The sequence below is a fragment of the Rhamphochromis longiceps genome, linkage group LG19 (genome assembly GCF_057381845.1).
Source record: "Rhamphochromis longiceps isolate RC_006_pf linkage group LG19, R_longiceps_female_GT1.1, whole genome shotgun sequence".
Classification (NCBI taxonomy): domain Eukaryota; kingdom Metazoa; phylum Chordata; class Actinopteri; order Cichliformes; family Cichlidae; genus Rhamphochromis; species Rhamphochromis longiceps.
This window is the reverse complement of record NC_140575.1, coordinates 18,575,432-18,705,734: the sequence shown is the minus strand read 5'-3', so window position 1 is coordinate 18,705,734 and position 130,303 is coordinate 18,575,432. Positions and strand designations below refer to the sequence as shown.

At 40.0% G+C, this 130,303-nt stretch overlaps 7 protein-coding genes, 1 long non-coding RNA gene and 1 pseudogene across 12 annotated transcripts in view; 1 reads left to right on the top strand and 8 right to left on the bottom strand.

Annotated features, from left to right (window-relative positions):
* Nucleotides 1-31,718: 31,718 nt before the first annotated feature.
* On the bottom strand, nt 31,719-33,842 carry LOC146646529 (uncharacterized). The gene is made up of 2 exons (XM_085391534.1): nt 32,672-33,842; nt 31,719-32,490 (listed from the first exon to the last, which is right to left on the bottom strand). The coding sequence occupies exons 1-2, from the start codon at nt 33,431-33,433 to the stop codon at nt 31,846-31,848; spliced, it is 1,407 nt and encodes a 468-aa protein (XP_085247660.1). The 5' UTR covers nt 33,434-33,842; the 3' UTR covers nt 31,719-31,845.
* A 4,403-nt stretch (nt 33,843-38,245) lies between these two features.
* Nucleotides 38,246-39,655, bottom strand: LOC146646528 (uncharacterized). Its single transcript, XM_085392239.1, has 6 exons — nt 39,329-39,655; nt 39,119-39,207; nt 38,936-39,044; nt 38,751-38,859; nt 38,466-38,536; nt 38,246-38,347 (listed from the first exon to the last, which is right to left on the bottom strand). The coding sequence occupies exons 1-6, from the start codon at nt 39,653-39,655 to the stop codon at nt 38,246-38,248; spliced, it is 807 nt and encodes a 268-aa protein (XP_085248365.1).
* A 9,882-nt stretch (nt 39,656-49,537) lies between these two features.
* LOC146646527 (G protein-coupled receptor family C group 6 member A-like) lies at nt 49,538-55,448 on the bottom strand. The gene is made up of 6 exons (XM_085392344.1): nt 55,261-55,448; nt 54,884-55,178; nt 53,950-54,711; nt 51,917-52,129; nt 51,723-51,837; nt 49,538-50,659 (listed from the first exon to the last, which is right to left on the bottom strand). The coding sequence occupies exons 1-6, from the start codon at nt 55,446-55,448 to the stop codon at nt 49,722-49,724; spliced, it is 2,511 nt and encodes an 836-aa protein (XP_085248470.1). The 3' UTR covers nt 49,538-49,721.
* Nucleotides 55,449-66,171: 10,723 nt separating this feature from the next.
* Nucleotides 66,172-71,209, bottom strand: kcns3a (potassium voltage-gated channel, delayed-rectifier, subfamily S, member 3a). The gene is made up of 2 exons (XM_085391597.1): nt 71,097-71,209; nt 66,172-67,605 (listed from the first exon to the last, which is right to left on the bottom strand). The coding sequence occupies exon 2, from the start codon at nt 67,553-67,555 to the stop codon at nt 66,242-66,244; it is 1,314 nt and encodes a 437-aa protein (XP_085247723.1). The 5' UTR covers nt 67,556-67,605; nt 71,097-71,209; the 3' UTR covers nt 66,172-66,241.
* Nucleotides 71,210-74,327: 3,118 nt separating this feature from the next.
* wdr35 (WD repeat domain 35) lies at nt 74,328-96,821 on the bottom strand. Of its 2 annotated transcripts, XM_085391235.1 has the most exons (28): nt 96,477-96,821; nt 96,268-96,385; nt 95,008-95,079; nt 94,796-94,888; nt 93,041-93,169; nt 92,811-92,944; nt 92,259-92,424; nt 92,016-92,158; nt 90,748-90,873; nt 90,373-90,558; nt 88,803-88,838; nt 88,633-88,693; nt 87,969-88,113; nt 87,525-87,594; nt 87,195-87,248; nt 86,662-86,771; nt 86,321-86,540; nt 86,140-86,220; nt 85,495-85,631; nt 85,084-85,287; nt 84,783-84,929; nt 83,678-83,810; nt 80,342-80,452; nt 79,134-79,298; nt 78,138-78,278; nt 77,786-77,942; nt 75,278-75,518; nt 74,328-74,712 (listed from the first exon to the last, which is right to left on the bottom strand). In XM_085391235.1, the coding sequence occupies exons 1-28, from the start codon at nt 96,498-96,500 to the stop codon at nt 74,562-74,564; spliced, it is 3,555 nt and encodes a 1,184-aa protein (XP_085247361.1). In that variant the 5' UTR covers nt 96,501-96,821; the 3' UTR covers nt 74,328-74,561. The 2 variants fall into 2 exon arrangements, with proteins under 2 accessions (XP_085247361.1, XP_085247362.1); XM_085391236.1 differs by lacking the exon at nt 88,803-88,838.
* Nucleotides 96,822-98,438: 1,617 nt separating this feature from the next.
* LOC146646524 (uncharacterized) lies at nt 98,439-109,309 on the bottom strand. The gene is made up of 11 exons (XM_085391160.1): nt 108,963-109,309; nt 107,898-108,032; nt 107,165-107,740; nt 105,933-106,052; nt 104,344-104,463; nt 102,964-103,083; nt 102,735-102,854; nt 102,492-102,611; nt 101,384-101,509; nt 100,267-100,386; nt 98,439-98,710 (listed from the first exon to the last, which is right to left on the bottom strand). Exons 1-11 carry the CDS (start codon nt 109,231-109,233, stop codon nt 98,529-98,531), a joined length of 2,010 nt encoding a protein of 669 aa, XP_085247286.1. The 5' UTR covers nt 109,234-109,309; the 3' UTR covers nt 98,439-98,528.
* A 925-nt stretch (nt 109,310-110,234) lies between these two features.
* On the top strand, nt 110,235-114,308 carry LOC146646523 (G protein-coupled receptor family C group 6 member A-like; annotated as a pseudogene).
* Nucleotides 114,309-118,679: 4,371 nt separating this feature from the next.
* Nucleotides 118,680-126,362, bottom strand: fosl2 (FOS like 2, AP-1 transcription factor subunit). Its single transcript, XM_085391532.1, has 4 exons — nt 125,662-126,362; nt 123,042-123,296; nt 122,762-122,869; nt 118,680-121,344 (listed from the first exon to the last, which is right to left on the bottom strand). Exons 1-4 carry the CDS (start codon nt 125,788-125,790, stop codon nt 120,802-120,804), a joined length of 1,035 nt encoding a protein of 344 aa, XP_085247658.1. The 5' UTR covers nt 125,791-126,362; the 3' UTR covers nt 118,680-120,801.
* A 1,825-nt stretch (nt 126,363-128,187) lies between these two features.
* Nucleotides 128,188-130,303, bottom strand: part of LOC146646521 (uncharacterized) — a 16,574-nt gene continuing 14,458 nt past the window's right edge. For all 4 annotated transcript variants that reach the window (XR_014908740.1, XR_014908742.1, XR_014908739.1 and 1 more), the window contains one exon: nt 128,188-130,303. This exon is cut by the window's right edge. This is a non-coding gene — a long non-coding RNA (uncharacterized LOC146646521).

Sequence of the window (130,303 nt, the reverse complement as noted above, 5' to 3'; positions counted from 1 at the left end):
AACTGCTGAGTAATAAAATTGTTACCCCTTATGAAGGCAGTCCATCGTTACCTTTTAGAGTTTACATATACTGTAGTGGTACTGGCAATAATTTCGATGCAAGCATGAACTGTCTATTCCCTGATTTGGTCTTCAATCTAGCCTCCATTGCTTTTTTCTTCCTTCACCTAGGCACCTAGGCAAATCTCATGCATCTCAAATAATAATCTCGTTACCTGAAAATATCCTCAATTTTGTGTCCTTATCACTGACATTTCCCAGATTTGGTACCTGATATGCTTTTAGGATCTTATACACAAGTCTAGCATAAATCTCTGTTCTGTAATTGCCATGAAAATTCTGGACTATCTGCTTGAATGCTTCCTAAGCTTTTAATTCAGCTGGCTTTTTCTTTTGAACTCATCATTAAGCATTAGTTCATGGACTTTAGGAAAAGATTTCAAAAACACCTTCCTTAATTTTGACTTTACTTTTCTTGAGACCAAACATACTTCTTAAAAGCTGAAACACATCACTGTTTCTGCCCAGTCACTGTAGTTGTTCAGTACTTGGAAGATCACAAAGAACTTGCTTCTGGGCTCAACAAACACTAGTACAACCGGGTTGATGAGTTTCAATGTTATGCAAAATCTACGTAGGCTACATGAGTGTCGTTTGGACCTGTTGTTGACATGGTTATATTTTTGACTATAAAACTGGTCAGAAAGTTATACTGATACGTCCCAACAAAACCATTCACAAAATTTACAATAAAACAGTAACATCGTCAAGTTTTGGTTTTACGACCGAAAGTAAAGTGAAGCTGTGCAATTACTGTTGTGTCATTACTAAATTATTAAAACTGTTACTCCTTTCGATGTGGAGGAAGCAGCAGCTTTACTCTGAGCCCCTCTTGGATGACTGAACTTCTCACCTTATCTCTGAGGAAGAGGCCGGCCACCCTTTGGAGAAAGTCCATTTCCGCTGCTTGCATCCGCGATCTTGTTTTTTCGGTTAGTACCCACAGCTCGTGACCATAGGTGAGGGTAGTGTCGTAGATCGACTAGTAAATTGAGAGCTTCGCTTTTACACTCAGCTCCCTCTTCACCACAACAGACTGGTGCAGCGTCCACTGCGGCTGCAGCACCAATCCGTCTGTTGATCTCCTGCTCCCTTCTCCCGTCACTCGCGAACAAGACCCCGAGATACTCAAACTCCTCCACTTAGGGCAGGAACTCGTCCCGGACCTGGAGTGGGCACTCCACCCTTTTCCGTATGAGGACCATGGCCTCAGATTTGGAGGTGCTGATTCTCATTCCCACTGCTTCACACTCGGCTGCAAACCGTTCCAGTGCGAGCTGGAGGCCATCACCCGATGAAGCCAACAGAACCAGAAAAGCAGAGATGAGATTCTGAGACCAAAGTGCTTTTCAAGACACTCAAAGACACCTTACAAGCAATTAAATACCTAAAGAAGTCACTGTGATGAGTAATGAAATGTTTATCCCACTGAAAACACTACTTCCAGATGAACTTTTGGGGAAATAACTACCAAAATCACAATATGCAAGAGGTTCCAACAGTTGGAAAACATCATATAATTAAAAAGTCAGCAATAAAGAATCAAAGAGAATAGGAACGCTTGATAAGATGTGTTTTAACATTGGCTTTGGAGATAGGGGGTCAATAATGCAAATGTGGTGTGAAAGAGTTCCAAATATGAGGCACCACTTGGCTGAAAGCTCATAGTGTTCAGATAGTCAGGCGAGCAGGGAATATAACAAGAGCAACCGAAAAGGAAAATCTCAGAGTACAGGAACGAGTGGCCATGTGCAGAAGATCAGAGATAAATGGAGGTACGAGATCATGGAGAGATTTGAAAGTAAGAAACAGAATCTTAACATTTATGCAGTATTTTTACAGGGAGCCCGTGAAGCTGTTGAAAGAAAGTATTAATATTTTCTATAGAAAGGTCTGGTAATACGATGAGCAGCTGCATTTTACACCAGTTGATGTCTATAGAGACGTTTGCAAGGATAGAATTGTAATAATCAATCTGACACGTGACCAGAGCATGTACAGAAAATGCAGCATTGTATTATGTGGTGATAAAACATGACACCATTTCAGATAGTGTTGTGGAAGTTTTCCATTTAAATAAAGCCTGCAGACGAGCAGTGAGCGGTAGCTAACATTCTTTAATCCAAACACACAAAGACAACAGACAACCAAGCTTGATGGAGCCCCTGCATGTCCGCGGGACAGACGGTCAGCAGAGTTCTCACTGAGCCTAGCATGGCTCTCAGTTAAATACCTTCTTCAGGAACAAAAGGCAGCACACAGCTGTTTCACACCTTAAGGTTCACACTCCCTTGCTACTTCCCAGAGTCCTCAAAGAGACAAAAGACTCTGGTCTGCTTCCCCCAACTTCCTTACTACACCCTAGCGCTGCACGATTTTGCATAAAATGAGAATCACGATTTTTTGGCTTAGAATTGAGATCACGATTCTCTCACGATTTTCTTTTCCAGTATAAATATTTATTGCACTTATTAACTGCACATCAACTTCGCAACAGTTGAAACTGAACATAAAAACAATAAATAAACATAAAAACAACAAATGTCTCATGTTTTGTTGTTGCCGCAAAATGTTGTACTGCTTGAAATTCCGTCTCCACCATTGCTCGACACTGCGTGTATAGAGCAGGTAGTGCAACAATAGAAAATAGTTGCGGGACGGCACTGTGTAGCGTTTGTCTAGGGTGTTGATCATTTTCCTAAATCCCTCGTTTTGCACAGTGTTGATGGGAGCCATATCTTTGGTCAGGTGATAAGTAATAGCCTCCAAAATTTCTTTGTGCCTGCGGGAGTTCGACGTGTATAGCGAAGCACTGTATAAGGTTCCCGTTATTGATGTTTGGGTGGTTGACCAGGACGGATTTTCTCCTGTCACTTTCTCGTCATCCCTGACGTGCTCTCCGTTGTTTTTTCCCTGCTAATTTTAGCATCACACTGCACAGCTTCTGTATCACGTGGTATAAGGCTCCGCCCTTGTCATTTGTTGAGCAGGAAGAGTGAGCGCTTGTTTTCATGCAGATTACGTCCCGGATCAAAATGCGGTACAATCGTCGTCTTTTTTTTTTCTTTTTTCTTTAAATCGTTGTCATTTGGAAATGAGATCCACATAAGTATGAATCGAGATCGCGATTTTCTAACGATTAATCGTGCAGCCCTACTACACCCCCACCATTTGTCTTCAGTATGGGTGTCAGACATGTTAAAATCCAGTGGCACCAAGGCATTATACAATAAAATAATGTGATTAATACATAAATAAAAGAAATTCCTATACAATCGCATATTCACCTATTAACATTTTCCTTTTGTTTGCTTTGTTCATTTGTCTCTTTTAATTCTATTTTTTTTTTATACTTTTTCAACATGTTCAAAATAAAGATTCAATCAATCAATCAATCAAACATTCCAATGTAGCACTTAATCTTTGATGCCAGTAACTCTAATGTGTTAAAAGATGACACGCCTAAAAAGCAAAACAGTTAAACCTGTTTTTTCAGGTGCAATTACTGTTGTGTCATTGCTAAATTATTGACAGTGTTACTGTTCTTCACCCCTGTGACACCCACGCAGCAGGATTCCCATTCAAACACATTTTCACATATTGTCTAAAAAGAAGTAGGGAAAAGGGGTAGTATAATCTTTGGAACCCAGAATTGTAAACGTCTTATTGTGACGTTGTTGTTGATCAATGGTCATGACAATTTGCATATTAATGATCAAGAATCTGACCTCACTGCCCATGTTTCATTCAGTGGTGCATTTTGTAAAGGTACTGTTTATAAGGTTGGGGAAACCTCCAGTCAGCTGAGACTCAAGAAGTCACTTGGAGGAGTGACAAAACGTTTCTCCCGCTGAAAACGTTACGTCTAGATGAACAGAATTAATGTTTTTGGGATTTCCTCACCTGGATGATTGAGCATGCATCAAGACGTTGAAAATTTGGTACATTCTAGAAAAACTAATTTTCACTTTCTTATGTGCATTGCCATCACTTATTAATATCGTATAGTTATCAGATGTTCAGTGATAACGTTTGTTGCCCAGGAGATGCAAAGAGTTGTGAAAATTTTGAGAGGGTTTTGATGTTTATGTTATATCTATTGTGCAAAACCTTCAGGAATAGCGTTACAAAAGACTACATTTTTCAAATGCTCACTGAAATGCACATTGAAAGACTGCACAAAGCTAAGGAGAAGCTATCACAATCTTCAAAGCACAAGCCGGTCATTGGTAAGGTAAGATAAGATAATATCTATGGCCAATGTTGGGAAATTACTGTTTTGTGTGTTGTGTATATATTATGTGTTGTGAAAAATATGAAAAACAAAATTGCTCAGTAAAAGAAATACAATATAGTATGGAACATTACAAAATACACTTAAGAAAAAGTGAAGAGCTCAGTAAACCAAAGTCAAAATATGATACAATAAGGAGCTTAAATCGAAAGTTACTGCTGGTGCTATGAGAGGTTAAAGATTTCCTGTATTTTTCCATCTTTCTGGCAGTGGCACTCAACTGTGTTCAAGTGCTCAGCTACATGAGCATGCATCAGAGTAGGTCAAGGATTTAGATGAATTTTCAATTCAATTCAATTCAATTTTATTTATATAGCGCCAAATCACAACAAAAGTTGCCTCAAGGCGCTTTATATTGTACAGTAGATACAGAGAAAAACCCAACAATCAACAATGACCCCCTATGCGCAAGCACTTTGGTGACAGTGGGAAGGAAAAACTCCCTTTTAACAGGAAGAAACCTCCGACAGAACCAGGCTCAGGGAGGGGCGGCCAGAGATTAATAACAGATATGATTCAATGCAGAGAGGTCTATTAACACATAGTGAGTGAGAAAGGTGACTGGAAAGGAAAATTTTAAAAAACATCTATTTAAAACAATCTATTTAAAATAAGAGCAAGCCTTTCACTATAGATACCTAAATAATATCCTGCGTGAACTCTACCCAGATTTCATATAATAACTTCTATAAGTTCTAGAAAAAGGTACGTCTTTACCAGTTAGTTGTAATCTGCAGTGGACTGTTTTAGTCAGTAAACTCTCGATGGATAATAACTGACACCTATTCATACTTACAGCATGAAGGTGCAAGCATCTTCCATCTTTTGCTTTCTTGAAAGCATGTCATATAAACTCCAAATGGGATTATGTGCATGCTCATATGACTGACTGATGTGAGTATTTGCTACATATGTGAGATATTTTTTTCATCACTGATTCATTAGTTTGGGAAAACAAAGCAGCTCCATGAAACTAATCATTGGCTTTAATGCTGGGTGAGGGAATGAGGTTTGCGGCTAAAACGTAAGAAAGTCATGAACTGATTAAAGCAGAACTACAGCTTTATTAAGGCTAGAGATCTCATTGGCCACTGCACACTGTTCTGTATTCAGTGCTAAGCAACAATGATGCATTGTGGGTAATGTGACAAAACCAGTTGTGTCATGCAGAAAAGTGAGACGGCTGCAAGGAGTTTTTGTAATACTGCCTACTGGAGCAGTGTTATACTCTAGCTACAGTCATATGAATAAATTGAATGGATATCATTGACTTTCCCAGCATACTTGTACAAGTAAAAACTTGTTTGTCTTTGAAATACTTTATATATATAACCCAACAAGAATAATTTCATCAAGAGTGGACTAAGCTATCCTGCAACTGTCTACCATCTACAAATAGACAGTTGCAGGATAGCTTAGTCCACTCTTACATCATATCAGTCACACAATTCTAGAGAATAGTCAACAACTTCCTGTTAAAGTTTTTGGTTTTCAGAGAAACAGCCCATGCATCTTTGTGAACAGTTTCCCACCTGTGAATGCCAGCAACCTCCTGCAACCATTTACCAACCAGTCAGGAAATATATTCTATAGACTAATAAAGGATAGAGGGTCACTGACTGGTCTCTAGGCCTGTGTAACTGAGGCCTGCCATGACTGGACCAAAGAGTATGAATATTTTCTAGCAGCTGATGGGTTTGATCTTTATTTAGGATTAGTAGAATCTATAAGTTTTTACTGATTGAATAATTACTTAGAAACCTGCAGACATATTACTATAAAAGAATGTGCGGGGGCAGCTGAAGGCACGATAACTGGCGCCTGGTATCGGTCACGGCCACCTCCTATAGCTCAGTCCTGCAAAGCAAGTAGCTTCTCCTCATCGGTTTTAACTGATCAGATAGATGCAAATTCTCATATAAAAATCTGTGAATTGAGGTTATTCTCTTCTGGGAAGATTGACTCCAGCTAACTATTTTACAGCCTATCAAATTTCTAAACAGAAGAGATCCATGTACATGATAATTTTTAATTGTTCAGTGCTTTAATAAATAATAATCATAATAAAGTGTTTTAACTGGTGATTCCTCAAGGTGGATAAACAAACAAACACGTTAGCACAACAGGTGGTTACCTGGGAGTCATTAACCAGTCTTGAGACTTAGTTACTATTTTAGCAATCAATTTCACAGTGACTGTCAAACAACCAGCTGCAACCAGCTGTGGAATAAACATTTTTCCCATGCAACAACTGGTTGCTACAAGTGACTAGAGTATCTTCTTTTTGACATCCTAAACAAATATTTGTACGTTTTCCCCTTATCTAGCTCATTTAGGTTTGTTAAGCTTTTTTGTGCATTGGGCCAGTGTTGAATATATTAGCATGTCATTTCATGCCACATTTCTATTGGTTAGTGGTTAGATTTGTATTGTGGAAGCATTATTCATGGTCATTCTATGTAAGATCCATTACCTAAAATGCCACATTTTCCATAGAGGATACATATTTCTACACTTATCAGTGTTACACTGTATCATTTACTTAACAAAAAATGTCTCAAAATGAAGGAGCAAAAGAAGGTACTTCCCATCACTCAACAGTGTGTATTATGGCCTTCAGCAGCAAAATAACTTTGTTAGTTCCTCATGTTCTTGTAGAAGACTTTTGGGTCACTCTTCTTTAAAATGCTGTTCATTAAAGTTTGAAGGCATTTGTTTATCCACATCTCTCCTAAGACCCTCCTACAGCATGTGAATCTGGTTGAGGTCTGGACAGTTTCTGGATAATTACGACACCTTGGGATCATTTTGCTATTGCATGATAGAATTTCAGCCAAGCTTTAGATGGCCTCAAATTTGACTCTAGATCACTTTGGTACAGTATACATAGGAGTTCTTGGTCTACTTTATGACTGTACAGGTCCTGTGACTGCAAAACAGACATTCCACCACCATGTTTTACAGACAGTATGGGATGTTTGTTTTTCTCCAAACATCTCAGCTATCCAGACAAAATTTTTACAGAGGTCTTGTGGTTTATCAACTTTAGAAACTTAAATCCTCCTTTCTCCTGGCGAGCCTTCCGTTACTTGCTCAGGCTTTCTTCTGATTGTACTGTCACGAACTCAAACATTTATCATGCTAACTGAGGAAAGTACAGTCTTGAACTTACGTATTATCTGCACTCTGCATGGTCTGACCTTGGGAAGAATTTGCTGAGACAAAAACTTCTAGGAAGATTGAATGTTCTTGAATGTTTTTTGGTTGCGCTGTACTTTCTTTTTAACATGACAGGAACGACAGAAAAAAAAATCACTCATTTTACTTTAGAATTTTCTTTTTTAGAAAATACCAGAGGAATGTAGATATTCTTACAGCAACATAGCTATTTAAACAAAGGCACTATATTTCACACATGGTGTCAGAAAATAAGACTTATATAAATCAGTAAGAAAGATGTACCACGGAGGTTTCCTACTGCACATTTGACCTGTTTGTAGTTATAATTTCGCAGAATAATTCCACCAGTGTTTATTTTTAGACCAGTGTTTTAGTTCCCACACACACCCAGCACATTTTTTTACTCTGATTGTTTAATGAAGTCAGCGAATGAAGTTGTGTTGTTTCTTTATTTACTGAGGCAAATCCTTGGAACCAGATGCTGTTAGGAATTCTAAATTGAAACCCTGCCTTGATGAGGCTCAACAAGATGACTCATATAGCAGCCTCAGGAAAGTTTTAAATACCTACATTAGGAGTACACCAGAACTTATAACACAAACAAAAAATGGTCACATAAGACAGGAGGAGTCAACAAAAGTTCTCCACCTCTTTAGAAATAATAAGGATTGTTTCACAAGGTCTCTCATTTTTATTGCATATTCCCCAAAAGAGTAATCTCTGAAACTCTGCTGTCTAACACAATCAATAGATTTGATTGGTGGTCTTGAAGTATTTCTCTGGCATCTGTCTATACTATGTGTCTGCAGCCATGAAAGTCAGAAAGCAGAGCAGTAGGCAAAAGTGTCCAAAATACCTCATCTGAGAGAAGGGATTTTGCCTGATGAACTGTTGTGAAAAAGTCTATCAGTGTTACCACTAGTAATGTCAAAGTATTAATATCTATATCCTTTATTTATTCAGGTAGGTCTCACTGAGATTAATAATGTGTGAAGACAGTTATGGCCTAGTGGGCTTTGAGATCTACAACTTAATATACTAAAAAGCTTTGTGTAAAGCTTTTCAAAATATAATTACAAAGTTGTTTACAGAATAATAAAATAGAGCTCCAAGAAGGATACAATGGTTATAACAGCAACAACTATTGAAATTATATAACTGTTCACTGACCATGAGATCCCTCAGATATCAGGTGTGAGGTGTAGACGAAGCTAAGAATATTTCATAGAGGCTGCAAGGTAACTGAATATAGACAGCTCCTGTATTGTTATCAGTAAGACTTGCCTGTAACTTCATTACCTGAAAAGGGCAAATTATGTGCCAATTATTTTATTCCCACTTTCGTGACCACTTATTCTTGAAGTTGTGGGAGAGTCTGAAAGGCATCACATGTAACGCAATGTGATAGGTGGAGTACACACTGGGCAGGTTGCCAGTTAGTCACAAGGCCATAATAGAGAGACAGAGACGCACACTCGAATCTGCACATATGGGCAATTTAGAAAGGGCAGTTAACCTAACGTCTTGATGCAAGCTCATTGTGTTATCAGGACATTGCCACACAGAACTAACACCTTCCCAACAGACACAGCAGCCATGGAAGAGAAAATGCAGTGTTGGTGCTAAGTGCCAAGAAAATTGCTGCGAATTATACATTGGTGAAACTAGCTAAGCGAATGGCACAACAAAAAAGTGTCACCTTGTGCTACTTTTATATGCAGAGGGATTTTGGTCAACTCAATGACTGCGAGGTGATGCCCAGGTCCAAATCATTACTTCTCCACCACTGTGCTGACAGTTGGCATGGTGTTTGGCTTTCTCCAAATGTGGTGCTGTGTATTATGACCAAACATCTTCAATTTGGTCTCATCTGTAAAAAAACAGATTACTCTACAAGTCTTGTGGTTTTATCAAATGTTGCTTTACAAACCTAAGCAGTGCTGCCATGTTTATCAGAGAAGCTTTCTCATGAAAACCCTCCCAAACGAGCTGTGCTTGTTCAGTGTTTTTTCTTCTTGTGCTGTCATTAATTTTAACATTTGAACATTCATTCATACAATCCTTATCTGTTGGGGACTTAAATGTAGTTTAATACTAGTAATATTATAAAAAACAAAAACATCAGCGCCTTTGTTCTTGCCATGTGAATGGGCCAACTCTTTTTAAAAAATAACTGTAAGAAATACTTGATTAAAACAAAACAAAACTTAAATACACATGTCTGAAGTCATAGTTAATGATTCTTGATCATGTGAAGGATAAACTAAAGCTAAATTCTTAAATTCTTAAATGTTTATCAATCTCCCCTCAGCAGGCTTTTTGATACATAAAAAAAAAAATTATATATATATATATATAGATATATATATATAGTAAATGTATGTATACAGGACGTCTTTGTCTTTTGCTTAGACTGTGGGTGTTTTTCTGGTGCAACATATTTAGTTGAACTTACTACATTTTAACCAGATATCAGTCAAAATTCCAATATTGGTTACTTTCTATAAATGTAGAAGACAGATTTTTTTTATTTCTTTTCTGTGCGTGTTGGATGAGGTCACGATGAAGAGAGTTACAGAAAGAATAATAAAACTTTTCACAGCTTTGTTTCTTGCACTTCTAGGTAGCATGCAAAGTGTTTTCTGTGTTGAGTGGCATCACACAACAAGGCAGACCGGTGCAACCAATACGTTTTTGGCACTCAGGACGTGAAACAGGTGGCTTGTATGAGTCATTTGGACAGATTTCAGAAAAGGATCGTATATTATTCCCATTACTGGAAAAGGCTGTTTTGCATCCACTGTATTAGCAGTGTTGCTCAGAATTCTGCTGTGAGGCTTCTTTTAAATACGCACATGTCACACTCCAGCTGCACTGGCTCTCCTTTAAATTCAGACTCCACTTTTGGAATTGGATTTTGGCCTTTAGAGTGCTGCATGGTCATCAGGGCCCTACTGGCTATGCATCACACTGAAGGAGACAAACCTCTTGCAACACTGGCACTCTCTCCCTCTGAGCGAAAAACTCATCTTTATGAACTTGCTTTAGTTTTTACATTCTAGCAGTTTGTTTTGAAGCACTTTGTAATGTTTCTTGAAAGGTGCTTGGGAGAGTGTGTTCAGGGTGTGGTGTCAGGAAAGGGAGGCTGACTCACACACCTGACCGCCATCATCTGAATTCAATTCAATTCAATTTTATTTATATAGCGCCAAATCAAAACAAAAGTCTCCTCAAGGCGCTTCATAGATACAGAGAAAAACCCAACAATCATATGACCCCCTATGAGCAAGCACTTTGGCGACAGTGGGAAGGAAAAACTCCCTTTTAACAGGAAGAAACCTCCGGCAGAACCAGGCTCAGGGAGGGGCAGGGCCATCTGCTGCGACCGGTTGGGGTGAGAGAAGGAAGACAGGATGAAAGACATGCTGTGGAAGAGAGACAGAGGTTAATAACAGATATGATTCAATGCAGAGAGGTCTATTAATACATAGTGAGTGAGAAAGGTGACTGGAAAGGAAAAACTCAATGCATCATGGGAATCCCCCGGCAGCCTACGACTATTGCAGCATAACTAAGGGAGGATTCAGGGTCACCTGGTCCAGCCCTAACTATATGCTTTAGCAAAAAGGAAAGTTTTAAGCCTAATCTTAAAAGTAGAGATAGTGTCTGTCTCCCGAATCCAAACTGGAAGCTGGTTCCACAGAAGAGGGGCCTGAAAACTGAAGGCTCTGCCTCCCATTCTACTTTTAAATACTCTAGGAACAAGTAGGCCTGCAGAGCGAGAGTGAAGTGCTCTAATAGGGTGATATGGTACTACAAGGTCATTAAGATAAGATGGGGCATGATTATTTAAGACCTTGTATGTGAGGAGCAGGATTTTGAATTCAATTCTGGATTTAACAGGAAGCCAATGAAGGGAAGCCAAAACAGGAGAAATATGCTCTCTCTTTCTAGTCCCTGTCAGTACTCTTGCTGCAGCATTTTGGATTAGCTGAAGGCTTTTCAGCGAGTTTTTTGGACATCCTGATAATAATGAATTACAGTAGTCCAGCCTGGAAGTAATAAATGCATGAACTAGTTTTTCAGCGTCACTCTGAGACAGGATATTTCTAATTTTAGAGATGTTGCGCAAATGGAAGAACGCAGTCTTACATATTTGTTTAATATGTGCGTTGAAGGACATGTCCTGGTCAAAAATGACTCCAAGGTTCCTCACAGCGTTACTGGAGGCCAAGGTAATGCCATCCAGAGTAAGAATCTGGTTAGATACCATATTTCTAAGATTTTCAGAGCAGAGTACAATAACCTCAGTTTTATCTGAATTAAGAAGCAGAAAGTTAGCAGCAATCCAGGTCTTTATGTCTTTAAGACATTCCTGCAGTTTAACTAATTGGTGTGTGTTATCTGGCTTCATGGACAGATAGAGCTGGGTGTCATCTGCATAGCAGTGAAAATTTATGCTATGTCTTCTAATGATGCTGCCTAAGGGAAGCATGTATAATGTAAACAGAATTGGTCCTAGAACTGAACCCTGTGGAACACCATAATTGACCTTAGTGTGTGAAGAGGACTCTCCATTTACATGTGCAAATTGGAGTCTATTAGACAGATATGATACAAACCACTGCAGCACAGTACCTGTAATACCTACAGCGTGTTCTAATCGCTCTAATAGGATATTATGGTCAACAGTATCGAACGCTGCACTAAGGTCTAGCAGGACAAGCACAGAGATGAGTCCACTGTCAGAGGCCATAAGAAGATCATTTGTAACCTTCACTAAAGCTGTTTCTGTGCTGTGATGAGCTCTGAAACCTGACTGAAACTCTTCAAATAAACCATTCCTCTGCAGATGATCTGTTAGCTGTTTGACAACTACTCTTTCAAGGATTTTTGATATGAAAGGAAGGTTGGAGATTGGCCTATAATTAGCTAAGACTGCTGGGTCTAGAGATGGCTTTTTGAGTAAAGGTTTAACTACAGCCAGCTTGAAGGCCTGTGGTACATAGCCGATTATTAGAGATAGGTTGATCATATTTAAGATCGAAGAATTAATTAATGGCAGGACTTCTTTGAGCAGTTTTGTAGGAATGGGGTCTAAAAGACACGTTGATGGTTTGGAGAAAGTAATTATTGAAGTTAACTCAGAAAGATCAATTGGAGAAAAAGAGTCTAACTTAACATCAATGGTACTAAAAGTAGCTGTAGATAATATTACATCTGTGGGATGATTATTGGTAATTTTTTCTCTAATGATAAAAAATTTATTTGTGAAGAAGTTCATGAAATCATTACTAGTTAACGTTAAAGGGATGGTTGGCTCAAAAGAGCTCTGACTTTTTGTCAGCCTGGCTACAGTGCTGAAGAGAAACCTGGGGTTGTTCTTATTTTCTTCAATCAGTGACGAATAGTAAGATGTTCTGGCTTTGCGGAGGGCTTTCTTATAAAACAACAAACTATTTCTCCAGGCTAAATGATGATCCTCTAAATTTGTAACACGCCATTTCCTCTCCAGCTTACGAGTCATCTGCTTTAGGCTACGTGTTTGAGAATTATACCACGGAGTCAGGTACTTCTGATTAGAGACCTTAGTTTTCACAGGAGCTACAGTATCCAGAGTCGTACGTAGTAAGGAGGTAAAATTATTAACAAAATAATCGACCTCTGTTGGAGTAGCGTTCAGATAGCTGCTCTGCTCTATGTTGGTACAGGGCATTGAAGATGATAACAGTGACTATAAAACTGGTCAGAAAGTTATACTGATACGTCCCAACAAAACCATTCACAAAATTTACAATAAAACAGTAACATCGTCAAGTTTTGGTTTTACGACCGAAAGTAAAGTGAAGCTGTGCAATTACTGTTGTGTCATTACTAAATTATTAAAACTGTTACTCCTTTCGATGTGGAGGAAGCAGCAGCTTTACTCTGAGCCCCTCTTGGATGACTGAACTTCTCACCTTATCTCTGAGGAAGAGGCCAGCCACCCTTTGGAGAAAGTCCATTTCCGCTGCTTGCATCCGCGATCTTGTTTTTTCGGTTAGTACCCACAGCTCGTGAACATAGGTGAGGGTAGTGTCGTAGATCGACTAGTAAATTGAGAGCTTCGCTTTTACACTCAGCTCCCTCTTCACCACAACAGACTGGTGCAGCGTCCACTGCGGCTGCAGCACCAATCCGTCTGTTGATCTCCTGCTCCCTTCTCCCGTCACTCGCGAACAAGACCCCGAGATACTCAAACTCCTCCACTTAGGGCAGGAACTCGTCCCGGACCTGGAGTGGGCACTCCACCCTTTTCCGTATGAGGACCATGGCCTCAGATTTGGAGGTGCTGATTCTTATTCCCACTGCTTCACACTCGGCTGCAAACCGTTCCAGTGCGAGCTGGAGGCCATCACCCGATGAAGCCAACAGAACCAGAAAAGCAGAGATGAGATTCTGAGACCAAAGTGCTTTTCAAGACACTCAAAGACACCTTACAAGCAATTAAATACCTAAAGAAGTCACTGTGATGAGTAATGAAATGTTTATCCCACTGAAAACGCTACTTCCAGATGAACTTTTGGGGAAATAACTACCAAAATCACAATATGCAAGAGGTTCCAACAGTTGGAAAACATCATATAATTAAAAAGTCAGCAATAAAGAATCAAAGAGAATAGGAACGCTTGATAAGATGTGTTTTAACATTGGCTTTGGAGATAGGGGGTCAATAATGCAAATGTGGTGTGAAAGAGTTCCAAATATGAGGCACCACTTGGCTGAAAGCTCATAGTGTTCAGATAGTCAGGCGAGCAGGGAATATAACAAGAGCAACCGAAAAGGAAAATCTCAGAGTACAGGAACGAGTGGCCATGTGCAGAAGATCAGAGATAAATGGAGGTACGAGATCATGGAGAGATTTGAAAGTAAGAAACAGAATCTTAACATTTATGCAGTATTTTTACAGGGAGCCCGTGAAGCTGTTGAAAGAAAGTATTAATATTTTCTATAGAAAGGTCTGGTAATACGATGAGCAGCTGCATTTTACACCAGTTGATGTCTATAGAGACGTTTGCAAGGATAGAATTGTAATAATCAATCTGACACGTGACCAGAGCATGTACAGAAAATGCAGCATTGTATTATGTGGTGATAAAACATGACACCATTTCAGATAGTGTTGTGGAAGTTTTCCATTTAAATAAAGCCTGCAGACGAGCAGTGAGCGGTAGCTAACATTCTTTAATCCAAACACACAAAGACAACAGACAACCAAGCTTGATGGAGCCCCTGCATGTCCGCGGGACAGACGGTCAGCAGAGTTCTCACTGAGCCTAGCATGGCTCTCAGTTAAATACCTTCTTCAGGAACAAAAGGCAGCACACAGCTGTTTCACACCTTAAGGTTCACACTCCCTTGCTACTTCCCAGAGTCCTCAAAGAGACAAAAGACTCTGGTCTGCTTCCCCCAACTTCCTTACTACACCCTAGCGCTGCACGATTTTGCATAAAATGAGAATCACGATTTTTTGGATTCATGCTAATTTTAGCATCACACTGCACAGCTTCTGTATCACGTGGTATAAGGCTCCGCCCTTGTCATTTGTTGAGCAGGAAGAGTGAGCGCTTGTTTTCATGCAGATTACGTCCCGGATCAAAATGCGGTACAATCGTCGTCTTTTTTTTCTTTTTTCTTTAAATCGTTGTCATTTGGAAATGAGATCCACATAAGTATGAATCGAGATCGCGATTTTCTAACGATTAATCGTGCAGCCCTACTACTAGGGGTGGGTTTTTATAATCGATTCATCGATTAAAATCGATTCTGGCTTGGATAATGTAAAATCGATTCATTAAAATCCTGAATCGATTTTTTAATATAAATTTATTTTGCCCGAAATGATCTCTGGTGACATCTCACAAAATTTCAAGAACCACCAAACAGTTAAGACAGTAAATGAGAGCAGGTACACGGATTCTGCACATAGACTTAAACACACAGCGCGACCCGCGGATCAGAATCAGTTAGATGTCGCCTTTCTCACGGTCGGGGCTGAAAGCCGACAGCTCGCTGATTCTGATCTGTCGCCGGGTCCGCGCTTTGTGTTCACGCCCTTTATGCGCTGATTCTAAAGCTGTTAGTTTGATGTCTCTCCAAACAATATTGACCGAACCAGCAGCAAAAGAAGATCCAAACGCTTCACATAAACATCGTCATGAATTCACTCTTACTTTTACTGTTTTGCTTCCATCGTGATGCGCAGCTCTCTCTCTCTCTCTCTCTCTCTCTCTCCCTCTCTCTCTCTCTCTCTCTCCCTCTCTCTCTCTCTCTCTCTCTCTCTCTCTCTCTCTCCCTCTCTCTCTCTCTCTCCCTCTCTCTCTCTCTCTCTCTGTACTTCAAGAACAGTTTCCCTTTCTTCATTATTCGCTTGCTTGTTACGCACTACAACAGTCTACTGTTGCTTACAGCGCTGTCGGCCGCTGTTTTTTTCCCTTTTTACATTCTTCCGAAAAGAAAACCTCATTTCTGCTGTTCAATACTGAACAAATTTAAACTTTTTAAAATTATTCAAAATGCAAAATGCTTAGCCGTGTCTCTAATAAAACCGCTGTAACGTCAGAGGTAATGTTCATTAATTAATGGTTTTCTTTCGTTTTTGATGTACTGCTGAATATTTTTATAAAATCCCAGGCCAGGAAAATCACCTTAATGTTTTTCTGTGTTTTATCCTCAGCTACTTTGACACAAAGGCATCTGCTGTGACGCTCACACCTGTGATAAAGTCTTGCGTGTGTCAGCTTCCTTTTTATTGATACAAAAATATGTAAATATACTGAATTATAATATTTCTGACTGTCAAAATTTCCCAGATTTAAATCGAATCGAATCGAATCGAATTAAATCGAATTGTGGATCGAATCGATTCGGGACCTTGTGAATCGGAATTGAATCGATTCTAGAAATCAGTGACGATACCCAGCCCTACCTACTACACCCCCACCATTTGTCTTCAGTATGGGTGTCAGACATGTTAAAATCCAGTGGCACCAAGGCATTATACAATAAAATAATGTGATTAATACATAAATAAAAGAAATTCCTATACAATCGCATATTCACCTATTAACATTTTCCTTTTGTTTGCTTTGTTCATTTGTCTCTTTTAATTCTATTTTTTTTTATACTTTTTCAACATGTTCAAAATAAAGATTCAATCAATCAATCAATCAAACATTCCAATGTAGCACTTAATCTTTGATGCCAGTAACTCTAATGTGTTAAAAGATGACACGCCTAAAAAGCAAAACAGTTAAACCTGTTTTTTCAGGTGCAATTACTGTTGTGTCATTGCTAAATTATTGACAGTGTTACTGTTCTTCACCCCTGTGACACCCACGCAGCAGGATTCCCATTCAAACACATTTTCACATATTGTCTAAAAAGAAGTAGGGAAAAGGGGTAGTATAATCTTTGGAACCCAGAATTGTAAACGTCTTATTGTGACGTTGTTGTTGATCAATGGTCATGACAATTTGCATATTAATGATCAAGAATCTGACCTCACTGCCCATGTTTCATTCAGTGGTGCATTTTGCAAAGGTACTGTTTATAAGGTTGGGGAAACCTCCAGTCAGCTGAGACTCAAGAAGTCACTTGGAGGAGTGACAAAACGTTTCTCCCGCTGAAAACGTTACGTCTAGATGAACAGAATTAATGTTTTTGGGATTTCCTCACCTGGATGATTGAGCATGCATCAAGACGTTGAAAATTTGGTACATTCTAGAAAAACTAATTTTCACTTTCTTATGTGCATTGCCATCACTTATTAATATCGTATAGTTATCAGATGTTCAGTGATAACGTTTGTTGCCCAGGAGATGCAAAGAGTTGTGAAAATTTTGAGAGGGTTTTGATGTTTATGTTATATCTATTGTGCAAAACCTTCAGGAATAGCGTTACAAAAGACTACATTTTTCAAATGCTCACTGAAATGCACATTGAAAGACTGCACAAAGCTAAGGAGAAGCTATCACAATCTTCAAAGCACAAGCCGGTCATTGGTAAGGTAAGATAAGATAATATCTATGGCCAATGTTGGGAAATTACTGTTTTGTGTGTTGTGTATATATTATGTGTTGTGAAAAATATGAAAAACAAAATTGCTCAGTAAAAGAAATACAATATAGTATGGAACATTACAAAATACACTTAAGAAAAAGTGAAGAGCTCAGTAAACCAAAGTCAAAATATGATACAATAAGGAGCTTAAATCGAAAGTTACTGCTGGTGCTATGAGAGGTTAAAGATTTCCTGTATTTTTCCATCTTTCTGGCAGTGGCACTCAACTGTGTTCAAGTGCTCAGCTACATGAGCATGCATCAGAGTAGGTCAAGGATTTAGATGAATTTTCAATTAAATTCAATTCAATTTTATTTATATAGCGCCAAATCACAACAAAAGTTGCCTCAAGGCGCTTTATATTGTACAGTAGATACAGAGAAAAACCCAACAATCAACAATGACCCCCTATGCGCAAGCACTTTGGTGACAGTGGGAAGGAAAAACTCCCTTTTAACAGGAAGAAACCTCCGACAGAACCAGGCTCAGGGAGGGGCGGCCAGAGATTAATAACAGATATGATTCAATGCAGAGAGGTCTATTAACACATAGTGAGTGAGAAAGGTGACTGGAAAGGAAAATTTTAAAAAACATCTATTTAAAACAATCTATTTAAAATAAGAGCAAGCCTTTCACTATAGATACCTAAATAATATCCTGCGTGAACTCTACCCAGATTTCATATAATAACTTCTATAAGTTCTAGAAAAAGGTACGTCTTTACCAGTTAGTTGTAATCTGCAGTGGACTGTTTTAGTCAGTAAACTCTCGATGGATAATAACTGACACCTATTCATACTTACAGCATGAAGGTGCAAGCATCTTCCATCTTTTGCTTTCTTGAAAGCATGTCATATAAACTCCAAATGGGATTATGTGCATGCTCATATGACTGACTGATGTGAGTATTTGCTACATATGTGAGATATTTTTTTCATCACTGATTCATTAGTTTGGGAAAACAAAGCAGCTCCATGAAACTAATCATTGGCTTTAATGCTGGGTGAGGGAATGAGGTTTGCGGCTAAAACGTAAGAAAGTCATGAACTGATTAAAGCAGAACTACAGCTTTATTAAGGCTAGAGATCTCATTGGCCACTGCACACTGTTCTGTATTCAGTGTTAAGCAACAATGATGCATTGTGGGTAATGTGACAAAACCAGTTGTGTCATGCAGAAAAGTGAGACGGCTGCAAGGAGTTTTTGTAATACTGCCTACTGGAGCAGTGTTATACTCTAGCTACAGTCATATGAATAAATTGAATGGATATCATTGACTTTCCCAGCATACTTGTACAAGTAAAAACTTGTTTGTCTTTGAAATACTTTATATATATAACCCAACAAGAATAATTTCATCAAGAGTGGACTAAGCTATCCTGCAACTGTCTACCATCTACAAATAGACAGTTGCAGGATAGCTTAGTCCACTCTTACATCATATCAGTCACACAATTCTAGAGAATAGTCAACAACTTCCTGTTAAAGTTTTTGGTTTTCAGAGAAACAGCCCATGCATCTTTGTGAACAGTTTCCCACCTGTGAATGCCAGCAACCTCCTGCAACCATTTACCAACCAGTCAGGAAATATATTCTATAGACTAATAAAGGATAGAGGGTCGCTGACTGGTCTCTAGGCCTGTGTAACTGAGGCCTGCCATGACTGGACCAAAGAGTATGAATATTTTCTCTCTCACCTGCCGGGGCGGTGCTCATTATGGGCTCCCGCCCCTGGCCCACGCACCTGCTGCCTATCGGGATGATCACTAGGCCGATTTAAGACAGCAGCACTGTGTCACTCGTCGCTGGATCGTTGAGCTATCAGCGTCAGTCGCTCAGTAGTTTGAGAATCAGAATCTGTGAGTTCTTTCCGTCTGTTCGCCTCTAACTAAAGTTTCTGTGTACAGATCTTTCCCGGACCTTTCCCTGCCTGCCTGTCATCCCGTGGATGAGTGAGTGGATTTCTGTTTCCCCAGTGTGGGGAGTGAAGAGAGAGAGCCTTTGGAAGGCGTCTGATTCGCGTCTTTCCCCTCACATACCCCGGAACCCTGGACCCCCCTCCCCTCCCTCCAGCACGTTGTAAATAGCATCACCTGGTGTCGTTGTGTAAATAAACTGATTGTTAACTCTGTAAAGATTCCCGGTCTGCGCCTGAGTCCGTTAACTAAAACGTGACATTAACTAGCTGGTCATTTACTTTTTCACACAGTGCCTGGTAGGTTTGGACAGCCTTTTTTCTCCCCATCAGTGAAGTCAACATTTAAATCATTTTGTATTTACTCGCATTAGCATTGTCTGATATAAAAATTTATTTGATGATCTGAAACATTTAAATGCGACATATACAAAAGAAAACTAATAAATGAGAAACAGGAAAAGTACTTTTATTTAGTGTTAGGAGAGAAACTGTACGCTTAAAACATAGTCTTGTAAAAATTAGCAGATAGCAACTGGTTAACTTAACACAAGTACAGGGTTCACAGTGTGAAATTGAAACAGCCAATCTATTAATGATTGACACAGCCATTGGGATGTTCTCCATTACTTTGTGGAGTCCTGTTTTAAAGGTTCAAGTTTAGCACTAAGTCATTATAGCCACCAATTTAGTTTGGTTTTGTTTGTAATCTGAAGTCACCTTATTTGAATTAGAGAACCGAAATGTAGCCCAACATATTGTGAAAAACGTTGTTGGGCTACATTAATGAGCTGCTGACCTCGGATTCACTAAATATAAAAATGAGAAGTATAAGTTTAAATCACAAAAACCCTGTTTGCGTTTTGGGTTCTGTCACTTATCCTACAGTTTTCCTTTAACTCAGATTTTCCTAATCAGTCTGACTTTATGTAAATGAGAATGTTTTATGCTGTTTACATGCATAATAATAAGTATGTATATTTTTAATGGTCTATATTGATATACTTATAAGGGATCAGGCAAAATTCTACTATTATACATCTGTTCACAGGTTGGTTTTATTTGAAAGAGTCATTGGAGCCAAGTTTATTTGATATCAGCTGTTGCCAACTTAAGAGGAAACCAACCTGAAACCATTCATCATTTTTTATGTCTATAATGACAGCTTAATAAGAATGAGCTAAGCGAGAACAACCTGAATGTTTAAGATTGCTGACATAACAGTGAGAGACCCACCTACATTTTGACACTGACAATCTATCAGTGTAAACCTCCAATCAAATTAATCCTTTTGATCATTAAGGTTTAATGTTGACGGAGTTCTCGTAATGGTATCTTATTGCGTATTTTATAGTAAGAACATCTTCTGAGAAACACAAACATTTCCCCAGCATTAAACGAATGTGTTCATAGAAAAAACATACAAATATTTTAATTGTCTTCCTAGAATTACGAACTGCACAGACAAGATTTCAGAACAGAAAAATGCTTTAGTGAGTGCAACGTGATTGCCAAGTTTTGATTAGTGGTGAGGAATTCTCTTATAGTATTCCCACAAATACCTGAAAACATGAAGGCGTGTAAGACTGCAACTCTGCTTCCTAGTCCCAACTCTGGATAGTCATATTTTGGGGGGTTTAATAAATTTGTCCATATTTCTAGAAATGAGAGCTGCTCCATCCAAAGTCAATCAAAACGCACACACCCCTGCTAGCATAACTTTAAGACAGACAAGTGTTGTTTTACTGTGCACACCCAACTTACCAGAGTAAACTGAAACTCTTGACAGTTATGAAAAATGTGACAGGCAATATTTCTTTCAGTAGATCGACAGACTCTCAAGTACCGACAAACACAATATGAAATTTTGTCCAGGAACTTGTGCATTAAGACGCTCACTATTACTGCTTTGGAGAAGTTCTGTACTTTATTATTTTGCATCTTGTGTTTTAAATCTCGTCATGTTAATCAATTTAATCATATCAAATCAAATTCACATTGCCTTGATTAGAGTAAAGCTAGCTTAAGATTAAATTGAGATGATGTTTATTGTACTTGACCTAAGCCCACCCGTAACCACTTTAGTTAAAGCATTTGTTTAACATGAAAGGCAATACAGCGCAGTGACAAAGTATCCTTCTGTACTGATTTCTTACTTTATATTTGTTTGGAAGTTTTTAATATTAGATAAAAGTAACTCAAATAAAAATAAAATGCAGCTTTTAAATGAAGATGTAATTTATTAAGTGAAAAATGTTTCCAAACGTACCTGGTCATATGTGAAAAAGTAATTGCCCCCTAAACTTATTACCTGGTTCTGCTCATGGATGCCATTTTTGACAAGTCTCTTTTTTATTTTGTTGTATCAGGAACACTGAAATTAACTAAGATAAGTGAGCCTGCAGTTCTTTAGATGTTTTTCTGGGTTCTTTTGGGACCTTATGGATAAGTTATCAATGCACTCTTGGAGTAATAAGTCTTGTAATCAAAGAAAACTAATAAATGAGAAACAGGAAAAGTACTTTTATTTAGTGTTAGGAGAGAAACTGTACGCTTAAAACATAGTCTTGTAAAAATTAGCAGATAGCAACTGGTTAACTTAACACAAGTACAGGGTTCACAGTGTGAAATTGAAACAGCCAATCTATTAATGATTGACACAGCCATTGGGATGTTCTCCATTACTTTGTGGAGTCCTGTTTTAAAGGTTCAAGTTTAGCACTAAGTCATTATAGCCACCAATTTAGTTTGGTTTTGTTTGTAATCTGAAGTCACCTTATTTGAATTAGAGAACCGAAATGTAGCCCAACATATTGTGAAAAACGTTGTTGGGCTACATTAATGAGCTGCTGACCTCGGATTCACTAAATATAAAAATGAGAAGTATAAGTTTAAATCACAAAAACCCTGTTTGCGTTTTGGGTTCTGTCACTTATCCTACAGTTTTCCTTTAACTCAGATTTTCCTAATCAGTCTGACTTTATGTAAATGAGAATGTTTTATGCTGTTTACATGCATAATAATAAGTATGTATATTTTTAATGGTCTATATTGATATACTTATAAGGGATCAGGCAAAATTTTACTATTATACATCTGTTCACAGGTTGGTTTTATTTGAAAGAGTCATTGGAGCCAAGTTTATTTGATATCAGCTGTTGCCAACTTAAGAGGAAACCAACCTGAAACCATTCATCATTTTTTATGTCTATAATGACAGCTTAATAAGAATGAGCTAAGCGAGAACAACCTGAATGTTTAAGATTGCTGACATAACAGTGAGAGACCCACCTACATTTTGACACTGACAATCTATCAGTGTAAACCTCCAATCAAATTAATCCTTTTGATCATTAAGGTTTAATGTTGACGGAGTTCTCGTAATGGTATCTTATTGCGTATTTTATAGTAAGAACATCTTCTGAGAAACACAAACATTTTCCCAGCATTAAACGAATGTGTTCATAGAAAAAACATACAAATATTTTAATTGTCTTCCTAGAATTACGAACTGCACAGACAAGATTTCAGAACAGAAAAATGCTTTAGTGAGTGCAACGTGATTGCCAAGTTTTGATTAGTGGTGAGGAATTCTCTTATAGTATTCCCACAAATACCTGAAAACATGAAGGAACATTTTTTTGTTTGTTTGTTTTTTTAAAAACAGATAATGACAGCTTAATAAGAATGAGCTAAGCGAGAACAACCTGAATGTTTAAGATTGCTGACATAACAGTGAGAGACCCACCTACATTTTGACACTGACAATCTATCAGTGTAAACCTCGACAATCTATCAGTGTAAACCACTCACTAAAGCATTAAAATGCTTTAGTGAGTGCAACGTGATTGCCAAGTTTTGATTAGTGGTGAGGAATTCTCTTATAGTATTCCCACAAATACCTGAAAACATGAAGGAACATTTTTTTGTTTGTTTGTTTTTTTAAAAACAGACCAAAAAACAAAACAATGACCGGATTCACAAAAAATGAGAAAACATTTTGTTTACTGTGACAGCCTGACAGAGGCAGTGGAATGTCTGTGGTGCTCAACCAAATCCTACAAAGGTGGATCTGCATTATAAAGTATATTTCAATGTGAATCCCTCACATAAAGTACTGCAGGTAAACATCAAGTAGATAGTTCATAAATAGTTTACATACCTGTTACATTGTGGAGGTTGATTACACCATCGATTGCCCATGCAAACTATGACAGCGGCACCCTTTAATGTGAAACCATGGTAACAAGAGTATAGAGCAACCAGTTTTCGAGATGTAGAGGACAAGATATAATCTCCATTGTTGATCTGTTTAGGAAGGCCACACCGTTTTAAGTCTGGAATTGGGTAAAATTTTCTCGTTAATATGTGGCAGAAAAAAGGAAACCAATTTAAGGCAATGATTTTTTAAATAATAGGCGAAAGATTCGCCAAAAATTTCACAGGCTGACCTTCGCCCATTTCGTCTTTCCAAGTTTCCAAATTCATTGAGGGTATCTGATCACAGGAGACATAATGAGATGGATACTTCCCCAATCTGAAAGGATCAAGAGGAACATCCCTATGTCGCTATTATCACAGATTAGATGGGATAGAGAAAATTTTAAAAGTTCCTCCTTCTGTTGCTGGGTAAACACACCATCAGCTTCCCACCAAAACCTGAAAATGAAAAATACACAAGTTTCACTGAAGCCTTGATTTCATTTGACTGTTCAACCTAGACAAATCTTATTTACCTGTCACCATCACGGAGCACTTTCATCTGCCTTCCAATCAGGCAAGCAAAGAGAGGACCAGTTCTTGAGCCAGGCAAAAGCCTTTCAACAAGTCCTCCTGGATATACATCGATGTTGTCGGGATGTTTGTATATGTCAAGTATTCTCTTAGCAACCCTGGAGTCTCCCACGGCCAGTGACAAATCATCCAATGTCTTAATGTGCTGCAATCCACAGAATTCCCTCCAATCATTGTATCCTGAAAAGGAATTTTAGCACAGTGTCATTTAAAAGTGAATATATTCATTTAAATTTGGATGTCTTGTTAAGAGTTCTCTTTATGAAGACTACGTACAGGAAGCTATTAAAGCTTAGCTAGAAACAGGGAGAAATGGGACGCCAGCTGTCCAAATAAAACCCATTCAGCAGAACTGCTAGAGCTCACTGCAGGATCTTTTCTCTGATTTCTCTGACACAAAAATGTGATCTTGACCAAATGAAAACAACCCATTGATTTAAAACTAAAGTCTAAGATTGTCTGTCTTGTTTTTAGTGGTGCACAAAGTTGTCTTTCTTATGTCGTATTTTTTTTTTATATTTTTTAAAAAAGCTTTTGCTTAAATTAAGGCTGTCATTGACTAGAAGTTAAAGACATATAAAGATAAAAATAAAGAGAGTGATAAAGATAGCCTTGATAACCATTTTACTAAAAGTTCCAGGGAAAAGGCATGATCCTTGGATATGAGATTTAGCACAGCTGCACTGGAACTGCAAAAAGCTTTTTTCACATTGGTAATAACAATTCACAAGAGTCTGATGTGTAAAGTCAGTGGAGTTAAACTAGGCAATGCAAGGTTTTGGCACCTTTCAGACACAGGGCAATTCAAAATGCTTCAAAAGATTTAAGTACAGTAAAAAAAAGATTAAACTTGCATGGAAAGTCAATAGAATGCATTGCAAAAAAATAGAAAAACCTTGACCTATGAGTGAGCACGAATGCCACAGGCTTTCCTGCTATAGGCATAGGTGCTCTATTAATCTAAACTAGCACTTTTTACAGCTTTAAATATATTCTCATGCAGCATTATATCCAGTGTTGGGACTAACGCGTTATTAAGTAACGCGTTACAGTAACTACGTTATTATTGTGGTAACGAGCACGGTAACTAGTTATTATGCCAAAATCAGGAACGCGTTAGTCGTTACTGGGATTTAGATAGGGTCGTTACTCGTTACTTCGTGTGGTGGCTATCGCGGAGCTTCCACAGATTCAGTAACATTAGCAAGTGGTGGAGGCCAGCAGGTGGATGAAGGAAAAGTGACGCAGAAGGAAAAGAGACCCGAGGCGGCCGCCGGTCCAAGTGTGAACTGAACTTCAGGTAAGAAGTTATGACCTGCAGTCTCTCTGGGTCAGATATAAACCAAGTTTAGGTGGAGTTTATTTTCGTTATTCTGACCTTTTCCGTACTGCGTGCTAGCTAGCATGACGGAGTTTCTATACAGCTGGGTGGGTGCTATGAAGTTAATGATGTTGAACTTTATTTTGTTCATAAGTTATTAGAGTTGCCAACCGTCCCGTCTGGTATTCAGAGAAAATATTACGCGTTTCTTATTGAGGTGAAAAGGAACAGTTTGTCCCGTAATTCAGCTACAATGAAAAAGGCACAAAGCTGGAGTTATTCTGTGTCTTTACCAGTGTTGCCAACTCCTCAGTAAGGAAAATCGCTATTGGCTGTCCTAAAAGTCGCTAGAAGTCGCTAAATGACGTCATCGCCTAATTTGCATAATTGATCATGCTAATCTAATTGTAACCTATGCTGTTGGAGAGAGAAATAACATCGTGGAAGAGACATAAAGTGAGTAAAAAACGTCCTAAATGCATTTAGAGTTTATTTAGAACTAGAAATTAAATTTCTTTTAGCAATTATTGTTTTTTTTAATGTCACAATTCCAACCCTGCTCCTTTACCCGGGCTTGGACCGGCAAAAGTGACCCGAAACAGGCACTCTGGTGGAGTTACTTTGTGTGTGTGTGTGTTTATAAGTAGTTTTAAACCTTGTGATCCACAAAACAGCATAAGAGTAAAAGAAGAACTGACTGCGTTACAGCACCTGCTGCTTGTTGAGAGTAAAAGCGATACGCGCTTTCACGTCTTTTTTTAGCGACTTTCTTTAGAAAAAAAGTCGCTAAGGGGTCTGAAAACTCGCTAAATATAGCGACAAAGTCGCTAAGTTGTCAACACTGGTCTTTACGCTGCACAGCTGCCTCTTCTTCTTTCATTCTCCCCCTCCCTCTCCTGTTTCTACTTCAATCATGAAACTGATCAATGATCAGCTGATCGGCTCTCTTGTTTGTTTATCGCCCACTTTGCGCCGAAAGAGGAAACCAGCGGATGTCGCGCTAAACAACAGCAGCACGTTTAAGCTTGATCAGCTATTGTTAGAATTTATTTAATATTAATTTCTAGTATCAGCTGATGTTTGCTGGAGCCACAGCTGCAAAAAAGCTGCTGGTCATGATATCAGTTTGGATATCTGGTGAGAGGGAAACATGAAGATGAAACCAGGAGATGTCCTTATTGGATCATCAGAGCTGAACAGGTGATGGAGAAACAGGTTTACCTTTTAGGTGACATGAATGAGTTGAAGGAAAGGGAACTGTTTCTGAGAGACAAATAACACCAGGATCCTTTTTAGGTAGCTGACAGCTGGTAACTGTGCAGGGTCGGGTCTAGCAAAGTGTTGCCAGGGGGCCATCTAGGGCATTAACAGGGAAAGGGGGACACAAAGATATACTTTTCTTTCTTATTCTCATTTAAAATGTCTAGCTTTTAAAAAAAATAATTATCTGAATCTTACAACAAACGATTGATAGATTGATGCATATATACCATCAAAACAGTGTACATCACTGTCACAACAGTGTTTATTTTCATTCAAAGGCTTTATGATTTTTCCTATAATGGTGGGCCAGTCTCTAGTCAAAATGCCTGGGCCGATTTTCTGTCCCAGTCCAGCCATGTATGCAGCTCATCTGCAGTCTGGTGTTGCCTACATCTTCCTATTCAGAAGGCAGAATTTCTGAGTTCTGCGTACAATCGAAAGCACCACGACTGCAGTTTTTGTGTTGGATGTAAAAGGCGCACATGACGCTGTGACGTAGGCTAGAATCATGGCAGCAGTCAATGACGGTCCAGGCGTGGGATTTCTCTCGTGGAAATATGCACATTATCTTTTCCTTTCTATTGGTAGGTGGCACAGTGCACTTGTGGCAAGTAAGCAAGCTAGAAGACTGGCAAAGTTATGGAAGAAACACATTAACAAGAGAATTCTGAGTAAAACCAAAGTTACTTTCCCTAGTAACTAGTTACTTTGAAAGTAACGAGTAACTTGAAGTAACTGAGTTACTTTTAAGAGAAGTAACTAGTAATGTAACTAAGTTACTATTTTAAAGTAACTTACCCAACACTGATTATATCACAAAATTAGCATTCAGTTTCTTTTCAAAGGCATGAAATATGAAATAACCAGATAACTTTGAGAACACATCATATACAGATCAACTGTTGAAAATGTTGAAAAGAATAGCTAAATTTCCATTTTGTCAAACATTACTTGTAAAGCAATTAATACTTTTTAAATTATTTGTTCTCACTTTCATCTTACTCCCTTTTCAAGTTATCGCAAAGCTCTTTTTTCCCCCTCAAGTACAGATGTTGTATTTTAAGTGAATAACAGATTGTGTTCCAGGAGAATCAGTCTGTGCATATTTTCAGTCATTTTCCCTTTGAGATTTCCTGTCATGTAATAACGTAACTAAGTTGATGCTAGCTTCCCATTCTATAGCTTTAACATTATTGCTAAATGCTAAAGAAAAGTACTGTGACAAAAACGAATGAAAAGAAAAAAGGGAAGCACGTAGAGTGCAGGTGAGAGAATCAAGTGATATTACTTTCTGATTTCCTGAGTTCGTGTCATCATGGAAGCTGGAAGAAATGCCAGACTGCAGGGCAAGTAAAATCCACTTGATTGATATGATTATTAAACTGCCTATCTGATTTAATTATTTATTAACTCAAGATGCAGGAAGCCAGTGGCTGGCGACCTATCCAGGATGTACCCCGCCGTTCTCCCTATGACAGCTACTGTAGATTGGTTCATTCATGGATGGGTGGATCCTGCTTAACGTGTGCTTATCACAATCAACCACTGCTGGGCTGCTGTGGACAGTGACTTTAATATCTAAACTTCTTAAATATAAAAAGTTATGGGTTGTTTTTTTTTTCTTTCTTTTAATTTGAGGGGTTATCTGTCTCTGAATGAGTTATGCTGCTCTGTAGAAATCCTGGTCAGTAAGGATTGTAGTCCTATAATAGAGCTCAAAAAAATGAAAATGTAAATACACTTTTACTGCTTCCGCTTCAATTAACAGATTAAGTAGAAGTCAGGTGTTGCTATATAAAAAGTTTAGCAAAACAGAAGCAGAAATAAAATACAAAAGCAGAAATTTTGGAGGTTTCCTGTTTTTAGAGCCACATGAATGAAACACATTCATGACAAATAATGGGCAACAGCTGTTATAAAAGGTTATGACATTCTCACCATTGTCAGACAGTCTAACTTGATGCAAATTTTTCCTCTTTCTTAACTGTGATCACTTTCAACTTGATTACAAAATTTATTAATGTAACAAAATGTAGCAAATAATACCTTTGTTTTTGAGGCAATTCAATTGAACATTTATATAACAAATGGCAATAGAGCAATACCTTACATTGAAAAACACACCAAAAAAATAAAACAAAATAAAACAGAACAAAAAGAAAGATTGCAAATTACAACTTCACACAAAGCTAATCTAGTAATTCATTTAATTGGAGAAAAGCACAATCAATAGACAAAATAAATAGAAGCTCACAAAACATAGGCAATTTGGTTTAAGACAAAACAAAACACATCGAACAATGAAAACATAAAAGTTGTGTTTTGGTTTTTTTTTGTGAATAGTAATATTAATAATAACAGAAAGAACAAAAAAAAACAGTTCTGGACTATAAAGTTATCAATGTTAACACATTTGTAGTTAAAATTCATTTTTTGAATCAGGTAAATTCACACTATGATATTGACATTGATTGTTTTTAAATGTACCTTTAAATAAAATGACTTGACAGTTTTCAGGTATATTTGAAAGACACCCTGACTTGCATTTTGTTTTTTTATAAGCCTCGTCAGTGCTGCTGAGATATGCAGAGATGATTTTGAAGCAACAGAATTTCACCAAAATCCAGCTACAAATCAAAAAGATGATCAGATGGAAGGTGAACCGAAAGGTAATTTTGAAATGCAAAAAGAAATAATTTGAATTTAAAGTAAAAATATTCTACATAAAATAAATCACTGACTTTTCAGAAATTCTTTTTTAAAAAGTTGTGGTTGTTGCATCTTTCCCTATATTACAGTTTTTGCCCACTGCTTGAACACATTTTGCAAAACCCCGCTCGCTGTGCCAAAACTGTACACACAAGTACACATGACACAACACTGGGAAATATACTATTCACATCTGTGCCAAATTGGAACTCTACTCCCAAAACCTAAACTCTGCTGTCAAAACCTAACATTCCTTTGTCAAAATGTAACTCTGTTGACAAAATGACACATACCTGCACCATATGCAAACACTCACAGATCAGGGGGAACACACTAGTCTGCTGTACATAAAACACTGCAGTCCTTGATTCCCATTGTTTATTCAGAAGGCACATTTACAGGAGACACATTTCCAAACAACCATAAACGCAAATAGACCTACTCAATACTGTACATTGCAGTACCATGAATACAGGTACAGCAAATAAAACAACAACAACACAATAGTACTGCAATAGAAAAAACACTATACTGTAAACACAAAAAACCATGACAATTGTGCATAAGTGGGCTCATGGATCCCGCCGTCTGTTGGGGTCTGGCCACAGGACCTCATCAACATCGCAAGCAATGTCCTCTCCCGCTAGGCACCGGGGTAAATATCCTCTTGCTCTCCCTCCATCCATGCTTGCAAAGTTCTTGGAATGGCTACGCTGAGGGCTTTTTGTAGTTGGCTAATTGGTGTTCGGTTTTGCAAGTAGGTGCCTTCAGGTGTGTATTTGAGTGGTTGCAATTACCCGATGTGTTTTGTATTTTGGATACATGTGTTTTCCGAATGGCACCCTGAGATTTCATTTTGTGAGCGAAGTGTCTTATGTATGAAATAGAGTGTAGCATGCAGGACCATGTGTGTTGCATGAGGGAGTAGGTGTGTTGCATAATTGGTACTGGGGTGCAAAGCAGCGCTTTTGTTTAAGGTAGGGGTACATGTGTTTGAGGTATGGTAACAACAGCTTCACGTTGTGTTACTTTAGTCTAAGCATGGGTTTATAGTGTTCAAGCAACGGGCAAAAACTGTAATAGTGTGATTTGGCCATCTGAACATGCTACCTAAATAAAACTATGCAGGAAGCATGTTTTAATAGTGTGATTTGGCCATCTGAACATGCTACCCAAATAAAACCATGCAGGAAGCATGTTTTAATAGTGTGATTTGGCCATCTGAACATGCTACCCAAATAAAACTATGCAGGAAGCATGTTTTAATAGTGTGATTTGGCCATCTGAACATGCTACCCAAATAAAACTATGCAGGAAGCATGTTTTAATAGTGTGATTTGGCCATCTGAACATGCTACCCAAATAAAACCATGCAGGAAGCATGTTTTAATAGTGTGATTTGGCCATCTGAACATGCTACCCAAATAAAACTATGCAGGAAGCATGTTTTAATAGTGTGATTTGGCCATCTGAACATGCTACCCAAATAAAACTATGCAGGAAGCATGTTTTAATAGTGTGATTTGGCCATCTGAACATGCTACCTAAATAAAACTATGCAGGAAGCATGTTTTAATAGTGTGATTTGGCCATCTGAACATGCTACCTAAATAAATCCCAGCAGGAAGCATGTTCTTAACGTCCTAGCGAAATAACTCAAAGTTTTTAAGTGTGAATTGGCCATCTGAACGTCCTACCTATACGACGGAGCCATTACAGTTTTTGCCCGTTGCTTGAACACATTTGGCAAAACGTCGCTCATTGTGCCAAAACTCTAAACACAAGTAAACACGACACAACACTGGGAAATATACCATACACATCTGTGCCAAAATGAAACTCCACTCCCAAAACCTAAACTCTGCTGTCAAAACCTAACATTCCTCTGTCAAAATGTAACTCTGTTGACAAAATGACACATACTTGCATCATATGCAAACACTTACAGATCAGGGGGAACACACTAGTCTTCTTTACATAAAACACTGCAGTCCTTGATTTCCATTGTTTATTCAGAAGGCACATTTACAGGAGACACATTTCCAAACAACCAAAAACGCAAATAGACCTACTCAATAGTGTACATCGCAGTACCATGAATTCAGATGAAGCAAAAAAAAAAACAAAAACCACAACACAATAATACTGCAATAGAAAAAACACTATACTGTAAACACAAAAAACCATGACAAGTGTGCATAAGTGGGCTCATGGATCCCGCCGTCTGTTGGGGTCTGGCCACAGGACCTCATCAACATCGCAAGCTATGTCCTCTCCCGCTAGGCACCGGGGAAAATACCCTCTTGCATGCCGAAACCATCCATGGATCGCTGTCACCTCAATGTCGCCGAAGGCCTGTTCCATTGCCTGCAGAAGAGGCATGCGGGCATGTGGTTGGCGGTCATATACTCGCCATCTCCAAGCCGAAAAAAATTCCTCGATAGGGTTTAAAAATGGTGAGTAAGGGGGCAAGTATACCACTTCAAATTGATTGTGGTCGGTGAACCAGGCCTGGACCAGAGCAGCCCGATGGAAACTGACATTATCCCATATCACCACAAACCTGGGCTGATCTGGTCTGTTCTGTACAACTATGTTATGGAGAGCATCTAGAAATGTGAGTATGTGTTGGCTATTGTATGGACCTAGCATTGCATGATGGTGCAGAAGTCCTCGAAGGCATATGGCGGCACATAATGTGATGTTTCCCCCGCGCTGCCCTGGGACGTGCACAACTGCCCTTTGGCCAATTACATTACGACCCCGTCGTCTTGTTTTGCTCAGGTCGAATCCAGCTTCATCAATGAAAATGTATTCATGAGGCTGTGCAGCTCCATCCATGGCCATGATCCTCTGAAAAAAAGGGGAACATGTCACTGTACTACAGTGCTACACATACAGCACCCTCACCCCATCACACAGGTACCTGTGTAGCTCTCAGAATAGATCCATGTGGTACTGATATGGTACATATTCAGCTGCTACTGGACTTCACCAATACTCTATTGTAAATGTAAGGGACAGTTACACGTACCCGTACATATTCAGCTCGAAGTCCTTTGACCCTGTCACTGTTCCTCTCGAATGGGACTCTGTAGAGCTGCTTCATGGTGATGCTGTGTTTACCCAAGATGCGTCTGATGGTGGTGATGCTCACATGGTCTATGTTGCTGAACACTCGCCTGTCTGCAAGTATTTTCCGTCGTAGCTGGTGGAGACGGATGGCATTGTCTGCCCTCACTAGGTCCACAACGGCAAGTTCCTGCTGTTGTGTGAACAGGCGTTGCCATCCTCCCCCAGAAGGTCTTCGGGTCATTCTGGAGGAATACAACCACATATTGTCATCGGTTTGCTTATTTTTCATACAGTACTTTACTGTACGTACTGTGTCATCCACTGTACAACACTGTACTTCAATATGAGGAATCAGCCACTTTGGCTGCAAAAGGAGCATTAGCACCCCGTACACTTGATATGGTAATGTGATATACTGTAGAACAGTGCTATGGAACCATCTGAGTAGAGCAGAAGGTATGGAGGTGAAGACAGACCTGTTTTCTAGTCGGAATGTTCGTATTATAGATGCCACTGTGAAGCGGCTTAGATGTGGGTGGACTCTCTGCCCAGCTTCCCTCATAGTCAGGCCATGGTTGATGACATGGTCCACCAAAGTTGCTCTTATTTCATCAGAAATATGGGTCCGTGCATGGCCTCTTCGGCCTCCTCCTCCTCTTCCTCCTCCTCCTCTACCTCTTCCTCTACCTCTTCCTCTTCCTCTTGCTCTCCCTCCATCCATGCTTGCGAAGTTCTTGAAATGGCTACGCTGAGGGCTTTTTGTAGTTGGCTAATTGGTGTTCGGTTTTGCAAGTACGTGCCTTCAGGTGTGTATTTGAGTGGTTGCAATTACCCCATGTGTTTTGTATTTTGGATACATGTGTTTTCCGAATGGCACCCTGACATTTCATTTTGTGAGCGAAGTGTCTTATGTATGAAATAGAGTGTAGCATGCAGGACCATGTGTGTTGCATAAAGGGGTAGGTGTGTTGCATAAAGGAGTAGGAGTGTTGCATAATTGGTACTGGGGTGCAAAGCAGCGCTTTTGTTTAAGGTATGGGTACATGTGTTTGAGGTATGGTAACAAAAGCTTCACGTTGTGTTACTTTAGTCTGAGCATGGGTTTATAGTGTTCAAGCAACGGGCAAAAACTGTAACTACGTAAGGTAGCATATTCTGATAAGGTAGCACGGATTGATAGACAAGACCATAAATTTACGCTACGGTAGGATGTTTTGACAAGGTAGGACGTTTTGTCAGAACACCGGCAAGTCGTCTGGGTCTTTACTCCACTGCCGTATTTCATATGGGTCCAGATTTGCGATGCACTCTATTTTTTTCAAGTACCGCTGCTTCGCCTCTGGACGCAATCGGTCTCTATACCGTCCGTTTTCTTTTGAGCTGCTTTTAAGCATGTTTCTTGTCGTCGTCGTTCCAACACAGTGTATTTGTTTTGATTCGTAGACCCCGAAAATGGAGCTGCGCTCCCACAATGCATTGCGGCGTGACGTCAACTCCAAAGCCCTATCCTTACCTGATTGTTCATTTATCTCATAATAAACACATTATCTAAACAAAGCGCCCCTTCCCATTGTGACTAAACCAAAACATCATGACATGTAACCTTAAACCTTAATTTGGTTTCTTTACAGTTTTTGCCCGTTGCTTGAACACTATAAACCCATGCTTAGACTAAAGTAACACAACGTGAAGCTGTTGTTACCATACCTCAAACACATGTACCCCTACCTTAAACAAAAGCGCTGCTTTGCACCCCAGTACCAATTATGCAACACACCTACTCCCTCATGCAACACACATGGTCCTGCATGCTACACTCTATTTCATACATAAGACACTTCGCTCACAAAATGAAATCTCAGGGTACCATTCGGAAAACACATGTATCCAAAATACAAAACACATCGGGTAATTGCAACCACTCAAATACACACCTGAAGGCACCTACTTGCAAAACCGAACACCAATTAGCCAACTACAAAAAGCCCTCAGCGTAGCCATTCCAAGAACTTTGCAAGCATGGATGGAGGGAGAGCAAGAGGAAGAGGTAGAGGAGGAGGAGGAAGAGGAGGAGAAGGCCGAAGAGGCCATGAACGGACCCATATTTCTGATGAAATAAGAGCAACTTTGGTGGACCATGTCATCAACCATGGCCTGACTATGAGGGAAGCTGGGCAGAGAGTCCACCCACATCTAAGCCGCTTCACAGTGGCATCTGTAATACGAACATTCCGACTAGAAAACAGGTATGTCTTCACCTCCATACCTTCTGCTCTACTCAGATGGTTCCATAGCACTGTTCTACAGTATATCACATTACCATATCAAGTGTACGGGGTGCTAATGCTCCTTTTGCAGCCAAAGTGGCTGATTCCTTATATTGAAGTACAGTGTTGTACAGTGGATGACACAGTACATACAGTAAAGTACTGTAAGAAAAATAAGCAAACCGATGACAATATGTGGTTGTATTCCTCCAGAATGACCCGAAGACCTTCTGGGGGAGGACGGCAACGCCTGTTCACACAACAGCAGGAACTTGCCGTTGTGGACCTAGTGAGGGCAGACAATGCCATCCGTCTCCACCAGCTACGACGGAAAATACTTGCAGACAGGCGAGTGTTCAGCAACATAAACCATGTGAGCATCACCACCATCAGACGCATCTTGGGTAAACTCAGCATCACCATGAAGCAGCTCTACAGAGTCCCATTCGAGAGGAACAGTGACAGGGTTTCGACATGCAAGAGGATATTTTCCCCGGTGCCCAGCGGGAGAGGACACTGCTTGCGATGTTGATGAGGTCCTGTGGCCAGACCCCAACAGACGGCGGGATCCATGAGCCCACTTATGCACACTTGTCATGGTTTTTTGTGTTTACAGTATAGTGTTTTTTCTATTGCAGTATTATTGTGTTGTGGTTTTTGTTTTTTTTGCTTTATCTGAATTCATGGTACTGCGATGTACACTATTGAGTAGGTCTATTTGCGTTTTTGGTTGTTTGGAAATGTGTCTCCTGTAAATGTGCCTTCTGAATACACAATGGAAATCAAGGACTGCAGTGTTTTATGTAAAGAAGACTAGTGTGTTCCCCCTGATCTGTAAGTGTTTGCATATGATGCAAGTATGTGTCATTTTGTCAACAGAGTTACATTTTGACAGAGGAATGTTAGGTTTTGACAGCAGAGTTCAGGTTTTGGGAGTGGAGTTTCATTTTGGCACAGATGTGTATGGTATATTTCCCAGTGTTGTGTCGTGTTTACTTGTGTTTAGAGTTTTGGCACAATGAGCGACGTTTTGCCAAATGTGTTCAAGCAACGGGCAAAAACTGTAAAGGCACTGGAAAAGTCAAGAAACAGGATCCTGACCGTGCCTTTTCCCCCATCCAGGTGTGAGTGGGCTCTGTGTAGGAGGTACAGGATGGCATCCTCCACTCCGACACCCACCTTGTATGCAAACTGTAGTGGGTCCTGGGCATGTTGTACCTGTGGTCGGAGGAGGTTGAGGAAGAGCCGCTCTAGAGTCTTCATAAGATGTGACGTCAGTGCCACCGGTCGGAAGTCATTCAGCTCATTGGGCCGGTTCTTTTTGGGGACCGGGACGATGCAGGATGTCTTCCATAGGGCGGGCACTCTCCCCAGTCGCAGACTGAGGTTGAAGACTCGTTGTAGCGGCTCCCCAAGTTCAGCAGCACACGCCTTAAGCATCCTAGGACACACCTTGTCTGGGCCTGCTGCCTTTCTGGGGCGAAGCTTCCTCAGTTGCCTCCTGACCTGATCCACTGTGACACTGGGAGATGTTTGGGAGGAGGGGAGGGGGGGGAGATGTCTTGCTGCTGAGAGAAGGATTGGAGGAGGGGGGTGTCATGGTGTCAGGAAGGGGGGGGAAGCGAGGGAGGCAGGAGAGTGGGGAGAGGACTCTGTAGTGAAGGTGAGGGTGAGGGTGGGGGGGTTGTGGGCTGGTCAAACCTGTTGAAGAAGTTGTTGAGTTCGTTTGCCTTCTCCACAGTCCCCCCCACTGTGCTTTTCTTGGTGTTGTGGCCTGTGATGGTTTTCACACCATTCCAGACCTCCCTCATATTGTTCCTCTCCAACTTCTGCTCCACCTTCCTCCTGTAGGTGTCCTTTGCTTCCCTCAGGCAGCGTTTCACCTCCCGCTGTGCTGCTTTCATCTCCTCCTTCACTTTGCTCCTGAAAGCCTTCTTCTTCATGTTGAGGACAGCTTTGACTTCCTGTGTTACCCACGGTTTGTTATTAGGATAACACCGTACCGTCTTAGCAGGGGCGACTGTGTCCACACAAAAGTTGAGGTAGTCTGTAAGACAGTGTGTCGCCCCCTCTATGTCCTCACCATGTGGGCTCAGGAGCACATCCCAGTCTGTGGTGTCATAGCAGTCTCTCAGAGCATCCTCCTTTTCTGGGGTCCATCTCCGGATGGAGCGCGTTGTGACAGGCTGCCTTTGGACGAGGGGTGTGTATTGTGGCTGTAGGTAAACCAGGTTGTGGACACGCTGACAGCATCAATGTTCTCAAAGTTTACATTATCTGCAATGACTTTGTCTCTGATCTCTCGGAGTCTAATGCAGTTGTTCTCACGGACCATATCTGCAATGAGGGTTTCTTGTGCCACTGTGAATATGGCAACCCTCCCACCTCTATGTGGCATTCTTTCAGCTCTAAAGAAAGAAACATGTGTTGTCAATTGACTGATTTATATGTAAAACTACATGTAAGGTAACAGACCACTTTCACAGGCCTGTAAAACTGTAGTGTGACAAAGAAAGCAATAGCCTACTATACCTGTTGTGTTGTCTAAATGCCTTGATAATGGTGGCCACGGTGGACCTACTCAGGTTTGGATGTACTCTTCGTCCCGCTTCAGCCATTGTCATGCCATGGACAATGACATGGTCAATTACTGTTGCTCGCATATCATCTGTTATGATGGTGCGAGGTTGTCTTCTTCTCCCACCTGGACCTTCTCCTCTCTCTTGTTGGCCTCCTTGTCTTCCTCCTCTACTCCGAACTCCTCTTCTTCTTAGGCCTTCACCTCTTCCTCCTCTGATCTCAACCCCTCTTCCTCTTTGGCCTGCAGCTCTTCTCCTTCCGCACGCTCGAATGCCTTCATCCATTCTGATTGTTTGGCATCTTCACCAAACTATGCTTTCATAGGTGGGGTCACATCATTAGCAACAGGTGTCTTCAATTTTGAGTCGTTGTGTGTAGTGACTGACGCCAGGTGTGTTCCCTGTGTTCACAGATTGGTGACTGTGGCAAGCATTTTGCATCACATGGGCTTTCATTTGAGAATATGAGCAGAGTTGTTTTGCAACATGTGTTTTGGCAAGGAAAAATGTGTTTAGATTTATGAGTACGGAGGGTTGTGTTTTGTGAATTGTGTCTTCATGTGACATGTGTTTATGGTACTGGAATATGGTGGCTACATTTAGTAAATGTGTTTAGACTACTGGTCATTTGGGTTACAGGATTGGCTTTTGTGTTTTAACATTTGAGAAAAACTGTATTAGAAGTTGTTATGTGTTTTCCTTACATTTTTTGCATTTATATTCTTGGTTGCTCTCTTTATATTTTGCACATGCAAAATGTGCCCATCTTTGGCAAGATTCACACTGCACCTGGAAAGGAAAAATAAATAGCTCATATTATGTTTGGTGAATACTATTAGTCAACATTTTAAACATGATTAGCAAGTAATGATACTAAGACTTATGTGTTTCTTTTGTTTTGTTTTACCATTTCAATCATGCTGCGGTCAGCGTCAGCATCTAACATAGAGCAAACAATGCAGTAATCCTCAGCGTTCCCTGAAACACATTCATGGTTAGGTTTTAATCAAACATTATTTATTGATTATTTAAAAAATAATAGTAAATTTGTTCCACAAATACTTCATGGCAAATTAGTCCCTTGAATTTTTTTAATTAGACTTAAAGAAGGGTCTTATCTGAAAGTGTTTGAAAAGCAGTATTTAAATTGGAAGTACACACTCTAACGTGATAAGGACTTTACTGGACTTACCTCGATGTTCAAGTAGGGTGCAAGCTATCTGCATTCGCTCCAGCACAACTGCTTCTGTAGTGGTTAATACTTCACTGACCTCTCCAAAAGCAAGGTAGTGTTCTGCAAACTGAGATTTCTCATTATTATAATGTAAAGTCCTAATTGTAGCTAACAATAAATGGAATCATTTGAATAAGGGTTACCTTTAACAGCAAAACTCCGCAACTGCTGGAATCCTGTTGCTTGTTGTGTTGCATAGTCTGTAACTGCCACTCCATGGTGTCTTCATGCCCTCTCATCCTCAGAAAATTCCTATTTGAACAAAAATGTTTGTAATGAAACAAGAAATGTTTTATCTAAGAATAATACCTCAGTATCATGCATACCTCCAGTTGCGCAGAATTTTCCTGTCATAAACACCTTCATTCCCCATGGGGTCTATGAGCAGTATTCTCTGTGCAGAAATGTTGACAATCTAAAGAAAAAGTTAATAAATTAAAAATTACTATAGTTTTTGCCACTGAAAACCTATTTAAGAATAACACTTTCAGCAAGAAACTGCTTCACAACAAATTAATAACTAAATGGACACATACCACAAGAATCCAGTGCATACCAAAGTTCACAGGGCACAACCACATGACATTTACATGGTGGCTTCTTCTGTACGGCTTGATATGGTCAATGCTGTAGTGATTTTTTAAAGTTGCTCCTTCCGTGTTTTTTAATCTCACACATTTGCCAGCGATGTCTTGAATGGTGTAGGGTCCTGAAAAATCTGGATCAAACCTTCCTCCCTTCCTTCCACGTTTCCTCATGTTCAAGAGAAGAACTTCATCTCCAACGCTGTACACAAGGTTTCTGTACTTCTTCTGGACTCGTCTGGCATAGGCTTCCTTTTGTAAGTCTTGGGACTTTGCCATATTTTCCTCTGCAGTTTTTTTTAACTTGCCCTTGTGTGTCTCTTGTAGAAGATACAAAGTCACCGTAACTCGACTCCTCAGGGAGAATGATGGAGGACAGCTAAAATTTTCACATTTTAAATTACAATTAAAATCATAAAGACAAATAATGCATGTGAAACATGAACTGAAAAATCTAACTATAATAACTCATGTTTAAAAGTAAATATACTATTATAAAGCTTTGAGCACAGAAAGCCACAAAGATAGACTCATATCATTTTTTGTATAGTCATTTTTACTCTTGATACACTTCCATAGGTGAACACATTATACTTAACGGTCTCCTCAAGATGTATTACTTTACATAAAGATACAAATATAAAGAAGTAACTAGTCACTTTCTTTATCTTTTAAATGTATCTTGCATATAGAAGTTAAGCAGAGAAGATTAAAGCTGCAGCCAATATCAATATGCACAATTTCCAATTAAGATTACATTTAATTTATGCATTATCATAGTTGTTGCATAAATAGAATTCCTTAATAACACTTACTGGGACTTCAACAGGAACTTCAGAAGGATATGTAGCTTCTCTCCCATACATTAAACGGAATGGTGTGTATTTGGTTGTGGTGTGGACCTTGGACCTCAAAGAAAACAGTGTAGCATCCAGATACACATCCCAGTCATTCTGTTGACTGTTGACTAATTTTCTCAGGGCTCTACATGTGGACATAAAAAAAACACAATAGTGACAGTGTCTTAAAAGCAAATGAAATGTTACATACAAATAAAACATACCTTTTTATGTTGTCATTTGTCTTTTCGTCTAGGCCATTTGTCTGAGGGTGATATGCTGCTGTGACACTTCTTTCTATTTTCATTAAGCTGCAAAGTCTTGAGTTGAGCTTCAAAGAAAAAAGAAAATTGACACAACGGAGCGTGGTGTCCAGTAACTGCAGGAGGACTAAAATAAATTGAGAAGGTTTGCAGAAGTTGAAAAGCACAAAATAAACACTTGGAATATGACTTCAAGTGAGCAGCTTAAGGTAAACAATTATCATCTGTAATAAAGAAGTAAAACTTATAATACAAACCTTTTTTCGAAAGCAACGAGATCGGCACAAGATCGGGGTAGGATGAAATAATAGGCGTGTACTATTTACACCGGAAACATGGCCGTTTTGAATTGTGCGCATGCGCAGTAACAACAAGTAGGGCAGCTTGATGGGTAGGACGTTTTGTCAGAACACCGGCACTGTCCTACCCCGATATCTTCACGTATCTTGTTTGTGGAGTAAGCGCTTACACAGCGAACCAGTTTCGTAATTACAAGTCACTGGAGGCGCACATCCAATTTACAAATGGCTGGGTGCAAGATTTGGCTATTTTCAAGCCGCCAAACTCTGAGTACGTCGTCAAAGTAAGTCAGCTGGAGTGCATCGAGTGAAATAGCCATTGTCCACCCCCCACCATAATTAATGTTATACATTTATCATTGAACTGCTAAAATAACGTTATCATATTATATGCCCGTAATTGTAAAGTACATGCAAATTAACACCTTGATAATCGGGCAAATTATTAACGCCAATTTGTGTCCTTCCTGTCTCATTTCATTTATTGTCTTTACATCAACCAATCAAGTCACTCCATTCGATGTTTGATCGCAATTTCTATAACTTCCGAGACCACCAACGATGATATTATTCAGCTATAAAGTGTGATGTGAACATATTTAGAACTTACCGGAATGAAAATGTCTTGAGCACACCAACTGATATCTGGAGACGTAACAGAACTTGATATCAGCTCGTCTCATGGCTGCTATCCAGGCTAGACGCCTTCGTTTGGTAATATCCGATACATGAGCTCCTTCATGTTGCTTCCAGGTTCGGAAAGCATAAAAAGACAATCCAAACTTATTCCCGTGCCGGTCGTAAGATCGAACATTGCAGCCGACAACACAGCAAGTAAGAACCATGGCTATGCTTTCGCTCCTTACTTAGACCCCCAAAATGGCGGATCGGGCCAAAATCCTTTCCACGCCCACCCCCGTGACATCACGCTCCAAAGCCCTATTCACAGTTTATAACATGGGGTATTGTTGATTAAATCCCACAGGATGTGGGCTCCAGACCCTGGTGACTAGAACTAGACACCCCCTTGTGGCAATATTCAGCAATTGTGGTTGATTACGGAGATGAAGGTTGTATTAGCAAAAAACAAACAAACAAACAAGAACAAAATAATTAGTACATAATGAGCTTGGATTGGCAACATTATGAATGAAATGTAGCAGGGATTTATGCACCAGGGGGCCAAAGCTGTTTGAGAGTAGTGCCAGTTTGTATGGCGCAGGCCCCAGTTCCCTCTGTGGTTACTTAGTTTAAGGATATCACATGTAAGTAACATAAAATAAATTTGTACATTAATATTAGCCTGATAACTGACACTAGCTAACTTGCAAACTATGTAAACTTGAAAGATGATGTAAAATGGGTTTCAATCAGGTTTAAACCAAACCACTCCACTGGATTTAGCTACATTTTGGACAGTGTTTCTGGAATGCAATAGTAGCTAGACCAAAACAACCAATCAGAATTTTTGCATCCAAGTCTGCTTGGTTGTTTTTTGTGGCACATTTTTAATGGTGTATAATAAGAGTTGAGCTTGCAGGGAGCAGAGATGTTTAGAGTGAGAGCGACACACTGAGAGCAGGTTCGCAGATGTCTCTCAGCACACAGAGCAGAGATCTGAGCAAGAGCAAATGCCAACAACTGAGCGAGAGGGGCTGCTATTGTGTGCGTGTGTGTGTATATGGATAATCGCAAACTCTGAAATACATTTCTTGCACACGGCAATTAATTTTGTTCGCTCAAATTAAGATTTTCTTTGCTCCAAAAAAATTCTCCTCAAAATGCAACATTTGTACTTGCAAAGATTATTTACGTGCGTTCAGAATAGGGCTACAAAAATAACGCCATACGAGTGCCCTTGCGCTTACTTTTCACGTATATGTGTGTGATAGAATTTAGAAAACACATTGATGCAAATTATAAATCTATATCATAATTTCTGGTATTTTTGTTGTTTTGTTTTTATTTTGTTAAATGGTTATTTGCTGCCACTCCAGCCAGCCAGAGGATCCTCCACCGCTCCGCCCCACTCCTCCCTGTGCAGCAAGCAGTCAGCAAAGTCAAGTCAAAGTCAAAATCAGCTTTATTGTCAAAGACCATATGTACTGATCATACACAGGAATTTGAAATAGCAATGCTCCCATGGCCCTCAGTGTATAACGAATAACTTAAAGATAAAAATAAAATAAAAGTCTTATGTAGGGGAGACTGGGGATAGTTGCAATGTGGGTCAGTTGTAACACTTCCAATCTCTCCAATCAGGGCTTAGTTTCAAATGATGTGATTCATCCTGTAAATGCCCAACTCAGTTCTTCTATCACATGTGAAAAATTTGCACATTTTGGCAAACACAGACAATTTAAGAAGAAAAAAAGTCATTTGTATGCCAAAAAGTGTTTGTTTGGGGTTTTATTTTAAAATTTATTTTTACTCTATTTCAATTTCTAATAGCATTATCTGCTTTGCAGTTGAACTCATCAAACTTAAATTATGTTATTTGTATGTCTATGGGGATATAATCTGTGTAGGTCTTTAGTGCAAATGTTTTAGCTGTTGTCTGTAATGTTAGCTAGTTCATGGCTATAGGAGTCTGGGTTAGTTGTAACAGCAACAGCCTGAGCTAGTTGTAACATTCACGCAAATATTACAACTTACCACACTATTACTTTAACTTATATTAAAAAAGTTGGGGCAATGACATCAGCAGAGGGAGGTTCACTGGTCACCTTTGTACATGCGGTTAATGCCATTGGCAACACAATTCCTCCAATGTTTGTGTTCCCACGCATACTATATGCAGACCACTTTGTCAGAGATGGGCCAGTAGGAAGTACTGGTAATGGAAATAAATTAGGATGGGTGCAAGAAACAGATTTCCTCATCTTTCTGAAGCACTTTGCAAACCACACCAAGGTAAGCCATGAAAAAAAGTAGTTCTTCTTAATGTAATCAACCACATTTTTTCAGCTTCATTGTTATGTTCAAAAGTTGGTGCAAGAGTTGTAGGTTACAATGCCCACTGAGCCAATGAGGCCAAGCTCAAGGAAGACCAACCAAAATTAATGAAATATTCAGTTGGAAATTCCATAATTTGTCTTTTTTGGGGGATTCAAAAGCTAGATTTCTGCTTTCTCTCTCACACACTGTTACGGCCCTGGGCCTTGGAGGGAGTGAGACTGCTTTTTTTTCTTCTCATGCAAATCCAAGTGTGCTATGACTCGTGAGTGATTGGTTACTGGGAGATCCGTGCCAGCCTTCTTTTATGCAGAATGAAGTGTGTCAGACCACACGGACGATTGGCTCCCTGGAGATCCCACAACACTCCCGGACCAACTGACTGGCTGATTGTCTGCACCTGGGAGTATAAATGGCTGAAGAGTGGCTCACCTTAGTTAACCTTTAGCTTTTATTCTTGCCTGTTCTTTTCTTTGTGTATTAATTATTTGCACAGTGGTCTGTTGAACAGCCCCGTCGGTTTTCAGTTTAACGTTTGCAATAAAACCCCTTATTTACTCTGATTTCGTGAGCGGGCTTGTGTATGTTTGCCCCCCCACCTGTCGCCTAGCAGAGGGGGTCGTAACACACACACACACACAGCTACATAAATAGTTCTAGGTGCATTCAGGTGTTGAATAAAAAAGATTACATTTTAAGATTTTGTCAGTACCCTTATTTCATTGTGTTACATTTCACCCCAGGATATGTTACAACTAACCCAGACTATGAGGTGAATTGTAATATTTCACTCTTTGTTTTTGAGACCATACCATGCAATGAGTAATTGTGATGCAGAGAAAATAGCTGTACTATTTAGAGACATGTAAATACTATCCATTACATTATGAATCCACTACCTTAAAAGAGCTCCAAGCTACAGACAGAAATGTCAAAAATAATTACAACTGTCCCCGGTCTCCCCTACAACACAATACAAGACAATACAATCTTACATAAACAACAGTGTCCAACAGAGTCAGAGTCCTTGTGGGCAAGAGTTTGTGGTGTGCAAATGGGGGTGGAGCAGTCAGTGAAAGGGCGATGTTCAGATTTTTGTATGTCGGGGGTGTGAGGGGTTTCAGAGGGAAGAGGTGAATGCAGGTCTGGAGTTCATGTGAGAGTTGAGAGGCGGCAGCTTACTCTGCTTTCAATGTTCTGAGAGCACATGTGCTTTGTTATCCACAGAGGCCACAAGATGGCAGTATTCGAAAAGATGGATGCAACAGGCAAGAAGCTTACAATAGGCTAGAGAGATAATTTTCACTTTGGTAGGTTTTAGTTGATTTTCTTGTTTACTTGACAAGCACTGCTGCATTGCTTGCTCTGATGGGATAACATTAATTTACTGCTAGCCTAGCAGCCTAGCACAGGCCAATTTCTCCCTTTTCAGGGATGTGGCCTCATTGAGAGACAGGTGGGGGCTAGCTCAGGTTGCTCTATCTGCTGGCCTTCACTTCATTAGACCTCCAGGCCATGTTTTTGCTGTTTGTGCCCTCTGAAGCATTTAACCCAATTATCTGAAAAATAATATGAGTGGCTGTGCAGTTGATTGTACAAATACATGGCTGAAAAAGTCTGTGCCCCACTTTGCTGAGAGAATTTCTGTTTTAAATGACTCAAGAGGAAGATGATGCTCAGATAAAGATGTATTGACTTTCCAATGAAGGTAAGATGCAGCTGTTGTTTATCTCAGCAAATATTGACCTTTTTATTTGAAAGCTTTCCCAGGCTGGATTTAATTGACATCAAAGGTATCTTTTTCTGGGGGAATTGCACAAAATACACATAATTTTTATTTTATTTTTTAGTTTGAAAGGTGAAGCAATTGTGAAAGTGCCACCTTTATTTTTCTGTTGAGTGAAAATAGTTCATGTTTCCTTTAATTCAAAATCGAAATAAACATTGTTCTTATGAGTCTAAATTGTGAGCTTTATGAATACTCTCTGTGCATCTACATCATCCTGAGGAAAGTATTTGACTCCAGTGATGAAGAAATAAAGTGGCTCCATCCAAGAAATGGTTATTTGTATGTTACTTTATTTATGCACAGGTCACAGCCTGCCTAAATCTTCCTTAACTGGAGCCAGGTTACGAGAGCCTATTGGACTGCAACTAAACTACAACCAAAACATTTTCCAAAGCACTCTACAAACCCCAATTTGTGCCTCTCATTATGAAAAAGTGAAATTATTTAAGGTAACAAATGGTCCATGTTTAACCGCTGATGCTGATGAATGTTTGGTTTTTACCCTGATTGATCTCCGTTCTTAGTTTCAGCTTTGGTTACTGGTGCTGGATTTAAATTGTAAAAACATTCTGCATAATCTGCGTGTTTGAACCAATATTCAACCCATTTCTCGAGTTATTTCAGAGCAGAGCAGAACGTGTTGTATAAAATGACGGCATGGTGAATTACATTTCAGAAAGACTGATGATCACCTCTCACTGAAACAGATGACACATTTTGGGGGGCAAAGTGTGAGGTTTGCTCTTATATTAATCATTCTGATATGGTTGTTTTTGACGAGTTAATTAGTGCTAACGGAAGGGCGTGTGTTACCAAGACTTACAGAAACATAAAGTCATCACAGAGGTATCTGGAGTCCTCGTTGCATACACACACTTATGGATGAAAATTCCATCATCCTATTTACATAGCAGCTCGGTATTTTCGTCTCTGGTTCCGCAACACCTGACGTGGACCTTGTTAGAGTTCTCTCTCTGCGTTAAGCTTGGTTAGCGAGGACCTTTACTGGATACAAACACTGTAGGTGAGAATCAAACCTGCAACTCCTATTTCAAAGGCATGTAGTCTCACCACTACACTGTCCAGCTGCTTTTATTCCTGCTTTTATTTCTGTTTATTCATATATACATATATATATATATTGTAACAGGGAGAGTGTATGAAATAAGATCTGCCTAAATAAAATGACATATGTTACATTAAAAATAGAAAAGATGTGTGATAAAGGTACGCCTAGCCTGCCTCCAAACAGCTGAGAAAGAGGGAAGGCAAAATTGACACAACACACAGACAAGCGAGTTTCGTAGTGTAGAGACTAGAGTAGTGGTTAGACCACACGTCTTTGGAGCAGAGGATCGCAAGTTTGATTCCCACCCGGAGAGTCTGTATCTTAGGCTATACTCGACTCCCCACCCCCCTGCTAATGCAGCACTGTGTACAATATCTATCAAGACTAACTAGATCACTACAATAGGGCAGCAGTAATCAGTGAGATGCTTGGCTGAAAGGGCAGGAGGCTAAGATCAGGGTAGCACAGAGGGAGGTTGCAGAAGTACAGGAACCATACCTGAGATATGCCAAGCAACAACTACGCCAGAGAGATTGATGGAACAATATGGCCAGTAACCATCACACTGGCCTTCTTTTTCCAGGGCACGGGCTAAAAGTCATGTTGGCTGTCTGCCACTGTGATGGTTACTGGATCCACTGGCCACATCGTTCTCCACAGAATACCTTGGTTCTGTGGAGAACAGCTGGTTTATTCTCCTGCCTTTGATCTCTCTGGTGTAGTTGTTGCTTGGCAGGTATGGACAGGTTCCTGTACTTCTGCAACCTCCCTCTGTGCTACCCTGATCTTAGCCTCCTGCCCTTTCAGCCAAGAATCTCACTGATTACTGCTGCCCTATTGTAGTTAGTCTCGATAATGGTGGGTGCAGATATTGTACACAGTGCTGCATTAACATCTAGCAGACCTAACATGGGGGTGGGGGTGATGATAACTCCCCCTGACCTGGCGTCCTGGCTCCCCCTTGCCATAGCACTTAATTTGTACCTTCCTTCTTGTCAAGGTGCCCTGGTTCCACAACACCTGACACAGACCTTGTTGATTGCTTAGCAGCGGGGTAGGGAGTCTAGTCTAGCCTAGCCTAAGGACCCTTATTGGATACAGACACTCTGGGTGGGAATCAAACTTGCAATCCTCTGCTCCAAAGACGTGTAGTCTACCCACTACTCTAGTCTCTACACTACTATACTAGCTTGTCTGTGTGTTGTGTCAATTTTGCCTTCCCTCTTTCTCAGCTGTTTGGAGGCAGGCTAGGCGTACCTTTATCACACATCTTTTCTATTTTTAATGTAACATATGCCATTTTATTTAGGCAGATCTTATTTCATACATTCTCCCTGTTTTCCCGAGATTGGGCACCAAGCCCTGTACAAGATGAGCTTTGATATATACGCTGATTTGATATAAACCAAGATTCCTTCATTTTAGTTAGGGCAGGGGTCAGCAACCTTTAACACCCAAAGAGCCACTTGGACCCAGTTTCCACGCAAAAGAAAACACTGGGAGCCGCAAATACTTTTTGAAATCTAAAATGAAGATAACACTGTATATATTGTGTTTTTTACCTTTATGCTTGGTGTGAACAACTAAAGTAAGTAAGTAAAGTTTATTTATCAAGGGCTTTTCACAGACAGGCAGTCACAAAGCACTGTACACAAATATTAAAATAAACAATACAATCAATAGACATTATACACAATTTAAAAGATCAAATGTAAATAATGTAAAGAATATAAAATAGGTAGATCAACAAAAGGCTTGTTTGAACAGAAAAGTTTTTAACTGCTTTTTAAAAGAATCCACAGAGCAACTAAGGTGTGTTGCTTATGAAATCCATGAAGTGCTACAGAGAAAATTACATTTTATTTATGTAATTAACACATTTTGAACTCTTAAAGAAATATAACAAAAGGAAAGACACCCAGCTGAACTAAAATGATCCATGTAGCAAACAAAAACTGTTGTGAGCCGCCACCCTTTGGGCTTTTGGAGCCTTGACCTGACTTTTAAAAAATAATTTGAAAAAAAGCACTATGCTGCTAAAAAATATATATATATATATATATTTGCAAAATTCTCCCTAAATATGTATTTTACCTGGTTAATGTGTGTTGCGGGGCGTGGTCTGCAGCGCCGCTGCAGGGGAGGCGGACGCACCTGAGCGGCACCCGCAATCACGCCTCGCCGCCTTAACGTCTGTGCTCTCTCTGCTGTTGTGTTGTCGGGCTGTGAGCTGAAAAGTTACAGCCGGCTGTATGCGTACAACAACCGTGTGTGAAAAGCGATCGATAAAGAGATGCTGAAAAGCATGTTCATGCAAACATCTTCGGGTCTGCCGTGATATCTTTATAATGGGACTTCTGCTCCTGAACCTCTGCGCACAGCGTCTGCAAATCGGGGCTGTACGAAGTCACTTTCATCTTCACGCAGGACTGTAAGCTGTCATCTGTGAGTCGTGAGCCCCGGTGTTTGTTTTTAACATAGTTCACGGTGGAGAACAGCTGCCGACATAATATGGATCCGAAGATCCATAATTGGCCTACCTGGATTCGAAAGTCTCGATAAATGCACGACGTTTCGGCGGGTATACCGGCTTCCGCGAGTGTGACGCTTATTTTGAGCGATGAAAAAAAAAAAAAGATATAATTTTATTTTTATATTTCAAAATCACAATAATCTTCCAATTTAGAACTACAAGTTAAAAAAAGAACTAAACACAAATAAAATACACTTCAGCTAAATACTTCTAATTTCATTTCCCAAACCACCCGGAGGTGCAAAATAAAGACTAAAGAGCCGCATGCGGCTCCGGAACCGCGGGTTACCGACCCCTGAGTTAGGGGGTTAGGGTTAAATTAGACTTGCTGAACACAATAATAGCTCATTTTGTAAATTACATTTAAAAAGGGATTAATCAGAAGGGTGCCAATGAGCCAAAGAGATACTGCCTTCCCAACGTAGTCCCTAACTCAGCTGGAGGCTTCACAACAGGAATTCACTAACCAATAGGTAATGTGGCAGTGGCTGCATTCATCCTTTATATACAGCCTATGGAAAAATCACATATTAAATTGCTAGAAAGACATATTGATTAAAACGTCATCACAGGAAGAGTCATTCCTTTGCAGAACAATTTAAGTGTGACACTGCGAGTGGACCACAGAAATACCCTTTTGCTCATAAAACTTCCTAATGTATTCAGCAATGGCGCGCTCATGATTAAGCTCTTTCCTGAACAACATAATATAACATTTCGGGGCCAAATGACAACCAAGGATGCTGAAGCAGGAAGTGAGGATGGCTGCACTTTGTACTGCTGGTTGGTATTTCCCTGTCAAGGTCAAATAAATGGGGAGGAAGATGATCCAGATGACTACAAACAGCAGCATACTGATGGTGATCAAAGAAGCATTTTTGTACAAATCTGGCAGCTGTCTACCTTTGAATGCAAACAGGAAACAAATAAGGCCCAAGAAAGTGTTGTAGACTAACATGGCTATAAAGTATGTATGGGGCTCAATCTTACAGTTGTATAGGATAGTGTAATCTAAAGATTTATTGTCAGGATGTGGTGGTTCTTTGGTCAGCCATGAGACAGATAGGCCCAACTGAATCCCAGAGATGATGGTCACCACCACCAATGGCTTATTCAGCTTCTTTATCCAAGACTCTGCCTTAAGGTCAAACTTGAAGCCCAAGAAGATCTGAAGCAAGTTTGCCAGAATGCAAGAGATGCAGAGAGTAAAGGCTATGCCGAAGAGAGGAACACCTACACAGTGAATCTTCTCAGTAGGCTTGCCTATGAAGGTGAATGTAAGACAGAAGCCAGCCAGCAATGCAAAAAGCTCCAGAAAACACAAATAACCTCCAACTGCTTTCACAATGGGAGTTTTAAGATATACTGCAAACAGAACAGCAAACACAACGGTAGCAATGATCCCAACGACTGCAAGGGAGCTGAGAATGATTGAGAAGGGATCTTCCCAATCGAGATAGTCATCACTTTTTTTCAAACATGTATTCTCTTCAGGATGAGAATATGCCCCATCTTCACAATGCTTGCATGTTGAATCTGCAGAAGGAAACAAAAACACAAGTAGCACAAGTAAAGAAGACAATATTTTCCTATCCTATAATCATTTGGAAAGAAAAAGAAGCTGCAATCATAAATTAATATTAAACAGGCAAGTATAATGAATGCATAATGCACTTTGCACATTTAGGAAGACAAGATAGGCAATAAAATTACATCTGGACTCAGGACTCGAAATGCAGGACTTGCAACACGGGAATGAACTCAAAAGGACAGTTTATTGTAGACGCAGGAAAATGTTACAACTAATGATGAACTAAACTAGACTGGGAAAATATAATCTAACGTTCCACAGAGTGGCACACAAAGGATCACATAGCATGAGGAACGACGCAACACGGAACAGAGGGGGACTCTGACATAAATACACAGAGGGTAATGAGGGAAGTGGAAGCACACAAGGAACACAGCTGAGGACAATTACACTTGACAGGAATGGGAGGACACGAAACTGAAAACGCTGACACCAAGACATGGACCTTAAACGTAACACAGGAAGTACAGAGAGAGAGAGAGCGAGAGAGAGAGAGAGAGAGAGAATGAAGAAATATACGAAGGGAAGACGAAAACACAGAACACAAGGGGTGGGAGCAAAGCACAATAACGCACATCATGATATAGACAGTCACACAGAGGGAGACACAGAAGGCAACGACACAGGGGGAACAAACAGACAGAGAAGACTTAAACACAGAAGACTAAAGTAATCGTTACATTCACCAAATGCTGGAGGGCACAGAGAAACAAGAGGGGATCAAAACCCAGGAAGCATAAAATAAATCACAAATGAACCAGACATAACACAAAAATCACAAAGAACTGAAAACACTAGGTCAGGAGACCCAGGACCCTGAGTGTGACTCCAAATCCAGACCTCCATGGGTTGCTACATTTGATTTCTATTGATAATTTTTGTGTGATTTTGTTGTAAGCACATTCAACTATGTAAAGAACAAAGTTTTTGAATATTTCATTCATTCAGATCTGCGTTACCTTTGTTTTTTTTGAGCAGTGTAATTTAGATTTGGAATAAAAGACTTACGATTTCCATCAGAAATCTCTCCACTTGCACACGGAGCACAAACTCCGCAACACTTTCCTTTTAATGTAAATCCTTGTCCTGCTTCACATTTTTTTGAGCAATTGTAAACAGAGACCTGCAAAAGAAACAGTAGCATGAGTACATGATTCATAAACCTTAATGGGACATAAATGAATGTTAAAAACTCATCTCACCATGTCATTTATGAGGTGTCTGAAAAGGTCTGTTGGGACTGTAATTTTTCCATCTGGACTGTATTCTCCAATAGTTTGTATTATCATACTCTTGTTGCAATCAGACCTGTTCCAGTATACAATATCATATCCCAAACTGGGATCTCCATCACTATCGAAGTATATTTGTGTGTTGTTCTCAGTAAAGTTTACTTTCTGGATTTCCGATAGAAGCTGTGAAAAAACCAAAACATCATAAAGGAAGAAAGACATTTTTATGAAATAAAATCATCACAAACTGCAATATATTTGAAATTTTAATGTTTAACCTTTTCTAAGAAAAACTTACATATCTACCAATAAACAAGACAAATGTCGATAGTTTAGCAGTGGGTGCTGTGGAATGTGTAACATCTCTGCCCAGAAAAAGGGCAACATTGTGTAAAAGAAAATTGGAAAATTTGCAAATCATTTAAAATTTAAGAAGTTAATATTAATCATTGTTGTTGTTGTTGTTTTTAAATTGTTAGCTGTTTGGAGGTTATTGAAATGGTTTGTTTGGACTTTCAGCTGAGATTTTGACATTTTTGTAGGGACCACACATAAATATAGACATATTTAAGTAACAGAATAATAATGAATAATAATGATAATGAATTTATCTTGCAGGCCGGATATAATTGTATCTGGCTCGCGGGCCATATGTTTGACACCCCTGGTTTAAATGATTGAACATTTGGACTGCAGGCAAGACAGCTTAGGGTGATTTTAGTAAAGTGCCATGCTGCTGAAATATGTGCAGTTTCGCTGAAAGAGGAAGTGAAAATGAAAACGTCCAAGGTTTGGAGGCCTATCTCCCCCCACCACCACTTCCCCTGCTGGTAGCAGACTCCCTCATACATCGGTGCGTTGGTGGTTCTTTGTGTCCCGGGATGGGCGTCCAGGTACACGCCGGCTCACTCCTTGGTGGCCGCTTATCGGGGCCTGGAGCCTGGGGCTCGCTCGGGCCACTTCGGAGGTGGGGTGCCCCCGGCCTCTCGGCCTGGGGCTCGGTCACTCAGGCACAGCTGGCTGCCGACCGAGCTCACGGGCACGTCACTGCAACCCGCGGCTGCTGAGTGAGCCCTCATCTGGGACTCTCCTCAGCTCTTTCTGGGACAGTGGCGCGGCTGCCCCTCTGTTGGTCTTCCTTGGTCTCTTGTGTTCTGGGGGCCTCTGGATGTCTGGAGTTTTGATCTCCTCCATACCTGCTTCATGCCCTGGGGGACGGGGCCATGGCCCCCCCACACCCTCTAGCAGATCATTACATGAAGGAACCTTTTAAATACAAGCGCATCCATGGTCACAGGTGTACACACGGGTGCTCACACACACAAACTACACCCCTTTTGGCTCCTACCTCAAAGCACACTGTGTTCTGTTGATCTATGTGCTGCACAATAATGTTTAATATTTAGTATTTACTGTCATATTCCCATATATCATTGTGATGTTGTTTATTCTATTACTCTTGTTTTCTTCTGCTTGTTTTCTTTTTTCTTTCTCAACAGGTGATCCAGGTGATCGATATATGTATTTTTTTTTCGCTGCTTATTCTGTTGGTTTTTGTTTTTTGCCCTCTATCCCCGTCCCTCTTCTCGGCTGTTTTTCTTTCCCCCAGTCAAGTCTGTCCCGTATTCAGCAAGTGAAAATAAAATAAACAATAAAAGGTGAATCAAATGGACCATTATGGCAAGGCTGGGATGGTCAATTTTGTAAAGTAAATCCGTTGGGCATCTTTCTTTGCCTTTAGACAATAATTCTGATGGCAAAAGAGCCAAACGGGACAGGCAAAAGAAAAAAAAGAAAAAAAAAGAAAAGAAAAAGTATGTTGTTTGTACCATTCAGCATAAATGATTTCCTGGCAATATTATGGTTGATTTTTCTCCAAGAATATCAATTTCTGGTTAAGTTTCATGTTTTAAAGACAGACAAAATTTCACAAACTTCTTATGTAACTGAAAATATTTGTTAAAGACAAATAATTAATAATTGGCAAGCTATCTTTATTGTACCTCTAAGGCTGTGAAACTGGAGCTTCGTTCACACAGATGGTCGTTACACTTCAGCAAGCGTCTGAGCCCTTCAGCAATGACTCGAACTGCTATATAGATACCATAAGATTCATCCTGGTCGATGTAAGAAGCCAGATATTGGTTTCTTTCTTCTTCAGACTTATTTAAAGAAAGTAGATGCTGCGTCTGGTAATCTCTAAGAATTGTGTTATTAGTTCCATTAAACATCGACATGACATGGTCTTTAAAGCCAGGCACCTCTTTCTGCTTATATATGAACCCAAAAACTTCTCCTGCCAGTTTGATGTCTGACATTGCAGAGATCTTTGAAGAGCTGGACCATGCATCACTTGCAATCCACGTTCTGTTGACTCTGTGTTCAATAGCTGCTTCCAGGATGATTTCTGCATTAGTCTCCTTTGTGAAGATGATGATGGCCTCAGCAGAAGAGTTTTGAATTTTTTCCAGTAGTTCATTCAGTTCAGTTTGGTCCATGCTATTATTGTTTGTCGTAAAATCAGCGGACAAGATGTGAACAAATTCAATGCAGATGCTCTTTTTGTTGAAGTTGTCTTGAAGGCTATCACTGCCATATTTCCCATACTCATCATCACTTCCCACAATAATCACTGTTTTCCAATGGAATATCTTCACCAGCTCAACAATACCTCTTGTCTGATATTTGTCACTAGGCACGGTTCGCAGAAAAGTGGGAAACTTGAACTTGCTGCTCAGCAGCTCACTTGTGGATGCATAACTAATCTGTTAAACAGACATAGAGCATATATGAAAACAGTTCATTAAAGATTTTTCAACACATAAGCATGGAAATCTAAAGACAGATTATGTATTTGCTGATATTATTGATTTTCATCAAATTTAGATTCTTATATTTCTAACTGAGCTTTGTAGGACAGAAAAAGAGAAAACAAACCTGGGCAACTGAAGACAGAGCAACAAGTCGTGCAACAGCTATTGATACTTCTGAGTACCTTTCCCCGATCACCACCTTGGTTTTGGGTTCAAGTAACTTGAACTGAGCATCTGCTGGCACTAAACAGCTTTCTGGGTCTGACTGATTCTTCAGCAGCTGGAGAGTTGCTCTCAAGGCGAGGCCGACATCTCCACAAGTGTCATAGATGTCGTATCCTATCGTGATGTTAGGTAGGTTGATTTTGTTGATGGCATATATCATCACTTGACTGTGCAGGAATGTTTTTAAACCATAGCTGCAAGATTGACAGAAGACAGATTAAATTCACAAATCATCTATTTGACACTAATGAGCTGATGAACTCAGCCTGTACTTACTCACTACAGGAGAGAGGTGCAGAAGTGTTAGTCCTATTAGTTTTTAAATGAATGGGGAAAAGTCCACCAATGATGATATTCCCAGGAGAGTATGCACGGAGAAAACTATTCTGTCCTAAAGAGGAGTGAAACACACTCATGACAAATAACCACATTAAAAACATCATGGATACGCACAGGTAGAACATTTACATGTGTCTATCTTCTCTTTTCAGTATGACCAGGTTCCTGTACAGCAGCTATATAAAAAACTTCTACTCGTTTATCATTTGCATCATCAGATTGTTTCTGTAACGCAATCCAAATGAGTTCCTCTTTAATCTTCCAAACACGAAAAGACCAAGATGATTTGAATTTGTCACAGACAATGATGTCTAGGTTTTAGTTTCAACATGTTAAAATAAATTAAAAACATTTTTTCCAAGTTTTTCTAAATGATAATACATAACATATTCAAACAGGAGTAGAAATAGGCATAAATACGGTGGCCCTGAGAGGCCAAACGGACTGCAACTTCAGAAAACACTTGCAAAAAGAAAAATGCTGCAAAAAGAAAAATGTTGCAAAAAGAAAAATACCTGCAAAAAGAAAAATGCTGCTGAAAGAAAAATACCTGCAAAAAGAAAAATGCTTCAAAAAGAAAAATACCTGGAAAAAGAAAAACACTTGCAAAAAAAAAAAACACCTGCAAAAAGAAAAACGCTGCTCTTGCTCTTGACGAAGGCGGTCGCACTTTTCTCCTCTCCTCCTCTCCCTTAGCTTCCCTGCTTAGCCTCTTAGTCTCGTGTTTTTTGTATTACTTTTCCCTGCCACGTTCTCTCACAGTCTGTTCTCTAAAACCTAAAAGAGGAATTATGGATTGGATCAACTGGTCTCTGGGCTTGGGTGAGCCTGAGTGCTGAAGATATCTACCTATTTGGAACCATGGTAACAGGGTTCTGGCTGATCGGAGCTGGCTTGGCCCTGACTTATCGAAGAATTAAGAAAGCGGAACCGGCTGTTCAAACCCCCACAAGGCTGCCCGCTGGGATTGGAACGATGGGAGAGGCGTGAGTTTCTCAAAATGGGCTCATTGAGTGCAGCACGGATAAGATCTTGGAGAGGCTACAGCTGCTGTGAATACTCAGAATAAGATCTCTGACTGCAGACTGGATACATCTCGAAGGGCTAGCTCGGAATAACATCTCTGGGTGCAAATTGGATGACATCTCGGGGAGGCACACTGCCGTTCTCAGAATTGGCTCCTTGAGCACAAGAAATGACAACATCACAGAACGCAAGTATGGCTCTCCACGGCTCTCCAACGGGAGATTGAGAGACCAGTGTTGGACTCTAGAACTGCTTTGAAATTCATATGAGCTGTTTGCACTAAAGTAAAAAGCACCATCACTTCATGCGGATACCCCTTTGGCGCCAGCTGCGGTCTCAAGGCTGGAGCTGAACAACAACACCCTGATAACGACTGTGTTTAGTCTGTTCCTTCCCATTCCATGCAAGGCCACCTGGGTTGGCTGGAAGACTGTTTACTTAGCCTAGCAGGGCGAAGGACACTGTCTCAGCTGAACTCTGGACACGCACACACATACATATACACTGATATGCACACACTCATCCCCCCTCCCTTTCCAAACGCCTTCGACGCTTATTCCCTTCCGATGCTGACGGTGGATCAAGGAGACCAGCGCACGCAGGCCCGCATGTACTGTCTAATTCGGCGGTCTCTCACCCTTTACCTACCCCTGTTGCTTGTCATGTGTTTCTTTGGTGTATTAACAATTTTTTTTCATGTGCTATGTGCAGAGGTGTTTTTTTTCTGTTCTCAAACTGATCTCCCTGTTGGAGCTCAGTCTGGGGGGAGTTATTTTTTTTCTCCTTATCTTTCCTCATGTGGTGCATTTTCCATTGTTATACCTCTCTGACCTGTCTTCCCCATGTGATGTTTTGTGTAACGTATGTATGGTCGGAGGGTAAGATGGTGCCGCCATTGCGTGCAATAGGTCGGCAGCCTTATGAAATTTCCCCTTGTGGGACTAATAAAGATATATCAATTCAATTCTTACAGAAAACCAGTTTTGCAATGAAAGCACCAGTTAGAATAAGGAGGTTAAATTTAAAAGTTGTTCTGAAAAGCTAACATTAGTAAGTACTTTATTCATGGACCACCTCACCCACCCACTAACCCATACAGAATCCTCAAACTGTTTCACTGAGGTAAGTGACAAACTGTTCTCCATAAACAATAACTGCACTTCATTTAAACTCTCAACGATGAAATAACTATCGCCACCAGGGACAATACTTATAAAAAAAAACAACCATACTCAGTCAAAAATCACACTCAGTGAGAGATAATCTAGCCTTTTCTTATATCCCTTAATTCTTAATAAATTTAAAAAAAAAAAAACATTAAATGACTTTCTGAAGAAAAAATTAAGATCTCATCAGACACCGTCACTACCTGTAATAGTGTCTGGGACAAAAAAAATGTTAAAGGCAATGTCTAATACCCAGTACAAAAAGCCCAATAAACAAGGATTGTTTTCAGTTGACAACATTGTTATACCTTTCTGACCTGTCTTCCCCATGTGATGTTTTTGTGTAATGTATGTATGGTCGGAGGGTAAGATGGCGCTGCCATTGCGTGCAATAGGTCGGCAGCCTTAACATGAAATTTCCCCTTATGGGACTAATAAAGGTATATCAAATCAAATCAAATCAAATAATCATTCAATAATAATCATTACTCAGTCAAATATTATGAACGCAAAGAACTGGTTTAAAAAACTAAAGGAAGAAACAGCAATTAGTTCTGATCTAATCTGCTCAACAAATCCAGAAACGATGGGGAAAAAGAGAAGAAATACTCCACAATAAACTTAGTTTTAAATGGTTGCTGTTAGCATTTGCACGCATTTAATAAAATAAATCATGTGAATTTAAATTAATGGTATATTTATGGTTTTGGAAAGTAAACTTGAACATGACAAGAACCGCAACAAATATTTCCTTGGTGAATTTGTGCAATTAAGTATTGAGGCAGTAAGGGAGGATTCAGGCTCACCTGGTCCAGCCCTAACTATATGCTTTAAGAAATAACCATGTTCATCTCTCCAGTGGTGACATAGAGGCCAAGTGTCAGAAATCACCTGCCTGATTCAGTTCCCTTTTTATAAAGGGATATTTTTGCCAACTGTATTTGAATAATATGCAAAATGCATTTTATTTGCATTGTAAATATTTTTGCTGTATTGAGGCAGGTCTGAAAGAAGTCCAACCAGTATTAGCAAGCTGTACTCAGAGAGCATATTGTACATTTATTTTATAACATTTCTAATGTGCTTAAATGGTTGTAAATGAGAACACTTGGTTTTAGTTGTTTTTTCCGATTTTAAAAAAGCATCTATCTATGTCATTAAGCTGATAAAAGAAAAAAAATGGTATTTTGTCCGAGGCCTTTTTCTTCTTTAGCATTTTGTCCCTTACAGAAAGAGTTCATGCAAAACATTGAAAAGTACTTCTGGGTATTTGTTCCACTTTAATCATGCATTTCCATCCAGGAATTAATTTCCATCTAGGGAGTGGTCCAGGGTGACAATGTCTCGATTCACAGGGCACGGTGTTTACAATGTCCACGAATGCTTCATTCACTGAGTTCGGGGACTAGTGCCAAGTTAAGTAACAAGGACACCTGCTATATCTTCTCCCTTTCATGCAAGCTCAGCATGCTGTGACTGAATGACACACGCACATTGCCTTTTTTTATTTTACAGATTGCACATCCTTGATTCCTCTTTTTGACCCCTCTCCTTGCATTTCAGAGCCTCCTGCAGAGATGGAAGCAGAGGAGGTGAGGAAGATATCCTACAAGAGGACTTGAGGAAACAGGCATTTAACAAAATGAGGCATCTTTGCTTTGTAGCTTCATTTCTAAGTGTTGTCAGTTCAATATGACGTTTGGCACAGCTGTACCATAAACTGTGTTCTTATAACCCAACAACACCTATAGTTGGCATTTGCTGTTAAAGAAGTAACAGTTCTCCAAACTTAAAGTCACAATGTATGTATAAACATACGGAAAGTGACCACAATTAGAATCATAATCAAAACACCAAATTATTGAATATATTTAATTCAATTCAATTCAATTTATATAGCACCAAATCAGAACAACAGTCATCTCAAAGTGCTTTATATTGTAAGGTAGGCCCTACAATAATATATACAGAGAAAAACCCAACAATCAAATGACCCCCTACGAGCGAGCACTTTGTTTTTGTTTTGTTTTTGTGTTGGTTTTTTTTTTTTTTTTTTTTTGCCTGTCCCGTTTGGTTCTTTTGCCATCAGAATTATTGTCTAAAGGCGAAGAAAGATGCCCAACGGATTTACTTTACCAAATGGACCCTCCCAGCCGTGCTGTAATGGTCTATTTGATTCATCTTTTATTGTTTATTTTATTTTTTATTTTCACTTGCTAGATACGGGACAGACTTGAATGATGAAAAGAGAGGGGAGAAAGAAAGAGGGAAAGAAAAACAGCGGAGAAGAGGGACGGGGATAAAGGGCAAAAAACAAAAACCAACAAAATAAGCAGACAAAAAATACATATATCAATCATCTGGATCACCTGTTGAGAATGAAAAAAGAAAACATGAGCAGAAGAAAACGAGAGCAATAGAATAAACAACATCACGATGATGTATGTGAATATAACAGTAAATACTAAATATTGAATATTATTGTGCAGCACGTAAGATCGACAGCGCACTGTGTGCTTTGAGGTAGGAGCCAAAAAGGGTGTAGTTTGTGTGTGTGAGCACCCGTGTGTACACCTGTGAGCATGGACGCGCTTGTATTTAAAAGGTTCCTTCATGTAATGATCTGCTAGAGGGTGTGGGGGAGCCACAGCCCCGTCCTCCAGGGCATGAAGCAGGTATAGAGGAGATCAAGACTCCAGACATCCAGAGGCCCCCAGAACACAAGAGGCCAAGGAAGACCAACAGAGGGGCAGCCGCGCCACTGTCCCAGAAAGATGAGAGTCCCAGATGAGGGGTCACTCAGCAACCGCGGAGCAGGAGCCAGGGGGGGTTGCAGTGACGTGCCCGTGAGCTCCGCCGGCAGCCAGCTGTGCCTGAGTGACCGAGCACCAGGCCGGGGGCACTCCACCCCCGAAGTGGCCCGAGCGAGCCCCAGGCTCCAGGCCCCGATAAGCAGCCACCAAGGAGTGAGCCGGTGTGTACCTGGACGCCCATCCCCAGACACAAAGAACCACCAACGCACCGATGTCTGAGGGAGTCCGCCACTGGCAGGGGAAGTGGTGGTGGGTGGAGATAGGCCTCCATACCTTGGAGGGCCTGAGATGTCCCCAGAGAGGTGGCGTCTGACACCCAACCTGACATATAGACACAGACATACAGGCACACACAGACACAAACATCCATTCCCACCCTCATGCTCTCATATGCACTTACTCAACACTCACCCCACGTGGAGACAGACATAAAGAGACACTTTATACACAATCACACTCCCCAAGTGTACTCTAAGCCTCGGGTCTAGGTACCCTTGTCCCTGGAGGGGGAAACTGCACCCAGACCCAGGTGGTGTTACCCTTTTCCCTGGGGTGGGGAGAAGCAGACCACCCGGACTCCGCAGCAGCAGGGAGGCCCCACACTCCAGACCCCAGTCGGACGGCCAACTTCTCCTCCTAGCCCCCCCGCTCCAGCAGGCCGCAGAGAACGGGGGGGTGTGAAGACTCCAAACCTCCCTCCACCCGCTCATATGTAGTGTTGATGCATGTGTGTTCTAAGGTGCATTTAAAACCCAGGAGGGCATGGAGCTACCTGCCAGAGAGCAGCAGGTAAGCGCATAGCCCCTCCCGATAGCCCTCAATATCTACGTGATGGGGAGGGAAGGAAGGGAGGGGCAAGTGACCCCTCCCTGGGGCCAGCTCCCTCGCTGATCCCAGTAGGCACCCCCATACTCTGCAACCCGCCAGGGAAAGGGGGCCCAGGCCCATCCGGACCGGGGCCCAGTACAGCAGCGCCACCCGGCTCCACAGAGCCCGGGACAGCCCACCCGACCCCACCTCAGAGAAAACTGCACCCACCCCGTCTTCCACTCATCTTCCAGACTACACAAGACAATAGACACCCAGGCTGAGATCTTCCTCCACCTCTCCTGTATCTCCCCCTCCTGCAGAGTGAGTTCCTGAAGAGAGGAGAGCTCCTGCAAGATGTAACAACCTCCCCCACCAGTTGAAGTGCCCCCCAGGTGGCTCGATGCACCGGCGGAACCCTGCGCCAGGACTGGGCCCCCATACACCCACCCGCCCACAACCCCGGCAACACACCAACCAGGACCCAAGCCCCGAGCAAGCACTTTGGCAACAGTGGGAAGGAAAAACTCCCTTTTAACAGGAAGAAACCTCCGGCAGAACTAGGCCCAGGGAGAGGCGGCCATCTGCTGCGACTGGTTGAGGTGAGAGAAGGAAGACGGGATAAAAGACATGCTGTGGAAGAGAGACAGAGATTTATAACAAATATGATTCAGTGCAGAGAGGTCTATTAACACATAGTGAGTGAAAAAGGTGACTGAAAAGGAAAAACCCAATGCATCATGGGAGTCCCCCAGGAGCCTATGCCTATTGCAGCATAACTAAGGGAGGATTCAGGCTCACCTGGTCCAGCCCTAACTATATGCTTTAAGAAATAACCATGTTCATCTCTCCAGTGGTGACATAGATAGAGGCCAAGTGTCAGAGATCACCTGCCTGATTCAGTTCCCTTTTTATAAAGGGATATTTTTATCAACTGTATTTGAATAATATGCAAAATGCATTTTATTTGCATTGTAAATATTTGAGGAAAAAATATATTAATTGGATCAGAATATTTAAATAAATAAATAAATAATCCAGAAATAGATGTGACCGTCCCCTCTTTCACCAGTCTCTGCTCTCCTAAATACAAGCCAATGTTGTGTGTCACTTTTTTTTTAGCTCCTTTTCTCATTACTTTATATGTTATATATATTTCAATGTCATTCTGCTTCTTTTTCATCTTTCCAGGCAGAGCTAAAAAAAAACTAAAAATCAATTTTCATGTGGTAAAGAAAATCTGATCCTAGTTTCTGAGACAATGGAATTTTTCGCAGTCCTTCACATCCGGCAGCATCAGATTGTTGCTTAATCCTCGCAGTACTCACACGTCAGAGTGCACATGATTGTATTTGTGGACCCTTCAAATATCAATAGCTGAAATCCAAGCACGGGCACTTTTGTTGAAATCAAACACCGAGTTTGGGCTGAGTCAGGGAGTTGGCAGAGACACTGTGTAATTTAATCATTGCAAATTAATTTGCTTTGTCTGCAAAGAAAGCTACAACTTAATTTGTGACAGACTCAATTGTGCAAGTCAGATGTGTCTGAAAAAGACTTGTCGTTCTGATGCATATTTTTTGAACATGTGGCAGCCCATTTTATCTGGTTTCTGTCTTTCCTGCTGCTATTATATGTATTTGGATTAAATCAAGTTCCACGCCAAGATTGGATTACAGCTCACAGCGAATTCAAAACAGTATCTTCAGTCAGAGAGAGTGTGTCCTTTTATCCTCTGCTCTTCCATTTCAAGAGCACAGCACATCCTTCTTTGGCGTGAATGTGCTGAGTTAGCAGTGATTAAGAGGGAGATTAAATGGGATGGATTTAAATCTTGTGAAGGTAAATTAGAAAGTAGCAAAGATCTAAAAACCTAACAACAGAGATAATAAACATAGATATGGAGATACTGAAATGTTGTGACTCCCTACTTTTAGACATCTAAACACTGTCAGTTCAGAAATTTATAGGCAGAAATGTTTTCATGCGTTTTAGATTTCTGTGGAAAGGCAATCTATTTTAAGGGAACTTTGGAGTCACCTTTCCCCTTTAATTTTTAAATAAAACATGTCTATATGACTGCCTCTTTTCACCTCTAAAATATTTTCAAACTAGAAATAATCTGTTTAAGTGATGCTGAAAAAAGAAATTAAGACCTTTAGTACTTTGTTTGTTCCTCTATCTACAGGAATTATATTTTGCCAGAGTAGTGAAAAGCCTTCATCTTCTTTTGGAAGTAGTCAAATACTGTCTTCTTAAGCTCATTAGAACCATTTAAACTCTGTTTTTTGCCTTATAAGCTGTATTTCCATATATGTTTGTACATTTTCCAACAGATCACTGCACCCATTTTCAATTTTTCCAGCAAAGTTTTAACAAAATGAGGGGTGACTCAAGATTTTTGCACAGCACTACAGAAAAGGTAGAAGAAGGCATAAAGCTTTCCTATTAATAAAGCTTATAGTTATTGGTGCTCCAGGCTCGGGCTGCATGCCATAAACTTTGTCTTCTCTTGCTTGCAGCTTTGTCCTTTCTCTGCACCTTTCTGCAGCTATTTCAAAGCTGTGCTTACTGAACACTTTGTGTAAATTCACTGTAATTACTCGATACGCATGAATACAAATACAGTTTGTATTTGTTTAACTGTTTTAACTGTTGGCTTTGTCTGTCTTTGCATCTTTGCATCATTGTGTTATCAGTCTCCCAGCATGTATTGACTTTCAGAGTTTGAATACCATGACAGGACAAAAAGCACCCCTCTGTTCCTGTTCCCAGCTGACCTTTATTACTGAGGTAACCACAGATATTGCTGACGGTGGTTTCCAGTTAGAACAACCTACGCAGTGAAGTGAATTAGATTGCAATACTGCGTGACTTTTAGCGGAAAGGAAAGGCGCAGGAGAAAGAAATCAAGCAGAAAAGGTGACCGTGCTCCTGAGTGCTGATGCAAACATTTATTTAAGTGCTGAAGTCACAGGCTGCTGAGCAATTCTCTGACAGCTGACGGCTGCAGTATGACTGTTTTCAGCAGTCTGTGAGACTAATCTGACTACAGAGCACCACTTCACCACAGGCACTCAGTGATTTGTATTTAAATCAGTCATCTGTATAGTATTGGCAGCATTTGGAGGGCAGCTAGGACGTTTGGCCTGTTTTCATTGATCTTATCTGTGGAAGATTAGGACACACATACATACTGATGATGAAGGTGACTGCGGCGAGAGGAGGATTCAATGTTTGCTCTCACACACAGTCAACTTTGAGCTGTGTGGACGTAATATAAATCCTGCTAATGATAATAAACCTCGACACAGTCATTATACTGTCTCCGTTTACAGGCTATCAATACTCATCATAGCATGTACTGTTAATTCAGCACCCTCCAAGTTCTTTTTATTGACTCTTAGCCCAGGGACATTGATTAAGAGCTCATTACACTGATATCCCAGCAAACAACAAGAGGCATCTCACTGGATTAAGCAATTAACTGCATTTGAAAGGAAGATACAAGCAAGAGAAGGGGAAATGAGGCACAGATCAATAGCAGGTCTGCGGCAGCATGATAGCAATAGGTAAAGACAAAGGACATTACTAGAATTCTGTGCTATATTTCACACTTGTTGGTAAAAATCACAGATTGGGTCTGAACAATGAACACAGCCTCTGAAATGTCATTCACTTGTTTGTAGACTCTATTTTAAAGCCTCAACTTTGGCTTGGTGGCCGTCGCCATCTTGTTGTTGTTGTTTTTTTGTTTTGTTTTTTTAGAGACAGTAGTGATGATAATAAGTAAGTTTGAACGATAAAAGCAAGAGAGAAAAGATGGGTATACAAGGTTGTAGAGAGACCTGTTGTAATGTATGCTTTGGAGACAGTTGAACTGACAAAAAGATGGGAGGCTGAGCTGGAGGTTGCAGAGCGAAAGATGTTAAGTTTAGACGCAAAGTTAGAGAGGCAAGGCTAAAATGGTTTGGACATGTTCTGAGGAGGGATAGGGCTGATAATCTGCTGTAGTGACCCCTTAAAAAATGAAGAAGAAGAGGCAGAAGAGGTGACCATATTTGGTCAAAAGAGAAGTGTACTAAACTAGATTTGGTTTCCAAGTTGCATCTGTAGACTGTAGTAGTTCATTGCCCACACTGAGATATTTGCTACTAAATGCTAAGTAACAGACTAAATAAATACTACAGCTGCATTCATCAAAGCTAGAACATAGACCTTTTGGACAATCAACTGCTCAGCGGGTCATGTTATTATTCCAAAATGTACCAATAGCACAAACACAGTCAAGAGTTCCAGTCTATAGATTAAAAAAAGCTGAGATCACTGCTAGCAGCTACAGCTAACCCTGCAAACTTTAAACCTTAATGCAATTTAAAAGGATGAGATTTACTCAACATTACTCAATATTTGCATTAACTCAGTTTTTTTTGTTTTTGTTTTGATGGCTTTGTTTCCGTCTCCATGTTTGTTCCCACTTATGCAGACATTAACCCATTTCCTGTTTTAATTAATTTCTAATAGGACACTACATAAATTTTTCCAATACAGTCTCAAAACAATTGGCGAGGATCTGATGACAATCTACATTTATTTCAGCTTTTCATTCATACACTACTGGCACATGGAACTGGAAACCTTGAAGCTGGTATTTGTTATCTTCTATCTGGCTAATTGCTGGTAATCCTGAAGCTGTGACAAAGTGGCAGCTGTGTTCAAAGACTGGGGTTGGTAATTTTAGTATGCAACACTGTGTGAGTTCTCTGTAAAAAGCCCACTAACTGCCATTTGTAAAAACTACAGTGTCTTCTTTGTCCTCAGTAATGCTAAACTGCATATCTTTGAAATTTACACTAACGTCCTCCTGTGTTTTGTGTTTAATATTTAGCTATCCCGTGACCTTTTACAAAGCACAGAAACACTTAAATAATTCAAAACTACAAAAAACAAGACCATGACTCAGAACTTTCATGCAGTCTATTTATTTAACCCTTCTATCTTGCTCATGGAAGACGATGAAGAAATCTTAAACCTGCCGATGTAATCTCTTGTAAAGTTAAATCATGAATGAGACTGTAGGGGTAGGACTTCTTTAGATGCTGTTCTTTAGTTGTGCATGCTGGTGCAGTTATTGCTTGGCTTGAGCTCTAAGTGTCTTTGCTTCTGATAGAACTTGGAGAACTTGTTAAAGATGTTAGTAATGGGCAGAGCCACGATCAGCAGCCCGCAGATGATGCACAGAGTTCCTATGAGCTTCCCAGCCAAAGTAACAGGTAAAGTGTCTCCATAGCCGACTGTCGTCATGCTAATGGTGGCCCACCACCAGCCAATAGGGATAGTCTGCAACTCAGACTCTTGAGAGTCTTTCTCCACACAGTAAATGAGGGAGGAAAACACGGAAATGCCCACAGACAGGAAAAGCACCAGCAGCCCCACTTCACGGGAGCTGTGCCGTAAGGTGGCACCAAGAGAGCGAAGGCCAGCTGAGTGACGAGCCAGTTTTAAAACACGAAACACTCGCATCAGCCTCAAGATCTGCACAACTTTGCCAACGTTCTCCAGGTCTGTGCTCTCACCCTCGTTCATTAGGTCACACAGGATAGTGACATAGAAGGGCATGACTGACAATAGATCGATAATGTTGAGAGGGCTGCACATGAACTTCCTGGCTGATGGTGAAACAACCAAGCGAAGAATAAACTCTGCAGAGAAAAACACGACGCACAGGCTCTCAAAAAACGTCAGCACTGGATTTTCTATTTTTTTTTCAGCAGGATCCACCTGATGGAAGTCTGGCATGCTGTGAACACACATGGCCACGATGGAGGTGATGACTACAGCGAGGGATGCTACAGCCATAACTTTGGCTGATGTGGAGAAACCTGGATTCTCAAGTCGAATCCAAACACTCCGGCGGACATTTGCACACCAGGAGCCTTCAAACATTTGTTCGTCATCCTCCAAAACAGACAGATCAGTAATAGAAGAACCAGAGCTATTGAGCTGCATCTCGTCGCTCCTCTGATCCCAGATTCCATCCTCAGCAAGATCCATCAGGTCGTGGAACTTGGTGCTGCAGCAGAAGTCCAGGTGACACTCCTTGATTCCCCAATATTCAATTTCTTGGAAGAATGAGACCACACATAGCCCGTCGACCAGGTGGATTTTCCCTGTAAGATAAAAGTTGAGAACGTAACAGAAAAAACTTGGGTTGCGGTCAAAGTAGTATTCCATTTCAGAGGGACTGAAATCATCACAGAGCTCCAGGATAGCTTCTTTGGATCTGCAGCACAGAAGACGAGCCAGTCGTGTCTGCGGGAATCGTTTCAGGACGGTGAGGTCCATTCGCTGCTTGAAACCTCCAACGTTGACATTAATGAAGCAACCCTCAGGCTGGTGAAGAATCTTGCCATATGTCATGATGAAGCTCCTCCAGTCCCTGGAGTCAGTGCCTGCAAAGGAGTCAGTGCCTGCAAACAAACACAGAAATGAGGACACCTCGTACTAACGCTTGCTTTAGTCTTTTTTAGTTCTTTTTATCTTTATTGAATTACAGTGTCCGGCTCTTTATGAACGCCCTGACTGCCATTGTACTTTATATTTCATTACTGGCTTTTAAATCAATTTTAAATCCATCCATCGATCCCAGGATCTCAATGCCAAAAGCACCCCCTTCACAGTTGTGCAGGTGTCATAGGTGCCCAGGAAGCATCCTGTTCACACGGTCGAACCACGTCAACTGTACACATATGTGTGAAACTCTTAATCAATATCAATAATTTTAAAATTTTTCTAATGTTAGCTTTCATAGTCAGGATAGAGTTAGATTTAAAAAGTTAAAATTCACTTACTTTTTATGCAATAATGTGCAGAAGGACCTGAAATCATCAGAGCTGCCTGCTGCGGAGGAGTTTAATTAAATTTTAAGCCTTAAGTAACTAATTCCCCTGCAATGTTTTGAGAATAAGTCAGTGTCATATGTGAGAACATTATTCCAAATAAAACTCCAACAGAACCAAAGTTATTTTGACTGGATTCCAGAAGAATGCACAAGAAGTTAAAATGAACAGAGAATAAGAAAAAGAAATATATTAAAGAGCAAACGAGGGAGATTTAAAAAGGGTTGAGGACCTTTTAAAAAAGTTTTATGGAGACACTGATTGGTGTAATCGGTGGAAACTAGGTCTAAGTATCCCCCCTTGTAGGCAGGGTTGGCTTGTTTCCCTGTGGGTGATGTTTACAACGACAGATTGGGTTTTGTAGCCCCCTGCTAAAGAGGTAGGTCATAGGAAAATAATGCTTTGATTGAGTCCATGGAGCGCTTTGTGTTAAAGATTGTGTTTAACCGTTAGGAAAAGGCTCTATGTTTTAATTCCGGTCAGAAGCCCTTAAATGACCCAGTCACGTCTTCCTGTGATACCTGTGAGAGTGGAAACCTAATGTTAAAACACATCATCTAAAATTGAGTTTGATAAAGAAGGTGGGGTCCCCTGTCCCCTCCGAGGTGTTATGTTTGCTCGTCGTGCTTTTTTTCTTTCTACAATCTAAAGATTTTCAGGCCAGTGTGGATACCACGCTGCAAGACCTAGGTTATTACACACCTGCTGTGGCTTTAACCCACTTCAAATGGGTTTTATTAATCTGTCAACCCAGATATGAAGACTTTAGTAGTGATATAGAAGCATCGAAGATTGAGACCATAGAGATCAACTAGATGTTTTTTTCTTCTTGTTAAAGGTGGTGTAAACTTGTTTCCTTTTGGTTCCAGACAGTGAAAATGCTGCGTTTGGATATAATATGGTGGACCTAACAATGGTGGACTTTGGAGAATTTTCACTACAACACTGCAGGACTTTTAAAAATTTTGAAAGTCCTGCAGTGTTGTAGTGAAATTAGCATGTGCACACATGATATATTATTTTTTTGTTTTTAATCTATTCTAAACACGAAGTCATCTGTTTAAATCATTATGTCACTCACAGTTTTTACCACTTATCCAGATATTTAAATTATTTAATAAAGAACTTATTTTTGTATTTGTGGGTTTTTTAGTAGCCACAACTGAGGAGTAAATCTGAGAAAGTGAGAGGTATGGCATGTTCATTATCTATTGACATGTGAGTGATTAACCAATGAGGATACAGTGGTTTATTCTCCTGCCTGATTTAAACAATGACCTTAATGTACATAATGAACTTCATGTGTGATTTAGTATTATCTGAAACGGGAAGTAAGGTAATCTAGAAAATGTTGGAATGAGGGAACTCAGGTTCTCATTGACTTCTTTACAGCCACAAGTATTTGATTGTTTCCCCCTGCTGGCCAGTATGTGGCGTATCGTCACGAAACGTTCTTGTTTAATATCTAGATTAAGAACATTTCTTTAGAATTGTGAGTTTTCAGAAACCTTATGTTTTACTGTAGTTGATGTATAATTTTAATTCCATATGTAATAACTGCCCAACAGGAAAAGTGTAGGCTAGTAAAATAAATGTGTTCACTCTGCTCTAAAAGAGATGTGTTGTGAAAGGAAAACAGCACATAAATTAAAACATTTTTTATCAGCATATGAAAAAATAAATAAACGGCAAGAACTTGAGCTGATTGTGACTATCATTTGTCAGAATTATACATTTACGCATATTCATGATTATTCAGTTTTTTCGTTTTCATTTTCAGAACTTCACTCGAGAAATTGTCACGTCACATACTACTCTTTCAAAGTGCACATCCTTTTAAATTTATTATAATTACACGAAAAAAGGAATTTAATTTTAATGATGAATTTTTAATTCAAAAATTTAAAAACAAATCACCCAAACCCATCCTTATGCAAATACATCCTCCTCCTTATTTTTGTGTGACCTTTTGGTGTAATTTCCGTCGGTATGATACGCCAGAAGTGAGAACGGGCTGGTACTTCCATAGCATTTATAAGTTTATACATTAGACATTTATACGTTTCGTGTAAAGACCATACGCGCGCACTGTACGCATGTATAGGATACGCTGCATAAAATAATGAAATGTAACACTTTTTCTCAAATTGTAGTACTTGTGTTTTTCCAACCACTTATGTACTTTTACACACCCATGTCACTGGGCAGCGTTTTTCATCCAAGCGGTAATCAATACCGGTGTTGTGCCAAAAAGTGATTGTCTGCCAAAAACTGATTTCCAGTGTTTCTGTGTATTTTTTATGTGTAATATCTTTACGTATGTTCGTAAATAGACTTCAGTGAACAGGGGATACAAAGGGGTTACATAAAGAATTAAAAAATTATCTGTTTTTTAAGTATCTTTACAACTTGTACAACCAATCCGGTCCTTTATCCCCACTTAAAATATTTTTACAGAACTATTGTAATATTTGCTGCCGTTTCTGCTGTCCTGTTGGGCAACTTACTCTTACAAAATACATTTTTAATGTTAATGAGATTTTTTTTACTGCATAAATAAAGGTTATATAAAAGTCGCTGCCAAAAACTGATTGCGGCTTGTATCTTGTTACACGAATGTTGTTTGTGGCTCAAGATGACTTTATGTCATCCATAAGGGATGCATTTGACATATGTTTAACATATTATAGCCCAACAAGTTACTTATAGCACTTTAAATATGAGCAATCGCTTTTTGGCAAATACCGGAAATCAGTTTTTGGCAGACAATCACTTTTTGGCACAACACCGGCTTTCATGGAGCAGTGCAGCTCTTGTGCGTAACACAAGTCCGTGTGTGCGGACTTGTGTTACGCACGCGGTGAATCAAACTATTTTAGACTCTGAAAAGATGCAGCGAAACAACAAAGTACTATTTTTATAAGTAAATATTCTGCACTAACACCGCTTGAACTCAACTCCAAAACCCTAAAAAATTTAATTAAACACCCAGTAAGATCATATTTCCTGTTCAGACATCTCGTTGACCCCCAAATCTGCGAGAAATAAGCCCAGCAGCTTACCTGCTCATGTGCCGATGTGTCCTGCGGATCTTTTGACTTTGTTCAGAGGGGAGTGTGCCGTTCAAGGCGCTCTGCGGTGAGAGAGGTGGAGACGCAACTTCACACAGGATGGCTGGCACGGCACGTCTGCCCCGCTAACAGGCTCTGAGTGGGTATTTAAACTTTGATGTGTAAACTGCGTCCAGGTCGCACCAGGTCCTTTAAGGTGTGTTAAATCGATCCGCGTAAATATTTTATCACTCTGTAATCAGTCTTCGCCGTGCTGTGTACAATTTTCTGCGATTACATTAGTGCTGAAAACGATGATGGGATACTGAACAGAAAATAAATGTAGCAAATGTCGTGAAATAAAAATAAAAGTGGATAAAACTAACACACTAACAGTAAGAAGAGAGGTGGAATAGACACCCCTGTTTTTACACAAATTGGTCCAGGTATGGAAAAATAAAGGAACATTTTTGTATATACTGTATGCAATATGTGTATCTTTTAAGCTTTATAGGCTGTAATGTGAGTATAATTTTATGCAATCTCCAGTTTTGCAGTAAATCATGGCCAGAACACTCAAAGTGCTTTGAGTGGTCATGTAAAGTAGGAAAGCAAACCAGTCCATATAACATTTACTATCAAGAGCAAAATCTCGAGATATCCTGAAGGGCATATAGTGTTATAACTGAGCAAGCAGGGCAGACAGTGGACAAAATTTGTTCTCCCTGGTCTATTTGGAAACCCAAATACTCCATTGAACTGATCTCTGTATGGATGGACAGTTGGTACATTTCAGAAGTGGGTGCGGTTTCAGATAAGACATCACTACTAAAACAAAAGCCAAGAAACAATCTGTTGGAATGCCTGAAAACTATAATTATATTAAATTTTAGAATATTGGTCACAAAGTTATCAGTATAGGTAAGATACAAACACAAATGCAGTCATTAAAGAATGATTCCTGCATAAAATATTAATTCAAAGTTTGTAGCATCTAATGATAGGGCAGCTTGAAAATGAGTAAATAGTGAACAGAAGCCTTGATGACATGTGGAAAATGAACAAGGATATCTTTAATGATCCTTTGAGGGAAACGCCTTCTCAGCATTTAACCCAGCGTATAAATCAGAAGCAGTGGCCAGCTCCCTGTGCTTTGACCCAAGTGCACCACGAGAACCCCAACAATTAGATAATCCGCTGTGAGTAGCAATTGGTGATGCTGAGGAGGAAAAGCTCCTTTTTAATGAGAAATGACTTGACACCTGGTGATCAGCATCATCTGATCCAGCAGTAACCAAAAAGGAAAGTTTGAAACCTGATCTTCAAAGTTGAGAGCGTCTGTCTCCCGCATGCAAAAGACGGGCCTGAAAGCTGAAGGATCTGCCTCTGATTCTACTTTTAGAAACTCTGTGATCCACAAATAAGCCTGTATCCCAGTGAGGTGCTCTGTTGGGATAATATGATTCTATGAGGTCTTTACTATAAAGCCTGGCCATTCAGGATTTTATATCTGAGAAGAAGGATTTTAAATTCAGTTCTAGGTTAAAAGGGCGAAGACAAACTAATAAGGGAGAAATAATATCTCACTATTAGTACTGTGGCTGCAACATTTTAGGTAATAATTTTAACCTAACTAAAGAAGCAAGCAAGAAGATGAAAGTGAGGATGGTTGTTTTTCTTTGTGTTGGTCCGGTGCCCACACATGGGCAAAATACAGCTTGGCTTAGGCATGTGCTACAAAGAAAACATTCCCAAAACAGACAAAAGGCAGCTTTACTTACTGGAGTCTTCCCAGCTGCAACAGAGCGAGAGGCAGGGTACAGCCTGGTCAGGCCGCCAGTCTGTCACGGCTATTTTATTTATTTTGAAATGAAAATCATTCTTTTATAGCATCACAATTTTTTGCACTAGTTAGCACCTTTATATTTCTCAGTGTAATAAAAATGTCTTAACTTCTGCAAGTGAACCCATCAGTATTGTGTATCCCAAAATACCCAGAAGAGCTGATGGTGTTTTAGCTGCAAAGGGTGGGTGGGCCGGCCGACATCATATTCAATAATATGGATTAAGAATGACATGTCACTCAAGTTCATATGCACGTGAAGCCAGATGAACAAATACTTGTGGCAATATAGTGTAATTACCTACACAGCTCACTGATGCAGTTTCCTACCAGCAGGGGGCAGAATAAGATATGAAACAAAAGAACTAGTCTGCCTACAGTCAACAGTGATGGAGGCATGTCACATCATTAATGTGGATTTTTTTTTTTAAAGTTCAAAAGCTTCTAAATTTTCTAATGCTGCATTACAAACATTATTAATAAAATACAGAAATAAATAACGATATAATGACATCTTGAGAAGGGGTAATATTCATGACAAAGCCGTAAAATTATGACAAAAATACCCTCAAAGCTTATGAGTTTAAAGTCAAAATTAGTAAAAACGATAATCAGAGAAAAACATAAAATTTTCTACTATTATGAAGTCATACATATTCAAGAAATCAGAAAGAAATGTAATCAAATTAAAGGCTATATGAAGGAAATTATAACCTCCATATATTCAATATACAGCCACAGACATGTGCAGGCTGAGGAGATTGAACCAGCCTTGTGCAATGAAACCCCAAAATTTCATCGTTTATTCTTGTATATTTTTGTTTTAACATCTGAGCCTAAACTCACACATTTTGAGTTTTATTTCTTAAAAATTGATCCCTCTCCTCTTGCTCTGTAGTTTTTCTTTTTATGTGAAATTACAGACCTCGAAAATTTCGTCCTTCTTCCATGTACTAAAAATAAAATGGATAACAGAAGCTGTGCCCTGGCGACCACACAAAGAGAGATTTCATGTGGCTGGATGCACTTAGTCTTGAGGAGTACTGAGACACTTCATTTCTTGCATTCTGGTGACTTTTTTTTTGCACCACTTTGCACGTTTTCTGCTCCAATTTATGTTAGAAATGTCTTCTTTAAAAGGTCTTGGTGCTAACCTTGTCTCTCTCTTTTCCAGCTCTTCCAGGTCATGAAGTCAGCAGTTTAACACAGGAGATGCCCACACTTCCCATTCCCCGGCCACCTTCTCCTGCTCTCCTGTGAAGACACCGGCCCAGCTAAGAGAGTGGGCTTAACTTAACTCAATTGGCGTCTCCGCCAATGCTGAACCATGTTGAAGAGATCTTCAACATGGTTCAGCATTGGCGTCTCCTCCCGGTTGAACAAAGAAACAGTTTAAGCTGTTTTATTAACAGAATTATTTATTTACGTGAAAATAGATACAAAGAACCAAAGTATTTTACACTGCTTATAGTAAAAGTCAAAGATTAGGGTGAATCTTGTTTTGGTAGCTCCTCTGTAGCTGCCTGTTCAGGAACTTTAACTTTAAACTTTAAGCCTGAAAGTAGTTAAAATGATTTAACATTTCTCTTTTTTCTATGAAAATAACTTATATTTTCTCATCTTTTGTTCTCCTTTTACAGTATAGGAGTGTGGCACAGCGGGCAGCAGTTATATTTGCTGATTTCTTGATCATGAGCACAGTGTTTGCACACACTGCAAATCCAACAACTGTACTCCTGGACAGGCAGACCAGTTACGATGCAAGTGCGAAATCTTTCCTCCATCCTGACAAAATAAGGAGAAAAAAACAAAAGACAGAAAGCTGCTTCAGGTCATACTGTCATCAAAACAATGCACCAGTAAAAGGGCTACAAAGGAAAGACCAGAAGTTTAGGCCACTGATTCCTGCTTTCGGTGCTCCATTTTAAATGTGTTTAACTTCGGTTCTGGTTTTGAGTCGTGGCTGTTTTCTCGTTTTGTAGTTCTAGATTTAGTTTATTTCATAAACCTAAGGAGATGAATCACAACACAACATTTGGGGCTAATAGCTGCAGTTTCTCTAATGACCACTAGTCCTCACAGACTTCCCTTGTTGGTTACTTTGCAGTAATTACAAGGTAACTGTATCTGTTCATTGCACTGCACTGCTTAGAGATGAAGCTTGCTAATCAACTAACCAGCTACAAACTTTATACTCCACCATGTCTTTCAACTATCATCGCCAAAATCAACATAACAGTAAAATAAAATAAAAAAAGTTTACATCTAGACATAATTTTCACAACTTTGGGAGATGACGCTGCTCTCAGTTTGATGATAGAGTTTGAAGTTAATTAGTGATAAATCTCACCCCTCTGATGATGCGTTCCACTCGATCATGCGACTGTCCTTTGGGCTGTGCTTTGTAAAGATCTCCAAGGCCAGATCCTCATAGGCCTGCCGCTGTTCAGGATCAAGACTCTCCAGGGATTCCAGCTTAATAAAGGCCTGTGAGCAGGTGCCAAAGGCGCGGTTGGCTGCAGAGCAGACAGCAAGCAGAGAATAGATGTCCACAGGAGGGATCACGTCCTCATACTCACGCAGGTGAAGAGCTTAAAAAAACAAAACAAAAAACCAACAAAATCAATTAATAATAAATAGTGAAAAGTCAGGCTTATGCTGAGTATAGGACAAGTGAAATTACAAAACCGCCAAAGACCAAAAGATATGTAAATGAAAAAATAAAATTGATCATTTCCCAAGGCACTAATCTGCGATCGTTCCTTCATAAATCGAGGCTAAGTGGCTTCACTGCAGCTGATGATTAATGTTAAATTTAGAAGAAGGATTACGGTTAACCAAAAGAACTTTTTGCATATCTGGTAAAAATATGCTTATCTATGCAAAGAATGTTTACACTGTAGACATACGACCATTCAGCTCCATGTCAAGATCTATGAAAGGCCAGCAGACGTGACCAGGAAAATGATTTGCTTCTCACAAACGACAGTGTTTCAAAAGAGAATCGAAAAACGACATAAACACATGAAATTGAACATATGCCACAGCAATATAAAAAAAAGAAAAAGCAACAACCCATTTTTAACTTGTGCTTATGACTGAAGAGTTCTTCCTTCAGTCTCTCCACCATCTGCCCTTTGCTATGCACGTTTGTGAAAAATCCATGTTAGCTGGCACTTATTTTTCAGCTGCATCTCTTTCCTTACTTTCTCCCTGTTGCTTACACCTTTCCTTTAAGTAAGTAAGTAAAGTTTATTTATTAAGCGCTTTTCATAGACAGGTAGTCACAAAGCGCTGCACACAGAGATTAAAATAAACAGTGCGATAAATAGCAAAATGCACAATATACACAATATAGAGTTTAAATGTAAATTAAAAATATAAAAATGTAAAAAGCATTGGTCAACAGAAAGCTTGTTTAAACAGTAAAGTTTTTAACTGTTTTTTAAAGGATTCCACAGAGTCAACCAAACATAGTTGTAGAGGTAGACTGTTCCACAGCCTTGGTGCCACAGACTGAAAGGCTCTGTCCCCTTTCGTCTTCAGACGTGTTCTGGGAGCAACCAACAAACTGAGTCTGTGAGCGGAGACGGCGAGCAGTAGTGTATTTTGTGAGAAGCTTGGATAAATAATCTGGGGCTTGGCCATTTAGTGCTCTGTACGTTAAAACAATAATTTTAAAACGAATTCTAAAATCTATTGGGAGCCAATGTAAAGAACATAAAATAGGAGTGATGTGAGCTCGCTTGCTAGAGCGAGTTAGTAGTCTGGCTGCTGCGTTTTGTATAGCTTGGAGGCGAGAAAGAGATGATTTATCCAAGCTGGTAAACGGGGAATTACAATAATCTAAACGCGATGACACAAATGCATGGACAATTTTTTCCAGTTCAGCTAAGGAGACCATATGTCGTAATTTAGAAATATTCCTTAAATGAAAGAAACAGGAACGAACTTTGACAATCCATTACACCTGATGACTTGTCCAAACTTATTTGTAGAGAAGCACGCACTGTAGACACTCCATGTCTTGCTTAGAGAGAGAAGGGCAAGCCTTTGTGCACCTTTAGGGACACTGTGGCGAGAGCATAAAGGTCTATAGGTAAGGGTGACAGAGAGAAGGTGAGTTTTGTAAACTCATTCCTGTTTTTATAATATTGCTGCTTTTGATGGCTGTTCCTCATGCCAACTGGGAATCTCCTGGCAACGCCCCATTGGCTATAATGAGATTTAGATTAACAGGGCAACATTTTAGCCTAATAAGCAGTCTTGAAATATGTTACACTAAATGAGAGAGTTTCTCAATTATGACCATTATTAAATAAGCAAATAATAACTACAGTAATTTTGGGCCACACTGCTGGTCCAAAAAAAATCCAACAGAGGTAAAGGAAATGAGCTGTAAAGAAAAAAGCTGAAAGGGAAAATGGGAAAAATTTATCACAGTGATTTTTTCATCACACCGCTGGAGCATATGGAAATGATAAAATAGACATTTGGTTAATTGCTCAGCCCTAACACACTGTTTAAAAGACACAAAGAACAGTACAAAACATGCAAAAATGCTCGTGTAGTCAAAAAAAAAATATTTTCACTGTCTCTCAATTTCGTACAGTTTAAGAATTCAGCAGATTAAAGCAGCAGAAACAGAACAGCAGAAAGGTTTCTTGTTGGTATTTTGTATTCGACTTAAAGTACAAAACCAAGTTCATTTGCATCAGTTTTTTAAAAAGAGAAGCAGAAAATTCTCACATTTTAGAGAGAAAAACAAAAAAGGTAAATCAATGTGTATATATTAGAATATAAAGTATGATTATATAATGTAAGTAATATAATAAGTACTACAGGAGTGATTTGGCACCTGTGCGCATGGCATTCTCCAAGTAGCCATCGTACAGCTGCCTCTGAGCGAGCAGGAAGAAGTGATATGCCTCCGCTCCTCGCCAGGCATTGTCCACAATGCGATTGTCTGCAGATGTTGCATCTTCCTCCAGCAGGCTAGCAAGTGCATGCGTTGCCTAATTACAGACAAAGATACACACAATGATATGAACACAAACCTCTGTACATAAACAGATGACGTCTTTCCACATAAGCACAAGAATGACTCTTTTCTCTGAAACACATCACAAATAATTTATTCAAACAGTTACAGCAGAAAAATGTCTAATGCACTGGAAAGATTTGGAATAGTACGTGTGTACATGGTTTACCTCCGTCTTCTTTCCTTTGCCTTTGCTCTGCTGTGACGTCTTCACCTGCTTGTGGTAATTTTCCACTAGATGTGCTGCCAGCACGTAGAGCTTCTTCACCCTCAGAGGTCGTGTCCTTTTCTTTGCCTCCTCATCTGCTATCTGCAAACATAAGCCACACTTTCACAAATGTAAAATGGTAAATGGTAAATGGCCTGTATTTATATAGCGCTTTACTAGTCCCTAAGGACCCCAAAGCGCTTTACATATCCAGTCATCCACCCATTCACACACACACACACACACACTGGTGATGGCAAGCTACATTGTAGCCACAGCCACCCTGGGGCGCACTGACAGAGGCGTATTTTTCTTTCTCAGCAACCTACACTCAGTTGCGTAAAGTGACAAAGTGAAAACATGTTTTCAGAACTTTTGCAAATGTATTACATCAACAAGTATTATTTATTTGCTTTATTTCAAGTTTATACCAGGCCTATCTTCCCGATGTGATTTGTTCTGTGTCAACATAATTTGCAAAGCACTGACTAATCTTTCATGGAACAAACCAGAATCTTTATTTGTTAACTCTTTTCCCAAAAAGATAATATTTGATGACCTCAATAAAAACGTGATCTGACGACCTTTAGTTTCTCTTTTTTTCCCCCAAACGTAGCTGCACAAGCAGAGACCACCCTCACTGACATCTCATGCAAACCCAGTCATTTTGTTTTATAAAAAAAGCCTGAAATATGACAGGAACCATTCAGGAAATATCGTTAAGGGATGCTCCTAGTAGGCTTTCAAGGCGTAAAGAGTTAATACACTTTGGCAAACTTGAGGCAAAGTGTGAGTAAAGGCATGGTACATTTAACTTTTTAAGGACTTTCTAATTTAAGTCCATATTAAATGTAGGACCTAACTTGACTAATGAAAACATACAGCAAAATAAAAATTATATATGTGTTTAAAATTAATCTATAAAGCTGGTTTACATGAAAAAGAATGTTGACTTACCTTAAACATGAGTTTGGCTGCATCAAGAAAATGGTGAGCTTTTCGATACAGCTCCACTGCTTCCAGAGTTTTATTTTTCTCCAAAAGATGTGACGCATATTTTGAAAGGAGAGATTTAATCTCCTTCATATTGTGTGTCCTGGCAAGTTCCACTGCTTTGTTCCACTGCAGGAAAAACATTCAATACAAATAAAAAAAAAAGTAAATATGTCTTTTTATCATCTTTTTCATGTGGGTGCGAGCTTCCTCCAGGTACTTCCTACTACTGTCAAACGTTGTTCATGTTCATCAAGATAAGTAAATTAGTGTTTCCAAATTGCCTGTAAGTGTGAAAATGACTATTGGTTGTTTGTCTCTCTGTGTTGTCCCTCTGTGTACAATGCCTCCCAGCAGGGAGATTACAATAAGCTATTATTTCTGGGAAGTGCTGAGATTTTCAGTATGTATACCTATAGAATCTGTCACAAAAAGAATGATCAGAACTGAATCTCTCATGGGCAAAAGTTTTTTGTTTTTGTAAATTTATGATTAAACCATAAAATAAAAAACTTTCGAGAGAAAATGGTCATTTAAAAATAATGTATTTCTATAATTATTATGAGAAATCACAGTTTTTAACATGAATCCATGTTAGAACTGCAATTAATATCCCGAATCCAATGGGCATTACTCGGATGTAACACTGCTGTTCTTAATTATCTCGTCACAAAAGCAACAGCAGTGTGTCGTGACGGGTTTGGAGAGCAGATCTGGACAATTTAGGCACAAACACTGTTTTTCAGAGATCTGGGATCTAAGACAACAAGATGGTTACAGGCAAAGTAGCTGACAGCTTGCCTGTTTTTTTGTCAAATGTGCAGTATTAACACAGCAGGAGAAACCGCCCTTAAGGAAGGAAGCTGGGGCTCCTAATGACATATTCTTTTAGAAGAGGAGACCGCCAATAAAGCACAGATTTAACATCCTTTAAACTAAATCTACCTGTAAGACAGCTCCATCCTTGGTTTTTCAGGTGTCGTTCCTATTTTCCTGGGCCAACATTTACACTGGAAGAGTCCAGTGACTTTGAGATAAGCATTCACACCCCGGAGCTAAATATCACTCAGGCATAGGTTGGGAGTGGGAGGACAGCAGGAGGCTCACTGACTGTAAATCACTCAGCGTTGCTCAGAAATTGTGGCGCCAGAGTTTTTCTTTCCACCTCTCACCTGGTTCAGATGGACACACGTATCGACGGCAGCTTTGGGCTGGTTGCACTTCAGGTAGGCGTTCACAGCCTGTTCGCACATGCCAACTGTAGCAAACATCTGACCGATCTCCTACAGCATAAATATAGAAAAGATGTTGAAGAGTGATTGTGATTTAAGGTAACATATTTAAAGAAACTGGCACTGTACATATCTATCTATCTATCTATATATATATATATTAGGGGTGCAACAATACACAAAATTCACTGTTCGGTTCGGTTCGATACTTTGGTGTCACGGTTCGATATTTTTTCGATACAAAAAAAAATGTTCATGCCTTTTTAATTTTTCATTTATTAAATTTTCACGGCACATTCCGCACCACATCTCTCTGCGTTCATCATTTGTTTGAAGCCAGCTCACCTCCTGCAACTACTTTTCCGAGAATACATGCTTCTTTTGTGGTTCGGACTCCTTCTGACATTACTTTGGAGGTGGAGGAACATCACAGTAATTGCTTAAAGGAGCTTGCTTCTTCGACATCTTTAAGAGTTCTAAACAAATGTCTGTCCTCCTCCTGAAAATCTTATGCATGTAAACACGTGTTGCAACTTCTTATCTTGTGCCCGTTTTTTATTTTGACAGCGAATGCGCACCTGCGGACCACTTATGTGCAGCCCTGGTTATTTCACTTGTCATATTGCAGCCACAGAAATTCTTTTGTCCATGAAACCATAAAGCTGCACTTTCTTTTTGCCTTATAGTCTGATTTGTCATAACTTTTCCGTTTTGTGGTAAGCTTTTCTTTGGCTGTCACTTCTTCACCCTGACCTGTCTTACTTGGCTCAGCAGAACTAAAATATTGTGGCGAGCTCAGACAAGGAGGAGACGGAGGTGTCGTTTGGTCTTGCTTCCCGTGAGCTAGCCAGGGAGCACAGCCGTTTATTGACATCTGCAGAAGAACACTGCCGCTAGCTAACTGCTCAGCGCGGCAACAGCAAAGCAACAACAACAACAACACACAGGGCGCCCTCTGACCCCGGAAGGACACACCGTCGCAGCGAGAGGGCGTCACCCGTCACTATGGCAACATAAACAAAACATAACTGTACAAACAGAACCCCGAACAGCCCTGACCCGCTACATAGCCCCCACCTAAGGGGTCAGTCGTCCCCGACGACCCCATTACCCCACACAAAGTCCTGCAAATGTCCAAGTGCCTTCTTTTGGCGCACCGGCCGGTCACGACCGGAGGGGGGGAAATTCACTCGGGTCAGAACATGGGGTGCCATCATCATCCCACTTCTGACACCAATGTGGCGAGCTCAGACAAGGAGGAGACGGAGGTATCGTTTGGTCTTGCTTCCCGTGAGCTAGCCAGGGAGCACAGCCGTTTATTGACATCTGCAGAAGAACACTGCCGCTAGCTAACTGCTCAGCGCGGCAACAGCACAGCAGCAACAACAACAGCACACAGGGCGCCCTCTGACCCCGGAAGGACACTCCGTCGCAGCGAGAGGGCGTCACCCGTCACTATGGCAACATAAACAAAACATAACTGTACAAACAGAACCCCGAACAGCCCTGACCCGCTACATAGCCCCCACCTAAGGGGTCAGTCGTCCCCGACGACCCCATTACCCCACACAAAGTCCTGCAAATGTCCAAGTGCCTTCTTTTGGCGCACCGGCCGGTCACGACCGGAGGGGGGAAAAGTCACTCGGGTCAGAACATGGGGTGCCACCATCATCCCACTTCTGACACCAATGTGGCGAGCTCAGACAAGGAGGAGACTGAGGTATCGTTTGGTCTTGCTTCCCGTGAGCTAGCCAGGGAGCACAGCCGTTTATTGACATCTGCAGAAGAACACTGCCGCTAGCTAACTGCTCAGCGCGGCAACAGCACGCACAGCAACAACAACAACAACACCACACAGGGCGCCCTCTGACCCCGGAAGGACACACCGTCGCAGCGAGAGGGCGTCACCCGTCACTATGGCAACATAAACAAAACATAACTGTACAAACAGAACCCCGAACAGCCCTGACCCGCTACAATATATATCCTGCTGCTTTTACACACGCACTCACATAACGCTCAGCGATTCTCTGCGCGATCAACCTCTCACATGTTTAAGCTTGCTGCAGGAGATTTCACTTGTCATGTTTGCATAGTAAGCTAACGATTGATAAGACGATGTCAGAGGAATTGGTGCACAAATTATCATCACTCACCAATACACAGTTCGCGCAATTGCAAAGTGAAAGCAAAAAACAAGCGCAAATTCAAACGCGATTTCAATATGTCACATATTGGCAGTGGCTCACCGATGCCAATGACATAATTACCCAGCTACATTTCCGAAAGAATGCAAAAGCATTGACATATATTTTTCCTTCCTACGATAGCCCGACGGGCAGGGCAGAGATAGATTTTGGTAGCCCGACTGGAAGAATCGCTAGCCCCGGGACGTCGGGCAGGCGATTTTGTGAGCCCTGTATCTGATTGAGGAATCACTCATCTTTGGAAAAGAGAGTTTATTACAGAGAAATGGCTCTTTCCAAAATAAAAGCTATACTATATGCTTCTTCTGGGCTATATTCTCAGCAGCATATTAAACATATCAGGTCCCCATAAGAAGAATCATGTGCTAACGGCTGTCTAAATAACTCGGGTAAAGTTTGTAGCATGCGTGCTTGTTGTTTTTGTCTGCTTCCACTTGTCTTTGCACTAGGATGATGTCGGTGTAAATGTGCAGTCATATTTGTTGTGTTCCCACTAGTGCTGTCAGCGTAAATCTCTTTGAAATGACGTTGGCAAATCTCCGTTAACGAGCTACCACAGATGGCCCGCATGGGGCTGGACGGCCAACACGTTAATGAGCTAACTGCGCTAACACACTAGCTCCCACCCATGTAATTGAGCTTTGCGTGGCACATCCAACATACTGTTTTACTTTAGTCCATGACGCTTACCTTCAGGGTCATACCTCACATGAAAACCAAAATAGTTCCAAACGCCAGATCTGAATGAGGGGGGGGGGGGGAGGTTCAATTTGCCATGTTGCAAGGAGAGCTTAACTTCTGTCTCGCTAGCTTGCCCTGCGCTCAGTGAATCTGCGTTCCACTACTCCGCCTAGGCTGCACTGTCGAGCGCAGATCCACTGAGGGCTCAGCACAGACAGCATCGTCAGAAAGAAAGTTGATAAAACAATTTAAAAATTTATTTTGTATTGTTCGATACATATGGGTACCGAACCGAAAGCACTGTATCGAACGGTTCAATATCGATACGAGTATCGTTGCACCCCTAATATATATATATATATATTTGATCCAAGAGCATCTGATTCACCTGTAACAGCTTATGATTCTCTGGCAGAGCGGCGGTCAAACGTTCAAGGCCATCGTAGTCCTCTAGCATGTAGTAGCATTCGGCGAGTCTCTCCTGGTTACGACCCTTAATATAGTACTGCACAGCACTGACCCTTGAAAAGAAATCATATTTAAAGTTTTTTTTTTTTTTAAAAAGGGGGAAAAAAAGCTGCGGCTGTTCTCTGCACTTCTCTCCCAATCCAGCTGATCCATTTTGCCAACCAAGAGTTCGAGTGCTTCAGATTAAATCAAATGTTTTCCCAACAATTTTCTCCAACAAGGAGTGTACTTGGATAACGAGTTAAAAATGGTTTACGAAATATAAAAGATGTGAAAATATTAGACAGTCTCCTGCACAGCAGTAAACAATCAGCTGACAATCAATCTGAAAGTGAAACAATAGTCACTACATGCCAGTTCAGTCAGCTCTTAAATCCAGTGTTCTCCGAGTGAGACTGAGCCAGCTGTTCAGACTGACAGACACATCTGATGACTGTATGACAGGAGCACATAATCTCTAAAATGAATAATCACAAACAACAGAGGTCAGAGCCACAATTTGAGGTCTAACAACTGATGACCAGATATACACCTCTCCTCATGGCTGGCATACAGGAGCAGTCGACGCAGACCCTCTCATCTCGTTGCCTCCATGATTGTCTCCATTTTTATTTCGAGTAATGTCTTCCTCAATTACATTCTGCTCAGGATCAGATTGAAAAGGCCTAACATAACATCTTAGCAGCCACTTCATTATTAACATGAAGTGGTTGCATATGTGTTAAAAGTTGTCTGCAGGTATCCAGAGGCACTCGGTTACACAGGACACCTCTAGTTTGCATAAAGTAGCCTGAAGTTCAACTTTATTCAACTGAGAACTGGCCACCTCATCCCATCCGCACAAATGAATGCACTGCAGATCTGATTTGATAGACTATAAAGGATGAAGGATGAAAATGACAGATTCTGTGGGCATGTATCATAAAGTTTAAAAAATGAAAAAATGAAACCAGTAACACTTGAAGATTAGATTGTAAGAGAGAATCAACAACCTCAGAAAAAAGGGGTGAATAAAACTTCAATACCACTTCTGTCTGTCAGCATAGTAGTCTCCAATGGCATTGTTGGCTTGTTCAAGCAGAGCATCATCACTGTCCCCAGAACCACTTTTGAGCAGGGCCAACACTTTGAACCAGTCTCCAAGCTTGATTCTGAGACTGATAGCGAGATCCCTGCAGTGACAGACATGGTCATTTTGCACCATATTTCACAGGATGGGGGAAGAAATATGTACTGGAGCAACATTAATAATTCACTTCACTACAGGAAATTTAAATGGGAGGTAGTAGGGAGATTTTTTTGGGATACCAGAAAAAGCCACTGTACCTGCGATCCATATCCAGGTACATGCGTTCAGCTTCCTCAAACCTGCTAAAGTAAGCCGCCACTTCAGCCTGCTTCATTGGCTCGCTCTGCAAGTTTCCCAGGCGCTTGACAAACTCAATGCCCTGATAGTCTTTGCAACGGACAAAAGCCTGCTCAGCCGTCTTAAGGTCCAGTTTCTGGAGGGCTGCCTCAGCAAGCAGACGCCTGGCAGATTTAGAAAGGAGAGTGCTCTTTGGCTTACAGAAATAATGTAGCACCAAAACATGCAAAGAAAATTTAATCACTGCAAAAGGAAATTGTAGCAGAACACTGAAAGAATGAAAAGGATAAAATAAAGACTTGATTACTACATATATATATTTAAAAAAACAATATTGAATTAAGAACAGAGGTGGAAAGTTTTTTAATTACCAAAGTCTTGGATGAGGATTGTCTTCAATGAACTGCGAAGCTTCTTCAATGCCCACTTTTTCAATCAGTGCCCGACTGTCTCTCAGGGAGCGGATTTCAAAGTTGATGAGGTTGTCTTTGTTTGGTCTCTCTGGATCCTGTAATGGAATATTCCTTATTTAAATGATAATTTAAGAATAGCAGTGTCAAATATTTTATTTTGAAATTTCAGTCGCTGGGGCCATGGCATAGTCAATAATTTAGGTGATTGCCAAGGTCACAGTGTCAAACTGCTGTTGGTCAGTCTGACCAGAACCTGTAGCAGTTAAGAGTAATGGTCTGTGCAGTTTGCAGAGCAAGTGAAAACTACTGTCACAGCTCCTATGCAGGGCGATTGAACTGTAGACTGAGTGCAGGATGAGGAACTCGCTGGAAAAGCAGCTGAATGATGTGGATACGTGTTAAAACCGACCTGTCCGAGTCGGCTGAGCTGAGTCAAGATTAGCTAGCTAGCACTGAACTTTCCAAATAAAATGCCTACATATTCACCCTTAACATCTTATAGTCTTTCAAAAACAGACATACTTGTGTAAACATAGTTAAAAATAAATATGACTGCATTACATATTATATTTGGGCTTCATGCAACTTGTTTCAGACATTTACCTTCATGATTTCATCAAGTAGGACAGATTTGATTTCCAGATCTTCAAAGTTGCAGATGTATCCAGATGTTTGGATGGGTTCCTGTTTTTTAAATAAACAAATTACCCTCACTAAGAATAACATTAATGTTAGTGCAGTCTAAGTTGGAGCTGTACATCAGGCATACTACTTAAGGACTCACCTCTGGGTCTAAGTTTCTAAATACATACATCCTGGTCTTCTCCATCATAGCAAACAGATCAGGGTTATCATTTGCCCACTTCATGTCCCAAACATCTTTGCGCTCAAACTTAGATGGATCTCCTGTGGATGGCTGGTTTCCAGTCCCATTATCTGTGGAAGTGTGAACTTCCAGATCCAACAGAGTCATAATACCCGCGATGTCGATTATGGCCAGACGACTGAAGAAAAATAAGCATTATACACGACGACATTAGACTCAAAAATACAACCTAAAATTACTCAGTAAAGCACACCTGTTACTGGTGCTAACCTGTAACACCATAAAACACCAACACTTACCTTGAGTTGCAGTTTAGGGAGAGATAATGGGCTCTGTTGTTCAAAGTGTACTTCTGGACGAGAACAACATTTGGGAGACTGTATCTGTGGAGGGTGCCAGACTCACGACCCTGTGAAGACGTACACACAGTTATTTTACTCTTGATTCCATTATATGGTTCATTGCCAGACTGACGTGGATACAGCAAGCAAAGAAAACATGAATATTCACATATACAAATTATATAAAAAAACATATAAAACAACATATTCATATGAATCAACTCCAGTTATAGCTAGCTTAATCATGTCACAGACCAGCCTCTCAGACTGAAGAAAACTCTGGTTAATATTTGTTTAACTATGAAGAAATGTTTTCACATTCAGACTTTACTTGGGGAGGCTGAGCACAAGACAGAGAGAAAGGAGGCACACAATTCACATGCAATAGTTACAGCTTTAATCAGCTGTATTTGGGGGTGTGAGGTTGTTAAGTTTCTGCGGTCTGTATTTTTGTTCATGTGCATCTTTTATAAATTCAGGTTTGTACATACCACAATCAGGGTCTTATCTGTAGCTGTAATGCAACAGATGGGATCTCGAGTTGCCTGAAATAAAACAAAAGTGCACATACACAACGTGAGAATCACAATAATCCATCTTACTTTAAATTATAAAAAATATCCTTTTCTCACCAGTCAGTAGTTAAATAAGTACTTTTAAAGCCATATATCTGTATATTTTAATTGCATTAACAGAAACACTTGAGAGTTCAGAGATAAGAGTGTTTAATTTGAATGTAATCAGATAATAAGTGTTAAGTTTAGAACAGAAGAAGTGTCACTTTATTGAAATGTAAGACAGGAGATACACAACGTTCTTACTGTGAAGGCCTTTGTGAAATCTGGGCTGGTGTCACTAGCTCCAGATGGAGTGCTGTCGATGTGATAGACCCTGGAGGTGCAGGAAGTCAGAACACATGAGAAGGAGCCACAGAGACAGACAGCCAGACAGGCAAACAGCTTCTAGTTCACCTGACGTGACTTGTAATCCAGGTGTTAGGATAGATCTGGCAGAACATTAGTTCACACCAAGCCGCTGGTCTGGAAACTCACATGAATGAAGCCTTTTTATTGCACCGTCATTATCAAGTCTCACACAGCAACAGTGAGACAGTAAACCTGTGGTTTCATCCACTGGCTCACAGATTCTAACACTGTGGTGACCTGGCCTTCCCGTATCTTTCCATGATTTACTCTCTGGCTAATACCTGGCTTTGTTCTATACCCGTCCAGTCCCCGTGACCAGTTTGCAACATGTGAGCTCACCTTTCCCTTCCCTCCTTCTTTGTTCTTGTCACTTGGTTGATCTCCAGGGCAGTCAGTTTTTTTGCCACTCTATACTGCCACATGTAGAAAGCTTCTTTGGATGCAGCGATAACGTGGGTTTTAGTCATGGTAACAAACATTGGATCTGAAGAAATAAAAAAGTGAGCATCACATGAGGGAGAAGATTAAAATATATAACAGCATGGGACTGTGTGAATCTAACAGTGCCAGCTCTGAAAAGATCAAAGCTTCTCCGTGGTTAAAACATCAGGGTCTCAATATGTAAAAGCATGCTGTGCCCTTGAGAGGACCCTCATTTCATACAGATGCTCAAGGTTATTGTGGGTGACAGCAGTAATCTCACAGCACACCTTGAACATTTTCTGCAAATTAAATTTTGTGGAGAAATTCTCAAACAGTCTCCAGACCTACTGTTTGACACACACTTCATTTAACGCTGTTTATCAAGTTGGGATATGCAAAGCCCACTGAGCAACAAAAGGCAGCCAGTGTTCAGTGCTAAAGGAAGCTGGGTGGCTGGAGGTAGGATGTAAGCTATGTCTCTATGAATGTGGTGTGATCTCTCACACTGACTTAAAGACAAACAGTGGCCTTAATCATACCAATGCTGCACCACAAGTATTTCTCATCATATGAAACTCACCGATGTCTATGTATTTTGAGTCAAGTGGTGTCCCGATGGAGTTGAACAAAATCAGGACATACTGAAAAACACAAAATGGAGTGACATTATCCTGCAGGTCAATTTAAAACTTTATGTCATAACAAATTGTCCTCTTTTTTGGGGGTGTGAGCTTTTAAATTGTACATTACCCTCCCATGACTCGCAGATTCTACCTCAGCATCCTCCTGTGTGGCGACGGATTAGAAAAAACAGGAGGCAAAACAGCAGAGAAACATTTGTGATCCTCACACTAGTCCAAATCCACTGTTTTTATTACCTCTGTTGCTGGATTTCTCTAACTCTACAACTATGGCTGGGCGATATATTGATTTTTAAAAGATATAGCAACATAATTTCATAGCAATGTAAAGAATCACCAGTGCTTGTATCCAACTCTCAGAACCTGAAGTTCTGGTCCAACAACAAATAATAACTTAAAATTTTAGCAAACAAGGTTTTGCAGTTGGAGCACACTGAGAAGGAAATTACTCTTCAAAGCCAAGGAATTAAAAACAATCATTTTTATCACTCAGAAAATGGCATGTGCCTTATTCATGTTTAAACCCTGGCCACATTTGCAGACTATAAAGTTGGTAACTTTATGCACCAATACTCTACACAACACATTTTAATTATCTTTATCTTAGTTACACTGCATAAAAACTTAAAAACAACAATTAATAAATAAAAACAGAAATAACAAAGTAACAAAAGAAAATTTTTGTTTTCATACATTCTCATTACATCTGACATTTATTGAATCTACATGAGTTCTATTAGAGAAGTTAACTTAATGTTAACCTGTCTATGTTCAGAACTTAATTTACTTTAACTCATTCAGTATTCCTTATAGGGAATGCAATGTGGAATGTGTAGTGTAAAAATGATTTATGCTGTTTAGTTATATTTAAGTTTTTGTTAAAATTTTTCTTATGTCATTTTTAATTTTGTTAAAATAACTTAACTCTGGGTATAAATTAACTCTTTGTTTTGCAGCTCTTATAGTTAGCTAATTTGTTAGCATTTGTTTCCCCCGTGTCTCTAAGTCGGTCTGATGGAATGTAAAGCCATCTAAATAAACCCTCTCTGTCTCTGTCTCTCTTTCTCGCTATCCAACCATCCATCTAATTTTGGTCCATATCGCCCAGCCCTTCAGTATGAACCTTAAAGATACTTTTTGTAAATTCTTGTGTTTAAGAATTATTTTTAAACTTTCAAAAATAACAAAAATAAAAATTATCAGCACAATTTAAAGAAATAATATCATATAGTAAAGTCATAGATCTATGACTTTACTTCCAAAATGTGCATGCTGTGTTGAAGAGAAAAACTAGTTAAATTAGTGCTCTATTTTCCAAATAGCACCAGTAGAAGACTAGCACTGTAAGTCTGTGGAACCTTTATTTAACATATTCTTATTTGCAGTGGTGGCCAAGGAAGAGGCAACGCCTGGTGAGAAGCTAAAACATAATATCAAAAGTTACACTGTAGCACACATCAGAGAGCAGAACACACCCACTTGTAAATGGCTTCCCCCTGGTGGCAAATTTTTCAGTAAAATTCTGCAGAGGGTAATTACAAAAAGTACCTTTAAAGTCATACAGAGTAGTAATTTGTGTATTAAAGTAGTCTGTAGTGTTTGAAAACAGCAGAGATCTGTCAGTATTTTGGTTGCTTCTACTATCACTTTAAGGTCATGTAATCTATAGGCGCTCATACCTGAGGCTGGGTGTCATCTGCCTTGCTAGCCAGGATGCAGAAGTCCCCAGAGGTGGTGATGGACATCAAGCTTTTGACATACTTGACAAACTTCTCATTGTTTTTAGTGTCCCAGAATACCACGCAGTACTCTTGGCGTTCTGGCTTTGTGTAGGCGTACACCACCGTGCTGCAGCAGTAGCCCCACTGTTACAAGACAGAAAAAGGATGGATAGATACAGCTAAACCCAGACATATGATCATAGACTGCTTAGCTCTACTGTTTTAGCTATCAAAGCAGATTAAACCTTCCAAACAATGATAAACCTAGAGATTTACCATCATGTTCACCAGGGCAAAAGACATTTTTCATGAATCACATGTGTTGGCATGCACCTTATAATCTGGTCTAATGTTGGCAAAGTAGATAAAGGACTCCACAGCCAGGGCAATGCGCAGCCCTCCTCCCTCCCAGGCAACTCCTGACATCTGCTTCCCAGGCACTTTGAGAGTTCTAAGATGCTGCACAGACAAAGAAGATCATTAACGAAAAAAATGTCACACAACTTTTTAATATCACTTCAACTAACCAAACCTGTGAAGTACAAACATCCAAAGAGTTCTTCTCAGTAATCACAATGGTTTCAGTCCAAAATGTGCACAAAGTTAAAAGACAGTGTTTGGCTGTCTTTAAGAACACTGTCTATCCATTTTCTGACACTTATTTCAAAGATATCCAGACTTTATTCTTTAGTAACTACCAACAGTGGTCAAAGGTGACAGCAGAAGTACATTTTAACTCTCCTCACCAAAACAGACTGATACAGCATCCACATCCACAATACTGATGCTGCACCGATCCATCTCTCAAGCTCTTGCTGGCTTGTACTTGTGGGTGGAGTCCAACACCCACTGGGACTGACTAATAGACTGCACTACTGCTTCCCTGGAATCGTCCCTGTACATCTATATCCAGAGCTTGGTTTGCATTGCTGACAAGCAAGTGAAAACAAACAAAACAAAACAAAAAACAACAACAACAATAAAAAGAAAATTGCTGTTCTAATTCCACTGTCTAGAGACTTGCAGGAAGACTGTTATCTTTATAAACTGACTCTTTCATCAGACCTGTGGAATATGAAATGCCCATTTTTGTATATGAATAAGAGTGGTTTTTCATCTTTTTCAGGTTTTTTAAGTTTCAGTGTTTCAACTATAAACTTATTTTCTTGAAATGACCCATCGGTCCCCTACACAAAGCTAGCTTAAAAGAAAAAAGTGTGCATTTGTAGGAGAGATGGTTGAAGACAAACTAATTTGGTGTAGTGGGTTTGTTTGCTTGTTGCTGCAGAGTAAAATCTTCTTTATCGATTAAATCCGTTCTATGGTACAGACTCTCCTCAGTACTGAGATCATGCTGATATTGTTGCCCTTTCGTAGATTACTGAGGATTACTGATTATTGTACTAAGCAGTACAAAATGTGTTGAAAGTCTAGATAAAATTATGTAAGTCAAAAATCAGGCTCCTCTGATCAGTGAACTTTGAGCCAAGATTTCCAACAATATCAGCTCCCCATGCATGCTTAACCTGGATCCAAATGACAGTACCAGATGGTATATAGAACAGCAAAATCCCATCTTATATCAAAGCCATAATGCTCACCTCTCCAAACGGAGTGTAGAACTGCACCACATTGAACTCTTTCTCCATTGCACCTCGAAGGGAACCGGCCACTGCCAGCACACTGCCACAGTGGTTCCACTGGATACTGACCACATTCATCAGAGTATCAATGCACACTGGGTCTGAAGAAAAGGGGTATGAGCACCAAAAAAAGAACTGTAAAAAGGTTTAATTTAACACGAGTGACGAAATTTGAAATTAAAATTTGTTTTTGTGGCTTACTTTCATCGCTTTCATAACGCATGATCTGACACCTTCCATTGTCAAAACAGATGGCGAGACATGGACAGTCCGGCTCGACGTAACCCCCGCTTCCTGCATACCAGTGGATACCTGCTATACTGACAGCTCCAGTCACATTGACAAGACAGCTGATGGTCATTTTCATCTGAAAGCCAACACGAGTCAATAAGAGTTAGCATATATCCTTCCTCTGCTTGAGTCACAGTGAAGTAAAATAAAAAAAATAAATATTATAGTTGCATTATTTAATACTTTTATATGCACTTGTTTTATATCGAGTCTCAGCTGGTTTTCATGTTTATTTATGGTCATGCTAGTTTCTGTCATACTTTATCACAGTGGAATAGAGGCGGAGATGGGGATGGAAACAATTAAGGTAGCTAGAAAACTAGAGTTTATGACAATTCATTAACTTGCTCAACTATAAGGAACTATAACTATAAGAAAAAACAGCATTATGTTCAACTCTGAATCATGCAAAGCTATTCTAGTAGCATACAGAATTAACTGTTTTTAAGCTTACAAACTTACTATGAAGTTTCCTTGATTGTCATAGATGTGTACTTCACCATTTGCCATGCCGAAGAGGAGTATCTTGCTGTCCGGCGACCATGCCACATGAGCAAGCTGGCTTCCCTTTAGCTCCTTACCCCAAATCCGATTTCCTTAAGAGATGAGGATATATAATAAAGGATATATTCATATTTACATACTCAGAAAATTCCACAAATATTATTTTTGTTAAGTAAGCAGCAGTTTACCATCTACAGATCCAACGATGACAGCCCCATCTTCATACACAATACAGATCTTTTGACCATCTGCATTCCAGCTCATGCTCCTCACTACTGACTTGTTCCTGTTGTTGATCATCTCTTCATACCATGCACCTTAATAGACCAAAAAAAAAATGTTAAAGACATGTTTTTTTGTTTTTTTTTTACCTGTTTCTGTATTTTGCCTGCATGCAGTAATGATCAAATAATGCTAATAAAGAAAAGAACTAAGGACATACTTACTCTGTCCGGCATGTGGTTACCATTGGGTCACGCTGTACCCAGACACAGAGTGAAAGTATGTAATTGAGCGTGACTGCCTGACAACTTGGGCTTGGCTCAGCGCAAAAGAAGGACGACCTCATTCTCCTGTGGATCCACCACCCATAAGAGGGGGCATAGGTATCTGATGCCATGTCGACTGGGTCACACCCAAGGTCAATGTCAGGGTCAGAGGCTCTAATGGCTCGCTCCCCAATTACTAAAACTGCTTATAAGGACATTAAATCTCACCTATCTGATGAGGAAGGAACCTGAGCTACTGTATGAGTTCGAAACCAAGTGTGAACCAGATTGTGGAAGGAGCCCTATGAAGCTTGGCGAGCTTGTGGGATTCTGAAGGAAGTAACCTGGAAGACACTGGCAGGATGTGGGCTGTGAGATCAACTTTCAACGCATACGGATCAGTATTTAAAGTTTTACTCTCATCATCCACTGGAGCACAAACTGGGTGTCATCAGGACACTACAACACAGATACAGCGGCCAGAGAAGCAGAAGAACATCATATCAAGAGGGCCCTGAGTAAATGTGCTTATCCCAGCTGGATATTTGTCAAAGCTGGGAAGGAACCTAAAGAAAGCTCCGAGCAATCCAGGAGAGAAAAAAGACAACTGCTGCCCAATCGAAAACCTTTAGTGATCTCTTATGTGTCTGGAGTATCGGAACAGCTGAGACACGTTTTCTCTAAACACCGTGTCTCTGTGGCTGTCAAAGCCCAAAACATGCTGTGCCAAAAACTGGTCCACCCCAAAGATCGGGTTCCCCGGCACAAACAGAGTAATTCAGTGTGCGCTGTAAAGTCCCAGGAGGATTGTCATGATTTAAACATCGGGGAAGCCAGACAATCTCTGGCTAAGTGGATGGCACAACACAGACGAGCTAACTCCTCAGGCCAGGACAATGATGAGGATGTACACATCCTGGACAGGGAGGAACGCTGGTTTGAGCGGGTAGTCAAGGAGACCATTTACATAAAAAGGGAAAGACCATTTCTGAATTGATGGGAGGCCCTGAGGGTGCGTCTTTCACCATCTTACAATGCTTTAATCGAAGGTACTACCCAACTCTCTGTGAATGGTACTCATGGCCACTGATCAATTGCCATTGATCAGTAGTTCATGAACGGTCATGACAATTTGCATATTAATGATCAAGAAACGGACCTCACAGTCCTTTGTATGTCAGTGGTGCTAGTTTCATAATGCAAATGTACTGTTTACAAGCCTGGTGAAACCTGCAGCCAGCTGAGACTGAAGAAGTCACTTAGATGAGTGATAAAACGTTTCTCCTACTGAAGACGCTACATCAACATGAACAGAATCAACACTTGGCTAGCTTGGGAACGCCTGAGTCTTCTCCTGGAAGAGCTTTAGCATGTGGTCAGGGAAAGGGAGGTCTGGGTGTCTCTGCTTATACTGCTGCACCAGGAGCAGCAGTACAAGCTGGATGGAATAATCACCTCTATAAAGCATCCACACAATGATGAGTCCATTCTGATCACTGGTCGTCAGCTTTTCATGCTGTTCATTCCACGTGACCACTTGCACTGCACCTGCATGGGAGGCAGTTATTGAATATTAGATCATTTTCTGATGTCTCATTTTAGAATTGTGAATACTAATATCCTATAACTAAAACTGGCCAAAAAATACTTAATACAAAATAACTCACCACTGTGTCCCTCTAAAGTCTGGTTCATTGAAAGATTACTGGGTGCAGCAAGACCTTTAAGTTTAGCATCATCTGTTTACAAAGGACGGTAAAAGAGATCAGATCATCACCAAGTAACTGTAGTTCCAGAGGTGTTTATAATGGTTAGCAAATATACAATCATGTTTCCCAAAATAGGTTTGGACAAGTAAATATGAAAGTAATGATTTAAAAATCATGCAAAAAGATCTACAAAGACAATAAGACATAAGATGCTGAAACTGATCAAATTTTGTTTGTTTTTTCTCTTTTTTTTTTTTTTACTTGCAACCTGTTTAGGATATACCTAGTCTCTTGCCCTGTGAAAGTTGGTGTAGGTACACCAACTGACCCTGAATTGGATAATAAAATCACAATATTATGCAATAAATGTCCAAATGTATAAATTAATAAAGAAAAATAAAACATAATTTAATAAAAGGGCTTATAAAATGCAGCAGACAAAAAAAACACTAATTTCATCAATCATTTCACACATTTTCTCAAACATTAAGAAACAGTGGCCCTAACTAACAACAGCAGGTTGACTGAACATAGCAGCACAAGAGCTGAGCCAACAGTATTATGAAAGTGTAAAACGATTTCCAAGACGCTTTAAGAGCATTTCAAAATACCTTAAATCCGAATCACATTTGCATTACATAACAACTTGGACTGTAACAAATGCACACAGCTGAATGTATGGGGTGTTATTCGTCATTGCGACAATGTGACATCAATATACTGTAATGCTACCAGTGACAAGCAGGTTGTTTATGCAAAATAGCTCTTAGGTACACCCATTAGGTAAACCTATTCAACTATCATTTAACATAAACATATCATCAACCAATTAGACGGCAGCATCAATTAGTCAATTTAGTCACGTAGACATGGTCAAGACAAACTGATGAAGGATGAATGGAACACTAAAGATGGAAAAGAAAGATGATTAAAGCTCCTTTGAGTGTGCCATGTTTTACTGAGACCCTGTAAAGCCAATCAAAAGGTGGGATGCTGTTTAAATTTTTAGTTTTGGAGGATAATCTTACATTAATTACCTTGCAGTCGCACATTAAAAAAAGAGGACACCTGGTCATCCTAGTTGCACGTGTTTATAGTTGTTAACGTTAACGCAAATCATTGTTTACTTTCTCTAACCATCAAAGGGTTTCTCTGAGGTGCAGGAAATCCTTCTGTGTGCATGCCTCTGTTAGTCGTGCACCTTTTTAACTATCTTACCTGTCTGAGTCTCCAGCTTCAGTACTCTCAGAAGACCATCGTCTCCTCCGCAAGCGATGAAGCCTTGATCTTTGTTCCAAGACACACATTTTAGATGGATATTATTGGGAATAGCGATCTACAAGACACGGGAGATAACTGTTACCCAACACTACGTCCTCCTGGCGTACTTGTGGCCAGTGAGCTGTGTCAGATAACTGCGAACTTACCTTTTTGCTGAGGTATATAAACATGGTTGTGGCGATAATGTTACATTACACAAATAACAGGCACATTGAAATTTCCAGGCTCCAGCATTTGGTGAATGTGACGATTACTTTAGCATAGATTGCTGACTTAGCTAGTTAGCGGCTAGTGTTAAGTGGCCAATGGTAAACTGTTACCGTCAGCTAGAGACGTTCATAAAATCATGACTCACAAATTTAAAGATTCCCTGCAGATAAAGTACGTTAAATCAGCAAATATATTGGAAAACAGTTCAAAATCGATGTTTCGTAGCTAATGGTGGCTGCCTTGGGTGCTCAGAGCCTGTAGCTTCCCTCGGTCTCCCGTGGTAACGGTAAATCGGAAACTGGGAGACTCGGTGCTCCCTGGTAGTTGTAGTTTTTTTATTAGCTGAGGCGAAAGGCATTGGACAGCGCTTCCAGTCATGTTTGGTAATGTATTTTCTCATGTGCCCAAAAGATTATTCAAATACATTTAAATATTTAAGTTATTACATATTAAAAGACAAAAATATAACATTTCCTGATCATAGACTGTCTGATAAAGATTATTATCAGACAGTTAAAGTGTTAAAATGAATGATAAATTTGTAAATAACACAATATAAGAAATTTTAAATCCTTTGTTTCAGAAAATTTATTTTTCATTTGCCACTAAATACCCTTTACAAAATCAATATACAGACAGTTAAGTACGAATATACATTATGTCATGCACATGGTCGTCTATTTAAACAGCACATGTATATAGAGTAAGTCAGGTTTTTAAAACTTTTCACGAAAACAGACTTTCATGGCCAAGTGTGCAAAGTACTGGAAGAGTTGGTAATACTTAAACTCTTTGAACTACTTTCCATCTCCTTCAAACAAAATAGTAATTACTAATCACATTTGTGCAAGCAAAACAATAATTATAATCATAATAAAAAGGTTATCAAACAATCCAGGTATCAAAGGGAGGGGTATAATAAATCGTTGTGATGTAACATGCCATAAGCCTGTTGAATCAGCCTTCATTTTTGGTCTTTTTTAGAATGCTGCAATCTGACGGACAACTATAAAACTCTTGTTACATAAGAGATTAGCTTATATTTTTCTGCTATGGAGGCTTAGTGTTCTGCCAAGAGCTACACTGCACGGACATAGAAAAGCTCTCAAAGTAGCGTATGCACAATAGGAAAGTAATAGGCTGTCTACTCAATAAACAACAATTATAGAAGCAGAGATGTTTAGTTGACTACATGTTGATAAACAAGTTGTCATCCATATTTGAATAGGAACCCAGGTATATGTAAACATGTACACCAGTTTTACCTGACTTTACAGCAAGAAGTAAAAACAGATTGGGCAGCAAATTAAAAAAAATAATCATATTTAATATGACAAAAATCAAAACCACGCACACTTTCACTGAAATGTTAACATTCCAGTTTACAGATGTTTACAGGTTGACTCCCATGGGTCGTGAAGCTGGATGTAATGCATGCCCTGCACTTGTCCTCTGATGGTATTGATGCTCTTAATATTGCTGGTGGCTTTCAATCTGATTCACTTTGTCTGAGAGTTCATCGAGTGAGACACAGAGTCAAAGAAAAAGCAAGTTTTGACTTAACCTTGAAGTGACTGAGTGGGCTCTTTTGCATGGAAACATAATCCGTTTACATGAGAAGACAAAGTTTGTCCTGTTTTTATGAATTAACAACAAATCTTGTTCGAGATTTGAATACTCAGTTTCATGGGAGCAACATTAGCCTCCCTACTTTGTTTAGATTTGAAACACCGGGAGATCCTTGTGTCTTTGAGTAGAACCTTTGAGTAGAACTGATGGTACTGTTTTTTATCATTTCTGGAAGAACATCAAGATATGGTACCAATCACCAGTTAGTGGAACAAGGATATGGGACAGGTGTGTGAAATATATAAATGCTTTTTTAAAATTTATTCATTTGTGTTACTGAAACAATGAAATTTTGATTTAAAATGACGTATTTCTATAAAAAAATATATCAGGATATTTAATGCCCCTGCTCAGTTTTTTCAGTTGCTAAGATAGTTTGGCTCGGGCTGAGACACAAAGTAAAGACAGATATTTCTTTCATTTTTAAGAAAAAGGATATGCTTTCTGCTCAGCTCCTGAATGGTTGACTGTACTTTTTTCTGGAACACAATCTGAGCTTCACACATGCAGGCATCCTCGGTTATTTCACTCCTCATTTCCTCTGAAAGAGTAAAATAAAATTATTGAGACAGTCAAATAATATCACAGGTGTTTTTTCATGTCTTCTCAGCTCTCCACTTGTTTAAGGATCAACAGCAGCAACCAACATGTTTTAAACCTTTCAAAGAATCAGGGCTCAATAAGTAAACTGTTTTAAAGATTAATAAATCTTATGAATCTTAGATGTTATTTTTAATAAAAAGAGTTGGTGGTTATTGATAAGATGATATGCATCAGAAGAACCAACATGATTTGTCCTTTGTGAGGGAGATCAGATCATAAACATGGATTTCATGACATATAATCAATGCTTAAAGAAATACTATTCACATGTACAACATATATGTACTACAAATAGCAATGAAAAAAAAAAAAGAAACAAGAAACAGTAATAACAGGTAATAACTCCAGTCAAAGATTTTTCTTTAGTTGGGCCAGAGTTCTCCATCACAAAATTTCCACTCCAGTTCCAGCATCTCATGTCATAATCTTTGCTGGACCAGCACATGTAATGCTTGCCACTGATCTTCGTTAGCTGTAGACTTTTCCACAAAATGAAGGATGCAAAATGAAAAACACAAAACATTAATACATAGATATCATTGCAAAAAAATGTAAACTTAAATGGGAAGATTCAGTATTATAGGCTTGACCATGTTCCCAAGCAGATACAATGGAATTTATTATATCTGTATTATAGACTGTATATAAAGGATGGCATGACATGTGCTGTTACTCATGGGTTTTGACTGCTGATGTTTGATTGTTTGTTTGCTTAGGGGGTTGAGTTTTTTCTTTTTTGTTTTTTGACAAATAAAGAAGGAGGGCTGAGTTATTGGCTAATGCCATTAAGCTTGGTTAGTAGTCTACATCCATAAACTGTACAGGTCTGTACATTTCAGATTTTTCTTTATTCGTTTGGTCTGCATCACAAAGCAAGTTATATCCTTTGTAGGTTAATTCAATTAAAATGCTCCAAAAGGCACCAACAGAACAAATACAGTCAACATGTTCAGTTCTATGACTCCAATTTGCCAGAGGTGAGCCTATCAAACACCAATAGGCCATCGCTATGACCAACAAACATGAACAGCATCAATGACCAGAATTAACTGTTGGTCAGATGGAGTCTATGTTGCCACTGCATTAGGTAAATTATCCATAAGGCATATAACAAATATCACTCATGTCAATGCTTATGTTAAATAGCAATGTCCTCCCTACCCTCAGGTAAAGTGGGTGCTCAGATAGATGTGGTAGAACCTGTGGGATTTCCAATCACTCAGACACCAGGGATCACATAATAGGTATAAATCTTTGAGCTCATCCAGATTTTTACATACAAATTCCATTTAGGAAAATAGTGAAGCCTATAGACACTGTCAGAGAATATGACTGTAAATACAAATATAATACTGGCATCTCACCTTTGAGGGCTTACCGAAACCATGTGCCACATCTCTTAGTAAAACAATATTGCATATCCACCATATCAGTTGCACATTACAGAAAACCTAGGCTTGAAGATTTATGCTGACAAAAAGGTAAAATTCTTACGGGAACATGTTTTCTGGTCTGTATTCAACACATATCCTTCTCGACACTTGCATGTGTAAGAAACACCGTTGTTGATACAAATATGCTGGCAGTCATGTCCCTGAGCGCAAGCATCTGAACCTGCAATAATATTAATTGACTTGGTTATTCTGTCAACCGCAGCTTTGTTCTCATTCTCATAATACGAGGCATGGCTTAAAAAGTTATCCACTCCCACTCAGTTGGAGAGAAATCCATTTAAATTTGGCTGACCTCCCCTGAAGATTATCTTCTTATGCACCTCTTGTCAAATGCCACTGTTAAGTTTCGGTCACTCCCGTTCTGACGACATGCCAGATTGAATTTGCACTTTCAAAATGAACCTCAAGTATGCACAGAGAGCAAACATCCAATTCTTTGTTAAACTGACCAGACTTTCATTTTGGGAATCATTACTGTTGATAAGAGCTGGCGCCTCTAAAACCTAGCTCTTATTAACAACAGCGGAGGGTCTGAAGTATCAAAACCTACAGGCTTCAGGTTAATAGTACAACCATAAGGACTTTTGTTATTTTTCTGGCATTCACAGGGACATTCACAATGCCTGCCATTGTGCCAGCATGTACCCATGCACATTGGATTAAGAAGAAGGAGCCAATTCTTGATCACCAAACAATTCTGCCAAATTAGTTCTCTGCAAATTTGTCCACTTCCTTAAAATGTTATTCGAGTTAAAGCATCTCATGCTGATTCTAGGTGTGTTTTACAGGCACCATCCAACCAAGAGATGATACTAGTGAAGGCCCTTACAGCCTCTTGGTTGGCTTGAAACCTAACATATGTCACAGATGGGCTGGAGGCAGACCTGAGGTGCACAAGAAGATTACTTTAAAGCAGAAACTGTACAAATGTACATTCTTATGAGCTTTTTATGAGAGGTGTCACAGAACTTTTTGATGACACATTAACATTAGGTCCCCCTGAATCATTTTTCTAGCATTATATATCATGCATAATACTTTTGTTTTGTACCTTTCTTTCCAAGCTCCTTAGACTATAATACATTTGCTCCACAATTTCTTGAATCTTTATGGCATAACAAAATATTCTAAGAAATTTAAAAACAAATCTTTCTTACGTGAGCAAGTTTTCTGATCCACGTTCAGCACATATCCCACTCGACATTTGCAGATGTATGAATTCCCACTATTAACACATATGTTCTGGCAGTCATGTCCCTGGGCACACGCATCTGAACTGGAACCTGAAAAGAAACACTCATCCCCTCAGCACCTCATGATAAAACAAATAATCAGTTGTCTGTATAAAGAATACTTGGTTAGGCCTCAATCACAAAGGCTTAGATACCAGTCAGTAGCCCACTGCCAACCACCAGTTACTATGGAAAAATGTGTGTTATCCGGCCAATTGGCAAATATTTCCTGACTGTTGCCAGATGAAATAAGAAAAAAAGATTGTGCTGCACCAAAAACCTCTTTGTGATTTGCTAGCCAACTGCCATGGTTGCCCACAGTCTGCATGAAAGATTTTGACCTGTCTGCAAACACTCCCTGTTTACTCTCCAAATTGCAGTGAAATTAGAAAATGTTAAAATCTTACTTTGAAGGAAAACAGTCTTTATTTCAAGTTTGCATCAAATCACACATCTCTATCACTTGGTGAGCAGTTTAAGATTATTTGCAGACAAGTCAATTCAATTCAGTTTTATTTATACAGCATCAAATCACAACAGGAGTCACCTCAAGTCTACTGGTGGTCACGGCAACTTGTAAGAAACTAGAGCAATCACTAAGAGGTTTTTGGTACAGCACCATATAACTCTTTGCAGCCTATTTAATACTAGAGACTACCAGCAACCTTCAGAAACCCCTCACCAACTCCTCACACGACACAGTTATCTCTAGCGAGTGGCATGTAGCAATCAGTTTCACAGTGACTGACAATCACTTGCAACTGATCAGGAATACACATTTTTTCACTTCTAACTGATGGTGTTCAGTCAGGGAAGCGCAGAGAGCTGTGTAACTCAAATCTCTTAAATCTTTCACTGAAAGAATAGAAGTAATTTCAGATCAGAACAATAGACCATGTGTACAAGAGATGATGAGTTTTGCTACACTAAAGATGAAAAACTACACTCTGGTGAAGTACAGCAGTTTTGTGGGCATGCTTTGAAATGCTGGATCACACCACTGATACCAAACAGACATACTGAAAAGTCTTACGTGAGCATGTTTTCTGGTCTGCATTCAAAACATATCCCACGTGACATTCACAGAGATACGAATCGTCACTGTGGACACAAATGTGCTGGCAATCATGTCCTTTTGCACAAAAGTCCAACCCTGTAAAGAAACAGCTCCACATCTGACTGACTTATACTGATGACACGATCCAATCCACTTCTATTGTTAAAAACTCTCCTTTAGTTTATGAAAAACAAACATATTGAGATTTAAGTTTCTTACGTGAGCATGTTTTCTGGTCTGGATTCAATGTGTATCCCATTTTACATTTGCACATGTATGAATCACCAGTGCTGAAACAAATGTGCTGGCAGTCATGTCCCTGGGGACATGTATCTGAACCTGGAAGAAAAAAACTTTAACATCTACCTGGTTCAGTCACAGAGTTCAACAAAGCAGACTCTGAAGCAAAACCAAGACACATCTGAATTGTAAGGATCCAGGTTCTCACGTGAGCATGTTTTCTTATCTGGATTCAATACATATCCCACTCGACATTTGCAGATGTATGAGTCATCACTGTTAACACAAGTGTGCTGGCAATCATGACCGTGGGCACATGGATCAGAACCTGAAAAGAGATCACACGTGATGTGATGTTTTATATAATCAGAGCTAAGCTTTGGCCTTTTGGTGACTGGCAATTTTGCCTTTTAGAGTTAATGTTAAAAGACCAAAACAGAATAGTTCAGTAAACAATACATGAGAATATTAGCTTTATGCAGTCCTTGCCAAAGTGAGTTAAAAATATTTTACCCTTTGGTCTGTCAGTTCCTGTCTACCAAACTTGCTGCCATTAAAAATAATAACAACAAACAACCTCATCCTTATTCTGGGAGCATGAAAAACAAAATTTCTTGATCACAAAGGCCCATTATATAAAATTTATTCTTACGTAAACATGTTTTTGATCTGAATTTAACATATATTCCTCATGACATGTGCAGAGGTATGGATCATTATCACTGGCACAAATATGTTTGCACTCATTTTTCTGGTCACATATCACAAATCTGAAAAGAGTCACTTGTACACTTGCTTGTATCTTTAGCCCCTGAACGTTATTATGGGTCAGTATTTTATAAATAAATGTTAAATGAAGCTGGCACTCCCAGCTTAATGTCCTCATCTGGCCATCCCTACATAAACTGAGCGACGTGCATATGGAGAATTGCGATTCACAATTCACGCACTTACATCTTCTCGTAACTTTGTGTGTGTGTGTGTGTGTGTGTGTGTGTGGGGGGGGGGGGGGGGGGGTGAAGATCTCTGTCTAAATAAATAAATCTGGGTAAATTCCCAGATGCAAGATAATTCTTAATTTTATTGGGGGGGGGGGGGGGTCATAACCCACCTAACCCCCCTGGAAATTTCACCCCTGGCATACATCTGCATGTTTTCTGGTCTGCATTCAACATTAACCCATCTTGATACATACCAAGGTAAGAATCTCTATTGACAGCAGCAGTTCCTGAACTTGTGGCGCTTATTACAGGCGCTGTCATGTGCTCGATGCCTTAGCTTGAAGTCTCCCTTAAACTGTTTGCTCTGTGATTTGACCACAGATCTCAATCAAATGAGAGGAAACATCAGTTCTTATGTGTGCTTCTTCTTAGTACTGGTTTCTAATATTCACCTGACAGGCCAAAGTCTGAAGGTCGGGATAGATTTTACTTACTTCCAGACCATGGGAAATACAATGTGCTGAAAGGTTAAGGTGAGTTTTTTTAATGTCCAAACCCAAAAATCAAACTCAGCACAATTAACAACATTATTAATAAATATGAATTCTCAAAAGCAAATCAATTGATAAAAAAAATCATATACTTACGTGAGCATGTTTTCTGGTCCGCATTCAGTACATATCCAACTCGACACTTGCAGGTGTACGAGTCATCACTGTTGATACAAATGTGTTGGCAGTCATTTCCCCGGGCACATGGATCTGAACCTGGAAAGAAACACGCATTCACGTTTGAGTGAAAGAGTTTTCAGTTTACAAATAACAGCTAAGAAGGCTTTTCTGCACCCATTAGAGTTTGTGCCGCTCATTAATGCAGGCTTTCACCATGCCCTGCTTATTTAATTTGTGCTGAATAGTGTTTGTCCTAATCTATTTAGAGCAACCCAAAACATTAGTAACAAGAGTTGGTATGCAGTGTGTGTGTCTTCAGAACAAAGTGCCCAAACCAGCTAATGTTCAAAAGGAGTTTCACAACATGTGAAATTTTGAAATAAGTTTTCCTTTCTTATCCAGATTACAGTTAAAAAATATAAGTTTTAGTTGTGTCTACTACTGTGGTAGATGGGACGCATACAGCCAAAATCCAAATTTCATATGGTTAAAAAAAATTATTTCATACATCTATCCATTTTGCTTGCTACTTATCCGCCTTAGTGTAGATGGGTGGGCTTTAACCTGGGAAGTATACCTGGGACGGATCAGCTTTAATGAACCATCCATTTACAAAACAGATGAACAGCTCAAGATATTTTCGAAAAGTATTTCCACAATCATCCAAAATTAATGCAATAAAGCATATAAATCCATCTACTTTGTCAGTAACAAAGCTCTAAAACCGACCTCTTGACTTGGATAAAATTAACAGTTCCTTAAAATGATCCATTCTTAATGACTGTTAGCACAACACAAATGCTTCCTGCACCTCCTTCTCTGCAATTTTCAGTTTTAATATCATTCAATATAAAATAAATCAAATCTGAAATAAAGTTTCAACCTACCCCCCTTAGAATCATCTTATTTTATAGGAACTTTTTTCCAAATTCCTTGTAATGTGAGCACCCAGATGGGCCTGGATCAAAGAGAGTCTCGGGATCAGTGGATGATCCAAGTATGAGCCAGCAGATGAGTTCACTGTACTAAGCACAATAATCATGGATGTTCTGCTCTCAAGTTTAGTAAATATGAGTTTATATATACTCCCAATGCCTCTGTTCATGCACAGGAAGAATATGAAAGTGAGGCAGATAAAATGCTTAAAGTATATAAGGTATAATTCACATTGTCACTGCAGATGACTTTTGTTTGGTATGTTCTTCAAATATCATCATATTTGAGGCAGTTGGATTTATTGTGATTATATTTAAAGGTTATACAAAGAAACTACAGCTAGACAATAAGCCTGGTAAATATAGAAAAATAGGAAAGAATATAGGTAAAAAATGAGATCTTTCATATACTATAACGTGGTTTGACCAGTTAGTTACCCATACCACATGGTTATAATGCCCTTGAAAGTTTACAAAAAATGCCTTTTATTAAATCTTTCCCAGTGGATTATAAGAAAACAAATCAAACATCCAGGACACCAATGCATGTTTCTGTTGGGGGGATGGTAAAAAAAAGAAAAAAGGTTAAACAATGGATATAAATGTGAAGAAAAACATAAAGACTCTTACGTGAGCATGTTTTCATGTCCAGGTTAAGGATGTAGCCCGGGCGACACTTACAGTTGTAAGAGTCGCCACTGTTGACACAAATATGCTGGCAGTTGTGTCCCTGAGCACATGGCTCCAAACCTGAAAAGAAACACTCCAGTGTCTGATTGGCTTAGGTCTAGTGATTCATTGAAATCAATTATTTTGTGTTGCGCATCTATGTTAGTATGCTGCAAGTATGCTTCTAGCAATCTGCATCATGCAAATTAGATTCATCTCTGTGCTTCAGCTACAGTGATGTTATAGCAAAGAGTTATTTGTGAAGAAAGAGGTGTTTTTAAATTCAAGTTTCCAGAACTTAAAAAAAGACAATTCCATGAAGTACAAGTCAAACAGATAAAATCCAAACACAAATATTTGCATATTAAAAGCATGTTAAAAGTCTTGCAAAGTTTGACATAATGTATAATGGTGCATGGCTAGCATAAGAAATAGACTTTGTTAGTTTGTGTGGAACCACAATTTGGAAGGAGAAACTAAGCTTGGCATTTTTATATCAACAGTTTTTTTAACTGAAAAACCTTGAAATTTCCACTTAAAATGATTTTACTCAAATAAAATAATTATTTTACTTTTTATGATACGTGGCTATTAATTTCATGTGAGAGGCTGCGAAGGCCATAATTGGAGAGCACCTGAGCAGGCCTGCAGGTAACTAAGCAAGGCACATGTCATGAGGCGCAAACTGCAATGCTGCACGTGAAGCGGAGCACGCTCTCTGTGAAAATAAAGACAGCATCATATCAGGTTTCAACCATTTTAAGGTATCAAAGTACTTCGAGTTTCCTCCAAGTCAGCAGATCAACCAGTGACAGGAGGTTGGTCTTCTCTTTTAAGTTGGTTAGTATAACTTGTGCGTGTTTAATTCCGGCAACATCAACACCATTCTTACTTTCTCTCCATCTGAATGGCTATAGTTAATGATGCCCTTTTTGGAGGTAAATCACTAGTTACCTTGTCCTTGTTCTAAAGAAGAGGACTGTAACTTTAGAATGGAGATTCCCTCTATGGTGCTGCCCATACAATCACAGCTGAATAAAAGAAGGATGGCTCTGACGTACCGTTGTTTCCTTTATCATCATGCTCATTTATTCTGTTACCCTCCTTCCTGCTATCTAGGCTGTAATCATCACTTCCAGGATCTACACGTTTATCCTCACTCCCATCATCATCATCATCATCTTCATCCTTACCACACAAAGTTTCCCTAAATTTGGAAGTGAGCTTCTCTATGACACCATAAGTCTCCACATAGAAGACATGGTCATCATAAGGTTGGCTGGCCATGAGTCGGAGGGACGCCACATCAGCTCTGTCTACTCCCACAGCGTAGATCTCGATTCCTGCTGCTCGTGCTGATGCTGACACTTCCTCCACCTTGTCCTGGGGCCTCCCATCTGTCACTATGATGGCCACCTTGGCGATGCTTGCAGAGCCAGCTCGGGCTCCTGCCTCCATGGTGAAAGCTTTGTCCATGGCCGTCTTAATGGCCATCCCTGTCATGGTGCCTGAAGCAAGGGGCTCAACACGGGCCAGTGCCTGCTTCACATGGGACTTGTCAGAATATGTGTTCAGCAGAAACTCGATTTGCACGGTGCTGGCATAATTGACGAGGCCTACTCGAGTGGCATCAGAGCCAATGGCCAAACTGTCCACCATGTCCACCAGGAACTCCTTGGCTTTTTCAAACTCAGCAGGACGTACACTGCGGGAGCTGTCAATGATGAAAACCAGATCTAGTGGTCGATTTCTGCAGTTGGTTCTTGTTGCTTTAAGAAAAAAAATAGCATGTTTTTGTGGTTTTTAATGAAAATCAGTTTATCTTAAGACAAGCACTGCAACAGTTACTGCAAAGTTTTATTTTCAGTCACAAATCAAAACTCATTCTAGAAATTAAACAGATTTATTAATGTTTCAGTTTAGTACCTGCATTAGTTCTGATGGATCCTCTGGAGTCTCCAGCAGGCTTCCAGGATCCAAGCGGTGCAGCTTTGTCTTGCAGCGGTGAAAGCAGCTTTGGACTTTTTTGTAGTGGCTGAGACGTGGAATATGTGCCAGCATCTTTGCCAAGCAACAAAGAAAAGTTAAGAGGGAAAAGAATTAAAGCTCTGGCTGCTTTAATTTAGTGCAAAAAGAGAAGAAAAAGCAACAAAACACCAGTCATGCTAAAAATAATTTTCGATGACCTTTTTCTATAAATGATTCTAGAAACGTACAATTTAAGTAGGTAATGAATCTGAGCAAGTCTGAGCAGTTAACCAGTAAGTGAAGGGATAAGCAGAATTATAAATTAGTACAATAGATAAGTGATGATTAATTGGTTAAAACAACTCAGTAAATATATGCCAAAGAGATTAAACCGTTAGCTAATAGTATGTAATAAAAATAAGCGAGTGACAAACAGTGCAGCTAACTGAAACTATGACTGAAGTGAAATTGTGAGTAGAAAAAAAGGTATGGCAGTACAGGTAGACACTTACAAACTAGTTACAAACGAGTTAAACAGTAGATTACCATTTAATAGAAGAAAGGCGTGTTAACCGATAAACTGTTAAACTATACAGAAAAAAAGTTGTTAAACATAAAAGATAAACAAAACAAAGTCGTTTCTTGAACGTAAAATTATTTATTATTATCAAAATATAATGGATAAGCAAAGAAACTGTTAGTTTGTCTAGATAATTAGACAAACAACAGATTGTTAGTAGTAACAAAAAGATTGCTTGCTTTAAAAAAGGTTTTTGGACATATATTTTAAGCACTATTTAAATTCACTTTAGTTTCAAAAGTCACCTACATAAAAAGTAGAATAAAGAAACTATTAAGTTTCAAAAAGTAATCAGTTACAACAAAGTTAAGAAATTATCTACTGTTATTGTGAATTTATATTATAAAGAAATATATACAAAGTGAGAGCAAAGGACCATTGCACACTGCGTCCACAGCAGGTGGATGGATATCACGTCCTTCCTGTCAGGTAGTTGTTGGTACCTGCTCGCGCCTTCCGCTGCTCCTGGACTCCTTGGACGGTAAAATCATCCGCCTGGTGCTGGTGAAATTTTTCGTCATTTAGTGCTTCGTCGGAGGTTTGGACAGTAGATCTGTTATCGTCGAGGCGCCCATAGAACTTCGGGGGGACCTGCGGGGACACTCGTGGAATTGGGGGCGTAATGTGCGACCGGGGCTGTGAGAAAGTGCCTAAAGATCCCGGTGCCAGGACAACGCCGATAACGCAGACCAGTCCCCACATTAATGAAGCCATGTCTGTTTTCTGCGGTCCTCCTCAGGGTGCCCTCTGGGTGTCCGCTGCTACAGCTGGATGTAACGTCTTTATATGATCTGCTCCACGGCCCATAGGGCGTGGGAACCGGAGGCCCAATCCGTATAGGAGGGCGGTTTCAAAGCAAAAGCTGCTCTTAGTTTCCTGTAACAGTGCAGTGCGACATAACGTGACAAAATAAAATAATCCTACTAATTAATTAATTACATATAAATGTGGGAAATATATGAAAATGCATAGAATATTATAAATATTATTTTGAGAAATACCAAAGAAGAAAATAAAAAAATACAGATTAGGCGTTTGTATAATGTATAATATCATTCTTACTTCTTTTGACTTAAGGAATTTGATTTGAGTTCGATAGCTTAATCCTCACATCTTTCACCGAGTTGATCAGGTCCCATGATCCTCACTTTCAATACTGAATGTAACAGAAACAGTTTTTGCAACATCATTGAAACAGCGCTCTAGCTATAGTGAATGATAGCATTTCTAGTGATTGATTTCATTAAAGTAAAACGGATTGTACTATTTGGCATATAATTCTCAATGAAGGTTGTTAAATGAAACATGCTGCCCTCTCATGGGTTGCTGTGAAAACTGCACCACATGTTTGGATCAGTAATGTCTTTCAATTAAAAAAAACTTGAAACCTAGTCTTAATACCTTTGGATTACTTAGAATTTGAGCTCTGCATATGTTTTTTCCTCTTCTCAAAATATCTTGGATGGAAATCAAATGCATTTTGCATCTCCAGCATTTATAGACACAAAAATCTAATGGAGGAATGAAAACCATTCTTCTGAGCAATATTCCCCTGTTTTTAGTGCTTTTGTGATGGTGATGGTGGAAAGAAATGTCTAACACATCAATCTGCATTGTCATCCTGAAGAAACCAATCCCATAACAGTGATCACTCAGATATACTGTGTCATCCTTTGCATAAACCTTTTTGATTGGAGAACAGGTGGATGCAAACCATGCAAACAAAAGATCTCTCACAGGGAAACAACAACCCCTCACTGTGCAAAGTAACAGGTTAGGCTTTTCCTTTAAATCGTCATGCACCAGCTTAGTCATACATATAGATCCCACATAGATATTTAAAGTAAATAAAAAAAATAATACAATGTAAGTGTTACAATCATAATATTGCACTGTTTCATGGACAGGATGTACAAATGTTCCTCCGCAGTCAGGTAATGATATACGCCATCAGAAAAATCAAGCTACCTAACATCACCATAGGATACGACATCTATGACACCTGTGGAGATGTCGGCCTCGCTGTGAGAGCGACTCTTGAGCTGCTGAAGAGTCAGTCAGACCCACGAAGCTGTTTATTACCATCAGAGCCCCAAATGAAGGTGGTGATTGGAGAAAGGTACTCGGAAGTATCGATAGCTGTAGCAAGAATTGTTGCTCTGTCATCAGTTGCCCAGGTTTGTTTTCTATTCATTTGATACTGTCCTACAAAGCTCAGTTAGAAACACAAAGAGACATTAATAATAATAAGGACCAGTAGAAATGTAATGATTTTGGCAACTAAATCTTTAGATTGTATATCTGTTGAAACTGATGTATTGTAATATCTCCTTATGTCTGTTTAACAGATTGGTTATGCATCAACTAGTGAGTTTCTCAGCGACAGATTCAAGCTTCTGCGAACAGTGCAGAGCGATAAATATCAGGCAAGAGGTATTGTTGAGCTGGTGAAGAAGTTTCTTTGTTCACCTCTTGTCAGCTGATTTTATGACAAACAACTCCCAGACCCAAACTGAGCTGAATGAACTACTGGAAAAAATAAAAAACTCCTCTGCTGAGGCCATCATTCTCTTCACAAAGGAGACTAATGCAGAAATCATCCTGGAAGCAGCTATTAAACACAAAGTTAACAGAACGTGGATTGCAAGTGATGCATGGTCCAGCTCTCCAAAGATCTCTGCAATGTCAGGCATCGAGCTGGCAGGAGAAGTTTTTGGGTTCATATTTAAGCAGAAAGAGGTGCCTGGCTTTAAAGACTGTGTCATCTCAATGTTTAATTGAACTGAAAACGCCCTTCTCGAAGATTACCTGACGCAGAATCCACTTTGTTCAAATCAGTCTGAAGAAGAAAGACAATGTCTGGAACCGAGTTTCTTGGCTTCTTACATCGACCAGGATGAATCTTATAGGATCTATTTAGCTGTTCAAGTCATTGGTGAGGGGCTCAGATGCTTGCTGAAGTGGGACAACCACCAGTGTGAACATAGCCCCAAATTCACAGCCTCAGAGGTACAGTAAAGATAGCTTGTTGATTATCAATTGTTTGTCTTTGACAAATAATTTTTATACATTTGTCCCTAAAAAGGATTATATAATAAATTTGCTTGATTTTCAATGCTTGATTTTGTTATCTGGTATCTGCAAAAAAATAAGGATAAATAAAATCAGTCTCCCGCTTGTTGGGGAGAAGAGAGTGAGAAGTTTAGCAGCAAACCTCTATAAAGTACAATTAACCAACTGCTAACAGGTGTGTTGCCTCCTGAGCCCCACCTCCACTCTCCCTATCACATACACAAAACCAGGAAGAGAACTACACAAGCATATCCCTGTATAGAAACTTGTGCAATATATTTTTCAAAGAGCACCCTTAAATTTGTCATCACATTCATGGCTTTAAATGGTTTGAAACTCGCTGCTGATCATTTTTTAATGTCCTGAGATTTTGGGAACTTAACTTCTTGCCACAAGTTACCAATATTTCTGTTATTGTTGCAGAGCCTTTTCCTACTAACAGTAAAACAAAAAAATGTTTTAAACTTTCTATTTTAGTTTGTAGAAAAGTTTGGTTGATTTACAATGTTTTATCTCTACAGTTTCTCTCAGAAATCCAAAGAGTCAACTTTAACATGAGCACCACACACATATCCTTCAATAGTGATGGAGATCCTAGGATGGGATATGATATCGTATACTGGAACATGTCTGAATTCAAACAGGGTGCAAAAATAGAAACTATTGGGAAATACAGTCCAGATGGAAAAATTAAAATCCCATTATATCTTTTCAAAGACCTGATAAATGACACGGTGAGAGGACAACTAACATGAATTTATTTCCCAACATAATTTATATCATGTAGTAATGCAATTGTTTCCTTTTAAGGTGTCCGCTTACAACTGCTCAAACCTGTGGAGCAGGATACGAGTTTCAGAGGGGAAGTGTTGTCAACGTTGTGTTGCATGTGTGATTGGAGAGTTTTCCCCTGGAAAAGGTAAGATGATGATTATCTAAATTATGCTGTGCTTAATAATCCTATATAGTCACATCAATGCAAATTTATGATACTTATTTGCAAGAATTACTCACATCATACTCACAGTAAAGTAATAACGTCTACTGACTTTTGAATAGTTTATTACCATTTGGACACTGGTTTTATTAATACCTGAGCAATAAACCTTTAAAATTCAGTTTTGCCACATAAACCAGCTCAAACACAAGACACAGAAACTTAAACAAAGATAAAGGTACTTCTAAGAAAACAGATTCGCATGTAAACATTGTTATTACTCTTTAAAAAAAAATCAAATAACAATTATAAAGTTGATTATTACCATAAAGTACTATAGTGCTTTTATTAAAGCGATCGTAGCTCAAGAGTTGGCAGTTCGTCTTGTAATTGGAAGGTTGCCGTTTCGAGCCCCGGCTCGGACAGTCTCGGTCGTTGTGTCCTTGGGCAAGACACTTCACCCTACTGCATACTGGTGTTGGCCAGAGGAGCTGATGGTGCAATATGGCAGCCTCGCTTCTGTCAGTCTGCCCCAGGGCAGCTCCGGCTACAACTGTAGCTTGCCTCCACAAGTGTGTGAATGTGAGAGTGAATGTATAGTGGAATTGTAAAGCGCTTTGAGGGTCTCGAAAAGCGCTATATAAATGCAATCCATATTTGTTAAAAACGTGACCTCATTTCCATAATTATCCTATATCAGTTTTTACATTAATTTGCAAATATTTTCAAATATTACTCTCACACTTCTGCTCTGTAATCAGATATTACAGTTAAACTTCCATGTTTAAAACCAAGTTGTCTACATTTAGGCTTTTGCATGTTGAATAAGAAAATATTTTCTCTTTCTTCATGTTTTTAAATATTATTTGTCTTTCTCTGTGCAGGTTCAAGGTGTAAACCCTGCAGTGAAAGGCAATATTCGTCTAAAAAGTTGCATCGGTGTTTGAACAAAACAGTTGAGTTTCTCCCGTGGTCTGATCCTTTCTCGATCATCCTCTGTTCTCTGGCAGCCACTGGGATCATTGTTACTGTTGTGTTTGCTGTTCTGTTTGCAATCAATCTTAGAACTCCCGCTGTCCCTGCTGGCTGGCTTCTGCCTTACGTTCACTTTCATTGACAAACCTACTCAGAACTTAAACTGCGTAGGTTTGCCGCTCTTTGGTATAGTCTTTACCCTCTGCATCTCTTGCATTCTGGCCAACTTGTTTCAAATCTTGTTGGGCTTCAACTTTGATCTGACGATTGGGCCCTGGATAAAGAAGCTAAATCAACCACTGGTGCTTGTGACTGTTGTCTCTGGGATCCAGGTGGCCGTATCAGTGTCATGGCTGATCTTCAACCCACCCACTCCTCAAGAGATCCAAGTGGGCAAAACTATCCTGCACCAGTGTGAGATGACGTCCTTTGGGTACTTTTGGGTTCAGCCATGTTAGTCTACAATGGTTGCTTGGGCCTTACTTGTTTCCTTTTTGCATTCAAGGGTAGACAGCTGCCAGATTTGTATAAAAATGCTTCTTTAATCACTGTCAGTATGATGCTGTTCATGGTTATCTGGATTATCTTCCTCCCACTTTATCTCACCATGTCAGGGAAGTACAAACCAGCAATAGAAGGTGCAGCCATCCTTACTTCCTGCTTCAGCATCCTCTTCAGTCACTTGGCTCCCAAGTGTTTTATTATCTTGTTCAGGAAAGAGCTTAACCAAGAGAGCGCCATCACTGAGTACATTTGGAAGCATTATGAGCGGAAGGGTTTACCTGTGATTGGCACACAACACTGATTTGCAAAGAAATAAATCTTGGGTTCATGTGAGATTCCCTGGCAGTTTATGGGAAGACTGTCTGTTCACCTCATTGGCTAATGAGTTGCCGCAAGGGCAATATACCCTGTTTTAACCTTTCTGACTCTAACCGTTTCCATTTTCTTGACGGCTCATCCAATTCATGGTCACGGATGGGCTGAAGCGTATCTCATCTCTAAGTAGGCAAAGAGGCTGAGTACACCCAGAACAACCAGACTCTAAGGGTAATTATACAACTTGAAGTCTCTTTGCAAGTATGAGTCACCCCCCGTGGTGAACCGTCTTTCACTCAAAGAGCCCACCTCACAATGCAAACTTTAAGCCCTAATAAGAAGAAAAAGGTGATGTGCAAATTATCTTTGGTTATCATAACTAAATCCAATTTTTTTCACATCTTGTAAAGATGTAAAGAGCCTCTGTCAATATATTCACTATTCCTTCTTCTTTGTTCAAACCATCTCAGCCTTGCCTTTCTTACTTTGTTTCAATGTGAGCTGTCCCACTGATGTAGTCAATTCTAAGTGGTACAAGCAGAAAGAGATACAGTTTATGTAGCTTACTGTTTGGGTAGGTGAGGATTCTTTCATGTCTTGAACATCCAGCTTTTTCTTGTTTTCTTCTGCTGTTGTCTACATCCAAGCAGTGCTCACCTGTGAAGAAATGATAGTTGTTTTAAAATTTTTGGTTAACGCATTAGTGCGGTTAGCTTGTTAACACGTTAGCGTTAGCACCGTGCAGCCCCACGCACGGGGCGTTCCGTGTTAACTCGCTAACGGAGATTTGCCGCGTTAATGCGGTTATGGCGTTAACGTCATTTTATCGAGATTAACGCTGACAGCACTAATTTTGTTTGTTTTTTCAGAAATAGTTTACTGCAATATTTCACTAAATGCCTGTAAACTGTAAATTAAGAAAACTAAGAATTCTTTTGTTAAATTAAGCTCTAGCTAATAAGAGAATGAAAATCCAACAGGAATATGTTGATGTAAGTCAAGTTAGGAGACATCTGGGTGGAAGGCTGTGAAAGCTACCTCAGATGATCTCAGTGCTTTATCGCCATTTCTATCTGGTGTGATCTATTTTATGGTTTGTGTTTTAGTGGTTGATGTTTATTAAACTGTATTTTATTCAAATATACCTCTTTTTTTAGACTGGTCCTTTCACATAATCCAATTATCAAGTCACTGTTTGTAATCCTGAATTCTTTGTTTAAAGACACTCATTGCACGATGCCCATGACTAGTAATATCTTAAAATATTCCAATTTAACTAAAGCTTTTAAGAGAGTATGAAGAAAGAAATACTTTGACTTCATTTCGAAAACACACCAACATTCGCTATTGCAACAGCAGTTTTCTTTGTGTACAGGCTGTGACCAGCTAACCTGCTGCTGCTGATCTGAGGTTTACTGCACAACTGAATTCAACAATATAATACATTGACCGTGTACTGATGATACTGTCTTTATACTTAACAATTTAAAGTTAGTATACCGGTAGAATTTAGTGAATGAATCTAAGCATCATCAGCTAAAATTCATATTGTCTGTTACTCTTAATATAACTCTAATGTACTCTGGTGTGGTCCCACGGGCTAAGGACTGACCACTAGGCATTTGAAATAAGCCCCTCCCCAGGCCTTGGTCCAAGGTGGGGCCACAGTATCCCTGCTCTGATTGAGGTTGCTTACTTGGGTGTGTCTGGCGCCTCACTCAGGACTGAGTTGAGTTCATTTGCGTCACAGCTGTGTGAAGGCAGGCGGGAATGGTGGACCCAAGAGCAGGATTCACAGAGGCAAACGTAACTCAAAAACACTCGGCTTTATTCCTGGATTGCAGAAAAAACAGAAAACTAGCTAAACTGAGAATACAAATAAACTAAACAGGCAGGTAAGCTGGCAGACGTAACACAGAGTGTAGAATGAGGGACGACGGAATGATGAGCAGGGGAAGATGCAGACGCTAAATACAAGAGGTGAAATGGACCAAGAAGAAATAGCTGGGAGACATGGCTGACACTGATCACACAGACGAGATGGGGAGCACGCAAAACTGAATACACTGAAATAAGACAAAGACCTTCAAAGTAAAACAGGAAATGCAACACACATGCAGAGACACAGACTCAGAGACACAGGCTTTACACAGAGACCCGACTGAACTGGAACAGAGGGAGTACAGAACCAAAACCTCACAAAACACTGAGTCATCAGACTCGGAACCATGACAATTTGCTAAAAAAAAACAGATGAAACAGGGAAAATGTCAAAAATACATTTAATTAAATTTCTTTTTAAATTTTCTATAGATATCACAATAACATCCTTACTAATAAAAAGAAGGAAAAAAGAAAAACTATTAAATTAGTACATTTATGAATGTGAAATGCTGGAATTAATCAGATTATGTTCACATGAAAGGTATAAATGTTAGAGTTTACAGTTAAATAAATATGTACATGTATCAACAAATTCTTTTAATCAGCTACCAGGCTACGTTTTAGGAATATATAAAGATGATAGTGTACATTCTACCTCTGTTGTGTGAAGTAAAACTGACTTCTGGGAACAGACAATGGTGATCCCAACTGATACTTGTGTAATCCATCCTATATCACTGTCATGCAAATATGAAAAAGTCATAAATGGTAAATGGTAAATGGCCTGTATTTATATAGTGCTTTACTAGTCCCTAAGGATCCCAACGCGCTTTACATATCCAGTCATCCACCCATTCACACACACATTCACACACTGGTGATGGCAAGCTACATTGATGCCAACTGAGGTTTTTCACGTGGCATCACATATGCACAATGCCTGCACGTGTCCCTCATGCAATCTCATCTCAGTTACGCCGTTAGTAACGCCGTTACTTGTAACGCCGTTACTTGTAACGCCGTTATTCGCATCACTGAACTCCACACAGAAAGGCCCCGTCCAGGTGGTGGAATCAAACTCAGGACCTTCTTGCTGTGAGGCAATCGCCACACCACCCATTGGGCCCACAAGTTTGTCCTCCTGAAGAAAACCATCAATATGACTGAATGACGATGATGATGATGCCAATTTCATCTGTAATATTTTATGGTCCACAGATTTTAAACCCAACTTCTTCCACTTCCATGTCAACGTTTTGTTGTAATTCCCACATTTGACCACTTGGGGGCTGCAAATACTCATGTTTGGATTTAAAACACAGTTTTTCATAAAAGGACAAATATTTTAAGAGATGTTCAAAGTGCAGTGTGCCTGATATTCAAGGCAAACGAATTAAGAGGTGAATTTTAAATCATTATCATGCTATCATTATCCATGATAGCAAAGTCATTTTATATTATACCCATTTAGTGACTGTTGGCTTTAAAATATACATAAAAGATAAGATAACTCTTTATTGTCATTGCACAGTCATACATAGTACAACAGTACAATGAAATTGGCACTACGCAAAAAATAACACAACACAACAAAAGTAATAATAAATAAATAATATTGCATGTGTGCTTTATGCTAAAGCCTGCAGAATGTCAGTTTATCCTGTGCTTTGACAGATCTTAAGATGATTATGCACACTTTCACATGTTTTAAATTATTAAGTGAACACAGAATCAGCTGATGATTCTCTACACCTCATAGGCAAAATACCTGTCAGTGCATTTTGGAACATTTCTAATGCCATGTGTACTAAACCACCCTCTAAGTAGGCTGGGCTGTCATTTTGGTGAGTGAAGTTCTGGTATTTTATTGGGCTATTAGCACTAATTAGAAGATGTCTGTTTCTGTGCATTGCACCTATACAGTTTATGTATCCCAAACTAAGATGATGGCAAACTTGACCCTAGTCCAAAGCTGTCAGGGGTTTCTTTTGTACTGACTGGAAGGTTAGTTTAAGCTGAATGTGCAATAATTTCATTTGATGGATGTATTTTTCATTTGGATCTCTCAACCTTATGTTCACTCCCCAACGTGCCACTCAGTCACCAGACTTTGAGATCTTTTGCACTAGTAGATAATATGTTCTTTTAGCACAATGGGCCGCTTTCTGATGCCATACTCTGGTGAAGAGATGACACGAGAAGTTGTCTTCTTTATATATGACTCAAATATATTCTTAAAATATATTCTGTGAACAATTTTGAACATAACACCTTCACCGAAAATTTAATACCCATTTATATTTACGATGCTCTTGAATTCCTTTTGTGTTGCTTTTCACTTGACAGTTCATCCAAGTATAAATGTAAAAAAAATATTTTGGTTTAGTTCAAACAGAATAATTAATGCAGTAATATTAATTGTCTGAAATGCATTTTTTAAAAACCCAAAACAATAAAGGACAAAAACTCAAGGTGAAAATTATTATTTTTTTATTATCATCATTCTTTTAAATTAACAAACACTGCTATACATATTGCTGTTTTTTATTAATTTTGAATCATTTTAAACAGTTAAAGCATTTGGAAAAGAAGTAATAGTAAAACAGAGGACAGAGACAGTAGATGACATGTACAGTAGAAGATCTACAGTCAATGGCTTTCCTATGTGTGTCGAGGGGCTCCAGAATATTTCAACATACAGACATGGTGATGTTTTTGGTTATCATTCCACCTTCTCATGCAGGATAACAACCAGCCACAGTAAATCAACCATTACTGAGCCTTTCCAAACAAGTAGCAGCAGCTTGTATTGAATTGAAAAGTCTGTTTTCTGCAACCAGCGCAACAAAACTCTCCCAACCATATCCCTTATTCTTCTCATAGCAAAAAGGTTTGCGATGGCACCTTCCTTTTACCCCTGACGTTGATAGTCATTAGGAATGTCTGAAGTAAACGAAAAAAATAAAAGAAAAAAGTCTCAGATATCGCTGTTGTGTCCTTCTCAGTGCATTAAACCCTCAACCCTTTAAGTTACACACATAAAAATAAAGACAAAGAAGTGTCATAGGTGTCCACTCTTTCATGTCAGGCCAGCTGTTGAGAGAGTCTTCGTATCCCTTCCTTATTCTCATAAAGTGAACCACATCTGGCCCTCGTTTTAAGCCACTACGTTTCTAACCGAGTACCTCGATGTTGTATTCATGCACCCATAAATCACCACATCTGAGTTGAATTTAAACATCATTTCTTTACTAAAAGTGACAGATTTACAAACACAGTATAAACAGGGTTGACATCATTGGCAGCTGGCGACAGTCTAGACCACAGTGGCTTTTTCAAATTTAAGCAAAATCCCTCCTTTTCAGACAAAGACGGACGAATTACAAGATTACACGCGTCATAAAAATCTTTTTTTTTTTTTTTCCCCCGGCTTTTCTGAAACCTGACCAGAGTTGGAAAAAGGTAAGCGCTTTGTTTAGAGGATGAACGGCACAAAGAAGCCGAGGAGGGTTTCGTTCAAACTCTTCGACCGAAAAGACGAACCTCTCTTGAAGCGACGGAGTTTAGTAAAGTACCACCTCTGCAACACTTTGGCTAGACCAATCAGCAGCCAGCAGTCCTGCAACGCTCTTCACAACTGGGTTCTACTACACATGAGAGATATCCCTGACATCAATGTAAATCACATACACTTTGTCAAAAACAGGTTGTAAAGTTCAGGTACAGAATCACTGAGGAAAAGCACACCAATACTACTGTAAAGTCAAGCCACTATGGCAAAATAGAAAGTAGAGAGTAGGAACTAGTCGTTGATTGAAAGTTGGCTCGTATCCTTTGCAACACTGAGGAGTGCTCTGGTCACCCTGCGGACGACCGCTTTGCTTTTCTACAGGCAGATTAAAGGAGAGGACAATGTCTTAACAAAACACTGTAAAATTTAATCAGCACAGGCCATAAATACAATTAAAGAGATGGAAAGAACATCAGGAATGTGCACACACTCTTTTCCTGAATCGAGTTCTGAAAGGACAAATCGAAGTGGGAAAAGAGATGAGAGGAAGTCTTTGCTCATTGTCTCTTTCTCCCCTTCCAGTAGAAAGCTGACCTCGTTTAGTGATTTATTTATTGATTCGTCTTGGCAGAGTGCAAGTGTCGGACACATGGCTTTTTGAACATTTTCAAAAATATATATATATATTAAGAACGCGCTCTCTTGCTGTAATCACATCAACCAACGGCTGCCAAATGCAGGCATGTCTTTCTTCAGAATTGTCTGCCCAGTAAACGTTGACACTCTGGAGTTGAAATGGTGAAGGGATGATGCTTTTCAGAGTCGGTGCACACACTTTGACGAATAAAAAAAAATTTTTTTTACACTGAAGCAGAACGAGAAGAAACACGCAGCGTAGCCCTTGTGGGTCTCCCTCTAAAGGGGGGAAACGGCTCACATGGTCAGCTTGGTCTGGACTTTTCAGTGTGCTCTTGCGTCTTTAAAGACACCGGAGGGAGGGTGGGGACGAGGGCGCGCAGTCGATCCTTGTGTTTGCTTTCAGCCACAGTGTTTGTTTCTCAGCCGCGCCGAGACGAGCCCTCGCTCAGAGGGCCAGGAGGGTCGGTGAGTTGAGGGAGTCTGAGGACTGGTCGCCGCTGCTGCTGCTGCGCCGGTGGGCCTTGGAGCAGGATTCAGAAGAGGGCGAGGGGCTTTCGGGCTCCACCATGTTGGGGTAGGTGAATATGAGGTTTGGAGCATTTGGTGTGGCAGCCGGAGTAGATGCTGCCACCACTGGAGTGTTCAGGCTGTCTCCATCTGGGCTGTACATCCCGCCACTGATGCTGCTGCTTCCCAGACAAATGGGCTTGATGATTGAGCGCTGAAGCTTGCCCATATTTTCGTCCCTGTCCTCGGGCTCCTGCTTCACCACCACTTGATTCATCTGAGCCCGTGTGCCCATGTTGGTGCGCATGGTGAGTGGGAGCGGATTACACTGCTGCCCGGATGGCTGGTGGCGCTCGTCGATGGGCAGCTTGCACACGGGATTGTGGGCAACAAGCATGAACTCCAGCTTGTCTTTCTCCTTCTGCAGGGTCTCGATCTCTTTCTGCAGGTCTGCCTTCTCCTCCTCCAGCTTCTCGGTTTCCTGTTGAATATGAAGTAAAGTTTAGAACTACCACTTGCATTTTGCCTTAATTGGACAGTGGAAATACAGAGACAATAAATACATAGGAACTTCATCCCTGTTATCACCAAGCCACCAAAGAGTGGTAGACAATTTGTTTAAACTTAATAAAAACATGATGCAACATCTTACTAATGAACATGAGGTGATAAAAATCATCTTCAGCACTTGTGAAGTATGTAATATGAAGTTTCCAGACTGTACGTGTGGTTCTCTGAGAAGCCAAAAGAGGGCACTGTCTGTTTGCTTCAGTTTTCCCAAGCGCCACAATTTTATTAAACCCAGAAATTTGTCATGAACCATTTGGACTAACAACATGTAATCTCGAAGCCTTCTGCTTGAATTTGAGCGCCACATAATGACTGTGCCTTGTTTGTGTCTCAGAGAAATGAGATCCGCATCAAACAGTGTGTCATTAACGTGAGACACAAAAGACACAAATCCACACCATAAAGGCTTTCATCGGCTGTGAGACATGAGACATAAAGATAAGCTGACATGCTGTCTGAGAACTTTGACTCATGGGCAAAGGTATGAGGAAGTGGTACGCGAAGAGCCAAGAGAGGAGGCGCACAGCGAGACTCTTAAAGTGATAGTATCAGTTATTCAGAGAGTTCGAACACTCCAACCTAATGTCACTGAAAAGCAACACTCCTAGGTTTCTATTTTTTAAAGCAGGTGTATGAATAATGCAGTTTAATTTTTGTTTTTCCTTGAAGCATTGGCTGTGACTGTATGACTGTGTGTGTGTGTGCGCGCGCATGCTGTATACCCCTATGTGGAATTGTGAGACAAGCAATTTGCCCTTTTTACAAAATGTCCTGCATTCATGGAGACAGCTGCCTGCAGCAAATTCCATTCCTGGGTTCTTTTTTTAAGGCCTGACAAGCTCAACCTCACTGTAATTTGGGTAATTAGTCCATTTAGATGCCGTTACTGTCTGCCAGGCAGCACTGTGAGACAGCCCTACCTCTGTCTACAGCTGGCCGAGACAAAAAGCTTTTCATTGCCTGTCATCTCTTCACTCAGACCTTGCACTCAGAGACGCAGCGAGAGTCAAACCAGTAATGTGAGGTTGTAAATTTAGGTGTGGACTTCAATCACTCATCAAGAATCTGGAGTCCTGCCAGGCCTCTAAACAAGTGCACCGTGTTCTCTGTGTATGCAAATATGTTTCTGTTTCCTTTTTGTTTTTCTACAAAATATTAAAGATGAAAAAGTTTACAGAAAAAACAAAACAAAACAGGAAGCACGGGGCTTTACTGGCTAATGGTTCTCACCACAAGATGCTGCAGCACTTAGATTTGTGGTATTTTTCTATGAAGACAAAAACAAGAACATTTTGATGGTGATCTCCTGGCGCAGGTCTTCTACTCACCCCTTGCAGCATCTCGGTGAGCTCCCGCCGACGGTTACGGCACTTTGCCGCTGCTAACTTATTCCTCTCACGCCTCACCCTCCTCTTCTCCTCTTCCTCTGGGGTCAGCTAAGGGCGAGAAAAGAAAGAGCATGAAAGGTAGAATGAGGTATTTGACAGACACACACACAATCAATACGAAGCGAAGAGCATAAATAGGAGCTCTGTGTGAGCAGAAAAGCAATCAAAGAGATTTTTTTTGTTTGTTTGTTTTTTACAGTGGTTAGCTTTGGCTCGTTACCTGTTCATCCCTCTTGCGTCCTCTCCTGGTGTCCCCGATAGAGCGGATGACCCCAGGCCGAGCCAGTGGGTTGTGCGCAAGCAGACTGGGACCATTGGTCAGGTGATGGCCATATGGGTGGGAGCGGGAGTAAGGGTTGGACATAGAGGTGATGACAGTGGGCTGCACCATCCACTGCAGGTCTTGGCTTGTCGTGATTGCATTGATTGTGGGAATAAAGGCACTGTTGGAGCCGGGCATGTCAACCCTGTACTTCTGGAAAGAGAAGGGAAAAGATGGTGAAAAAGGATGCATGATGAAGATAAAAGTCTCCAGAAGAGGATAGATTTATTTCCTAATGTGCTGCTTCTGATCTATTCCAGAAGCATCTCTGCTGTGCTTAGAGTACCATCACAGAGATGCACGCACCACCACCCACCGTCATCAGAGTCACACATTTTTCCACATTTCAAGCTTATAGTGGTGATTCAGTCCACATAGGCGAAACACTGTATGTAACCCCTGGAGTGAAACAGTGACACATGCAGTGATTCATGTGGGAAAGCCCAAGGTGTCCACTGCATCTCATTTTTACTACAATGAGACATAACAGTGCACTAGAGAGCCATTTCACGTCTTCTTAAGTTCACTTTTGATTTGACGGGGCAGATGGGAAATGTAAAATTATATTTTTAATGGAATAAACTTTATTAAATTTATTTCACAGAAGATTTTTTTTTTTTTTAAAGAAACATGCAATCAGGGGGGAATAGTGGAAAAAAAACAAAAACAAAACAAAACATGCAGTCACTGCTTTGTGAGAACATCTCAAGATATAATGTGTTCCAGAATGGTAGATTTTTGTTCAGACTGTCATACAGACAAACATTTTACATATCGTGCCTATATACATTTGTGCATCAAGGTCTTGTACAAACATTGTCAACACGAGAAGTGATGTTAGATCATTGTTTCTGGTATCAAAAAGGAGGACTGCCAGCCCGTGTGCGTAAATTACGCACGTCCCCACATCCCCGTTATTCCCGACTTTCCGTCGGATATCCCGGCAGTCTCTTGCAACTTTGTTTATCTGGTGAGTCATTGTGTATTGCATTTGTCGAGCACATGTGAAACGCGGTCAGTTCCAGTAAGGGGGGAAGCAGACAGCTGTAACAAGCCAGGCATATTATCCAGAATTATGCGAGTGGAATTTTTGGGCCAGATTAGCTTCAGAATAAGAGCACTGGAATTTACAATACATATAAACCAGGAAATGAATAACTGCCTACAAAGGACATTCAGTGGAATCATGACATTAGAGCCAAACAAGTCCGATTAAAATGATACTGGTCTTACAAAAACACGCGGGGGGAGGGGGTCGTTTACATATGTCTCCATAAACTAGCGAAGAGTTCATGTTCCAACCCTGTAATGGGAAACAGGCAGCCAGCGTGTGATTACAGGGAACCAGAGCAATGATACACGCTGTCCAAAAGTCTTTTACCGTAATGTTGCGTGAGCCCGAGGAGGCTTTTCCACAGAATTGCACGGCAGAGGGTGTGGGGGTAAACAACATGCCTGTTCCCGGATTTATATCCTCATATTTTTGAGATACCGCGTCTTCACGGCATTACACTGTCACACCTCTACTGTATCTAAAGTCTCACTCAGACTATGTAAAAACGTACCCTTATGAGATTTTGGTGTTTTAGATGCATCTCTACAATTACTACCGTGAACACAACGAGGAAGAACGGGCTTTTGATTGCCCTGCGCTCCCAGTCAGAGCGCGTTTCCAGCTGGAGAAAACGTGCCATGTGCAGCCCGAGACCCGCCTGATCGAATTAGACTCTGATTCCATGTGGAATAATAACATGTGGTCACTTAAACGGAACTTAGATAAATTCTGCAGCAATACATATGGAATATTGAAACACCTCACAGCCCAACACGAAATGCCTGTTGCATCCACTATGAGCTTCATCTCTAGCTAGTTTATCATTACCACAGCATGAAAAGTGTAAAAAGCTCAGGTGTGCATTTGCTTTACACGCATTCGTCTCTGCGAGACAATTCGCAAAGAACCCAGAAATGTTCGTTTTACAAACGCACAGGGAATTTGGCAGAAAGAAAGGCGAAATTAACATCTGTAAATCACAGACTCGGATTTATTCCAGTGTGCCAAATTTTCCTGCAACAGGGCACAAACCACGTATGTGTCTTTTTTTTTTTTGTAAATTGTTGGCATAAGACAATTGTACCATAAATTTACGCAAACTCGCGCATTGTCGCCAGCTGCGGTGCGCACTAATGGAGAAATGTAACATTAGACAAAATAATCAGTGTCTAAATATTATAAAAGCAAAATCATTGTAATATTATTAGACTGCACCTATGCACAGATTGACTACTGCCCCTGTTGAGTCACTGATTCGAACCGTGTCACTGGGTTCATTCGGATTTGTGTCTCCAGGCGACCCGGAAAATTCCTGTTTAAATTCAGTTAATGGCTGGAAGTAGCAACACGATGGAATAATTTTCTAAAAATCGGACTTTGCACAAGAACGAACTGACACTTTCATGTTATCCAGAATGCATTCATTAATAGATTAATCTGCAGCCAGTCCTTTCCTTCTGTTACCTGGTAGCTTGAGGTAGAGATCGGACTTCCGATCGTGCTGCTGCCGCTTGTGAAGGACTCTGGCTGGGCCGGAGAGGTGCTGCTGCCGCGGGACGAGGTGTCGTAGTTCCCGGAGTAGTCCTGGTACATGATCCAGGAAAGAGGAAGATTTCAGTGCACTGTTTGAGCTCTGAGAGCCTTTTTTTTTTAAATCCCCGATGCAAAAAAGGCACCAACAGGAAAAAAAAAATCCTCTGATTCGAGAAGTCGTTAATTTCCAAAGCAGGAGAAAAAAACAAAAGTGCAATTTTGCTCCTGTAAACTGACCTAAAACATTTTACTGATAATACAAATCGTTTTTTTCTTGTGTATTATCCCTGCTTGTAGAGTCTATTTCTTGTTGTTTTTTTCCTGGAGCCGCAGGTAGACCTACACTACGCTGCAAAAGATCCTCTCAGGTGCGCAAACGTCAGCTTAAAGTCAGCAGCACACCTTCAGCAGTCAGATCCAGCAGCGACAATCAAACATGTAGTTAGAGTGACTCACACAGGTTAACATTCGCTTTAAAGCCTATTGCCTCTCTACTCTTCTCAATATTTTCCGTCGCCTTGCCAGCTACACTCCTCTGAGCTCTCTTTGCTGCTCACGGAACACTTCGAACTTTTTTTTTCTTTTCCTTTTTACCACACTTCCTAGAGATGACTCACTTCAATGGCACTATGAAGAACTGCAACGGCTTTTCAACACCAACGAAAGAGCCTACGTCACGCATGGGGCGTTGCGACTTCAGCAGGGAGGGGTTGTCTCTGCAAAAGGCAGTGAAAAAGGAAAGATCCGTTAGCACCATCCTGCGCTCTGCGGACAGCAGGGAGAAAACCGAAAAGCTGGGATTCGGTAAAAGTGGTCCAGAACATGTGTGGAGGGGTTTATTTTTTGTTACGGACGTCAGTGCTGCCGCGGAGTTCACTATTTGTCTGACTTGCTTGGGTCCATTGACGCATGTTTCCTAAAATGGGCAGTTGCGTCAGCGAGCGCGTGTGGGTTTCCTTGGTAAAGGAAGCGTCAGACACTGGAGGGATTCCCTCCCCTCGCGCGCTGTGGTCCGGACTCGGAGCTCACAGCTCGCCGGTCCAGGTTCGGCCACCCGGCAGTGATGAAAAACCAACACATTAAAGCTTAGAAACTTAGAACTAAAGCGACTCTGCACGGATACGCGTGCACCCGCACACACCGGGAGCGAGTGCTGCGCAGTAAAAGCATTTATTAAAAGTTTCTCAGCTTCAAAATGAAATCCATATCTGTAGCTGTGCACAGCCTGAAAATTCGATAAATCAAATAAAGGCAGAGAGGAGGGGGGTGTCATGGTGGGTGTAACTATTTCATGTCCACCAGCTTTCATTTGCTGCTCATATACACACTCGGCGATTGGACACGCGGCGTTTCTGCACAATTAAACCTTTGTGCGCTTTGGCGCCGCCGCATTGTGCCTAATTTGGAGAGAGGTGGCACACAACACGGACGGTCAGATTAATGTGGCCCGCCGGTTAGTGCAGCACGGCGGCTTCAAAGGAATCTCGGTGAAATGTGGGCTAATTGTAATTCGGACGCACCTCATAAACAAGGGCGCAGCGCCCAGAATGTGACACGTTACACGATATAAAATGGCGCATTAAGTCTAATCCCATCTGCCACGGTTTCTATTTTAATCTGCATCACCATAACTGCTGGTGCCGCGCGCGTCTTTGCCAGAAAGCCTCGCTCCCATCAGAAAGTTTGAACCGGGGGAAGTTGCGCTGAGGGAAAAATAATCTGCGGGGGGTTTCTGGGGTGACCAGTCAGCCGCCCGTTGCCTCACTTTGTTCGCTTGCTCATAACGTGAAGACGTCAGTTACACATACAGGTACTGCACCTCTCCTATATGTCACCCTTTCCAGAGTTACTGGGTGTCATTCATTTTCGCCCCGTTACCTTTTGACCTGCGCACTGATCTGTGACGCCCTGCCTGTCGTGCGTTTTAGTTTCCCGAAGATGTTGAGTAATTCTGTATCTGAATGATACTAATTAATGGTTAATCTTTTGAACGCAGCGGTGTTGCTAAGCGACGCGTTTTCTGCTAAATAGCTAAAGGGTGGGTAATCTAATCTGCCATCCCATAATTAATGCCGTAATATCATTTGAGACGCACCCATGGGCGTCAATTTGGGAGAAGCACGATGTGGCACTGTGACAACCTTTATATGGGTCCAAGTTTGATCTTTGAGGATCATGGGACACGCAACAGTCAGTCAGCCAGACGCTGCTGCTCCAGTTTGTCTTCAGTTTCTTGGAGTTAAATCGCAAACTCTCCGACTTCCGAAAAACTGCAGCTTCAAGGAGCTCAAGGTCAGGGGTCAGGTGACACAAGAGGGTGTATGTTCAATGTGCGCACTGAGATCATCTTATCTATCCATCACACATCAGAAGGAATTTGTTATACAGAACATCTCATTCAGCCTGACGTCCGCTGAATGTCCACTGAACGTCCGTGCGCAAGAGGCTTACCTGGCCGCGGCAGACGCGCTTCAGGTGCTCGTGACGCAGGAGAGTTGATGCCTAATGCTGCCTTCAGGTACCGCCGCATAAATCCGAATGAGGAGATTGTAAACAAAGGGCAGTCAATTCAGGTTCGGGGGGGGATACATACAGAATATATTAATAAGCGCTAACGTAGATAGTTATTATAACTTAACAACAAAACCCATTTCATGAAACCACCTAACATGGCCTATAGTAGGAAATGATCATCTAATCATGCATCATAGACATCAGTCACACAGCGTTTTCCGTTTGCAGGATCACAGTCCTTTGATGTTGGGTTGTTTTTTTGATTTTCACTTTTTCTGTTGTGTAGCACATTATGAGTACTTTAAAGCTACTTTTGACTCCTTTTTCCCAACCACATTATTTTGCGCAACAAGATGTTAGATATAGGGCACGTTATGGATTATATTGCAGTCATCATAACATCAGAATCCCCAAGATTACTGGAAGTGTTTCGCAAGCATGATCGTAGGAATAATAACAAATCCATGACAAGACGTCCATTTAATTTTGGTCATTGCTGTCAATGATCCAGTAGAGTACTTTTTTTTTCTTTAAGTGTGCTGTAAAATAATCGTTGTTAAATTACAATGCTGTACTTTCAGCTCTAAAATAAAGTGGTGTTTTTTACGTTGTAAAACATTTTGCAGTTTTGTTCTGTATAGAAATCTTTGCAACAAGTTTGCTGTGTGATTTTCATTGTACTGCTGTTTGAGTGTTCCTGGTGTCAGTGCCACAAACAATTTATTACCCTAAATAAGATACACCCTGGAGTCAGTTTCTAGTTGTTCTTCAACCATGACAAATACTGAATGCTTTGATTCTCCAATTTCCCACACCCAGGGACATTTCCAAGATATCCAAGAAGAGGAAACATTTTTTGGGGGTCACGTAGAACCAGAAGTTAGAACATCTGATTATAAATAAATACAGAGAATGGGTGTAAAAAACATTTCATTTGGTATAATTTTCCGGCTCATTTGCAGTCCCCCTCATAGAAATGTATTGCATGATAAGTGGCTGTACCACAGTTTAAATATTGTTTTTTATTTATTTGATTTATTGTTGAGTTTTTTTAAATAGGAATAGTATGCATACAGTATCATAATGTGCATATCATTATTGTGTATATTTTTATAGTACAGCTAGAGATTATTTTAATGACTTGAATACTGCTGAAAGCTTGGTCTATAGGCTTTATATATAGTAATACATCATACATGAATATATTTTAGTCACAAAAATATATATATATCCCAAGAACAAGGGTCTCATGCAGGGGCTTGTCCTTCCATGATGGTTTCTTCTCTTGCTCCCTTTCTTGGGTTTCTGCTGCCCGAGGTATTCACTGAGCACGCCGCCATCTTTCTGATGTACTCGTGGATGTTTGTTGTCTCATCCTGGATTGTGGTACCCCCACTCACTAGGAACAGCACAGTCCTAGGAAGAGCAACGATACTGCACAGGACCCTCAAGCTCCCAGGCCTCTCTTTGCTGGAGGACCTGAGCTTGAAAGATAAACTGCATTAGTGTGTGTGTGTGTGTGTATAAAATTTATGAAGTGGAGAAATATTTCTTACCATAAATTTGTTATTTTACAAACAGCAGGACATGTGTGTGTATGTGTATATGTATATATATCTATATACACACACGTGGGCGGGCGGGCGGATGGATGGATGGATAGATATGTATAGAAATAGATATATAGATATACATATACACAAACGTCCTGCTGTTTGTAAAATGACAAATTTATGGTAAGAAACATTTCTCCACTTCATAAATTCATAACAGGACATGTAAAAATATACAACTGGATGACTTGAAGGTTAAATGACATACAAACCTCCTGAAAAGTGCATTTACAGTCACACTGAGTCACTTCATTGCTACATAATTCTCTGGAAAACAGCTCAGTGTGCCAGAGAGGAGGAGACTGTTCAGAATTCACTACATATTTCCTTCACTTTTTCTTTTTTGCCCTTGCATCACTTTGTTTTCCTTTTCCTTTGCCGTCAGTCGCCTGTCATGTTGTCATGTTGTAATACCTTAACCTGGATAATAGCTCAACATGATCAGT

What these genes read in the sequence shown, in the direction of transcription:
- LOC146646529 (XM_085391534.1), bottom strand. Translation starts at nt 33,433, where the DNA reads ATGGATGGAGGGAGAGCAAGAGGAAGAGGAAGAGGTAGAGGAAGAGGT. An exon ending in TTCGAGCTGAATATGTACGG is followed by an intron (nt 32,491 to 32,671) that starts GTACGTGTAACT and finishes CCTTTTTTTCAG; the next exon opens with AGGATCATGGCCATGGATGG.
- LOC146646528 (XM_085392239.1), bottom strand. Translation starts at nt 39,655, where the DNA reads ATGGCAAAGTCCCAAGACTTACAAAAGGAAGCCTATGCCAGACGAGTC. An exon ending in GCGGAGTTTTGCTGTTAAAG is followed by an intron (nt 38,860 to 38,935) that starts GTAACCCTTATT and finishes GAGAAATCTCAG; the next exon opens with TTTGCAGAACACTACCTTGC. An exon ending in ACCGCAGCATGATTGAAATG is followed by an intron (nt 38,348 to 38,465) that starts GTAAAACAAAAC and finishes TTTCCTTTCCAG; the next exon opens with GTGCAGTGTGAATCTTGCCA.
- LOC146646527 (XM_085392344.1), bottom strand. Translation starts at nt 55,448, where the DNA reads ATGTTCTACCTGTGCGTATCCATGATGTTTTTAATGTGGTTATTTGTC. An exon ending in GCACCTCTCTCCTGTAGTGA is followed by an intron (nt 55,179 to 55,260) that starts GTAAGTACAGGC and finishes TCAATCTTGCAG; the next exon opens with CTATGGTTTAAAAACATTCC. An exon ending in CTCTGTCTTCAGTTGCCCAG is followed by an intron (nt 54,712 to 54,883) that starts GTTTGTTTTCTC and finishes TCTGTTTAACAG; the next exon opens with ATTAGTTATGCATCCACAAG.
- kcns3a (XM_085391597.1), bottom strand. Translation starts at nt 67,555, where the DNA reads ATGACATATGGCAAGATTCTTCACCAGCCTGAGGGTTGCTTCATTAAT.
- wdr35 (XM_085391235.1), bottom strand. Translation starts at nt 96,500, where the DNA reads ATGTTTATATACCTCAGCAAAAAG. An exon ending in GCGTTATGAAAGCGATGAAA is followed by an intron (nt 92,159 to 92,258) that starts GTAAGCCACAAA and finishes CCTTTTCTTCAG; the next exon opens with ACCCAGTGTGCATTGATACT. An exon ending in AATCTGCGAGTCATGGGAGG is followed by an intron (nt 88,694 to 88,802) that starts GTAATGTACAAT and finishes TGTGTTTTTCAG; the next exon opens with TATGTCCTGATTTTGTTCAA.
- LOC146646524 (XM_085391160.1), bottom strand. Translation starts at nt 109,233, where the DNA reads ATGGCTTCATTAATGTGGGGACTGGTCTGCGTTATCGGCGTTGTCCTG. An exon ending in ATCCATCAGAACTAATGCAG is followed by an intron (nt 107,741 to 107,897) that starts GTACTAAACTGA and finishes TTTTTCTTAAAG; the next exon opens with CAACAAGAACCAACTGCAGA. An exon ending in AGACCAGAAAACATGCTCAC is followed by an intron (nt 102,612 to 102,734) that starts GTAAGAAACTTA and finishes GTTTCTTTACAG; the next exon opens with GGTTGGACTTTTGTGCAAAA.
- fosl2 (XM_085391532.1), bottom strand. Translation starts at nt 125,790, where the DNA reads ATGTACCAGGACTACTCCGGGAACTACGACACCTCGTCCCGCGGCAGC. An exon ending in TCTCTACCTCAAGCTACCAG is followed by an intron (nt 123,297 to 125,661) that starts GTAACAGAAGGA and finishes TTCTCTTTCCAG; the next exon opens with AAGTACAGGGTTGACATGCC. An exon ending in GACGCAAGAGGGATGAACAG is followed by an intron (nt 122,870 to 123,041) that starts GTAACGAGCCAA and finishes TCTCGCCCTTAG; the next exon opens with CTGACCCCAGAGGAAGAGGA.